Raw genomic sequence first — 144,179 nt, 5'->3', positions numbered from 1 at the left:
ACAGTAAATTCAGACTTATTTATCTAGTCTCACCCTGTCATCTATGATGTTGTCATTGTCATCATCAGGATCACAGGCATCTCCCTGTCCATCTTTGTCCAGGTCTTCCTGTCCAGAGTTTGGCATCATAGGGCAGTTGTCCTGCAGCCAAACACAACTCAGTTTAACTGAATCACGTCCAATTGGATCACAACTCAGATGCATTTTGTTTCTTTTTGTACCCCATTTGTTTGTTTTTTGTACCTTTTGACAATGAAAGGTGGCATTCTTCTTGCAGGGCAATTCTTCGTCTGGCCATCCGTCCAGATCAGAGTCTTCACCACACAGGAAGCCATCACCAGCGAACCCGACAGCACAGACACACTTGTACAAGACCTCAGACGCCAGGCCAAGGTATATACACTCAGCATACCTGTGGCAGGTGTGAGTGTTGTCTTTGCAAGGATTGTACGGTTCACACACCTACAACCAGAAAATTATTTGATCCAAAAGTCACCATTGTTTGTGAATGTTGTTTACAGCGAAGAAAGTGTGCTGAAAATGTTTATTCAAAGAGGAAAACACCTGCCTGCCTGGTATTCAGGGCTTGTTGAATTCCCAGGCCGTACGGCTGGTTGCCTTTGTAGCGGGGAGGACAAGGCAGGCAGTAGAATCCAGGGTCTGTGTTTATGCACTTTGAAACACAGACACTCTCCACTTCACACTGAAGATGGAAGTTCAGCATATCAAACATGAACAAAATTAAATTTTTGTCATGATCAGATTTCTTCTGCATTGGTGAGCAACAAGTCTTCAGGTGCAGTTAAATATGCAATTGACCAACCGTAGCTTCGTAAAATTTGCTTAAAAGGGTCCACTGAGACTATCAACAACCCATGTAAAGTGCCCCAGAGTATGTCAGCTGTATCATGTATGTCATACTGTGAAAAGTTAAGTGAGTTAAAGCCAAACTGATCTCTAAAGTCAAAATGACATAAAGTTAAAGATTATTGCCAACATTCTGAGGAAGATATAAAGTTTTTGAATTAAAATAAAAGAAGTTTTAGTACCCCAAGAGACTTGAGCTCTCAGATAACTTTTACCAAGGTCTCAGGCCTTAATGAGCTTGTTAGAATTAAGGCTTCTACATGGCCATTGTTACGAAAGCTAATTTCAAAGCTGTACAAATACTCAGACTACTCAAACCTTGTTCTAAAGGTCAGCAGCCATGAGCCTCTCTAAGTAGCTTCCAAGAGCTCTGAACATTTAGATAACGCTATGCCCACAATGCAGAAGAAGGCTTCAAGACAACGTTTTTCAGGCATCTGTATCTTCCGTTTGTACTTTGATTAAGAAATGGTACTTAACAGGAACAGTTAAGGCTAGATTAAGGTCAAGAAGACTAGAAAACTGTCTGAGATATAGCTAGAAAGATCACTAAAAAAAATAATCAAAACATCAGCATGATGCAACATTTAGCAGAGTTGTTGTGTGCTGTTCCTGAACACCTGCATTCAGTCTCATGAAATGAACACCTCTCCAACTGTTGGGTGGAATAATCATGCTTTGGGCTTGTGTTGCAGCCAGTTGTACTGGTAGTATTTCACTGATTGATGGTGGAATTGATGCAATGTACCAGCAAACTGTGGAAGCAAACATCACAGTTTCTGTAAAAGTGCTAAAGAAAAAATGAGGATGGCTTCTACAACAGGATAACGATCGAGAGGAGCCCTCATTGTCCCCTGGTGCTGTGATATCTGCTGCAAGGAGTGGTTGTCAGTGTGTCAGTGTCAGTGTCTTGGTCACCAAGATTTTTAGGATACATAATCTGGTAACCATTTCTGTCCTCAAAGTATACCATGATAATCCTTTATACATAAAAAAAACTCAAAGTAAATTTAAGTAATATCTATGATAATTTGCCGAATGGGACAAAACACCCCAGATCAATCACATTAGGACATTATTGAGCTGATTCTTTGTGGTCTGATCTCTTGTCCTCATAGATTACCTCATTCTCATCTTCACAATGAGTGCCATTCCCATTTAAACCCTGTGGACAATTTCCGCATTCCCATTCTCCATCGTTATATGAAGTGCATACCACACCAGGAAAACATGGATTTGAAATGAAGCACATATCTGAAACACATAAAAGGATGCATTGAAAGGCAATAGACTTTTACACTTAACCACAACACATAAATCAAATATAGGATTATTGATACCAAAATTATTCCAGGGTTATTATTTTCCTACTATATTCTAATCCTCAGAAATGGCATCAAAGCAGAAATACAGCAGGATATTATTCAACACATTATTGTTTAAAAAGACACTTCCTACAACAAAAAAGAATGAAAGTTTATCCCTGGGTGTGAGGTTTAGTCTTTGCTAGCACTAAATATAAACATACAACCACATATTTGAATTACCTAAAGGACATTCTTCTTTGTTACATGATTCATAGTCCACAGCATCCCCAGCACAAGGCTTTCCGCCATTCTGAGGGACGGGGTTCAAACATTCTCGCTGGCGACTTATAAGGCCCCCACCACACGACTCAGAGCATTGTGACCATTCACTCCAGGCTGTCCAGCCTCCTGCAACTACAAACCAAAAAATAATTTACATGTGAGCCAGTTTAGCATGACAACGGAAGTTAAATGGGCATTTGTACTGACTGGGACAGAGCGTGTTGTTGCAGGCTTGTGTCTCCCTGGTGCTGCCTGTGCATCCTCTGCCCCCCTTCTGGGGTGGTGGGTTGTTGCACAGTCGGACCCGTGTGATGTCGCCTGCTCCACATGTAGTTGTGCATGCGGACCAAGGAGACCAAAGGCCCCAATTCCCGTCAACCCGCGCTAGACATGCATCAACCACATGAAAATTGCATGAAAATCATGAAAAAGTTTTTTACACAGACTATTGCTATAGTTCCACGCTGTTTATCCATTAATTGCACAAAACAGCCTGTTTCCAGTTATGGCTGTAATCTCTAAAATGCTTTTTGAGAAAAATTCCCCTTGGTTCCTTGGACAGGATTTTGCTCCATCAATCCCTAAAAGGATATTAAATCAAAACATTTGAGAGCAGACTTGCAGAGTGATGACCTACCCTTGCGGTTACACTTTGTCAGCGTGCAGCTGCGGGTTTGGAGTGAGGGGCCAGAGCAGCCGGGCATTATGCCATTGCAGGATCGACCCCGCTGCTGCCCTCCACGTCCACAGGTGAGTGAGCAGTGGGTCCACTCAGACCATGGGGACCAGCCATCTTTGTTGTCTTCATGTACAGACACAAAAATATGTAGCTGTTGTGAGAGACATTGATCCTGGTACACATTTTTGACTCTAAATCATTCTCACCGAGACAAACAGGACAGCATTTTCCATCGATAAAGGACGGATTGATGCAGGATACTGGGGGACATGACACCTGCTGACACACAACCTTTCCATCCTGGATAAGACAAGCCAGAGTTGATAAATTTAGTTATTGTGAAAACATCATGTTATTTCATCCAGATGTGTTGTTTGATGCCAGAGGAATGCAATGCTGTCAGTAATAAGTCTGCTCCCTTAACGCATTCTTGACAAAACTAATGATGTTTTATAAAGAAAAACAGACTCAGGGAGACGGGTGAAGCAAGAGTAAAATATAAATAGAAGGTCTGGAAATAAATGAAACCATATTGGTTACATGTAAAACTTGTAAAACCGAACTAGCTACAATTTAAAGTAATATTTTTGATATAATAGAAAATGTGCTTGTTACTGTTGCTTTCTTGTTCAGATTTAGATGAGAAGGTTGGTATAGCTAGCCTAGAGCTGGTGAAAAAAGTTAGGATATGTATATATATATTTCAATTTTTAGGGAGGAATTGGGCATATACCCCTTGAAAGGAGACATACATTCAACTGCTGGCTGGTTAATAAACACCATTATTACTATAACTCCATCACATATCAGCTCCATAAACTTTCAAGAGGCTAACATTAAGAACTGTTGCTGATATGTGCAATATTTGACCCATTTTTGTTTTTGTAATGGCAGTTACCTGTGCTGTAATGATGTTACATTCGATAGTAAATAGGAAATTTGACTGGTGAAATCATAAAATAACCTGAATTAGAGATACCACCAACAAAGATATCCTTGTTAGGACATAAAATATCAAAAAAAGTGTTGATAGAGTATTATAAGCTATTTTATTTCTTCATTGATTTAATTATAAAAAATAATGATATTTGATTATTAACAGCAAATCAAAAACAAAGAGCAAAGTTGTTTCCACTTCCCTATTTGTAGGTACAGCAAATGAAGCATCATCTTAAGTTGAAGCTAAGTGGAAACAAAGCGAAAATAGGTGGATGACCTTGTAAAATCATGAGTTTCCTTCAAAAATCTCTAGGGCTCACTAAGTAACTTTTTCACTAGAAGTTTTCAGTTGTAGGGGACCCAAACCAAAATTCTAGGCTTGTATTGGTAGTGACTTCAGACACCCAAATGCATGCCTTCAAGATTTTTCTACAATATGCCCCCTTTAATGTAGTTTCAGAGTTATGGAAAGTCAGCCGAGTCTTTAGTCAAGTCTTCAAAAGAGATCCATATACTTTATGTTAGAGAGAAAATGAAAATAAACTGTTCTGGTCTACCATAAAAGAAATATAAAGAGGTCATGTTTGACACAAGTGTAGAAGATCTACTATCTACATAAACTGATGCAGGTGATGGTAAAACTGCTGTCAGACGCTTGAACAATGCTTTAATGTCTTAGACCGTTGTGACATGAGATTTGTTCAACACTGACCTGGCAAGCACAAGTGGTGCAGCTGTCAACCTCCCAGTCCTCCCCCTGCTCGTACACTCGTCCATCCTGCACACACCACACTTCCCCGTCTCTGTCTCTGTCAAGGTCATTTTCGCTCCCGTCTCCACCATCTCTGCTGCTGCTGTTGCTCAGTTCAGCTAAAGATATCCGCATTTCCTCATTTTCCTTTGACTGACACAAACATAAAACACTTTCAAAAAACTTAAATCATTAGGAAATGAGATTTTATTAATTCTCAATCGAGATATACCCTGTATTAACACGAGACCTGCTGAACTTTTGTTGGCTGGAAGTATGGTGCTGTTTGGTAGCCAGCATTTTAACACTGATGGTATTCTTTCGGCTTAGTTTTTCCCTAAACTACCACAGTGTTTACCACAAACCACAGTGTCTCCTGCCAGTAAAAAAATAATTTTTTTCCCTTCTGTTTTCAGAGAGAAGAGCTTTTTCGTGGCTGCTTCTGTCAAACAAATTTCTCACAAGAAGAATTAAATGTGGTCACATACAAAGTGAAATGTTGCGCAAAGCTGTAAAACTTGCCTTTATATTTTAATCTGACACAACATTTAAATTACAATTAATATACATTAACACATGAAATAACTTTTTATAAAAATCATTGGTTTATTTATTTTCTAAAGACTTCCTGTTTATTTTGCTATCTTTTTATTTCAAAATAGATAGCAGTGCATGTAACTTTAGGATCTAAGTGAATATATTTACTCAAGAAGTAACTTCTAATTTCCTCGAGTCATTTTCTTCTTATTTCTTCTTATAAACCACACAACAACTTGCATAATTACAGCTGAAACTATAAGTCAATTCACTGACAGAACATTAATATTTATTTTGGTCATTGTTTTTTTCACTTTTTTCTCATAGTCAGTTGAGTAGTGGAGAAAATATTCAGTAGATTAAGTCACTACGAACATTTTTCTGCACTTTGGTACAAAACAGTTAGAGAAAGCTTTGCCTCAACTTAAACTTTAAAATCCTACTTTTACTTAAATATACAAGTGACAACAATTGAATTACTCATGACAGTATAAACACTCAGAAAGCACATTTGTCTCCATTAAAACTTTAAGACCATTAACTATGTTTTATTTTTTCAATTTTCAAAGTTTTTTGTATTCTAAGAAAGTTTTGATTTCACATGTCATCATCTCTTAAACCAGTGGAAAGAAAATATATAAAAATTTAGCATTTGGAGTTTCTTTTCTACTTCATATTCATGGCATACACTTATTTATAAAACTATTCTCAGTTTGGTTCCGACTTATCTACAGACTTATATCCTAAAAAATATCTACATAAAGTATTGGAACTTATCGTCTTCATCCCTTTAAACCCTATCCCTGTTATCTATCCCAAATGTCCGTACTGAATTTGGAAAGACAGCATTTAAGTGTGCCGTTCCCTCTGCCTGGAATAAGTTGCAGAATCCTGTGAATCTTAAGAGTGAATTGAATTTAAAGAAATTCTAAACACACTAGAAGCAGACATTCTGTCCCCATATGACCCGTGATAACTGGTTTCAAATCTTCTGAGGTTTTGAGACTTGTGTTGGGGCTTGAGCCCCCCCCCCTCCAAAAAAGAAAAAAAAAATAGATAGTGTTTCAACTTAGTCTGAACTAAAAATCTTCTCTTTAGCAGCTCTTTAGCATTCCTAATACTTTGTTGTTACCTCTAATGATAACATTCGGACATTTCCCCTTTTGTGTTTCCAAAGGATGTGAATATATTCATACTGGATTGTAAACGTAGCTGTCTCAACTGGAACAATACGCCATTTGTGAAAGTGTCACAATTGCAAAAACTAACAGCTCACCATAAATATTCTGTTCATATTTAAAAACATAGCTGCTATATCAGCAATCTGGCACCAATTCAAATGTACTTGTGAAAATGTTAAGATATTTTTCCATCACTTGGCAATGTTCAAATCTTCCTTTTTTCTCTCTATTTTCATTGACACTGACAGTTTGCAGTACTTCAGAAAAAGGTCAGTGTCATGTGGCTGAATGGTGCTCTCTATATCAATGGAAAATCAAAAGGAAGGGAAAAATCCATACTACAAAACACTTTAAAACACTGAAATGCACATTTGCTTCTATGGAGTGTGTTCATTTATATGTACAATAAAATAACAAGCCAGAATTTCACTTGTACCAGATTACTTTTGTGATATTGGTACTTTTACTCAGGTAAGGAATGTGAATACTTTCACAACTATTGTGAGCATGTATGTGAGGGTCTTACTACTCTTTCCAGATCTTCAAGCAGGTTGCTAGTCACAATACGCAGACCGTGGATCTCAGTTATCAAACCCATCAACTCGTCACACGGATGACGACACATTTCTGACGTCACATTGTCGACCTTTGCACCTGTCACACCTGTAAAAGAGGGACAAGTGTGTTTGTTCTGTCATATATTTAAATTTAAGTCTGTCTAATGAGATGAGCGTCTAGAGATGTTGTGCTGGTGCATAAATTTGAATGCAGGTGTGAGTCCTTGTGCGCATGAGCAAATGTGTGGTACCTGCACACACAGCTGCTGCGCAGAGGGAAATCAAAAGCCAGGGCAAATCTCTCTGAGGCCACATTCCTGTTCACACACGAATTACATATGCAGCCACCATGAAATATAGCAAGTGTACATCACCGCACACAACTAGCATGTCTGCTTCCTAGCAGATAAAATAAAAGTATGAGGATAAAGAGGGAATTAACCTTGCATACCTGCTAACTCCTTGCTGCTCTCTCTTTCTTCGCGATTAGAAATCACAGCTGGTGTATTCGTCCCTGCTGCAGCTCCACAGGGGCTGTGATGGAATGTCTGTCTTATTTTTCTCTTTCTTACTTCCTTATCTCCTTATTTCCTTCTCACCTTGGCATCCAGACCAAAGATCACCAGCACAGCTTGCTCCGTAATTTGTCGTTGAAGCATCCAAAATAAATTAGCGAAGTGCAACTGAAACCTGAGTGGAGAACATGCAGACAGCTCTGTTAGTTCTGTAGAAAGTTCTGTGGTTATGTATTTGTTAGAGTGTGTGAGCGTGTCTGTTTGTGTGTGTGTGTGGCGGGAGCAGAGGCTATATATTACCCGTCTGTCTGGCAATGAACCGGGCTGCATATCTCCCAGAAATCTCAGAGAAACCCAGCTGGATGGATGGAGCAGTGTCTGTGTGTGCGTGTTGACGTCTCGATGTAGGTTTCCCAGACACATCATTTACACTCTTCTCTCCCCAAACTGGGATGAACACACAAAGTCAAGTACTCTCCCAGCAAAAGGCACACACACTCTCTTATTGGCTGCACAAGTTTTCCAATATTTTGGTAGAAAGAAAACTGGCATTACCATGAATAATGAAAAAAAAGAAAGGCTTGGTGTGAGTGGTTGAATTATTATTTATTTGTGTGTGTGTGAGTGTATCTGTGTATTTCTGAAGTCCGCAGAGGATCATTAGCTAAAGATGAGCAAACTGATGGAATTCAAAAACATCACTGGGATCTCTCTCACTCCCTGTTTGGTCTTCTCCCTGCTGAGTCAAAAAGGCATCATCATCCTGAATCATATTTTCCATCTGCAGACTTCACTTGTGGAATAATGAATCTCACAGATGTGTGCACATGCGCATGCACTCACATGCCCATGCAAAGACACTCGTACAGAAATTTCCAACAAATTCTCTACTTCCAGGTACCTAGAAACATTGCAACAAAGAACTGAAAGGAACAGTCAACATGTTTCTTCCTGGATGTGGTTCAACAGAGAAGACTGAAAGCAGGTGCTATCGCTGCTCTGAGAGTCAGAAAAAGCCCAAAAGAAATAAGATCTGAGGGGATATAAAGTTAAAGACCTGGGCAAGATTAATTGGCCATGTCTTACATGACTGTCCTGGATTGATCTGCGGCATGGGTGGCACAGTCTGTTCTGGGTTCTGTCTTGAAGTCCATGACTCTGTTGTGTTTATAGAGAAAAAATGCTTTTAAAGAGGACACACCATTCACCGTATCGTAAAAGTGAAAGTGACTGAAGGATGCAGGGCTGTGCAGGATGCAAAAAATTGTCAAACTGTAAATTACCAAACAACCAAAAAGTTGTTGTGTGGAAATATTGCTCAGTGCAGGAATGGTCTTTAACGTTATTTATTGCAGCAGAGCTGAGGAAACCTCTAACTGAACACACATTGTTGTTAGAGCACTATGAAGGTTAAAGACACTAGAAAAAAATGTCCACAGCAAAAGTTTTAGGACCCCTGCTTGGCCAACACTTAGTAACACCCCCTTTTTGGCTGAAACAGCCTCAAGACTTTTTGTGCCCAGCCAAGAGTCGGTCTTGCTTGGGGGATTTTTATTGATGTTTAGGTCGGGTGACTTACGAGGGCCATGGAAAGCCTCCAGCTCGCACCTGTTGAGGTAGTCCATTGTGTTTTATGGTCATTATCCTGCTATCTAGCTTTCGTCTCCTGCTGTCTTTGTTGTGTTTGCTTCCAGAATATGCTGGTATTGATTTAGTCCATTATTCCATCCAACAAAGACAAGTTCCCCCTTTCCCTGCACCACAAGCTCAAAGCATGTTTGATACATGATCATGTTTAATTGTTGAAGAGGTGTTAATTTCATGAAAATGTTCACCTTTTTTTTTTTTTAAATCCGCACTCATACATTTTTCTTTTCCCATTGTAACCAATAACATTTGGTTCATAGGATGTCTGTCCAAATTGCATCAAACTTGTTTAGATGTTCATTTGAAGATCTTTGTGGACATCTTGAATGAGCTAAGGAAAATGAAAAAGTTTTTGTTTTTACGATTGTTGTGTTTGTGAAATTAAAAGGTAAAAGTATAAAGTTGTACAAGTCCCTGGTCCGTTAAATCTTCCTGAAGGTCTTCGTTTTTATGACAACAGGCGCCTAAACTTTGGCATTCCACTGTAGTCCTGCAAAAGTAATAAGAAGACCCCTCTAGAGACTGAGGCAGCGAGGAGAAACCAGGCACTTTATGCAATCAGGCAGCTCAAGAAAAGTGGAATTGCAGCAATTGCCTCATTTCTCTAAAAATAACCAGAGAACTCAAAGGGCTTTTCCATTGTAATCTAAGCCGTCTATGTGAGCAGCAACATTTATCCTGCAATTGTAGCACTGCTCTAAGCATGTACTGATCAGAGAATTACACATGCTTAAAGTAAAATGATTTACATGGAAGGGAGCACAATAAAACATGAATGGAGAAGGTTAGGAATGAAGGTGCCATAAGAAAGCAAAAGGGGCATGAATAATATGAGGAGTCGAGACTGTCCTAGATAGATAGATAGATAGATAGATAGATAGATAGATAGATAGATAGATAGATAGATAGATAGATAGATAGATAGATAGATAGATAGATAGATAGATAGATAGATAGATAGATAGATAGATAGATAGATAGATAGATAGATAGATAGATAGATAGATAGATAGATAGATAGATAGATAGATAGATAGATAGATAGATAGATAGATAGATAGATAGATAGATAGATAGATAGATAGATAGAGTACTTCCTTCAGTTTATCTTGATAACAGTACTTCCTTCAGTTTATCTCGATAACAGTGGGTTACTGGGTCAGTAGAACAGGGGAGGAGCATTAATCCATTTATCAGATCATCCTTATATTCTCCAGATTACCTTCTAACACGCATTAAGGTAGCACTGCTGGGATTCGTAGTCCAGACTGATGCATTCTGGGATTATTTACAGTCATCTAAAAAACACACACAATGCTGCACTATCAAGGGCATCTCCGCAATCCAGTGTAGCACCACCTCAGTCTCAAAATGAAGAAGGTTTGTTCATGGGTCTCAGTAATTACTTGTATGAATTTAGCCTAGTTTGCTATTTTGTTCATTCATTTTAAGGCAGGGTACTGGTCTGTTTTAAATAGGAAGGTGTTTGGACAAAGTTGCTTTTATTCTAATCCAGTAATAATTCAGTAAATAATTCCTACAAATCAGCCCTGAGCACTGAACAGGGGAGGAGCATGTTGCGGATGTCTCCTGGAACACGTCTGAGCTGGTACAGTAAAGTGGTTGATGATTAGGTAACATATAATGACACTAACACAAATTGGGGTAAGAGGCAGATATCAAGTACTTACTTCCTTAAACAAAAGCCGCAGATTATGACGGATGGGTGTGTCACGGTGTATGTTGACATCTCGGAGAGAATGAAAAATTAGAAAAGCTGGTCTGCAGAAGAATACGTATACAAATAATGTGCAGTTTGACTTAATTTCGTGTTTTCCGTATTCTTATGAATACGCTTTCCAAATGCACACAGACATTTCCCGCAAACTGATGCGGGAAATGACTCCAAGACTCTCGCTTCGTGCGCTCCCTTAAGTTCAAACGCCTATGGCCATGAAACTCTTCTTTTATCAAAGCCCCTTGATACTGGGCTTAGCTGTGCTGAAATCAAAGCTTTATTTAAGAGTAATCCACCCTTTCCACCAAAATCGTGGGCCACTCATTTCCCACGAACCCCTGTGGTGTGCCAGCTCTCAACCCTTGCGACCCCGTTGCGCACTGGCAGCAACGGAATTGTGTGTGTGTGTGTGTGTGTGAGACGTGACACAGCGTCAGACAAGAGCGGAACAGGCCCAGTCGCCTGCGCTCAGGGCTTTGATCAGCTCAATTAGCGTGACATACTTTCCGGTTGGTTACTGGACACAGCGGATTATGTCCTCGAACTTCAGCAGCGCACTTTCCACGAGGTGCAGCATTGATTAGATACGCGGTTTTTCCTCAACCTATATACTCGCGGACACGGCAGAAGAGTGACCTGAACAAAAGTGGGATATGACTATCGATGGGGATATGGTGGGGATCATCCCCCAGAAGGAGATAGTGTATAACGGCCTGTTGCCTTACTCTGACCGGTTGGACCGGGAGGCAACGGAACTGTTGGCGGAGATCAAGGCCAACCTGTGCAGAGCTGTTCTCCTGAGGGAGCTGTGGCCCGGGGTTGCTTTCTGGTCCAGGAAACTCTTCTCGTAAGTGTTTATATAAAGCTGAATGTGGGAAACTTACAGACATGTGGATATGAGTAACTGATGACTGATGGTGAAAAGTCTATTTTTTCCATACTGTCACAGAGTTAAAACAATACATTATAGGTGCAATTAAACAAACAATGTATGTACATTTATTTGTCTATGTTTTAATGGATTATACTGCGTGGGTATGACTGCAAGTGTAAAAGGTATTAATTTATAAAATGTTACACTCCCAGTATTCAAAATGTTCATATATGAATGTTTCTATTCAACTTAGCCTAAAGTATTAGTATATAGGAACAAACTTGAACAAGCAACCATGTGGTGATATTGTTCTTCTGCAGGAGAACATCAAGGTGTGGTGTTCTGGCATTAGCTTAAGTTCAATTAAATCAGTCAAGCTCCCATGCTGAGACACTGTGTAACTGAAGCTGTGCTTTAACTGTGTTGTGGGAATATAGGTCAGTTATATTAGTGATGTATTAGTACTGCAAGTGATCAGCTGCTCTCTAATGGTCACCTCTGTCACCTCAGGTTTCTGAAGCTGTATGGCCGGAAGTTCAGCAAAGAGGACCACATTCTCTTTATCAAGCTTCTCTATGAGTTGGTGACACTGCCAAACTTGGAGCCGCACATGATGCAGTGCTATGCCAGGCTGCTCATTCAGCTTCTCAAGTAGGTTTGACAGCAACACACACTTGCCGTCCCTTCGAGATGCCTCCCTGTAGACCCTGGGTCAGAACCAGATCATGGCTGGAAAGATTCCATTTTTCATCTGGCCTGGGAATGCCTTGGGGTCCCTGAGGAGGAGCTGTGGCTTCAGAGAGGAGTGTCTGAGTCGCTGTTGCGCATACAGTATGCATGAGTTACATTAAAGCACAGTATATTGAATCTACATCTGATAAAATACTTTTTCCTGGGAATGCTAAAGTCCTCAGGATGATCTGCCTTTGTCTTCCCTTTTAGTATAATGAGATCAGTAGCTGCCTTGTTGGTACATATCACTGTGCTAATAGTGGTATACTGATTGTTGTCACATGACAGGTTAAAGTGGATTTCTTACTTATCTCTCTGACACTTGGATGATGGCCTTGGAAGCAACCTAAAGAGTTAAGAGACAAGAGCAATTTAACTTAACTAAATTTAACTAAAAAAAAGACTGTTGAATCTGCGTCTAAATCAAGATCTGAGTCCAAGTAATTAGATTCAGAAAAAAATATTCTGACCTTTCAAAGAACTCTAAGATTTAAAAAAGGGATGCTAATGGGAAGTTTACCTGTTGCTAATGTCAGCCAGGGGTTAGAGGGACATGAATAACAGTGACTGTCCCCAAAATTTGCCCATGGGTCATATGTTCATGTAGGCATATATGAACTATAATTATATCAGAAGAATACATGACCTGTGTGGTTGGGAAAAATGGCTACCATGAGGGTGATGGTCACATTGTAATGAGAGTGTATTTTAGCCCTATCCATGATTGTTTTGTAACCCAAACAAAATGTTATCAACAAACCAAACAAAAATGTAATGTTATCATCTGCACCCAACCAGGAAGTGACACAAATGTTCTAAGGAAGTGTTGCTGTGTAGCTGATTGAACGTAACCCAGAAAAGAAAAATACATTTGTCAGATATTTTTCTTGTTCCTGCTTCACATGAAGGCATATGGTTTAAGGTGCTTCTCGTGGCCATACGCCCACTTCCTTCTTATCAGGAGTCTGTGACTTCTGATTGAAAACACTTGAAAACAACATGGGCTCTGACATGCAGTCATATATCACTCTTGTGGCTTGTAGGGGCTTGTTATGAGCCACACTGAGAGGTGTGAACAAACTACCTCTATGATCGCATCAATGTTCGGTCTGTGGTCTTACTAATTCAAGGCCACAATGTATGAAATCTGGTGTTTGTTGTGCTGTCAGTTTTGAGTGATCTCTGTACCACAAGGCCATCATCACACCATAAGCATGGACACATTTTATTCAATGTCCTCTCATTTTAATATTGGGATGAATAATAATGATAACTGTTGTGGTTGAGCAGAGTAGCAGCATTTGTAAAAGATTAGTTAGTTTGTTAAGGTGCTCAAAATGCACAGCTTGAAACACAAACATGATTTGGACACTTCCCCCTTGAAGTTGTTCTTCAATCTCTTTGATGTCACATAACTTGATAACATCTGGCTTTGACTTAAAAATCTCACTCCCATGCATTACTAATCTTGTGGCCATGCAATAGTTGTTTTTTTTCATCAATGTCACTAGGGGGTTTGTTCACATACAACACCTTTAATCTCTGAATTTTCTAGTACCCAAACTTCATTACTCTTTAATAATTCCCACAGAAAAGTTATTCTAAATTGTACAATTGTGTTCTATTTTGAAACCTCCAAACACACAAACATAATGAATCTAATATGAACGCTTTATATAGACAAAACATTGTGTTATTTTACATATAAACTATATATAACATCCTAGTTTCTTTTAACAAATTAAGATGAACATTTACAAGCAATACAGTTTACTGGAGCTTTACAAGCAAAACTACAATCCTGATGTGTAAGCACATCTGTTTGTCAAGATTTCTACCAATTACAGTTGTTCAAAACTCATGTATTGTTGCCCAAGTTGCAAAGAAGGAAAAAAATACTCTTAAATACTGCATTACTCTTAGATGCCAAAAGAGATCACATGATTGACACCAAAAGATTGTTATTGACATATTAGCAGCATTTTAAGTTATAGCTAGTTAAAGGGGAACTAGTTCTTGCTATTACTCTATACAGTGAGGTGAGTTAGTCCAGTTCGCAATTAGCACCCCTCCACTGGGCTGCAAAATAAATTCCACAGCTCAAGAGATGATTAATGACTAGGCTTAGCTTTTTTTGGTTAAAACATGGGGAAATTTTTAGCTCATTTAGCCTCAAATGGGCATTTCAATGAAGTAGTTCTTAGAAAGGAAATATCTCTGTTTGTTGGCAAAACTCAACAGCTTTTTTTTTATTATGTTGTTTCTAGTGGAGTAAAATGTTCAATATTTCCCTCTGAAATATTTTCCCGTATGAGTTTCACAAAAAGGGTAAATTGAGAAACTTGGGTTGAATGAAATAAATATCCTTACACTCACACTTGCACCCAATTGGACACAGTCACAGCAGGAGAAAAGAAGTGAAGAATGTTGGCTGTACAGTACATTTATCACTCTCTAAGCCCTGACCTGCTCTGTAACTCCCTGCTTTTGATCTGTCACACCTCCTGCGACACTCATCCCGTTCACCACATCCCCATTTGCCCTCCACTGTTTTCAGGATTTTCACGTCCATCCTTTATGTAGATGTCATTTTGTCTGAGTGTTTTCCATTAGATGGAAAGAGAGAGGTCTGAGTTATATTAAGTACCAGGTCTCACAGCTGAGTGCTGAATTTGATAGTTAACATCGAGATCAAGGTCTCAATAGACTTGTCGTGCCATCCCTCACATTTCACAGCCATTTCCCTGATTGTCTCTTCATTTTTCAAATCTCCCCAATGAGAGTTTGTTCCATCACTGTTAGATGAATAAGAAAGTAGGTGACAAGAGGGATATGTGGTTGTGGAAATTGTGCATATTTTCCAGTGCAGTGCTAAACCTTTCTCTGAGCTTTAATCCCATTAAAACTGCCATTTTACAAAAAAACTTAGTAAGGGAGTACAAAAAATACATAGATGTTCTTTGGGGGATTTAAAAAAAAAATCCTGCTCAATTTGAAAGCTTATGAAGTACTCCCCAGTGGAACATCTTTCTTTGTGAAATCTGAAAGCTTAACGGGGTGTTTGAAAAACAATAACCGCAAAAAATAGCTAATGTTGCTGCACCAAATAGATAGTCATCTTAAATATGGTTCTTTTTTCTTAGTGGAACCACTTAAAGGCGTGATGAATCTTTCAAACCAGCTGAGTTGACTCATGCAAATTGCTAATGCTGCAGCTGTCAGTCCAGTTATGCTTTACTGACTACAAAGAATCAGTGTGCTGTTTCCAGACATGTCTGTAAGCTGGCAGTCGTCATGTCGAGTGCAGCTTGTGAAGCAGCGACTAATTTTCCCACCATTACTTACTCTTTGAAACGCCATGTAGTGTGTCACCCCAACATAAGATATTTACCATCAGGGGGTTTTCACAAATACATGTACGAATTTGCCTTATGTTTTATGAAAGCCATGTACACAGGCAAATAAATGACTTCTTTTTTAACAGGAAAAAGGAACTGCTGGCAAGGGATGACCTACAACTGCCATGGCGACCACTCTATGATTTATACGAGAGAATCATCTACTCCAAAACTGAACACCTGGGGCTCATCTGGTTACCCAAGTATGTCATTTTACCTTTACATAGACAGGACTGTCTTCCAAAGTGCATTGTTTCAGTGTTGTAAAAGATGATATGATCTAAGATTTGAAATCTTAGAGGAGAGTCTCACTGGAGCTCCATCCTGACGTTTTTAGGTTAATCTTTTTTTTTTTTGCAAACTATATACATATATCTACTTATATTTAAGCAAACGTATGACAGAAGAATACTATAGTATGAGATGTGTACAAGTGTAACCAAGCAAAAAGCTGCATTTTTATAGATATTTTTACATTTACATCGTGAATTCAGACCTTCTGTTTATACAAATTCAAATTTGACTTAATAAATACACAGGTTTGTGTTCCACATAGTAATACATTTTTTAGTGCAAAAAAAAAAAAAAAGATAAAAAGAAAAACAGTTCTGCAAAAATCTATTTGAAATGTGTCATGAGTCTTGGACATCAACCCAACGTCAGTTCCCATAATCAAATTGATATTTATTTATCAGTCCAAGTAACCTGAGGCTGTTAGTTACAATTCCTCCATGGCTCTAACCATTGGGATGTTTCTGTCATGTTTATTTGTCTTAAAAATACTTCTTCTTTATTTTTTGATCAACACCCTAAAAGCCCTAAACAGTAGGTTTTATAAGTCTAAAACAAGCAGGTAGAGCCACGAAACTTAACACGAATGTGCAATTGGCCAGACAATACAGACCAAAACCAAAGAGGAAAATAAAAAAGGCTCTTCCTCATGATGAGCAATAACTTTCTAACTTTTATTTACAACCAATCTGTCTCCTAATTTTTGGGTGAATGTACATAAACATAAACTGCCTGGACTGTTGGTCAGACATAAGCGGAATTTTTTTCTTGAATTGTTTTTTTAAATTATTCTTGATAATAGCACACACACTTACACCTTGTCTCTCGCTTGTTTGCAGCTCGGTGGACCATATTTTGAAGGCTTTGATCAAAAGTTGCAGACTGTAAGTGTCGTCCTCTGTGATTGTGTTATATGTGCAGCAGTTAATTTATTGCTTTGATCTTCACTTGAGCTTTGTAGTCTATATCAGTGTGTTCATTAGTATCAGTAGCTGTCCACATCTGTTTGTGCTCATGTCTCTCTTTGCTCCATTTTTGGATAAAAAAATTTACACTTGTGCTTTTTTTTTCTCCCATTTTCTCAGGTATTTTCCTGCATCGTCCACCAAGGAGATGCTGGATGAGTGGCGCCCCCTTCTGTGTGTGTTTGACGTGGTCATGCAGAAGGCTGTCAGCAACATGGAGCTGTTCCTGCCCACCATCATGCCTCCGGAGGAACACAGCCAGGGCTTCCAGTGAGTGGGCCAGCCGGAATGGCTCTGTTTAGAAACAGTACCATATGCCAAATGCTGTATGGGTCAGGGTTAACAAGAAGAATCTAGAAAGTTTGCTGAAAGGATGTTGCCTGCAGAAACAACAGAAACTAACTCATGATTAACCATATTTTCAGGTGCTGTAAATTCACCTTTGCACCTGAAATGAATCAATCTGTCTTGCCCTGTCTTTGTTTTGCTTATATTTTGTTGTCTTGGAAAATCTTCACTTTCTCTCTGCTCTCGTCACGGTTGTGTTCTTGGGGCCAAGTCCCTTCACAGCTTTCAGCACATTCTTCACTGTATCCACTCTTTTGCAAGCTATTTGTCTGGATTTACTCTTGGATTCATAAGCAGTTTGTGCACAGTTTCCACAATACATCATCTTTAATACCCTATTTTTCCGTTTCATTTTGTCGCTCTCTCCTCCAGAATATACAGGGGAGAGAATGAGTTCATGTTTTGGGGAACTGGAGATAAATGAGGGGAATTTAGCCTCAGGTGTGTGAGTTGTTGAGTTAATCTAATCTTTTTGTGTGTTCTCAGGTTGTGGTTTGATGAGTTAATGAATCTTTGGATGTCAGTGCAGAATCAGCCGAGCTGGGAAGGGGTAAGACACTGTTGCACACAGTTAATTGGCTTGGAATGTGAATTCTTAATGCCAAAGCAAATTTACGTTAAGCTGAAATTAATGAACATTTCATCTCTTAAATTTCCTGTGGTGGATTTTTGAAATTATGTAAATTCATTGAGCAATGGATCATGCAGCTTTTCATTTACCCCCCCCCCAATAAAAAAAAAAAATATGGAGTTTAGAATTACTTGGGATGACAGGCTTTCACCATTTCCTGATGGTGATGATTGAAATGCTCTCGAAGCGTTGTCAGTTTCCACTCAGCATGCAGATAAGATTTTCCATTTCTGCCTTTGCTCTGCTTTTAGCTTTCAGGCCCACAGCGGACTGGCTGAACACATGTCCTCCCTTGTTGAACATCTTTCTCTATTTTTAGTAATATTTGATTCTTGGAATGGCAGACTTTCTTCTGGGAATTTTCCTTGGACTTGCAGTGATTGTTTGCCTGATGTTGTTTTGCAGCACCTAGTGAACCTGTTTGCTCGCCTTGCCAATGATAACATTGGCTACGTGGACTGGACTCCCTATATTCCTACAGTGAGTCATTAGCAGAATTACGGGGCAATACAAGTGAATATGTTAATAGGTTTTACTGGGGACCTCTGTGCTATATGTGCAATGTGAAACTTATTGTTTGTGTGTGCAGATCTTCACCAGGATCCTGCGCAGTCTGAACCTGCCAGTTGGGGTCAGTCAGATGGTGGCACCGAGGTATCTCACCAACTCCTATGACATTGGGTACTTGGTGTTATGGATCACTGCTCTTCTGGTACACACTCTTTGGAATTTTCACATGAAAACATGTTTTAAATAAAATACAAAATATTTTTTATATCACACTGGAGCTGCTTGATTTTCTGCTAATTTATATTCCTGCAGGGTGGACCAGGAAACCCCGCACAGAAAGAACTGACCTGTCTCTTCAGCAGCATTGCCTCCTTTTACCATCCCTCCAATCATGGTCGCTGGCAGGTAAGTCTCTTACTCCCATTCATACACTCTTCTTTAACTTATAACCTTTTTTTACGAACTTGGCTGGCAATAGACTCTGAGAATGTGTCTCTTGGTAATAATGCTAACGTTTGCCTGCAGTCTCGACTGATGCGGCTGCTTCAGCGTCTCCCAGCAAGTGTTGTGCGTCGTGTGCACCGGGAGCGTCATGCTGCACCCAGCTGGATCACGCTGGTTCCTGAGTGTCAGAGGTTGACTGATGCAGATCTGCAGGAGTTTACTCGCAGCCTCACTGGAGCTGCCCTGCTGGCTATGTTTAGGTACAGTTATTGTTATAATCTGCCTATCCAAGAAATCAGAGGTACACGTATGTTTCAGCTTGAGAAATCTGAAATCTGAAATCTTTGGAGATCTGTCGCTATAAGGAGAATCAGCCATGATTCATAGCTAAACAAGTGATAAGAAAATAAAGAACTAATTATTGAGCAGTTTTACAGCAACACATACTTTGTGGTAAGAACATAAAAGCTACAACTAATGGATACAATAAGTTGAGCTGCAAATAAGTGGTGCAATAAAGCAGAATTATGTGTGTGCAAGTGAAAAATCTCAATATTAAAAAAGAGTAAATGCATGGCTGTTAAACTGTTTTGTAAAAATATGTTGTACAATGACATTTAAAAAGTAACACATCAACTTTATCATTTTGTGCAGTAGAAATCATAGGTGTCACTGTGGGTGGAGGTGTGAGCTTACCCAGTCAGTTCTTGTTAGTCAACATTTATTGATCAGAACTTCCTCATATTTTATCTTTTATCCAGAACTCAGGTTCTCAAATATAAAGTCTATTGATTTTGTCTTGTCAGTAAGGCCTCCTCCTCAAATATCACAAAACCTTAACCTAACATTGAAGATTGGTAGGTGAGGCTTTCAGATTTAAGATTCACAAATGAGAATATATATGATAAAAGATAAAAGACTAAAAAGAGACCTTTTTGATTTCAGTCACTTGGTATTAATGTGGTTCTTCACTGGATTGTTTGTGTAACTGCTGTGTCTTATTAGTGAGTCATTGCACACACTTTGCCTGAGCCACAACAAGCCTAATCTGGACAAAGATAGGTCATCTGAGATTATCTGAGAGTGTGTGTTGTCTTTGTAGCACTGCACTGTATGTTGTTGTACATTCATGTGCCCTCTACTGGTTATTTGCAGTAAAACTGGCAGTACAGATGCAGCATATGCTCTTCAAAACCTGGCTCTCCTCACACCAGAGCTTGCAATACCACCTGTACTTGAGAAGTAAGATTTATGAATACTTTCTGTGATTTATAGGAGGATTTGTAAACAGTTGTTTCGGAAGAATTTTGGCTGTGCGCTCATACTTGACTGAAATGGAACTCAAAGAATGACTTTTGATGTAGCTGTCAGGCACCTCATCTCACCTTATTTTATTGCTTACCTCTTCATAATATGTGTTAAACAGGACCTATGCAGCAATGGAAACCCTGACAGAGCCACACACCCTCACTGCCACCTTGAGCTGCATGATTGGCATGGCGCGCAGCCTGGTTTCCCCTAACAACCACTACCCAGAGGGCTGTGCGCACGTGCTCCCACTGCTTATGGGCTCTCTCCCAGGGGTGGACCCCAACGACTTCAGCAAGTGCATGGTGAGTAAGGAATGGGCTGATTAGTAATGAAGAAGAACTGTTAGACAAGTAGACAATAGAGCTCTTGCTGATTGAATTCCCTTCCTGTACACTAAGGTCTGTCTTATTAATTATTCCTGAAATGAATATCTCAGTTTGAAGAGCTCGCAATTAATGTGGCTCAGTCGCCTGCTTGAATAGTAAAATTGATTGTTTCCCTCTTCTACTGTGCTCATTCTTTTCATGCTATGTTAATCATTACACCAGAATAGATTAATGGGCTTCAAAAAATCTCACCTGGCGAGTTATCTATCATATGTCAGATTGTGTAAATTGATTTGTTATGTCTCTCCGTCCAGATAACATTCCAGTTCGTCACCACCTTCACTACTCTGGTGCCTTTAGTGGACTGTTCGTCTGCTCCTTCTCAATACACTGATCTCTCAGAGGTACAAACAAAACACGCATTAACTGTATATTCACTGAAGTGATAAAAGAAACATTATGGACAAAAGTTTCTGAAACTGTGTGGGGTTTATTGTCCAAATTCTTAGACAAATTGGCATCCACTGCAGCACTTAGAATTAAGACTTCATGATTGTAAATTCCCTCTCGTGGTATTAATTAGATTAATTCATTATTTTTCCCCAATGAAAATAACCTCTTTATGCTCTACACCTCAGCCCTATTTAATTCATGTGCGCCTATGAATATGCTGCTCAGCTCAGCTCCTATTTCGTCCACCCTAGCAGCTTTTAACATATTGCTAATATTAGATAAATCTTCCTTATCGGCAGTTTGTACAAGTCCAGCCCTCAAGCTGACAGGATCTGGTTTTTGTGTTTTATTTTAAAGTTTGTTATCAGAAAAAATCAAATCATTATGTCAAACTGACTGAAACAACACCCTTTTGAAAAACATGTTGGTTTGACTGAAACTGTGCAAAATCTAAATTTTCAAACACATCCACACAATGCTGCTGGAAGTTTAAAGACTCCTGCATGCAAATGTTTAATTGCACCAAAAAACTGGCTTGTGAGTTTAGCACATGCTCCACAGTTCCCGAAGGCTTTGACCCAGAGGCAGAAGAAATCAGTAACAGCAGTGTGTAACTGCAAGGAACATCGAGGACCTTCTTTGTGAAAAACAAATTAGCAACAACAGTTGCTCAACCCGATGAAGACTGTTCGGGAATTGCTTTGGTCTGTGTCAACCAAAAAAAAAGCCCAATACTAAGAAGCTGAAAGGTGGGCATACTGCGACCTACTGTAGCAAAGTCAGACATACTCAAGATGTGCCTTCTAAAAAAAAACACAGCTTGAACATTTTACCTGAGGGAGCCTTTAACTAGATTAAATAATTACTTTTTAAGCGGAACAGAAAAAAAAACTGACATTATTAAAATCTGGTTTTTAAATTGCCACTCTTTAGTAGTACTTTTTTTTTTTTGTCAAATCCTTTTTAGTTACCTGACTAAAAGGTTTTACTCTATGTTCTGCTTTTATCATAAAGATGTGTCACTAATGAGCTTATATCCATTCCATGGCATTTACCCTTAACTGCTATTTATCAATACTTCAAAACCTGAAATACCTCATGAACAACAGTTCTTCTGAATCTCCATGTTTCAACGCTGTATTGTCCTTTACATCGTTATTAATCTGAGTAAGTTTTCTTACATTTCGAGCAGAATGCAGAGCCTTCAGTTGAGCTCTTTACATATAGAAAATTATATGGCTAGGCTTTTTAAAAGAGCAATCATTTAATCAAGTACTTTTATTTCATTTTAATGACAGGAATTGCATTTATTTTCTCTCTTTCTGACAGTTAGATGAAAAGACTGATATTACGTTCTGCTCAGCTTGGCAAGAAGACTGGAAACAACTTTCTCTGCTCTGTGACTCTAAAATCAACAACATAAACTCTGGTCAATGCAATCTTTAAACATCTCTAATTATCTTTTTAAATTTGTTCTTTTAATGTGTAGAGGCACCATGTTCTTGAATTTCCTGGAGTCTTCTTGTCACTTTGACATTGCCAGGCCAGATGTTTCCCCCTTCTTCCAACCTTTTTTCTTTAGCTAATCTTCTCATCCATACTCAAGAAACAGGCAATATGTCTCCTATCTCTGGCCAGCTGGGAGATTTAATCACTCCAGTTTGTCCTGAATCAGCTGCGGGGCCTCCTCCCAAATGACTGTGCCTGTTAGACCCATAATAAGGGAATGGTGGCTCTTCTCAAGTGGAGAAGCGGCATGTCTGCTCTGAGCCTTTCCAGATCTGTCTGCCAATCTTTCAGGGTAACCATGGCCAACCTGCAGAAGAAAATCATTTCAGCCTTCTTTGATTCCTGATATGTTTTTTTCCCGTCATTATCCAAAGTTCATAGCTATAGATGAGTGTATCAGAACATAGGCAGACTGGAAAAATCAGGATTTTGCCTTATGGCTCAATTCCATTAAGTGTGTTTCTCAAATGTCAAACCATCCATTTAAAAAAGTTTCTTCCCTTCTGTTGATACAAGCAGAAAATATAAAATATACCAAAGCACAGTGGTATTATACGAATACATCATCTACATTTCTTCCCCACAGATTGAAAAAGATCTGTGCTCTGCCTCAGCTGGGTTTGAAGACTTCGTTCTGCAGTTCCTGGACAGGTAGAGATAAATTAGCGAGTCAAACTGTCACTCTGTGAAGCTTTGTTGTAAGTGTCTGAATACGAATGTGTCTGTCTGTTTGAAATGCACTAGACTCTGCCTCTCAAGTAAAACAGCCTTTTTGGTTTTTAATCGTAACACTGTTGACATTTTCACCACCGACAAGTGTTTTAAGTGTGGGTTTGTGTGTTTTTGTGCATCCTCGTGTGTTTGTGCAGGTGTTTTGCTCTGATAGACAGCAGTACACTGGAACAGACGAGAGATGAGACGGAAACAGATACCCAGACTCATTTAGAGAGCCTGGTGGAGCTGGGACTGTCCTCCACTGTTAACACGATTTTAACACAGTGCTCCACAGAAATATACAAGGTAGCGCATGAATACACACTGTCACGGATACCCACACGTCTTATAGATAACAACACTTCACCGTACTATGACCTTCAGTAAACACATCTTTATCAGTTTTTAAATCAGGCTGCAAACCTTTAAGGCCTTTAAAAGTAATTTTCTCAGTCAGCTTCTTACGATAAGAAACTGAATCCTACATGAGGACCACATTTTGAGCCAAAAATTAATCAGTTTGACTGGTTTACATGAAAAGAGTGAGCAACATTGGAGTCAACATGGAGTTACAAATATTATTTATGTTCTCAGCACATTAGCTGTTCTCAAGAGGTAAAATGTTTAGCATATTACCGAAAGATGACCCGAGACAACTGATTAATAAGTGATTTTACTGAGACATACCGGAGTTGATTGTAGCCAATGAAGACCTCCAGTCACACTGCACCACATTTTCAGAACTGTCCAACATGCAGCCCTCCTTCTGCTCTTAAAAATCATGTTGCCAATTCAGTTTGGAAGAAGCCACGGATAAGATGGGCAGTGATCATGATGCTTTATTGTCATATAAATCTTGAATAATTTTAGCATCAGAATTTCGTTTTTAAATATTGCAAAATAGTGAAAAAACATATTGAAATAAAGACATTTATTAAAGATAACACCCTTTTTAACTAGCATTTGATCTGGAATTAAACATCTTATTCAGTATTACAACTTGTACATAAAAAATGGTTTAACCAGTCTAACCCTATTAGCTTTGAAACTAAATATATTTTTGGTTTGTTGGCAACAGTTTGTTAAGATTAAGTTTCCGTACCAGTTTACCTACAATTTTTGAGCAGATATTTATTTGTAGGAATAATCCTGACTTCAAGTGGTGGACAAAAACTTGTACCATGTGGTATTGCTTAACTGTAAAGAACTCATTATCGTGGCTTTATAAACAGGAGAACCTGATTACTCGCACCAAAAGACCTAAGGCAGAAAATGAAATAGATTATATGCTTTGTCTTCCTGCAGATACTCTCATTATGACCATTCCAGGATAACTGATGGTCTATCATTACACCCAAATATTTGTATATTGGATTTATATTGGATTTTCTCATTATGTAAAACAACAAGAGTCCAGCAGCTACCAAATACAGTCTCTCCACTTTTCTCTTATATTTAGCTCATGAATATTTTTAAACCCTTCACTCAACTACTTTACTCAAAAACAATTTTGGTGTAGCTCAGGGTTACTTCAGTCACTTTAAAGACATTTGAACTGTATCATCGGGCTACTTCAAAATGTCTTGACTTGATACAGTCTCTTTATGGCAGTCATCAGTCAAAGATGTGTTCATCTTTACCAACTAGAGTCATAGGACACCACAGATTTATTTTTATAAAAAAGCATCAGAAGGCAAAGGCGTGAATTGCTTAAGAGAGACCATCATAACTGGGGATTTTGCCCAGCTGAATGCAACTTGCAGTGCTGGGCAGACAAAAAAACATTAGCTTCTGATATGCTTTGTAGCAGGCTGCCTGGTGGCAGATTGTATAAAAAGAGCTTTCTGTGATGGAATCCCAGGGTCATTATAATCATTAGTTAGAATAAACATTTTGTTATGTAGATATTTCTTAATTATTAGTTCTCAGATATTTTGTTGTTAATTTGACAGTTATGTCAAACATGTTTGTAAGCAGGAGGACATCTAGTTTAAGTGTGCCACTTTGTTTACAGTTAGTGTCAAACTCTAAAATTATTCAAGAAGACTTTTCTTTGGAGTCAAAAAACACATACACCTGACCATCATCTGACTTTCCTAATGTTGCCTTTACGTCAGGTCGCGCTGCAGAAGCTGTTTAACTTTGCCACCTCCAGCATCTTTGAGACGTGTGTGTCAGGCAGGATGGTGGCTGACATGTGCAGAGCTGCAGTAAAGGTATGTGTGTGTTTATCAGGTAGTTATATTTGTCTCATTTTCCTCTTTAACTATAATACAGTTTTTCTTTTGTCTCTAGATCATAAAAAACAACAAAACAAAATGCAGATTTGTGATTTATTGTGCATAACACAGAATATTTTCATGTCAAACAGGACTTTCGGTTACAGGCTCATTTCCTGTTTTATCTTTTTTTTCATCACTTGCTTATTTTCTGCATGCATTTGTTTGTGACTAAGTGTGTTAATGTGTTTGCTTTGTGCGTTTGCATGCTATCTGCGCATGTGTGTGTGCGTGTGTTTGCAGTGTCATCCCGCTGAGTCGCTCCGTCTGTTCGTCCCTCACTGCTGCAGCGTCATCTCCCACATTACTGACAGTCAGTACCACACTGTGTGTATGTAGAACAGTCTGTTGTATAGCGAAGATGTCATTATACTTGTATGACTGTTCAAAGTTTCTTGCGAGCAATGAGCATGTTCATTCAAGCGTTTAGACAATAAAGAATTAACCTGCAGATAAATCTGCAATTTTTAAACTACTTAGTTTAACAGTATTAGCCTTTTAGCTCCTAGTTTTGGGTGGGATGAATTTAAGAAGGAGTAGCATCTCAATTAACTAGGTGACTTAGCAAACAAGTTCTGTGATATACTTATCAGTCACAATATTAAAACCGCCTTCTTGATATTGTTAAAGGAGAACAGATCATCTCTGACTTGTTGAAGTGTACATATCAGACCTTTTAGGGTGTCCTGTTGTTCCTGGATTCAGGAATGAATGAATTTAGGGTAGATGAAGGTCAAAGTTAGGCATGAATTGTTATGCTTAGGGTTTGGGTGTGCGTTCTTTGATTTGCTCACCAACCGGTCATCAGCTGTGCTCCAAACTTGCTAATAATGGGAAGGCATGCAATGTAATTTGGATGAGCCATTCTAGTTTTTTCTTTAGTTCTTTTCCTCTTTTCTTTCAACAGTACTGATTGCTTTGCTGATTAGCTGTGCTCCGCGGATTCACTTCACGTTTCGTCTTTATTTTCTTGTTACAGCCCCCTTCTCAAAACAGCAATGTTATGCATTATTCTTAGTCTATTGCACTGTCATGATTACCTGCCCATGAAGTGCCTTTGAAAAATTTGTAAATTTTAGTTTTTTTTGTGTAACATTGGTAAATTATTGATGAGAGTATCTGCATGATACTCTGCATGAGCACAATATTGAGCTATCTAGTTGTTAACCATAAACTTTCATTGCATGGACTTGTAACTGGGGCAATTACAATTTGAAAACACCAACTCTGCCATCCTTTAAGACATTATAGACAATGAAAACTTAAAGCTATTTAGAAAACAAAAACTAAAAAACATTACCCAGTTTCATTGGCATCTTTTAGTCTCTATTTTAGATCCTCATTCAGATCTCTATGGTTTCTGGGTGCCAGTATAAGGTCTTAAGAGCCAAGGAATTTATTAGCTGTGGATATGAGTGTAACTTACATTTCTATAAGATGATACTCGAGCTGTCTTACATGTTCTAACCAATAAATTAAGGCCTTACATAAACTCCTCTGTACATTGTTAAAGGCTGTTACTGCTCCGGAGTTTTTCTAAATTTCACAGTGTGGGTGATGGGGTCAAGAGACTTATTATAGTTCAAAATTCTCCCAAGTGTGTTTTATCCTTGGAGCCAAAGGTTGCTCATTTTGCTTCTGTTACAGACTAAATTTGTTGTTTGTATCTTAAAGAATTTTTAATATGCAATATTGCCACAGAATGAAAAAATAATTGAGCCATGCAAGAGATCTATATAAAAGTTTTGGATGCCAACATACTTACAGTGACAAAACCGACAAGATGATCATCTTGTATATCAGCTAGATCATTTAGTAATTTAGTTGAATGTGTTAGCATATAAGCATTAGCTAATTAACATTTAACATCACTTGAATGTTGTTCATTTGACAGACATTTGGGTGTAAACCATGTTTTTGACATAATGTCTGAGTGACTCACCAAAGTTATTAAAATCTATCCTGAAGGGACTGTGAATGTCTAAACTCCATGGAAATCTATCCACCACTCGACTGATAGCATGGCTTAAAACTGAAACTACCCCAAAAGTCAACTAAATGAGCTCAGTCTGTCAGGAGAGTAATACAGGACATAACTCAGCTTCATTTTGTGTATGCGTGTGTGTAGATGAGGAGTTGCAGAATGAAGATGAACTGGACAAGGAGCTGTTGTGGAATCTCCAGCTGCTCTCTGAGGTTAGAGAACACTCTATCAAACTCCAAAGGCTTCAATGCTCTAAAACATGTAACTTTTCTGTGTTTGAACTGTGTCTTAAGGTTATATTTATTCTCAAAGTGACTGAAAACAGAGAACACATCAGTTTTTGTTTAGCACCGTTCTCATGTTATTGTAGTAGTTGTGTCCTCATTTTTGCAAGAATGTGAAACAGATAGGTATTTTAAAGTGTTCTATTAAAATAAGATTATTCTAATGACACTGAAAGAGAACAGAACAATGACGTAAAGGCATTTTTTGCAGTGTACTCCCTGCATGGTCATAAATATCAGAGAGCTTTGTCATTAACCAGAACCTATTGACACTGTTTCAATTTTTTTTTATAACTCCTGCGAGCTTAAATCGAGTGAGAGTAAGCCAGACTGTGATTTACTGGAGAACCTCAGTATTTAATGTGCAACTCTCCAATGAACTGCATCTGTGTGCACGCTCTCACATGTGTGAGTGTGATGTTTTTAGGTAACCCGTGTGGATGGCGAACAGCTGTTAAAGTACCAAGGGGACCTGGAACAGATCCTGTGTGTGTGTGTGCGCCTACGATGTAAGCGAGCTTACACACTCGCCTGCAGTCTGCTGGAGCACACACTCCGGTCGCTGTCCCTAATTTATCCCAAAGAGTACCGCAGCACCTCAGGAGGCTTCGATACTGACCTCCCTATTAGGGTAAACAGGCACACACAAACTGACTCTGTCGCAACAGCACATGGAAGACAAAACAATGACCACAATCATTTCATCTTACAAACTGACACCAACATAAAATTCAGGTTCACTGATGCCTCATTTCTTAATTTACTCACATGTGAACTGGCTGCCATTTAGCTTTTTTGTGTTTTCAAGATGGACGCTGCAGTAGTTAATATTCATCAAAGGCATTTCTTAAGTAGCAAATGCCCACCATGTAACACTGTGCAGTACTTTAATTGTAGTGTCCCCAAATTATTCCAACATTGTTAGCTCAAGTGCTAGCCTTGTAGCCTTTGATTGTATTGTATAGCCTATTTATATCAAAATCCAACAGACTTTGTACAATGAAAGTGGTCAAAGGTGATTGTTGAGTTTGGGATATTTGCAACCTAAACAAGAGGTAAATTCTGTTAGCCACCACTGCAGCATAGTTTTGACTTGACTTTTCAAGAGAATGCTATACTATCAGCAACAACCAAGTCAGGCACATATTGTGCTTATCAGCTTGCAACAAACCACTGTAGCAGATTTAGACTTTGTTGGATCACAACATTAGAGGCTTCCCTGTCCGGTAGCAGTGCGGCACTAGCTCGGAATCCATGTTTAGTCCAGTGTAATCGCCGAGTTCTCTCCATCACTGAAAGGTTTTGTCGTTGTTGATACACTCTCCATGAATGTACTATTGCCAACATATGCCTCCTCTGGCTGACAAGACCTATAATTTGGCAAACACAACATTTTTGCAGGCTAAAACAGAGCCTATAGTATATGTGTTGGTGTAGTTGTTCTGTCAGACCGCTTGGATTACAAATTTCTAGAGGGTGATTGTTGACTTATTTTTCAATTCAAAGAAAATATTTCCACCTACTACAACTTTGAATTTGCAATTTTTGGAAACATTTACTTCCTAAAATAACAAAAAAAGTAAAGAAAAAACATCACAATCCCTTGATCCCCATAGACCAATTAAACTAAGAACAAGCCAGTGAACCAAATAGCTAACAAACAGCAAAATCTGTTTGTTTAATAATCCGGTAAACCTTCACAATTAACCAGCATGCACCACATCAGCCATCATTGATACACCTGTGCATTTCCTGTTATGACATGTTGAGATGGCTTCTGTTTTTATTTTTAGGAACCTTTTAAGTATTTTGTCAATATTTTGTGCAGACGCTTTTAAGAAGTTCTTTCTGACTTGATGTTTAGTAGTAGTAATTGTAGCAGCTTTTCCCTGCTGAATCTCACAGTTTAAACCTCTGTCAGTCTGCAAGTCATCGTCATTGATTTATTATTCTTTTAATTTCTTTAATTTTTTTTTAGATGTTTTGCCAGTTGCGTCCATCTGCTGGTCTGTCATCCAGCAGTAGATCAGTCTGCAGCGTAACAGCGTGTTCTTCTTTCCACTGAGTTGTGTCGTTATCCTTTTCATGTGATTTGAATATTGAAATAACTGTACTTAGCACATATGTGGGTTTTGAAGCTGACTGGTTGCACCTGCCAGTTGTTGCAGTGGAAAAAGTGGCAACAACACTACAACTTTCTGTGCCTCCTTCTTCAGGACTGGGGTAGAGCTGGAGATGTTGCAGCTTTGGGCGTGTGTTGGCACGTGCCTAGCCAAGAGGAGGAGAACTTTGTCTTCCATCTGTTGTTCCGCCTCCTCCACCCTGAACTGCAGCGAATCAAAGGCCATGTCTCTGGAGATCAGCCAATGACCAGGTTTACTGTCATTTGTCTCAGTTTTAGATTCTCAAATGTAACCAGCACGCACACAGGCAAAACAAATAAAACTGTAGTCCTCATACTGATTAATGGGCTGTTTCTGCTTCTAAAAAACATCTGTTTTACTAAGTCTTTTAACCTATCTAGCCTAATCAAGAGTTCAGAGGAGAGAAGCTTCCCAGGCGAATTCATAACACAAATAAACACACACACATTGCTATGGGAGGATTTTAATGTGCTGTTTCATTCACAGGGAGGAGCTGTTGCAGAGTCTTGCTATTGTGCAGCACTGCCTTCTTGGAGCTGGGAGCCTGCTGTCCCCTTTGGATGGACTGCACGTACCTGACCTGTGAGGCTGCAGCTGTGCACACTAATATGGAAACGCACATTTTCATGCAGACTTGTCACATTTTGCCTCTCACTTTTTGCTACTTCTCAGGGTGCCCTCTATGGCGAATCTGGGGGAGATCAAGCTGCATGTAGGTGTTGAGTACGGTAAGCAAACAACCACACAGCACATGTGCACAAGCAGTCACTCTCCCATCAGTCTCAGTGGGCGATGAGGCAGCTCATCCTGCATTCTGTGTCCATACGGGACGTCTGTGTGTCTCCTCCCCTCCAGATGAATCACGGGAGAACTACAGAGAGTCCATCTGCCAAACCATGAGACTGCTGCTTCGTGAGTGAAGATTTTAGCTCTAAACTTCTCACTCTATTTAAAATGTGACCGTAATGCACAATTCATTTCTATCCACTTTATCTAATCCAGATCACATCTTGGAGCACTCGGAGGACGATACAAAGTCACTTTTTGTCATCATTAAGGTGCCTAGTCCTTGTAATGTTTCTATTACCCCTATATAAAAAGCTCTTCATGTATCCTGCAGTAGGCCTGTGAAAGTCTCACACTGCCCTTTGCTTGTCTGACTACAGATTATCAGTGACCTCATGTTTTTCCGCGGCACTCACAAGAAGGAGTTTGACTCACGCTGGAAAAGCTTCACTCTTGTGAAGAAGTCCATGGAAAACAGGGTGAGCTGGACAAAAAATGCATAAGGTCACTGGTTATTGTCAGATTCAATAAGTCACAGGGAGATTTAAACCTTTTGCTCTTACCTCTGCAGCTTCATGGGAAAAAGCAGCACATTAGAGCGCTGCTCATTGACCGGGTTTTACTCCAGCATGAGGTACGTTTGATGACACACAAACATGCAGGGCCACAAAGTAATGCATTCATGACATGAAATAGACTCTGAATTTGTATGTGTTGACAATTGTATTTTTGTGTGAGTAGATGAGAAAGCTGGTGGTCGAGGGCAGTGAATATAAAGTGGTTCATCAGGAGCTGCTTTGTGATCTCCTGCTGCTTTCTACCAGCACTTACAGCCAGGTAAAAGAAAAGCTGACAAATTACATTACAATGTCAGCTGATTCTTATTTTCACTGCTTAGAGAAACAGGGTTGAAATAGAAACTTGCTGTAGATGTATACATGTGCATGTATGTGACCGCGTGTGCGTTTGTGCCCTTGCAGGTACGCAGCAGGGCACAGAATGTGCTGATGACCGCAATGGGAACCTTTAGCTTCTCTTACAGAGACATAATTCCCCGCATCTTACAAATGCTGTCGCCACAGCACACCACAGTCACAGAGCAGCAGTTCAAGGTATCATCCACACACTCCCGCATACCCATTTAACGCATATTAATAGTGTTCACTCTCCGTGGTGCTGAACATGAAAGTAGCTGCATTCTTAGTATGTATTTGTTGGCTGCACAGGTCTCGGTGTAAACATCTTGGCCCACTGCATTGATTTTAAAGTTTTACTGCATGATGTTTAGGGGGGTTGGTTTCAACCCACATATTTGCCCTTCTCTCTTTTCACACTTTGCTGATCAGTTTTTGCTGACTATCCCCAGGGCCAGGCTGCAGATGAAGGGTTAGAGGTAATATACTGTCAGGGAAACAGTGCTTTTGGTCTTGTCTGGAAGGTGGAAAGGCAAGATCAGTGTCATGCCTTATTACTCTTTCATAGGCTTATTTCCACACACTGGATTTTTTCTTACACTTCCTACTGGTTAAAAAAACATTTTCATTGTAAACTTTTGTCAAGTATAAACTTTTTTTTTTTTTAGCATATTGTATGTGTAATAAATGAGTTAACTGTTTTAAAACTATACAAATAATTGTAGTTATTGTGAATGTTAACTCTTCGTAGTGTTGTTACAAAACTACCAAAGCTAAATCTTACAGATTCCCAGTAAAAAGTCAAAAAGAAACTTTTTGATCTGTGTAAAAGACACTGTATTTCTGGTGTGGGGTGGTGTTGATACAGTATGCTGGTCTTATATAGTTGGGCTTGAAAGTCCTGAAGTACCCCCGTGGGCAACAATGGAACTAAATATTTTCATCAATTGTTGATCAGTTCTGCTCATAGGCTTTGAGGATTTTCATCCCATTCCTACATGATAGCTTTAACTCCGAAGTGTTTGGGATCTGACACTGTACACACACTGTTCACTGAAATGATTAAATGAATAAGAGGGCTTATTGAGGATTCGTGTCAGATTTACACTTTACATTGTGACTGTTTGCTACAACCAAAGTGCACTTGGACAAACTTCATGCTAGAGAGCAGTGAAAATGGGCACACATTGTATGAAATTAAGGCTGGATGTTCACGTAACTTCCAGTCTTCTGTAGCAGTAGTTGATAAGACTAATGTCATAACTAATGTCAGCTGATGCTACACAAGACTAAATTACTTGAAGAGAGTCAAGTCAACCTAACAAGAACAGTGAAGTTAATTCCCATTCTATAGTGTTCTCTTTCTCCTCTGAGGAGTAATATAGAGGAAAATGTAACTCATGACAGCTTCTACACCGTCTCTGTGAAGATCTTTTGGATTTTCCTATGAACAGCTGATGAGCATCTCCAGATTATTTGAAGTGCCAGCGATGTCATTTAAGCCACATGTCTATGATGCGCTTTTGAAATGTGTCTGGCTTTAACAGCTCCTTGTGGCATGTTTAATATGAAATTGAGCCCCAATCTCAAATCAGACATAACTGATTTGCTTGCTCATTTGATGTTAGTAAGTGTGTGTGTCTTCATCAGGGTGCTCTGTACTGCCTTCTGGGTGCACATAGTGGTTTTGGTCTGGCCAGTGCAAGGGATTGGGACTGTGTGGGGGAGATGTGGCCTGCTCTGGTGCGCTGTGGTTTGTCACCATCGATGACCCTGGAGAAGCCGTCCATTGGTCGCTTGCTTGATGACATCACGGACAGGATCCACCGCCAGCATGACACCATTGGGATCTTCTTCACTGTGAGCAGTGTGTCCATTAACAGTCAACATGCTACCATCACCTGGAATGCTTTTGCTCACTTTTGTATTTGACCACTTTGGGCATTTAGGTATCTGAGAGATGTGTTGAAATAGCCTATGAAATTGCGCAAACTCCCAGGCCTTGGTTAGAGGTGCCATCCAAAGAGGAGATGAAGGAGGGGATTCAGCGCCAGCGAATTAGAAATGTGGTCGCTGCACGGTAGGAATATTGTTGTTATTTTTGTTGTTGTTCTTCTTGAGGTTACACAGGAGCAAGAGAGCCATTTTACCTTGTCTTTTAATGTTTCTTCTTACTATCACAAGAATTAGAAGTACAACTGACCAAGGTTTGTTTTTCTTTTGTACAGGAAATATGAGAAGCTTGTCAATGACCTCTTGGACTGCCTTGAAGACAGAGACTTGTATGTTTTTTACCTCATCTGTAAACTTTATATGTTTAGTGCATAACTACAATGTGTCAGACTTCACTATGAAAAATATATCATGTAAGTGCTACTCTTAAAGCACTGGCAGAAATTTTGACCGCCTCAACTGAGAGATTTACGGCTGTAAATACAATAGCTAATTAGTGAAAAAATTACCGGTATATTGAAAATCATATGACTGATTTTAAGACGTGTTTGCATGCCTTCTGCTTGTGTTTTAGACCCTGGAAGTTTGAGCACATGGCCACAGATTTGTTGGCTCTCCTGCTGAGGGACGATCACCCGCTCCCCCCTGATGCTGTCCTCTACTTCACACAGAGTCTTGTACATGACTCCATCAGCATACGCAAGGTCTGGACCTGTGTGTGTTTGCGTGTGTGTGTGTGTGTGTGTGTGTGTGTGTGTGTGTGTGTGTGTGATATTTTTTTTTGTGTGGAGATGATATTTAAACATTGCATGGTAGGTATTTTGTTACTTTTGGTTATAAAAATGGAAATGGGGTGGCTAAAAGCTTTTTTCCATTAGTTTTTTCAGATATAAAATTGAGCCTCAAACACACAAATCTCCCTTGGTTTCTAATGCTGAAGAAACCTGTAAGCATAGATATTGAATACTGCTCTCACATATAGATTTAAACATTGTTGTTGTTTAAACAGATGCTGTGTCCCAATTGCATCCTAAGTATATTGAAAATAGGATATTTATTGATTATTCTTTTCTAAAGAAAGAAAGAAGAAGGCATCATGAGACTTCAACCAGGGCACATTAATACAAGCAAGTAGCTCAGGTTGAGGCAGAACAGATACATGATTATCATCTGTTCTTGTCCAGCAGGTCATGTGAAAAACTTCCTTACTTATATAGTGTAGTGAGTTGTCCCTAAAGATACATTATCATATGTAGCTTGTCTTGCTTCTGATGATCTGAGCATCTTGATGCTAACTTTGCTACAGAAAGAACTTTGCCTTATATGTTCTGGTCTGGTGCCAGAAACAACGGATCATTCTACCTGTCTCTTCACTTTCACATGAACAAAATTACAGTTTAACAAAATATGCACCATACTTATTTCATTTGATGTATATTTTATTTAATCAGGAACATATATAAAGACACAGAATATCCTCCAGAAAAACCCAAACTACATACCTTATGAAAAACCAAATAGAAAACTGAATGCATGTCTTTCTTAGCAGTCATATGCTTTTTGTTAAAAGTCTAACTTCAGATTAAGTTACTTGCTCTGTGTCCTCCATTACAAAAAAGTCAGTTACAATAAGCAAGCTATGTATGTCCTAATATGTCTTGTTTCATAATGACATCTTCCAACAGGTGTTGATCATACTTAAATCCAACCAAATCAAATCTAAATCACTAACATCAGTATTCTATCAGACAGAACAGATGCTCTAAACAAGCCAGACAGCAGCTGCTATACAACAAGAGCCTCACACTTTAGCGTCGGCTCACATATACTGTGTTCGTTGCTTAAGTTACCTTGCGAATTACCTTATTGTGTAACTTGCAAACATGCAAAGCTTGTTAAACAACCAAAGAATGGAAATGAGCTCCATGAACATGAGTGTGCACAGAAGATAGTGAATTAATTGCTTTACTGCATCACATTAAAGAACAAACTTCAAATGTCAGTTCAGTCCATTTAGGTTTGCCCCTTACTCTTCACAGTCTCAGCGAACAATATGCTGTCCGCCCATGAGTTGTGGTTACAGCATGAGTTTCTTTCTTTTTCCCTTCAGTGTAACAACGGCTTTCTTGCCAGCAGCTGCCCATCAAGGAGGACCCAAACAGCAGCGTTTTTGATGTTCATGTTTTTAGAGATAAGAGAATGAACAATTTATTTTCAATTAATTCTATTATAATTATTGAAACTATTAATTGAGGAGAGTCATTACTGAATACTGAACATTACTGAAACAGAGCAGCAAAGAAAAAAACTAAGAAATGAGAGTGAATGATCGGCAAAAAGGGACTCGGGCAAAAAAAATAATCTATTTTTGGGGTGCTAAATTACAATCAGCACAATTGTCAAACGTAACAGCAATTTCAAGATTAACGACAACAGTACAGAACCCTGTGCTGAGAAGCAGGTAAGGTCACATCTGGTTTAACTATGGGTTTTCTTGGTTCAGAAAAGGTTATAGAGTAGAGATATGTAAAAACATTGCTCACTGAACAATCAGTTCTCTTGGAAAAAGAAAAAGAAAAACTTTGTGCACTGATAATGGGAGGATCTTTTCTCTTCCTTCCTTGCTTCTAAATCTTTGGTTGTTCCCACATGAGCATCTATTTAGGAGATAGATTTGCAGATAAAGGATTTGCTTTTCTAAAACAGAGACTGATTAAAGTATTAAAGTTTGTTGTAAAAATTATTAAAAACACTGAACAATTAAAATAATTGGTTGCAGAATCCATTTGGTTGCAACAGTTGTCTCACTTTAAGACAGATTATATTCTTATATTTGCCCGCTTCATATCTATGTTTGTAACTGATCATCCAGCATCTCCCTGTTTAACTGAATGCGTTCATATCCACAGTCAGAAAACCTTGGATGACTTACCAAGTTAACAATCTGCATTATCTCATTACACTCAGCCCTAACCCTAATTCTCTTCTTGGATTAACTCAGATGCAAACTGATTGTATATTTAACTTGGACGGAAGTACAGGTTCCTGGATAATGTTAAACTGAGATGGGATTATTTCACTCCACTCCCTATCATAGGTATGATAGATAATGTCCGTTCAGACCTTTTTAAGAAAATATTAGGCTCATTTAAACTTTTAGATGTATGTTGGGGGTTTTCTAAAAAACACAATATTTAGTTCTTTGCTGCTGCAGCTTGAACTTTTTAACCTTTTTTAGCTAGTCAGACAAGCAGAAAAAATAAAAAATAAAGTCAAAATGAAGGGCTCACCCACCACCACCCAAACAGAAGAAGAAAAAAAAACTATTGTGTCCTCTTTAATGCTCAGTGTTTTTTATACCCCTGGGAGCCCTATATTGCCATCTGTCCTACCTGTAAACCTGTAAATATAAATACGATTCTCTACAGAAGGCAACAGTTAAGATGAAAAATCTGTGAAACCTTTCTTTATTATTTATCAGCATTGTCGTTCTCTCTCTTAGGTTGCAATCTCAGCAGTGGCTGCTATCCTAAAACAGCTGAAACGACCAAGAAAGAAAGTGGCAGTGAAGCCCTCAGATATCAGTGAGTACACACACACTGTACAGCGCTCACTTTTAGTTCTTGTTAGAAAAGGTGGGATTTTTTTGGTTTTCCATTTCAACTAAGTAATGCATCATGATGTAGAGACTAATTATGTGGTAATTTACCACTGAGTAAACAGTTAGAACATAATATACGTCTTCATTTGTTTTTTATTAGCTGATAAATTGCTTGAAATTAGAAAGTCGTTTTTGTTTTGTGTCAAGAAAAGGGGCAACTCTCCCAAACCTTCCACTGCAAACACACACCCAAGAGCAAGACAAGTGTTAGCCTCAACTATGAGTGTCCAGGGTGTTTTAATACAGTTGCATTTCATTTGTGGTTTCATAGGTGGTATCCAGGATCCAGAGGGGGTGTGTGTTGGGGATCGCGAGGGGAATTGCTGGCTGCAATACGACAGCAACAACCTACCTCTGACTCAGGAACAGTGGGACTCTCTGCAGTGTGTGGAGAAAACACACTGGGGCTACTACTCATGGCCGAGGTAAAGACAAAAATGAGAGTTAAGATGGTGGAGATGGTTTAAAACTCAAAGGCTGATTAAGTGCTTTGTTGGAAAGAACTAAATCGCTGATTGACTTAACTGCCTGGTTGATTTGGTGCTTGTCTCTGTGGCTTTGTGGCCACATTTGTGTCTGACTACCTGCTCTATGACTGATCTGGGTGGCTGGATAACTAGCTGAGGGTTGAACTGACTTCCTGTCATGACCCAACCCAGATAAGGCTGAATGAACGACTTACTGCCTGCCCTAAATAGAAGAATTGATGTATAGGCAGAGCGTTGGCTGTCTTGGTAGTCAGATGGCTTGCTGACTAACTGACTTTATAATCATCCATTTATTCTTGCTGCTTATTTGAAGACAGTATGTGTCTATCCACATTTTTTCTTTGTGATGTTATCTATAAATCACAGCAGCCTTTTCTTTGTCTCCTGCTCCATTCAGAGAAATTATGATCAATGCAGCTTCTGAAAAGCCCCAAGATGACCTGCCATATGAGGAGATGAGTGAGGTGCATGCTCATGCTGCACAACACACAAAATCTCTCAAAGATGACTCACTATTACTGTTACAACATTTTGTAATGCGCTCGTGTGTCACTCAGGGTGAAAAGATCATCTTTGAATATTTCTCGGACCCCGAGTTTATCGACCAGCTGATAGAGTTTCTGTCTCTGGAAGAGCGGAAAGGAAAAGACAGCTTCAACCCTAGACGCTTCTGTCTCTTCAAGGTGCAGTTTTAACACTCATCCCCTGACGATATGACAAGCCTTTTACAAAAAAGTGACACAAGATTTCACGTCTGAAATTCACAAAGTTGCAATTTCTGTCTTCCTCCTCCTTGATTTATTGTTCTTCGTCATGCAGAAGTTTACTTATATCAAAGAGACGACTAAAATCTGTCTTTTCCTAGTAAAAAAAACTTCCTTGCCAAATAAACCCTCCTGCTCATGCTTGATTGACAGGGGCTGTTTCGTAACTATGGCGACGTGTTCCTGCCATTGCTATGGCCTCACCTGGAGCAGCTTGCCAGTGACCCCCATGAGAGCTCCCAGCGCTGTGTGTGTGAGATTACAGCAGGACTAATCAGAGGCAGCAAACACTGGAATTTCAGCAAGGTGCACACATCTCCACATATACACACTGCACAGCCTTTTGATAAGAAAAGTCAATATCAATAAAACTTTCATTATTGTGTGTGTGTGCTTAGGTGGACAGGTTATGGCAGCTTTTGTGCCCTTTGATCAGGACAGCATTGACCAACATCACAGTGGAAACCTACGCAGACTGGGGCACATGCATCGCTACAGCTTGTGTGAGTTGTTATCATGCGTACAAACACACTACATGGAGCATAGCTTTTGTCACTGAAGAAAAGTGGTTGTTCATCCATTCATTTTACATCTAAACAGTTGAGGATCATATATTTATGCTCATCTGTATATTTCTTTGATCTCTGAATCTCAATGACACCACCAGTCATGATGAATCATGAAAACATCCTCTCACTTTTCATCTCCTGCCATTATTAACATTTTGATTTGTTCACTGCTTATTTTATGACCTACAAATCTAATAAGATTACGCGTTATCGTTTGCTTTGTGTTTTTACTGCTGTATTATCGTATATAAACAGCAAAGCTCGGGTGGTAATAATTCCACTCATTACATCTAACACATTTTAGATATGCTCGTAGTCTTTTTACTTAAAACCTCAGGATAGAGATCAGCTAGCATGGCCAGAGGTTTTTCTTATTTTCTATTAGCAACAAATTTTTACTATTTTGTAATTATATTCTTTTTCCAGAACTATGTGTACTATGAAGCTGTTTTTGCATGTATCTCAATGTAACAGGAAACATACAATTTCATGGGACATGTATCTAAAATATAGAAAATATAGAATACATACATTTAACAGCAGTGTGCCATCCTCTTTTGGTGGTACGGCTGATAGTGATCAGCTAGGAGATACGTTTGTTGCTTTTGATTGAAGAAAAAAGTAAAAAAAAATTATGTGACGCTGTCTACTCCCTAGTTGTGCACAATCCTCTGTGGTGATGTTGCACAGAAACCCATCTATTTATACAAAAATAGGGAAAATTCAAGAAGGGTTCACAAATATTCTGGCAGTAATGCATGTGCATACAGTACAACTTGTTTATGTGAAATATTCTAAAAATAACACTGTTTTACACTGAATGCTGTCCAACAGGAGGGCAGGGACCCCAGGAAACTCCACTGGCTGTTCGAGCTGCTGATGGAGAGCCCCCTCAGTGGGGAGGGTGGTTCATTCAGGGATGCCAGGTATGACTGTGTGTGTTTATGTCATGTCAGTTGTTTCCCAAGATTCTAATTTCAGACAGCGTTATTGATCTGAGCTGATAAATTCTGCTTCAGCATCACACGGTGACTTACCCATCCTTCTGCCCTCTCCTTTGTGTCAGTTTGCTGTATGTGCTTCAAGGAGGCCTGGCCCAGCAGCAGTGGAGAGTTTCTGAACTGCTGCACAGGCTGCTAGCTTATCTGGAGCCCAAACTCACCCAGGTGTATAAGAACGTCAGAGAGCGCATTGGGAGGTACAACATTAATTTGGTGCTCGTTCTTCTGGATTACATACGTCATTTGCTCATATGTTCACTTTAAAGCCCCATGGCTGTCTCAGCTGCTCTAATTTTGCATTTGTGACTCTTTTCCTCTCCCCTCCTCCAACTCTGCTTCTCCTCCTTCACCCCTTCTCTCCAGTGTCCTGACCTATATCTTCATGATAGACGTGGCCTTGCCCCACACGAGGCCCACGATCTCTCCCCACGTGGCAGAATTTGTCACTCGAGTCCTGGAGCGACTGAAGCCCCTCACATCGGAGCCAGAGATCCACAACCACGTCCACGAGGAGAACACCCATGAGACGGATGAGTGCACCCAGGCTGTCAAACTGCTGAAGACGGGTGAGAATATGGATATAAGAAACTAAACTGTGTGTGGATGGACATGATGAATCTATCCATATAGACTTAGGCTCTGGGAAAAAAGTATATACATATACATGACAGCTTTTTCTCTTGATGAAATAGACGAGCGCACTAGATGACACAAGTTAGGGGCTCCTCATTGATTTATTTTTTCAAATGTATTTTTACAGAAATATTTATATTGAATTTTAAAGAAAATATGGTATGGTATGGTTCAAGTTCAAAGAATGTTTGCATCCATACAACAATTTTTTTTTCTTTTCTTTTTTTACTTTGCGTGACATATAATTAACTTGCTGTTGTGTATAGTTATATAATGGAACTCTCCAGTGAAAAGTATCAGAGGTTACATTATACAAACCCCATTTACAGAAAAGATTTTTAAAATGTATTAGAAACGTATCTATAGACGAATCTATATTTCTTAAAAAAAAACTTTATTTGAAAGACACAGATATAAAGACGTGATTTTCAGATGTTTAAAAATATAAATAATACTAGTACTTCATGCTAGCAATAGCAATCACTCAAAAAAGTTGGGATAGAGACATGTTTACAACTGTTACATTAACGTAACTTGTTTTAATTACACTTCTTACACATTTGGGAACTGAAGATACTAATTGCTGTAGTTTTGTAAGGATATCTGTGTCCGTTTTTGCTAAATGTAAGATTTCAGTCTAATTCTCGGCTTTGTGATGTGCCATACATGTTCAGTACGAAACAGATCTGGACTGCTGGTGGGCCAGTCCAGCACATACATTCTGTGTTTACGAAGCCCAGCTGTTGTAAGTCATGTAGAATGACGTCTGGCATCGTCTTGCTAAAATAGCCACAAACCTCCTGGAAAAAGACGTCACCTTAATGGTAACATATGTCTCTTTGAAATTCCAATACACACCTCTGCATGCATGGTATCTTCACACATGAATACTAATGCATCACAGACACAGGCTTTTTCACCTCTCTAGTAACAGCCTGGATGATCTTTCATATATTCAGGACCTAACGTCAGATTTTCCATACTCATCTGACCACAGAACACATGTCCACTGTCTTTCTCTCCAACTCAGATGAGCTCGTGTCATAGAACTCTGCGGTGTTTCCACACAGAGTTGATATATGGCTGCCCCAGTACAGTCTCAGGTTACATGTCTGGATGCAGCGGCATACTGAGTTGGGTAGAAATGGTTTTCCACGGATGTGGTTATATTGATTATAGTAGCATGACGGTCTCTCATGCAGTGCTGCCTGAGGGCTCAAAGGGTCATGTATCCTCTGCAGTGGTTTATGTATTTTTTCACAGTATTATTCACCACAGATTATGGAATACCAAAGTTCTTTGCAATCTTTCACTGAGGAATATTTTTTTAACACATCAATGATTCTCTGATAGTATTTGGCACAAATAGGTGAGGCATGACTGAAAAAAGCCAAAGTCTTTGATGATACCCTCACCTTTCACCAGTTAATTTGCTAGTTGTACAGGAATCGTACAGGATTTGGTGTTACTTTTGTATTCTATAAACTTTTCTTACATTCTTTGCCTCTCTCTCAACTTGATACAAAAACAGATTTGGTGGATATTTATTGTAGGAGCTCATACCATCCAAATGAAAAAGAAACAACATTTTCAAGGTTCAGCAGCATTTTCTCTTTTCAGTGATTTTTAATGCGTGTGCTTTCTCCATTTGTTGTAACAGCTTTGTAAGAATGTCAGATGTGAACTGAAAAATTTTAATTGTTTGAAACTTTAACCTCATAGTAATCGCTAGTAGTTACCTCTTGAACTAAAAGATTACCTAAATTTATCTAATTGTCCGTCTGAAGCTCAGACCTGTACACGAAAGGATCTATACTGCATCCAGATGGAGCTATTAGCTTTACATAAGAAGGCACTGCTGGCAGAATTAGCAAAGCGGTAATGAGCTGTACTTTAATACTTCTTTATTACAACTCAGAATGTTCTTCTGATGCAGTAAATGTCAGACATGGATACAAAGAACTTCAGCTCATAAAAACCAAAACCTTCTTTTAAAAACTTTCTTGTCAAGGACAGGAATTTTTTTGATACATAAAAAAAACCCACTGATCTACACTGAATATTTTTCACCAAGGTTTTTATTCACACCTGTTAGTGTTCTTGTCTTGTAAACTCACCAGAGTCATTTTTACAGCTCCCTCTGCTTCTATATCACTGGTTATAATTGTATCTTGTATAACAGTCTTGTAGTTTTGCTGCCAACAGGTTTGATAAGGCTGGTCAGCGTTTTATTGTCTCTAATAGTTTGTCGGCAAAAAAGTCACATTGTATTTAATTGATATTTATGGGAAGCTCAATGCATTGGGCCGGCAACTGCAGGATCTGTCTGAACATAGGAGGTAGTGCAGGAGTCTGTAATGTAATGCTGCAAAATTATACACAAAAAATAACAAAAAAGAAAATACGATCCGCAAATGTAAACAACTGCTATTTGTACAATTTAAGTAAAAAAAAAAAAAATATATATATATATATATATATATATATATATATATATATACATACATATAAGGAAGTGTAAACACCAGACATACAGAACGAACAAAGAAATTGAAAATTAAAAGTTTTCTTTCAGTTTTTATCTCATTCCTTTGCCTCATGTGAGTTTTATTCTTATTAGAATTTTTGTCCTTGTTTGATATTTCAAGTTTTGTTAATTTTTTTTGCCACAAATCTGATTCCACAATCTTTTTTTCAAAAACTAAATTTAGATCAAATTTTTCATCCTAATTTTATCCAGTGTTGTTCTTCCAATTTCTGTCATTGCTGCAATCTCTATTATATAGACAAATATCTGGTTATGGAATTATACAAGCCATTAGATACCAAATTATGATGAACTGTGTTTTACCAACAGAGCGATGCTGTAGGGTCACAGCTCCAAGTCTGTAGGTTTTATTATTTGCCAGCCAAAATCTGCTGTGTGTGTGCACGTTTGTGCCTAAATGCACAGTAAACATTTGTATGTTTTTGCAGTGTTGAAATGGTTGATGGCGAGTGCTGGGCGAACTTTCACCACTCCTGTTCAGCAGCAGCTGCAGCTGCTGCCTCTGCTTTTCAAGGTAAGAATACAGACACACATACGTAGACACACACAAACTCACAGGTCCCAGCACAGCATTATTACCCACTCAATCTTACTTGCCCATTAAACTCAATTTCTCTCTTCATTTACTCAAAATGGTGCGTTGCTGTGTCTTCCTACCTCTCCGTCTCACTCTGTGTTTGTCGCTCCCTGCAGATTGCCCCAGTGGAGATTGATGAGAGCTATGATGAGATGAAGCAGGATGCACGCACGTGTCTCTCTCTTATGTCCCAGGGTCTGCTATATCCTGAGCACATCCCTATGGTTCTGGCAGCACTGGAGGAGGTATGTACACATACACATGCATAAAATACTCATAGCACACTCTGTCCAGTGAACTTGTTGTAGTGCTCCAAACAGAACGCTGGCCTAGATGTTGTGTTAGACTTAAAACACCCTTTGCTAATGTAATTTGCCCCTTTATGATGCTTGAAGTATTTTTAGCTGTCTTGTCTGTGTGTCAGGGGAGTTGCTGTTGTAGAGCTTCTGTCCTCAAATGCTTTCAGAATATGTATAATGGTATCTGCAGTTTCATGTTTGATCCAATGAGAAAGGACTGCAGAATTTCACATTCCAACCCAACAAGATATTCTGCTGTGGACATATTGTAAGCTTATTGTTAGGTTAGCTTAGCATTAAGAATCTAGATAGGGAAAATAATTGTGTCTTTAATATATAGAAGAAATATAATATAGTATTTAAATGGGAAGAAGAAACTGTTCCAACACGGTCCACTAAAGTTGCAATTTTTTAATTTACAGTGGACTTAAAATCTGTGCTCAGGTTTGGGAAAGCTACTTTCAGCTTTGATTGCTTCTTTTTGCTGTCAGCCTTCATGACTATATCTTCCCTGACACCTCTCTTTTGTGGAGTCCCCCAGAGTTCTATATTCTCAGACACTCAGATTAACTTACCTTTGTATAAAACTAGTGATGTTTGATGAACTCTCTCAAAAATAAAAGCTTAGATGACCTTGAACTTTTATAATTTTAATAAGGATAAAACTGAGTTATTGGTCTTTGGACCCATTTGGGACCTCCCATATGGATCTGAGTGACCTCAAACCCTATGTATAATACCTGGGTGTGATATTTTTGACCTCATTTTGAATTTAAGAAACAGATATACTCAGTAGTTAACAAAGTAATGCCAGTAAAAACCAGCACTCGCTCTTACAGCTGCTGTTGGTCCAGAATGCTGTAGCTCAGCTTTTATCACAAACACAATCTCTATGGTACTTGTTACCTCTTTTTTGCTTCCTGTACATTTTAGATTTAGATTCATTTTAAGGTTTTATCGTTGGCTTATATTGTTTTAAGAGGTCAAACTAACCTATTAAGTTATTTTGTATCTTTCTGACCTCTTAAAACAAAAAAAAAATGCCTTCTAGATCACTCTGATCTAATGATTCTTTGCTTTTAGTTGTCCCAAGAGAGAACTAGGTATTTTCTGGCTTTCCTGGCCCTGAAGTGATGAAAGCATCTGCTCTTGCCTATTAGGCAGGCTCCAGCAATCTCTGTTTTTAAATCTAGTCTTAAGGACATTTTGATTCTTTGGCTTTCAATTCCATATTAGAGTATTTTTTTTCACAATGTTCACAAATTGATCTAATTTACCTTTTAATTGTTTCAAAGCCCCTGCCTTTTATTCAATATTTGTCCTGCCCTAATTGCTGTTTTTAGTGTACAACACTTTAGTCACTAGCAGTTGATATACGCATGCCTTATAAATCACCTTGACTTCTACAATAGAATCACCAGAAATTTTCATCTGACCGGAACATGCCTGTGAAACCAGGCACATGCACTTGTGTTGCTAAAAGCACTGACACACACAAGTAAAGAGTCATAGACTCTGATTCATTTAAAGGTAAAGGAGTATTTGAGCTGATTTAAAATGTTCTCACCCTCACATTTTATCACAACACATAAAATAACTTGTGTTCACAGAGTAATGTTGTTTCTCCTCAACAGGTCATTATTTGCACCCTTGGGAACTCTTTAGAATCCCCATCTTCCTCTCCCTCATTAAGTTTTTCCTTTTCTCTTCCCTATTCTCTTACTAGATGGCGGGCAACAGATCGTGGCATGCCCGCTATTCTGTACTGACCTACCTCCAGATCATGGTTTTCTACAACTTGTTTACTCTGCTCAGTTTGCCCGCTGAGGTTCTCTGCATCCGAAAGCTGGTGATGCAGCTGCTGCTCGATGAACAGCTTGAGGTAATATGTTTGCAAAAGGACAGAAAGCACCAGTTTGATGCAGCCACTTCAGTTCTGCTGTAATTGCATGAGGATTATGAAGAGCAACTTATTGTCCCCTGCCTCCCTCCCATCCTTTTCTGTTCACAGTTATTGTTAAAAAATAACGCTCCACCTCCCTTCTCAAGTTGTTTCTGGTATGTTGATGGAGCAGTCTTGCACATCTGTTCAGGTGGTGATTTAAATCATCTAAAAATAACGCCATATGTAGTTCTAAACCCTAAGTATTGGTTTTGACTTAATCCTCTAATTGTTTTCTAATATTGAGTTATGTCAGCTTTTTAACATTCCTTCCCCAAGTTGTCTTCCTTTAAAAACTGTTAAACTGTCTCCTTCCACTGATCTGAATGTACAGCATAGGTGAAAAATGAGTGATGACTGTGCTTGCAACCATATTGCCTGGATTACTTAATGCTCTGGCTAGGTATCGTTGTCAGTTTTAATGAATCAATTATCACTCCCTGCTTATTCAGGATTTATGTACAAGGATGCAGGAGGGCTTTGACGATCTGCGAGTGGATTTAGCCTCATCTCAACTCTACATCTGTGCCCTGTCCTCCTCAGCTCATATCTAAATTGTACATGTGTATCTTGCCCTTAAAATGCCTTGCGTTCTCCACCGAATCCTTTATTTGTCAGTTCTGATTTCCGTGGCTGTTTTTTTTTCCACCTCTGACTCTTTCTCTCTCTTCGCTCTGCTCCCCTCCCCTTCCCTCCCCTCCTCCTCTCTCTCCCTGAAGGTGAGGGACATGGCGTGCACCACCCTGAGTGGTTTACTGCAGTGCCAGTTCTTCCCCCTGGACTCCTGTCTGCAGACACAGCTCCAGACGCTGAGTCAGACTTGCCTCCCCAAGGCCAGAGGAGAGCTGGCCTCCACAGGTACACACACACACACACACACACACATACAATTAAGTGCATGTCACAATCACACAATGAGACAATCACAGTAAAATCTGCCCTATTACCCTTTCTTATCCCCCAAGGAAATTTGAGCCTCGAAATTCTAAAGCCCATTTTAACACTCTATTTGTGTGTGTGTGCGTTTGTGTGCAGATTTAGTGCGGCGCCACGCTGGAGTGCTCGGCCTCAGTGCGTGCATCCTGTCAAGCCCCTATGACGTTCCACACTGGATGCCTCAGATACTGATGGACCTGAGCGACCATCTCAATGACCCACAGCCTATAGAGGTGCACATACACACTCATACATACTCAAACATCTTGCACAAAACAGTGTGAGCTGAAAGAATATAATTTCATTGTCCAATTGAGGAGAAAATTATGTCTTTGGCTTTGCGTCAGGCATGAAGAATACATATAATATAATCCATGGAGCAGACTTTGAATTATACATTCCAAAGATTGGGAGCTAGTGATGATAATTAAGTGTTTCCCCTGTTCCAAAGGGAAAGAGATGTGAAAGAAAATACAAGAAAACACAGCTGAGAATACATATGAGAATACGCAACTAGAGGAAATGAGCAGTATATTAAAGAGGAAACTGGATGATAGCCACCACTTTAAAGGTAAAAGTAATGAATTAAGTTCTTGGTTTCTTCAGGCAGACAAGCTTATCTGTAATTTGAATCGATTTTGGTTCCCTTCCATCAAATCTCTAAGAGTGTAAAACAAACACATTTAATATTTAGGTGATGTGTACATCTTTTAGTTCCAGTGACCCACAGTTTAATTCCTTGTTTTGTGCTCTTGTTGAATCAACTAGCTTTTCACTCTAAACTTGTTTCACTCTAAATAATTTCTAAGCTTCCTATTTCATATTAAAATTGTTATTGCTGGCATTTTAACATAAATAAATGATAATTCTTTATTTTTTAATCAGTGTAAACATGTTAGACTATGCTTCAGAGACTGTCAGCTTCTGTTGGATTCCCCACTGCATTTTATATTTTGTGACTCCACATCACGAAGAGCGAGCAGCTTCGTTTAGGCACTCCAAAGAGGAGACTTAAAATTGCAAGTCATCTTCATCCTTGTTTGACTTGGTTGTTATCGGGGGAAGGAAGGTGCTTCTAACCTTTTTCATGGCTTCATGTCTAAACTTTCTGCACACCTTCCAACAGCTTGACTCTGTAGTAAAAGAGTCTGGGTGCTTAACTGTCCTGCCTGGAATCTAAACATGTCAGCCTCTGAAAAGTTCTGCAGTACGATGAAACAGAAACTATAACAAAGGATTTCAGTGGTACTTTTAAGAATATGGAATCTTATATTAAAAAACAACAAAATGGCATTTCACTTTTCCAAGCCTCAGCAATTGGTCTCCTGAATCTCCAAATACTTACCAGTTTTGCTAAAGCAGGTGACAATATACAGTGGTAAACATACCAGTCCCAAGTTCTTGGAAATTTTTGCAGACATCATCAAATTTTGTTCTTATCACAGTGTAATTTACAGTGTAATAACTTTTTTTTGGAAATGCAGTTGTACCACATTTTTCATCAATGAAACATTATTGCTGGTGATTTGACCTGTAACTGTTGCAACCAGCAGAAGTGCAGCTGATTTTAATTACTTTCAAACTGTTTGGTAGACAGTGGCTGATTAGCCAGTGACCATCAATGGCTTTTGTTGTACTGTTTTAAAAACTGAATTGTGGTTCTAGCTAACGTCAGCTTGTGATGTTTCTTAGGTCAGTACAGGATATGCATGAATGTGTGTTGGTTTTTGTTTCAAGATGACGGTGAAGAAGACCCTGTCGGAGTTCAGGCGCACCCACCATGACAACTGGCAGGAGCATCGGCAGTGCTTCACTGACGACCAGCTGCTCGTGCTCACAAACCTGCTGGTGTCGCCCTGTTACTACGCCTAGACGGCCATCTGCCTTCCCACATCCTCTACAGGCTGACTGTCAGCTAGCACAGAAATATCATTTTGAACACTGATGGGGACTCCATCCCATCTAATGTCTCATGATGCTGGCCAGGAGCTCTCCCTTGGGAACCTCATGTGTCAGTGTTGGGCTTTTGTAGGTAGGCAGCTCTGGGTAAAACGGTTTCAAAGTTTTCACTTGCTTGGTGTGTTTATTTTGTTTGCCAAGCAGCACAGCAGCCCCAAAGGTGGCCACTTTTAGAGAAAAGGTGTGTATTTAATCTCTTGCTGTTCTTCTATTCAAACACTGATTATCCCAGAGACCTCTTTATTCTTCATCAGTATTTCGCTCTGCCGTGTATTTTCAAAGGATATGTATTAAGTTGGAACTGTCCAGTCATTTAGTCAATATTTACATACAATCTATTTTAAAATTGATACCTTATGTCTAAACACAACTATTTCTACAGATATTATGATAATGATAAATATTTCTTGCTATTGATGCAAACTATATTATTTCTACAAATAAGAATAACATAAGTATATAAATACCTGCAGTGGGTAATAAAATGAATATGCTTTAACAACATTGTCATACTCCAGTGCAAGACGTATTACACAATAGTTCAGCACTGAGAGATTACTGTTTCTCGTTAAGTAAAGTCACTGCAACATTTTTACAGTGAGATGCATTTTAGAGAAGATAACAGCCCTATCATGCTCAGCAGCCACACAGCCTACTCTACGCAGAGCTCAAGTACAAAGGCTTCTTTTTGGATGGATAGTTTTTAGTTTTGTGCCAAAAATGTAATGTTGTACAGATGCCGCTACAGCCAATAAACACTGGTAACCAGTTTCAAATATGTATGTGTGTGCTTTGAAAGAAAAAAAACTAAAGCTGAGTCACAGATAGAGCTGTATCTCATTTATTCTGCTTGTTTGATGCAGTTTGATGTGTTCACTGAACTGAGACGTATACTGGCAGGAGGTGAAGAGACTAATAGCTGATTCTGGAGCTCCAGTAGTCGAGTCAGATTTATTTATAAAACACATTTAAAGGGGAACTCTGTTTTTTTAAACCTAGACCTTATTTCTGGCATGAAATACGTTTATCTACTCACCGAGAACAGTTTGGTGAAAATCGGCGTTCATCAGAAGCTATTTAGATAACTCACGATCGGCATATGTCCATATAACGGAGTGAACAGGGCAGGGACAATGCAGCCTCTAAATAAGGCATTATCTGTCTTTATTTCACCAATACTTTAAGATGAATGAGTGAACGAACGTGTACTATTGCTCTGTTAGCTCATAGGTGCTGTTATGTGGCTACTTGCGGCTAAAGGAGAGCTAACGAAGGGATTTCTGAGAGACACTTTGAAACTGGTGTCAAAGACAGGTAAATCTGAGTGTCATCTGTATAACTATGGAATGATATGTATTTTCTAAGGATGAAACCGATAGAGGGAAAAAAAAAGGAACTTCAGAAGAAATGGGCTTAAGCAGAGTCACTCAGGCTCATAGCAAAGCGTCCATCAGACAAATAAGACTTAAACAAATCTTATGCCTGTCACACCTACACATTGCTACAGGTGAAACAAAAGGTTGCTGTGGTCAATTATGTAAAACGTGAGGTCTAAAAGCAAAAGTAAAATAAAAATGGCAAAGTGGATGGCTTTATTGTGTGCATCTAAAAAGAAATGTAATTATTCAAATACCACCCTCTTCAGTATTTTTTTTAGAGAAAAAGGTGATCGAGATTGAGGTCTAAAATTTGAGCGGGCGGAAGTCTCTGGATTAGAATTCTTAAGCAAAGGTTGCACACCTCCATCTTTAAAATGACTTTGTACAACAGACTGCTGTTAATACATAATTGAACATAAATTCCAATAATGTCAAGTTTCTTTCAGAAAACAGGAAGGGATACTGTTTGTTGGGCAGGATGACAGCTTCTGTGGCTCCAAAGACATAAAGACACAGACTTACACTGACTTAAGACAGCAGGGAAAATAACATGGCCGGGTCTTTTCCCTGACCAATCTTTACAGATAAGGAGTGAACAGTTCAGATTAAAGATGGAATTTTTGTGTGAGAGAATATCAATACAGTGGTGCGATGATAATAACCGCGATGAATGCTTTCACATTAGGGAGAGGGAGGCAGTTTGTGTTCTGCAAGGCAAGATCTAATAGTTATAACAGCTCCTAAAAAGGTGCTGGAGCAAGACTGATTATGTGTTTCTTACCCTATTCTTCAACTTTAGTTTGAGAGATTTGAATTTAAATTCTAACTCTCTGGTGCATCTTGTTCACCTTTTGCCAACGCAATTAAATCCTACACAAAGCATCATAGCAAATGCACGTGACGTTTAACAGTCATTTATTTTAAAAGAGCACATGGCAGGTTGATTACATGGAAAGAGCGAGGCAAACCAAACCTCACTCCCGGCTCTGAGGGCTGCAATTTTTCACACTGGGATCTTGAGCTGAGTGCTAAAATTACCATGCTAACATAGCAATTTTGACATGCTGATGTTTATCAGGTAAAGTGTTGACAGTAGTCATCATCACAATGTGTTACAATGGTAATCAGTGCTTACAGTAACACAGAACACAGTTGAGGCTGTTGGGAATGCCGTTCTACAGGTATGGGATCATAAACCACACCACTGACCGTCCTGATGAAGTTTTGAAAGCTTAAAGGTTTATAATATCTATCTATATATAGATAGATATTATAAATCTATTTTTTCCCTCTCATCTTTACTATTTAAAGCTAGACAGAGAAACACTGATCCATCATATCCATTCAAACCAATTTTCTGATTGTTGCCATTTACATCTATTACATTTACAAATTTATCTTTGCAATGAGAACTTTTAGTCCACATTGATTTGCACTGGGATGGGTTTTTTTCACGAAACAAAGTGATTACATCTCTTTGCAGTTCAACATTAATGAGGTCAACATGTTTTCTGTATCAGACAAAAACCTTGTTTGACCTCACTAACGTGTATCTTGCACCCTGAGATTATTTAACAAATCCAGCCTGGTCAATAAGTAAGTTATTAAGTCTTGTTCTATATTTAATAGTGACAGTCTATTATAAGTGTTTCTGTCCATTTTGTAGCCTTTCTCTTACTAAGGATTCAAGAGAAAACAGATGTGTGTCTGAGTCCTCCGGCAGGATAGTCCTCACAGCATCAGCGAGCTGAAACAGGTACTCAGTATTTTTCCCGCTTGGTCCAGTGGAGCTGACGATCTGGTTGGCTATCTCCTCCAGAGGTGCGGGGCCGAGGTAGTTGGGATTGTCGTCAGAGCCGATGTAGAGCAGCGTCTGGCTGGGAGAGGGAGTGAGCGATGGGCGGGGGTGGAAGGTCACCGAGATGGCCTCATAACCACCTTTTTCGCGGTAGTCGAGGTGGCTCTTGACTTCCTGCTCGCGGCCTGTCGGCAGCTTGTAGGCAACGCCCCAAACACACCCCTGATGAAGTAGTACGTAAGAAGACAAGGAAAGTTTATTTGTGTGGCTCATCTCAGGCACAAGCCAACAGAGTGTGTTACACAATGTAAGAAAAATAGAAGACAGAACATAAAGAAGAGCAAAAAACCAAGGCATGAACACCAAACTTCTTTAACTTTGTGCAACCAACTTCTACTCTAATAAACACAACAGTTTTGAGGTTAAGTAAATTATTTGAGAGCACTTGCATTTGGCTTAATATTAAAAGATACCTTACAATATAATATTGTTTTACAAAATGCCACTTCAATAATGCATTTGTCACATGTTTAGGCAGTAGACTTGGTGATAATGTGCTGAGTTTTTTGTTCTGCTGGAAATGTGTGGTAACACTCATGTTTAAATGGTTATTCAGCACTGTAATCCTGGTTTAATTTCTGTTTAAGAACCTGTATTGCAAAGAATGGACATTAGCCTGTAATATCCTGAGAAATAAAAGCTACAAGTCAAAGCTAAATAAAAGCAGCTAAAAGTGACTACATTGTTGTGTGTCGATATAAACTTTTGAAATATAAAGCATCCATAAACTTAGCGAAGACTTCTATTACTTGACTTTCAAGCTTCTGGTTTCTTTTGGGGTTTTTTTCTTTTTGCACACAGAGAACTTGAACTGATTCAGAAATTTGCACTACTTTGTACAGAATCAAACTTTTTATTTTAGTCGAGAACTGATTTTAAATTAAATTGCGACCTCATCAGAATCAAAATTAAACCGTGTGCTGCCCAAAGATTCAAAGCCCGAATAAAAACCCCTCGTCATGGAAGGTCATTCATTAACTTCTTCTGCTGTCTTTTCTTTTTTATGATAGTCAAATCCAACAGATGAGCAACAATATTAAAACCACTGACAGTACACTCACCATCTTGTTATAACACAATGTGCCAACCCCATGTATGGTGACAGCACTCCCTGACTCAAGGACCAAACAACAGGTCAAATGAATATGAACTAAATATTTGTGTTAATATTTCACTAATATATCCGTGAGATTTTATTTCTGTCTAGTTCATTTTCATTAATTTAATTTTTCTTTATAATTGTCATAAATATCTATATACAAACATAGATATACACACACACATATATAGATAGATATACACGTATACATTGTGATAGTTTTTACTTTACTTTACATTACATTACTTACTCTACATTGCATTACTATGCTCTTGCTCGCTCACCCATGGAGCGTATATACTCCCCTGATCAGTAAACACTGTTATCATCTTTGAGGGAAGTTCCTTTTCCTTTTCCCTCCCTGAAAGAACAGAGTGTAAGTAAACATAACTTATGAAGTCTTAATAAACTAGAATCCCATTTCATTACATGGCCGGTTACTTAGCGATGGTTTTAGGAGCTCCCCATCATATTACAAATCCCCTCATACTTACAGCCACTCATAGAGAAATAATTATGAAGGGGGGGGTTTTGGCCCTCTCAATGTAATAAACTATGTATAACCAAGTATATTAAATGTAATCTTGTTTGTGTCCTGCTATGAAAACATATTGAGACTTACATAAATTATTAACCACCAGTAAACATAATATTGTATGTTGGCACTCAAACAAAGTGGTGAATGAGTGGTGTACACCTTATCAAAGCAAACGTGATTTGCTTGATCTTCCATTTGTTATTTCAGCATCTAAGATACATACTATAATTTGTGCTTGTGTGTGACAGATTCCAGTGACACGGAGTAAGATAAACCATAAGCGAATAAAGTGAAATAATATAAAATGTAAACAGTTTTGACGTTCACGCTCACATTTCAGGCTCCAAACTCCAAACATTCTGCTGAAACGAGGATTCGATAGATCAAACACTTGATTTATTGTTTTTGGTGATGTATCACATTGGTAAGACCTCTCTGCCTCTCTATGTTTTATCTTTGTAAAATGATCATATATTGAAGGGTTAGAGAAGACTTTTTAAGATGGCACAGTGGAGTTTGGCTTATATATTTTTTACAGGCTCTAACTTAATTACTATTAGCTGCTTTTATTTAGCTTTAACAAGTTCAGGGGAGGTTAAAACGCACCTCAGGATCCTCCACCAGAGTGACGACTCGACCAGGCTGTGAAGGAGACAGAGAGGATCAAACACTTTGAGCATGTAAAACCCAGACACCAAACAGAAGTCCTCTAATAAGTCTTCTGAAGATATAAACAGATCATGGGAGTTATCTGACAGGTTACTGCAATAAATTAACTTGTTCCCCAGGGGAATATATTAGTGTGCAGAATTACTTGGCAACTACAGATCAATTTCAAAAAGATATTTTCCTCCATGTCATTAATTCATTCTTAATGTTCAGACTAAGAGGACCATATCAGTAGAAACAAACAGCAATCAAATTTTGGCCTTTCAGAAATATAGAGTAACCAGTGGACTCGGTTTTCTGATCTGCTGTTCAACAAATGTATGTTTTCTCCTCTCACTACAGATCTGACGTTTGAAAGGGGCCCACAAGCTTGAAAAAGAAGGTATCTTCCAGGAACTAACAGCAGGTTTGGGAGTTGATTTCCAGTCCATCTCCAACCTTAATAGGTCCAACTCGCTCAACCTTAATGATAGCAGCCCGTACCACCACCCGACCTGAGTCTGTAAATAATAGAACCACAGGTCCATCTGTCTGCTCCATCAACAGTCCCTCATTGCATCTGTCGAAAAAACTTGGAAAAACTTGCCTTCAGGTATTTCTTGGCTTGATCTTGCTGCTCCGACTTGTTAACTTATTTACAACCGGTTGTGTTTCACCCCTCTTTGCTTAGGCCTTGTCTCTGAGTGCTTGACACCATGAGCTTCAAAACAATCCAGACAGGACGCACCTCTGATATATATCATGGCACTGGAAGATAAAGGCTTCCCAGTGGCTTCACATATATTTCAGTTCATTCTTTTATATTCTCATTTCCATGACCAAATCTTTTGCAGTAAAGTTATGCTTTTCCTCTCTTTGCAACTTCGTTAACCCTTTATAATAAAACATTTATTGATGCTGTGACTTTGCTACTACAATGGAGTTACATCCCTGATAGGTTGTAACTGATCCATGACTGCCCAAAGTAACCCAGATTAGACCCAAATGTATCTTCTACGTGGGATCTGTCTTAAAACGTTTCTTTTTTACTTTTTAGGGTCACTTACCGGTTTTAGCCCATTTTGCCCTAAGCAATGAATCTGCCATATCATTTTGCCAACCCGAAAATATCATGTTAGTTATTTTTGGCCAAACACTCATTCATTACACAAATATCCCCAAGTTTCAATAGACGATCAAATTCACATGATTTAGAGTTGAAAAAATGTGCATGCAAATAATTACGTGATCTGAACACTCCCTTCCCTCGTAATAGTCCATATAATATACATACATACATATATTATTACGGTATGTTAGTCATTAGAAATGTTAAAGCAAGCTTAGTTAGCAACATCATAAGTTTCCGAGCTAACAGTATTTTGTAGCAAACTCCTCAGAAAACTATGTAGCAGAAGCAAAATGCTCTGTATCATATGCATTGATACAAAATGATCAGTCACCATAAATAGTATATCACATAGAAACGTGAACTCGGTATGACAAAACACTACAACTTCGTAAGGCAGCATTGAACCACTTCTGACCCTCTTGTTTTGGGACAAATCTCACAACGCCAACAAAGTACACTCACCTTTCCCGGTACTCCTCGGTGGTCAGTACTGCCCTGCCAAAACCGACGGCTAAAGCCTTTAATATAACCGATTCTTTTTTCTTCGAAAGGAAAATCCACTTTCCATATCAAGGAGCCGTAACCGAAAACCCACATGGTGACACGTTAAGCTAATGTTACCTTGATGGTAACAAGGACGGTTGAAGCAGAACGAAATGTTAACTTGTCCCACTGACTGCTAAGAGCTTTAAATAACTCACATGTTCACCAGTTAAAGTGTATGTGATGTTTTACGACCAGAAAACATGCCTCCTAGCAACATACTGTCAAATCATTTGGATTACGTAAGTACCTGTACTTCCGTGCAGGGACTTTCACAATAAAACGCATGTATGGGTCGTGTTGCAAATTTCAGACTCACTTTAAACTACACAGGGGATATGAGTTATCACTTCAAATGAACAACACGGTTTCTTAGTTTATCAAATCTACGGTATGTGCAATGTCACCGCAGCTATTTCTTTTGGAGCACTTAGCTTTTATTTTGAAGAAAAATATTAATTTTTCCGGTTGTTCTTAGCTTTGTCAGTGTGAGAATCTTATTTAGGTCAAAAGGTGCTCGAATGCGTGAAGCCTGGAGTGTTACAAACAAAGTAATCTGAATTTAAATATCTTTATTTAAAATCTATAGATATTCATTAAATACTCATCACTTCCTGATGGTACTAAGATATAGCATTCTTTCCTTTTAACTGATTTTTGTAACCTCAAGCTGATGCCAGACATATGCCAAACGTGGTTTCAACCCATTGTTATATTCTTAGAGGTACACGAACTTTGATAGTGGAAAAAAAAAGAAAACATTAATTACAAAGTGATGCATGCTGTTAATGATACATAAGCAATTAATAAATCTGTTGATGTTGTATTTTCCTCTCGTAGCAGAAGAGACAATATTAACTATTGTAATTCTCTTTTTTATTTTCTCGAAATGATTACATTGACCTACTAATGGATGTATCCCAAGGTGCTCTTGCAGGCTGCCTCTGATATGCCTCCATTAATTTGCTTTCAGTAAATATCTAAAGTGTTTTGCATTACTTTAAGCCTTAACTGAGAACATAGAGCTTCAATCCTGACAGCAGGGGGTGCTGAGTTTCTATTTCCCCACAGTGTTTCATGTTGTACTCTCTGAAATGGAATTCACCACGTGTCGTGTGAGCACTGATTCAGAACCAAATAAAGTGGACGGCAACAGTCTGGCATGTAATGTCAGCTCCATGAACCACAGCCGTGCTCATTATGCTGCCTCGGAGAGAGGCTAGTCAGCAAACCTTTTATGTAATGTGCCAGGCTCCAGTTTGGACAGACAGATCTGAGGTTGAAATGCCCATATGGGCAGGAAAATGTTGCGGAGAAAACATCTGCCACACAGAAACAGTTGTTCAAGACTCTGAAGCCAAACCAGCAGAAGACCAAAGGTCAGTTCTACACTAGCAGTGTGTGTAAATCTGTTGTCTTGCAGGGTGTATGAAAATATAAACAATAACCATGTTTACTGCTGTTGTGGTTGCCCACTCAGAGCCATATTCTTCTTGATTTTCACCCCCTAAATTGTGTTGTCTAAATTGCTGTCATAACACAGGCTGTAATTCAAAGCATGTTCTTGAAATTAAGCTATTTCAAGTAGTTATATTCCTTCCTGTGAAAATGATAAGCTGGTTATGATAATGATAGTCATTTATTGAAGTGACTGTATACGATCATACAGATGTTAGCTACTACAATGCCCTTTCCAAAACAGGTAGACTGCTGCGTAAAAGGTAAATCAAGCATGATGCACAATTGAACTAAACTTAAAACCCATATTTAATTGAAAACTGCATATGAAATATTAACTTGGACTAATGTTACTGTATTTGAAGAAGGTTCTGCTTTTTCTGAATTTCCGCTTGTGGCAATTTTGGGACTGCGGCATGTTTACCACTGTGTTGCACCACCTCCTCTTTGATAACCCTTTTTAAGGAATTAAGACCAATTGCTGTAGTTTCCTCTCTTCCATTTACCATATCCCTGTTTTGGAACGAGGCAGAGTCGGCGCTTGTCCCAGCTGTCATAAGTCTGAATACAACCCGTACACGTCATCCTCTTTAGCAAAATACTTTTTCCATTCTTGATTAATAAAGGATTACAGGGGCTTAACTTCTTTATAATTTGTTTCATAATATACCAAATGTTTTCAATGAGTGACAGGTTTTAACTGCAATTACATCAACTTAGCACCATTTTGTTATGATATGTGCAGAGTAATTTGGCATTGTGTTGCTGAAATAAGCAAGACCCTCTCTAAAAAAGATGACATCTGGATTGCAGCATGTTTGTCCACAACCTAAATGTGCCATTCAGTATTACCTTACAGATGTGCAAATCACCCTGATGATGATCACTGATTGTCTTTAATGCAGTGTTGATCCGAGCCAGATGATCACCCTTCAGAATTCTCTAGATTTTGTGACTATTCTAATTATGTTATGTATCATTGATCATCAAATTCTCAAATTCTTTGTGATTTTACTTTGAGAAATGTTAGTTACTTTTTGCTTGCTTAGTCTTTCACAGAAAAGTGAACACCAGTCCATTTTTGCTTCTAGCATTTGCAGTTAATTAACTGAATTATGGGATGTTCAAGAAGGTATTCTTTAAGCATCACACGAGATTTGTCAGTCTTTTGTTGCCCTTGTCCCCACAAAAATACAACATTTGATTTGCCATCTTTTCCATTATTATTATTATTACAGGGTCTAAATGATTATTTTCAAATTATTGTTGTCATTTACAATTTACAGAGCTTTGCAAAGTTTATTGGAAGCGGGGTTGCAAGTTTATACACACTCAAAATATCTTAAACCTAACATATACATAATTGTTTCCACCTTCATCTGTGAGTCAACACTTGCAGTAGCTGTTCTGCAGTATTTATCTTTGACAGGGACCCACTTCTTGGAAAACATGTAATTGTGTCATTTCCTGTTGTTTGTTGGCACAGACATTTATGGAAAAATAAACAATCTGTTCTGCACCACGTTTGTTTTCTAAGCAAAGAGGCACTTCTCATGATGAAGAAGATGTGTGTTACTTGTTTTTCCAAAGGAGACAGGATGTATGAGCCTTGACCTTGTGAATTTGGTCAATTTCTAGTTCGGAAGACTGCAAATGGGATTTGAAGAGGAATGAACGCGAGGATAATTCAATGTTCTGATACTGTGTTTGATTCAGTATCAACATGAAAACCATTTGTTTTTTTAAGCTCAACTTTATAATGTTATTTTCTAATAGAGATCTTAAAATCCTAAACTAACATGATCTGCTGCTATTCACCTTTTGACATCAGTGTAATCTGTCGAATCACTGTATCAATATGATGATCTTGATTCGTCAAATCATTAATTATTTAAAAAAACAATTCATCATTGCTGGTATGTTTGTATTTTATCTCTGTCAGTCCAATAATATTTTTCTTCCTTTTTCATGAATATTAATTTCAACCTCATAGTCCTTCCTCCTTTCTGATGACCATATTCTCTCAGTTCCAGTTCTCTCAGTGCACCTCTTCTGTTTCATCTACTCCTTTAGAGGTGCTCCTACATCCTCCCGTTCTGCTCTTCCAAACATCATCAGGGAGGGGGTTTTACTGCGACTATGACAAACTATTCATTGGTAGTTTGCTCATTTGTGCAAGCTCACTTTCGATTACGAGAGCTACATTTGACTTAACATTTTAACGGTTGTTTGGTTTTTGCATTCAAAATGGCACTCCCTAAATTCTGCCCTATCCCTGTAAGAATAGTCCATCAAGCCCCCCCACGACCCAAAGGAGGAGGTCAGTTAGTGTCATCGAAGTCTGCTGACAACACATTGGTGTGGATGAACTGTAAAACAGCAGATCATTTACAGTCCAAACCGGCTTAATTTGACCAATAATGATAGCTGTTCCTTGACCATAGCCACGTGTTTTTTTGCTGTGTCCATGACAACGGACACCCTCTAACCCTCACAGAGCAGTAATTTTGATTTTGTGATGTCATCCTTTCAATGGAGATATCAGATCGCTAAATGCTTCTTTGTTCTGGAGGGCATGAACTGATGGCGCACAGAATTTTGTCATTTGATTTGGAGGACTCATTGCATAGAAAGGCTGTTATTTGAAACATTTGGGCATTTAGAAGGCACAGAATATGTAACAATGGATGCTAATAAATTTACCAACGTGAAATGTGACAATATTTAAGAGTGGGAAGTGAAAATCAGTTTCTGTTTCACTAATTTTGATCATTCTTCTTAAAATATATAACATGCAAGTTCCTCTATAATATCCAGGATGACTCATTTAACACTGTCTACTGCCCATGCTCTGTTTTATTGTCCTTTCTTGATTGTTTTTTTTTCAAATGTGGTTGGAAAAAAAGAAAGAAATTCTTTCTCTATTTGTATTTTCCGCCAAGGCCTTTTCCTTTTTAATCCAGTTACGCTATGTTTGTTAGGTGAAGGTTTCAACATTGAGAACTTCTTTTGAGTTTCAATCAAAGGTAAAATGCTAGGTTCTGCTCCGTGCTGACCTATCTAGTTTACAATCAATATTCCTTGTTACCGCTCTTTCTATCTTGAGGCCGTCCACACCTCTGATTGAGCTCAGAAAAGAGATTTCTTTAGCTAGTGCAACCCTTTCTTCTCAGCATTCACCTTCAGGATCCTCTGTCTGACCTCCAATAACTAGCTGTTCTGTTGCGGCAATTGAGGCCTACAAAACCCATCCAAAGGTCTCCTCCATGTTGACTCTTTCAAGTAGCTGTGGTTTCACACACAAAAAAAGCTGTTGAACCAACTGAGCCTTAAAAGTCTACAATAAGTACAGAGTTGAGTGGGCCATTTTAGGCTCTGAGGCCTCAGATTGTTTGTTCATGAACTTCTGGTATGACTCCTGAGATTACTCTCATAAGCTCATATACAGGCTCGGGGAACGTAGCCACAACAGTCTGTGGTACTGTACTTGGCAAAGAATGTGAATCTATTACGGGTATAGCAACTAAGAATGATGATATGATGGACTGTAAGATAAGAAAGTCATTATTACCAAGTCAATATTATCCGTTTGGACTCAGTTTTTGCACTGAATCTGCAAAAACCTACTCATCAAAAACTGTTGGTCCGACATGAGCTTTGACTATTTCGAGTAATAGAATGAGGGACCCATGTTTACATTGGCATGACTGATTCTCTTTCACTGTCTTCAACCATTGCAAATATAATTATAGAATTGATGGTTAAAAGCAAATGTTTTGCAGATTAAGACGCCAGTGTTCTCCTTTGTCTTACCAGAAACAAAAGACGAAACATTTGGAGTCAATGTAATGAAAGAAGCTTCTGTTCACGAGCCTTCAGAGTTTATTCAGTGTTGAAGTTTGTGCCAAGAAACTTTTGGTCATATTGAATAGTCTTTTTAGCTTTGGAATGTTCCTAATTAAGATGAATGATTCAGGAGCATCTGAGTAGCATCCATAAGAGCTGTACAGATTCTCTAAATACCAAAGAAAAAGAGCATCAGTGCTTAACTTTATTTCCTTCAGCATAGGAAACACTAGACCAACGTTTCTGAAAGAAAGGAGATAATTCCGACCAACAATTCTTTGTGGCTGCAACTTAAAAGGTGACAATCGATTATATTTATTGATGCGTATGAAACGTGTAAAATAAATTTAGATAAAGATGAATACAGGGGAATATGTGTAAACATTCAGAGACAGGAATATCTTTCCCTTTTGAGTCTTTTGAGCCTTTTCTCTTTCTTTCTTAGGAGCCTTGATGATAAAGTAATATTTCATAATACTTTATAGTAATACTTTATAGTACATACAATACAATATTTTCTAATATATCTTATTATGATTATATTATATATGAAATAACCTTGATGTGAAAAACATAACTTTGTATTATATGAGTTATAATAGAGCACTTTTTGTAAAATATCTATTTAGCACCTGCAGCTTCAGTACCGCAGACCCACATCACAGCTTAGTCTAAACATGCCTGGTTACTTATTGCAGAGTCTGGAAGAGAAAAACTTCTGTGGTTATTATCAACCACCTTTCATTGTCCTGATAACCTTTTCCAATGAGGTCAGGGAAGGTCCAAAGATCTGTTGTTTTTTCTAACTTATTTTCAAGAGAAAGGGTTCCACTTGTCTTGATGTCGCTGTTTTTGAGTATAATATTGATCATAAGATTAAAGAAGCAGTGCAGATGTGGACTCTTCCATATTTGCTCTTCTCCAACCTTAAGATGCAAGCAATGCAGGAGTCAGTAGAAGTCAGACAGAAAAAAATGTTAATAGATATTATTATGTGGGAAACGTTTGCACTCCTTTTGGCCTCAGAAGACCTTCTTCACAGAAAAACCTTTGTTATGTGAACTAGATTACATTGGCTGGATCAACCCTCAAGATGTTTTAAGGTATTCTGGTATGTACTGCCCATTTTAAATCACACCATGACAATTTCATGGGATTCTGGGATCTGGATGGGATCTGTGCTTTGACAAAACCATTCAATAGCCCTCTATTTATTATTTTTTAGCCATTTCTTGTGGGCTGATAATCAATATCCTCATGAAAGGTTCACTTCCTGTTAAGTTTACACTTGATATTCACACACTCTTTGATATGATGATATGGCTCTTTGATATGATGCAAGACTCACAGTTTAAGTGTGGTTGGATCCACCTTTGTTGCATGTTTTATTTGTAAACCCCTCAGCAATGAGGGGTCAAAGTTCAGGTGCCTCTGAGGCAGCAGCAGAGCCAATCACACAGCCAGGTTTATGTATGTGTTTGGGAGATCTGACATGGCATGACATTGCTCCAGTGACATCCCTCAGCTGGTTCTGCAACCACAGAATGCTATAATAAAATACACACTGATACAGCACTACACCACCTCTGTTTTATCAGTATGAACAACCAAAGGCGATTTCTGTTTGAGATACAGTCCAATTTTTGTGTGACAGGATAAGTGACAGCAAACAGCCAGTCCCTAAGGTTGCAAAACAACTTTTAGTGGCATATCCACCATCATGCTTCACAGCTGATAAGAGGTTTCTCTCCTGAAAAGATGTCTTTGATCTGCACCAAACATCTACTGTTACTGCGGCCAACCAACTCTATGATTTCTCTTTCCAGAGCACATACATCGAAAAGACCTGATCCATACCTAAATATAAACTGGTTTATCATATAATGACAGCAAATGCTTTCTGCTGGTGTTCTGTCCACCCAGTTTAAGTATTTACTATCTATTTATTGTTGCTCGTCATAGAGCTCTTTACATCTTGATATGGTGAAACAACAGACTGGACGTCCACTCAATGAATTGATTTATTCTATTGACGGACTTTGATTAAAGAGTTTTAAAGAACCTTTGAATTGCTGAATTAAGTTTTACATTTTCTATATACTAATGTTGTCCATATGACAAATTGTCAAGTTAATGTCCATCCATTTTCTATACCCGCTGAATCTGTCAGTCAGGTTGTGGGGGGGCTGGAGCCATCAGCCAAGAGGCAGGGTACACCCTGGACAGGTTGCCAGTCCATCACAGGGCCACACAGAGACAAATGAGACCATGCACCCCTAAGGACAATTTTAGAGTCACCAATTAACCTAACATGCATGTTTTTGGATAGTGGAACAAAGTCAGAGAACATGCAAACTCCACACAGAAGAGCCCCAGGTGGGGATTGAACCTGGAACCCTCTCACTATGAGGCAAAGGTGCTAAACACCACACCACCATGCAGCCCCAAATTCATCAAATAAATTAATAAATTCATTAGCAATAAAATAGCAATGAATTACCACATGTGAGTGGTTGTCTAGGTTCTTGGTATAGAATAATAAATAATAATAATGACCCTGACAGAGCTTACGTTGCTGTCATACTCATTCAGGCCAAGCTTTGAGTTGAACACACGCTACTGCCATTCAAGCCGCTCTTTGAGTCTCTTCTTACAAACGGCATAGCTCTGAGCTAAATGCTAAGTAGATAATATGATTATTGTCCATAAACACATAACCATTCAGCTCAAACAGTAGCATTATTGGACACCAACATCTTGTCAGGGTCTACGCCAAATTTTATTGCAGTCTGTTGAATTGTTGTTAAGGCATTTCAATCAAAACTACAAATATAAACCTCAAATTGTTGTCAAAAGTGTTGTCTCAGAACCAAGGTTGCTAGTTTCGATATTTTAGCACTAATTGAACATTTGAACTGCTGATAATGCCAGAGAAAAGGTCAGATATATTTATAATCAGTAGAATTCATCCTTTTTCATACCATTTTTTAATATAAAAAAAAAACCTGAAATGAATAAAAACATTTTCTTGGTAATCTCCATAATATTTGTTTAGATGTTTGAGCCGGAGCTGAAGTGGTTGACTGATCTCACGATAGACTGACATCAGCATACCAATACAGCCAATTCTGAAAAAGCCTGCATGAGTTCTGATTATTCAGGCACAACTCTGGGTATGTGTCCAAGCACTGTGCTGGTATGACTTTTGGATTGGAAAATGGACAGGCTCAGGTTTGAGGCTTGTGTAGAGATGATTCAGAGCTGGTGCACAGCTGGCATGTAGTCAGGGCCAAAGTGGAGTTACCGCCATATCAGAGTGGAGCTGATGCTGGTGTCAATCTGACTGAAGAGCCACAGAGGAGATGAAGATGAGATTTAACCAGAGAAAAAGTTGGGCAAATATAGAACTGATGCCCATTCTGGAGATGAGTGGGAGTCGATGTCAGAGAGGGAGACTCACTTTCACTGAGGGAGCAGGAGCTGATGACGAAGAAGAAGATGACTGGAGTCTGAGTTGCGTCAGAGTGGAACCAACCAGATAATTGCTGGAGAGATGCCAGCACAAAGCCACCAGAGTCTGAAGTGAAGTCAGAGAATGAGTGGGAGTGGGGGAGGAAAAGTGAGATGAAGAAGTGTAAGAGACTGGGGATTTTTTTCTCCTGCATTGTATTCTTTTTCCGAGCTTAACTATTTGTTGGTTTTAGAAATGTTTAAAAGTGCGAAGCTGACAAAGAAGAATTGCACGTCTGTGGATATGTTGAGCTTGGCAGGTGAAGAGAACTGAGATGAAATGACTAAAGGGAGTCTGTCACTCTGGAACCAGACCATTTTGCTTTGGACACTTGACAAACCTACAGCTGGTAACTACAAGGAAAAAAAAAAGAGAAAAAAAAGCATTTTCTCTTTTAGCTCTAATATTTCCATCTGCACTTCTTACGCTGACCATAAGCAATAAAGCTTGCAATTAAATCAATCAATTATCTAATTTTCTTTGTCAACAAGTACTACATTGTTATATTTCAATTAGATAACTCATTGCAGCAATGCATTCATTTATTATTACATGTTAAATGTCGTAGAAGTTCCTTTCCTCTCCCTATCATTCAGAAAATCCATGATCTGCACTGTTATTGCCTACATTTATATTGGCTTTTCATTGAAGAGATGAGCAGAATAACATTTTCTTTGATATATCTTTTGATAGTTGTTTGCCATTACATAAAATAATAGAAATAATATTTTGGTTTGTGCTCCTTCATACCAGTTTAACCAAAAATTAAGATTTCAGAATGGATTGTCATGAAATCTGCTGTCCTTAAATGTCTTCAAATGTTGAATATCATTGACTTAAATGATTCATGACTCCCATGCAGCACTAACGTTCTCATCTTATATCTTTATAATGTTAAGCTAAATGAGTTAAGGCTTGTCAGTGATTCATACTACGTCTTAATTGATTACATGTCATTGCGATGAAGTCATTTCAGTCTGCTTTTTGTTCCTTTACTGATGCATCTCAAGGTCTTTATCATAGAGAAACATTCTTCTCTCTCTGCCTCAGTCTTGCACAGAGCTTCATTCAAAACGTTCCTTTTGTGTTCACTCTGGAGGGTTGATTGATGAGTATGTAGCATTCAGAGACTCAGTATGTTCTGACTGTATATCATTCAGTTGAAAGACCCCAAAAATGGTTTTCTGTATGACACGCTGCTCTGATTGCATATTTTATACAGGATTTTTTTTTTTCAATTTTCATCATTTCAGTATGTTATCTGAAAATTATTTCAGATTGGTGCCCCATTTGTGGCAGCCTTTTTAAGTAGTTTTGGCAATATTGTGTCTCATTTGTGTACCTACATTTTCTAACAATTTTTAGGTGAAAACACTTTTTCTCCCATTTTTTACAACTTGGATGAAGTCCACTGATGCTCAACATAGAATCTTTTGCACACAATAAGTGTGAATTGGTTGATGCTATGTTTATAAGGTCTTACAGTGGATAGTGTCAAAGTACTTTGAGGGTCTAGCTGTGCTTCTTTTTCCTTTTGTGTCTCCTTCCTTTTACCTTTTGTCTCATGTTTGTGGCGTTACCAGATACTGAGTAGTTATTGGTCGCACCTGTGGCTCAATACATCAAATTTGCTGCCAGTGTGCCTTCTCAGCAGGTTTTACCTCTCTCTCACATTCAGGTAAGATCCTTGTTTTCTTTTAGTGATCTTGTTCCTCTGGTCCTTTCAGGAGAGTAACCCACTGAATTTCATAATTTGGATCTTTCTGCATTTACATTTACATGGGATTTCATTCCAAAGTGTGTTTACTGCCTCAGCAGTCATGTTTTGACTGAGCAGAAAAGCCTGTGTAAACTACAGCTCTGGCCAGTTACATTCTCCTTTCCCTTCTCTAACATATGGATTTATTCTGGATACTGGCCCACAAAACGTACCTATCAAATGCGATACTAACAAGAAGTTCTTCCACAGATATTGTTGCGTCATTTGACCCTTATCCTGACCTTGTAAATAGTCCAGAAGTTAATAACCTGTGTTTTATTGAAAATAAAACCTGTTAACGTGCCTCCTTGTGTCTGTCTCTGGAGACCATTTGCTGGACCTTATGGAGATGTAAGACCTTCACTGAAAAAGACGTTGCCTGGCTGAGAGCATATGTTGTTCTAAAATCTGTATATACCTTTCAGTATTGATTGGGCTTTCCAGATGTGCAAGTTGCCAGCTCCATAGGCACTAAGGTACCACCGTACTAGCAGAGATGCAGACTGATTTCCAAAACAAATGTAAAATTCCAATTAATCTGACCACAGAACAGTGTTCTACTTTGCCTCAGTCCATTTTAAATGAGCTTTTACCCACAAAAGATGGCAATTTTTCTGGATCATGTTCATATATGGCTGCTTCTATGAATGCTATAGCTTGAACCTGTATTTATGGATAGCACAATGTAGTGTGTTTACAGACAATGATTTCTGGAAGTGTTACTGAGAATCAGGTTTGTCTTTAATGCAGTGCTGCCCGAGGGCTCAAAGATCATGGACATCCAATATTGATTCTTCATCTTGTTCATTCAGCACAGAGATGTGCCCAGATTCTCTTAATCTGTTGATATTATGTACTGTAATGTAGAATTTAATGGCTAATCTTTCACAAAATTGTAAATTAAAATACTAACATGTCTCACTTTAGACATTTGATGTTTTCTATGTTCTATTGTAGATAAAACTAGTTTATGAGATTGGAAAATCGTTGCATTCTGTTTTTATTACCATTTTTACACAGCATCCCAATTTTTTGGAATTGGGGTTGTAACACCAAAGATTGGAGATTAAGAGAACTATCTAAACTCAAACTGATCACAACATTATATGTAACAGTTACATCAGTCCACTGCACAAAATAGTGCAGTTTTATGCTAATTGCTCAAAAACTCTGTTGTCACTGATTTACCTAAAGGGTTGACTATGTAATGATGTTAACATCATGTGTTAACTCAATGGCTATCATCACATAGCCATTGAGTTAACACTCAGTGATTACTATGCAAGATTACTGACTCAATCTCCATAATCACATACAGGTTCTATTGTATAATTCATTACATGACAATGCACGCATTCAACACTGTTGATGAATTAAAGAGGAAAGGTAGTAAGGAAGGAGGGACTTCCATGAAAGTGTACAAGATTTTCTTTTCACTTTTCTAATTCATTCTCTAAAGCAAGTAGTTATGATTAGGAGTCAAGATATGGTTAGGATTAGAAGAATACACATGGTTAGGGGTCACACAGTTTACTATCCATGGTCTGTGGTTCTTGTAGGGTTATCTTGTGCCATCTCACCATTCACAACCTTAGTTTGTCAGATTACTATGTTTTGGGGATGTGGAGGAATGTAGTTATTACAGACAGATTTTGGGAAGAATACACAAACATTTCTGTGACATAGATGCTTCTAAATTGGAAGAAGTTGGTAATCACCAACAGACTCAACCATACTGAGTAATCAAGGGCCTTGGTCAAACAGGTAACTGTGAATAAGATCCACGGTTCCCTTGTTCAAATGGAAGAACAGTTCAGAAGGAAAACTATCAATACAGCACTCTACCAGTCAAATTTGTTTAGTAAAGTGGTTAGACATGAACCATTCCCCTCTAAAAAGCACATGACAGCCAATTAGGGAAAAGATGCCAAACGGCACCTGAATGACTATCAGACCATGACAAGTTAAATCCTCTAATCAAATAAAACAATGGCTTAACCATTTTACCACGGTTTTCAGCAGTTTGTGTGGCATAAACCAGGCACTAATAATCATCTCATTCATACTATTCTCAAACCTGTCAGCATGGAGGGATTGATGGATGCAGACAAATACAGGGCAATCCTCATTAGATAACCTTTGTTTAGGATCTTTGGCCAGATGGAAAAAAAATCTGAAGAAACACTTCACCAAGAAAACACATTGGGAAAACTCTGTGAAAACTCTGTTACCTAGCCAGAGCTTGGACCTGAACCCACCAGAGCCTCTCTGCAGTCAAGGCCCAGAAATTAGCCATGCACTGATGGGCTCACCTGCTTTAACTTAAAGACTTCTGTCAAGAAGAATAAGAGAAACTTGCAAAGGAAAGGTGTTCCAGGCGTGTAGGATAATTCTCAAGAAGACATGAGGCTGTCACGAAATTTTAATGTACCATAAATGAAGGTTTTATATTTTCTTCACACAATTACCTAGAAGTCTGTTCTTGCTTCAGAATTGTGGACAATTATTTTTAGATTGATGAGAAAAAAAAATTGTCTAAAATGACTGAAAGATGATTGTGAAACCTGCCCAAATGTGTAAAACTTTGAAGGGCCTGAAAACTTTCTGTCGGCACTGTAGAAACAAGTCTTCATTTTACACAGAGCGTGACAGCAAAAAATTTGTTGCTCAAAGCTCTCAGAGACAAAACTAACACAATGAAACGGCTTCTTTGAACATCTGCGCCCCAAATTTTTCTGATAAAGTGGTCACAGAGAATCCACAAAGTAACTGTGTCGACTATACTTTGTAGTGTCTTACTAAGACACATGAAAATGACTTTGAGGAATATCTGAGAATTTTGCGAGTGTAGGTTTTGTCTACAACTATTGCACAAAGCACTCCATGACTGCAATAAATTAACAATGGTAAAGCATTGGACAAAAAGACAGAAGGGAAGTCACAGTTTTCTTTCTGTTACCAGGACATGTGCATTCTCTACACATCTGAAACAAATCTGTTTCACAAGATAAATTACTTTGTTACCTTGGAAATGTGTGTCAACCCTAGTGATTTTTTATGGCTATTTTAAAAAAAGAATAAATTTAACAAGTATAACGACTTTTGTAAACACTTTTCTCTGAATATGTAACTGAATATCACATGACCATATGTTCCATACATCACATTCTCACTTGTAAAGGGCTGCTTATTGAAAAAGTATGAGACTGTTAAGTCAAAGTTCAAAGTTTTGGGGGATAAACTGATTTATTTTTTTTAAGAGATAGATAGATATGAGATAGCCTCTTGAGTTAAATCTATTCATTTGAGCACTTTGGTGTTATTTAATTCAACATATGCCTCACTCGATAGTTCAACCAAATCAAGGTTAGTATTCAGCAGTCTTTCTTTCAGACAGGCTTTTGAGCTGCTATCACCTAAAGTATTTAGACACAAATTGATATTTCATTCTGTTTTCATAGCATTCACACATTTTACATCTGATCCTTACACTTTTTACTACTTTCAGAAGCCGTCTCTTTTTCTTACACCATCTTCTTTGTTTTATTTTATAGTGGCAGTGTGAGTAATAAGTGCTGAAGTGGAGGCACGAATGGAACGGAGCCAGTTGGTGGCTTGAGATGATGATGAATGTGAGTTGGATCAGATTGGGAATTTAGCAAGACCACCAGGGAAGGTAATTGTTTTCCAGGGATGGCAAGGGTTACAAAGGGACAACTGAAGGAAGAAATAAGGAATGATAATGGAAACCGTAAAAGGCAGGATATGAAAAGGTAAGCAACATAGAGCGCCATTCTCTCCTCCTCTTCTTCTTCTGTCATTTGTACCTCTCTGACCCTCCTCCTTTGCGCCTCCCGTTTCTTGTTCTTATCAGATAAGCAGATGCCTTCATTTTAAAGGTGACACCAGACATCTTCAGTAACTGTGTGTGCATTCATGTGCATGCCTGTGTTTGTGTGAGTTTTCATGACAGTTATGGGAGCTTGTCATCATGCTCCCCCAGATCAATGGAGCACAGTTGCCTAGCAACCTGCTGATCGAGAGGAAGGGGGCGGGGGAGAAAGAGAGGGAGCGCCTTAAGATTAGAAATGAGAGGGGACTGGAGAAGGAAGGAAAGAGAGAAAAGAAGTGGGTGAGATCAGCAGTAAAGAATGCTGTGGTTGGATGACAAGAAAAAGGACCGAAGAAAGTAGAGCTTAGCGTGTCAAATGTGTCTTTGTGTGTACAGTAAGTGTAGGAGGAGGGGGTGGGAGGGAGTGAGTGCATTGTGAGGTGTGAAGACATCAATAGTGCATATGTGTATAATTTTGTGTGAGGGTGTGCAACAGCAATTTGGAACCGACGACATGATGTTGATACTATCACGCAAAAATAGAACATCAAAGTGCTACCATGGTGATGCCAGCAGCACAGTTTCTCTCATTTAGCTGCTGATTTAATTATCTTTATCTTAAAGGGGAACAAAGTAGTTAAACGCAGTGCGTTGGGAGGGAGCAGTGGTGGAGATAAACAGCATGAGGAGTGTGTGAGTGTGTGTGTCTGTGTGTGTGTGTGTGTGTGTGTGTTGGGGGGGGGGGAGGGGGGGACCTAGAGGGAGATGAATTTGGACAAGAAGAAATGAGGAGAGGAGCGTTTCATTCGCCTTATAGTCTTCCCTAAAAAAGAACGAAAGAGAGATGGATGGAAGAGACTCTGATGATCAGGTGATGGTCTGCCTCATGAGAAACGCACACGTTCCCAAATCGTGTACGATATTTACATACTCTCCTTTTCTCTGCCTGTGATGGCAGAAGGAATGAGGAGGAGGAGACGAAGAGGTGTGGAGGGAGGACAGGGATGTCATTATGAATATAAAAGGAGGGAGGGGGGGAGGAATAGCTTTACATCCCGGAGGTATCCTCTGTGACTGAGTTAGAATAACATGTGGAGGCAGAATGGCTGTTAAACTTTATGGAGGATTGAAAATGGACAATTAGCATCTCAACTATCTCACTGTCACCTGGACCATTCTCCCCTGTTGTCATAGTAACCCTCCTCTCCCTGCTTACACTTCCTAATTCATGCCACTCCTCTACCCCATGGCCTGAGTGTTCACGCTTGCACCCATCTACTCCAGCTCATACAGACACTCAAATGGGGCACTTCATGTGTTTAATCAATACAAAATTAATTTAGTATGCATCATGTCTGCGGCATATTTTCAAATTTTAATGCAAGAGCATACGGTGATCTTGAATAATGAGACAGGATTCCATTTTTTGGAAGGTTAATAAAGGAATTCTTTTTCTCTGTTTGGTGAAGAAGAGCCCGAATTTCCTGGATAGAGAGACAACTTAGGGATGAATTGGAATGCCACAAGAATGCTTTGAGCGAGACTTTACCCCACAACATCCGTACTAATAATCCTCATTAAAACACTTGCTGAATTAGAGAAAATCCCTTCAACTAGGTCCCAACATCTTGGGAAGTCTTTGATTTTTCAAAACAAGGAATGTTGGATTTGAACCTGCTTTTTAGCTGGGGACATTTTCAGAGGAGTCTGCATAATATCCTTTGTAGGTCTCGCAGTCTAAAGGCTTACTTGATAGATTGTTGATTGGTGAGTGCGGGCAGACAAGCTGAATATATGATTAAACATCAGATTGATGCAGAGCCAACAGCAGAGACTTAGTAAGTGACACATAGTGTGTGTTTGCAGTTTAGTTCACCAAAGCGCCAGTTGACTTCTGAAAACTAAAACTCCTGTTCTATAACAATGTCACTGGGAAGCTGCTAAAACTGTTAAACTACAATCACTTTTCCTGAAACTTTTGCTGAAATTGATGTTAAAAGATATTACTGAATGAATTACTGACTTACATCTTACATTTGTGTGCCACATTGTATTTGAGCAGATTTGTATGCAAGTTGACAAATCACAGCTTCTATGAGTGGCATCTTCAAGATACATAGTTACATCTCTGTGAAGGTGCACATCAGGCTATGGGTAAGCTACATCGCTGTCTGTACATGGGCATAAATGTGTTTTTTGCCTCTCGTGCAGTCTCATTTAGGATAGTTCACCCTGAACACACAGAAGAAAGTACAGGAATGGTATAAGCATTTTTCCACAAACGTTTCAAATGATATTAATAATAGCTCAGCTCCATGTCTTCTTTGTGTTCTAGTTAGTGACGGAAAATGCTTATAGTTTGCTGACATGGTAAAACGGAATGTCAATCAGCATTTTCTGGCAAGAACCAGTTACATCCACTAACTTTTGCATTCAGTCATCATTGTTTGAACCAGTGTCAGACACCTCACAGCTAGAGTTTTGGAGTCTAAACAGCAGACCTATGCAGAAACACTAGATGATTACACAGGGCCTAGGTCGCATACACCGGCTCCACTGCAGGATTGTTGAGGCATAAATTTGGCTGTAGCCTCTTCCAAACAATAGCCAGTGTGTCAGGGTTGCTGGTGTAGTCAGCATATATCCAGACAAAAAATAACTTGGCTAAGAGGTTGGTCATTGTTTGAATGCAGATATATTTAAAAAAGCTTAAGATTTTAGACAGTGGCTTTGAGATTGTACTGCATTTCAGAAAATGCATTCAGCCCTTTATTGAAGGATTAACATGTGTGCTTTCGCTGGTGAATGACTTTCTTTAAATGAGAAATCATATTGTATAGCATTTGAGTGAGTCCCTCCTTTTAGTTATGTAGTGCATAAAATCAAATAGAATTTAGTCAAGATTTGTTTGGGCATATGTGGGCTGTGTGAACTCCACTTTGGGGTCCTGGATGTCTGCCCTGCAGATGATATGACATTCTGTAGGCCACAAGGTCAAAGGCCAAGGTTCCAGCTAAAGGTAACAATGTGTTCCTTGTTAGTGCTTTCTATGTTCATTATCTACTCTGTGTGTGAGGTCCACAGCTAAAAACTGCCCAGACCCTTGACCCCTAACTGTAGGGCATGGAGTGCCGCAGGCTGAGTGGGAGTCCATTGTCATGACAACCAGTAATAGCTCAAAGGTCAAGATTTACAGTCATTTTGATGCTAACAGACATACAGCAAGCTCTGCACATTGCCACACATAAAAGCGTAAATCAGTGGGTTGAGAGCTAATCAAGTATGGACCCCCCCCTTTGACCTCACATGCATGCACATGCACATCTCTCCTCGTCTCATTCAACCCCATGTCTGTGCACACACACTCACACACTTACAATCAGACAGGCTTTGTTTGGTCCTTGTCGGTCACTCTCCATCTGCTGGTCAGATGATCAATGGTAATGCCCGCTGAGACTCCTAATGACACACAGATCCATACACAGATGGACTGCACGTTTGCTCTTGTGTCTGTGAGCGATTATGGGCGTCCATTTGTGCATGTTTGCGCGCATGAACTAATGTTATTTGTGTTTAGAAATTGCAATCCTTTGATGAGGACAGCTCGGCAGTATTGTTATAAATGAGAGTGAGATTGCAAGGAGGTGACCTCTCCCATCTCACACACATATACACACATATACCCACGTGCACACACGTGGCTGTTTGCACTATTGGCAAGTGGAATTAGTAAATGTATGAGCTACACAGAAACTCATTACAACACGATTAGAGACAAACCTCCCATTTAATCTCATTTAGAAAAGGGTGGGTGTCTGTCAAACACACTCACGCATACACACACTAACTAACTTACACACACGCACAGATACACACTCTTTCGTACGCAAAGACCACCCTCTTTGTATGACAGCAGGAGTGTCTGACCGACTTATAAAATCATGCTCTTATCATTATGTTCTCTCACCACCATAAATGACACCAAAAGTGCTCCACTTAAATATATTCCCACCGTTTACATCATATCACCATTAAAAGATCATAATTTTTTTCCACATGTTGTCACCACTCACAGTTTAAACTAGGTAAACGTCACTATGTTAAGCTCAGCTCCAAGCACTGTGGCACAAACCGACAAACTCAAGCACAAAATATGGCTGCACAAACGCACACACTTACCGACTGGATGCTGACAGATGAGCTTTTATTTTTGGCTGTATATTCTCTCTGCTGGCAGTTCAGACACATATTACCAGTGCACAAGCACTCCCGCACACACACACACACACATAGTATATAAAGAAAATATGTATACACACCCAGACACACACAAATACAGTGACCTTCCCTCTGCTGAGTAGGCAAAGAGTCAGGGGTCACTGCTTGCTGTCAGCCTGTCAGAGGGGGGAAAAAGGGGGGAAGCAAGTGGAAGGAGGCCGAGGAAGACAAAATGTGTTTGGAGGAATGTACAAAACAGAGCTCTTCTGCCTCATCTTTTAATGACGAATAATGCAATCAGCAGCAGCCCGTATCTGTCTTGGTTAATGTTAGCTGATAGAGTCACAGCAGTTTAAAATGCTTATAGTATAATGCATTTCTCTGTGCTTCTTACAAATGCATCACGTCACGCCTTGGCGACTCCTGTAGAAACAGATTACCTGCTTTTGAGCATTCCATATACAGCCACCATTATGTCTGACTATTTTTGCTTCTTCTTTTTTTTTTCTTTAATCTTAATCTTACAAAGTGTGTCATTCCAGAAGTTATCAACAACAAAAAAAGATTACCTGAAGTTCACTAATCACACTTTCCGAATTATTGCAGATAATTATATCCTCTGCTGAAATTTTGTCAAGCAAAATTGATGATCCCACAAAGGCTAGAAAGCTCACTGAGTTCTGATTGTGTAATTGCTTTTGTTGAAATAAGTATAATTTAAGGCATTTCCTGAAAGTTTTCACATGATCAAGAATCAAATCAAGCTCCAAAATAAAAATAAATCGATTTTATGGATTCTGGAAAAAAAAGAAAATTCTGTTTCTTTTTAAAAATTTTTTGTTTGTCTGTCAGTAGGAAAGCTGCTGATCTGAACTCTGCTGAGTTAAACATTGTGACGAGGTGGGGCATGAGCAAAGGAAGAACACTTTCAATTTTTGTATGGATCACTGGCACTGGCCTTCTTGGATGACTATACTCACAAAGTGTTTAGTCCTTCATAGAAGTTATGTTTTGTTTTCTCTTCTCTTTCTTCTTAAAAAAACACACAAAATGCTTAAAAGACAAAAGTAGAGCATCAAACTTGTATCAAAGTAGAATGAGCATCTAAACTTATCAATTATTTGTTATTTGATCAATACATCATTCCTGATTGATGTTACAAAAGCGGTTATCAAAATCTGCATGTCATTTTTGCCTTCTCTTTGTGCATTTTACTCTATTGTGTGTTCACTGTACCCATGGAAGAACGTTATCATTTGATAATGCTATTTGGTCCGAATGTTCAAGCTGGCATGCTGGGGGGATATAGCAATAGGAGGAGTAGAGTATAAGGGGCTTGTAGGATGGTGGTGGTCAACCCACCAGATGTTACGATAGTTTCCATGGTAACACCTCCTCCACCCAGTCTCCTCTTCTCTATCTTTAATACTCCCCTTGCACACAAGAAGACACACAAAATCATGTGTACAACTGCACGCTCAGACCTCCCACCTTTATCTCAGCCAAGATTTCTGTGGTCAACCCCTTTTGGTATAATATCCGTTGCTCAGATCAATTTGAGTCTTCATGTTCCAGCTGTGGGGGCATACTGATATACTATGGCTCAACCATAGAACTGCTGTCTAATAGTCTGCCTTGTTGGAGTATGCTCTTTCGTATAATCTCCCATTATGAAAGAGTCATTAGATTGTACAATATAATCTTGCTGTGGAAAAGAGAGACTAAAGAATGTGTAAAATTAATGGTTGTAGATTGAGTACATCTTGATAGGCATCTCCATTGATGTCAGGGGAGTTTTTCTTTTTAACAGGACACCCCAGCTGTCAGTTGATAGTTTCTCATCTCCTCATTTCACAATTTGTTGGTGGGAAAAAGCTATTCAATTTCAAATGAAAGGGGTGAGGCATGTGCTGACTTTCAGAGACAGGCATAGATCCAGTAAAGGGGAGAGAAAAAGAGCAGCAGCTGGCCCAGGGAACCCAGGGAGAGCACTCCTGAGCTCGGCTCAACACAGCTGGAGCCCCTCCCTGACTGAGGCTAGAAAAAAAACAGTATGTGTAGCCGTATGTGTGTTTGCCAATGAATCCATAGAGTTGTGTATGTATTTTAGAATTTATGTACATTTTGCCTGGAAGTGAATATGTTGTATACAAGACACAAACCATGGGTAGAATTTGGAATTATCCATTAATACACCTACAAGTGATCCTGTCATTAAAAATGTATTCTATTAAGGCTTTTCTCAAGCTATGGGAATTGGCTGTGCTTGCTCACCTTTGACCACAAGAGTGGTCAGAAACTGTTGGGTGAGAGGTATTGGAGAGCTCTGAGGTCAAGGTGTGTTGCAAGATTTACATTAATTGGAACAGCCACACCATGACAAGTGAACCATTCAAACTGTTACCCAGTGATCATAATACAGCAGCCCTGTTTTTCCCTCACATAAAAGTAGGCGGATTAGGGTCCTGAACAACAGAACAAGATTCTAATGATATATAATGGTCTGAGATAAATCGTATTTATCTAGCTACTATTACAACGCAGCTCGTTGGGCTGCAATATGAAATGGAGGCGTAACACTACTGTCTAATTCCAAACGTCTTTCTTGCTATCTTTCCATAAGTCCTCTCACTGGCCAACTAAAAAGACAAATGCTCCCTTCCTTATGTGTAACAGTTGTGGGATATTATCAACTATGAGGTTTAGTTGCACAGTCTAGGAAGTGTTGATTTCAGAGTCTAGACCAGCCATCAAGAGTCTTCATATATGAACCTGATTTAGTTGTGCACAAGCTGTAATTTTACATGAATTAGGGGCAGCCATCGGCACTTTAATTAAATGCATAAGCTTGACATAGTAGAAAGAAGAAAAATTCTACCAACAAAATACAATAAAAATGTCATTCAAAGATTGTAAATAAAATAAAATAGAACAATGATTTAATCATTAAAGCAGTTCGATCCTCAAACTACCTGTTCTGGATGTTTTACCCACAACCTCCTTAGACTCAGAGAGATTAAAAAGGAGAGTAGGCGTCTTTGTCCTTAATTTTAATCCTAAACCCTGTTGGCCTCCTCAGGCTTTGATGGATCAATTTTAAACAGCCCAGCCAGCTTTGGTTTTCCAATGATCTGTCCTTCAGTTCGATGAGTCCTCCAGCTGTTATTGAAGATTATTGTTAAAGTGGTGCAGTATCCTGTGTGGTGTAATAGAAGAATCCTCGCAGTTCATTCAAAAATAATTATTTTGCTATCTGTTGATGCTCATACGTGACACAATTTGCATTTCCAACCACTGCACTGAAGTTAGAGGTGGTCCAATCAGGTCAGAGTTAACTCACAGCTAACCAATATGATTGAACTTTCCAGATTTTGGTGTATGAGAAGGACAAATCTTGCCGCGTCAGGCTGTGAACTTGCATGCTTTGAGTTTTGTTAAATAAACACTCTAAATTAGGTGCTTCTGAGTTTTGCATAATCTGCTTCTGCTCAGCCTCCCTGGTGCTTTCCAGAACATCATCATTTTCAGTCATACTGAGTCATAAGATTAATTACATAACATCAAATATCAATCAACAGCCTCTTATCATTTAATTGTTTAAACTCATTTGCATAGTATTTGTAAACTCTTACAGAGTATCATTTCAATGAATTTGCCGCGTTATCAAACATATGTCAATCTAATGTGTAAAAAAAATCCTTGCTGTAATCATTTCAACCGTAATACATGCATTAATTTAATCAATTCATGATTGACATCCTCAAAAGGCTAATCACCTAACTTCTATTGTTATAAAACATTTTACAGACAGTTTATGTTTACTTCTTTTAATTTCCACTGCACTCCTGTGGCTCTTTTTACCTGCTAAGCTAAGGTGTGAGTAACCAACAGCAGTTTCTGGTTCCTGTTGAAATATGCTGTAGAAGTCGCTGTTGACTGACTTTGATTCAGGTTAGAAATTTAGCAGAAAGTGTGTGTTTGTTGTGGCTCTGTACGAATCTCTCTCTGGGACTGTTGTTATTTTGCTTTTCATTTGGGGGTGGCATTTTGTTCTAGCTTCCTCCAAACTTATGTGCTTCTGAGCTTTTTCACATCATAAACAGAGGGAATTTTGGCATGTAAAGTGTATGTGTTCAGATTAAGTATGTGTTCTCTGTATGAGATAAGAACCAGACACAGATTGGAAGAGATTAGTAAATTAGCAGGGTATTCTGTTTCCTGTTATTTGTTTTCCCCTTCAGTGTCCCTGAGAAATGGCACGATGAACATCTTAATCAAAAATGACACAATTTCAGAAAGCACAAGTTTTACTAAAACAAATAGAAAATACGTTTGAATGTGCTCCTGAAATTATCGTGATTTTGTTTAATTTTGTGTTTTGTAAAATATTGTAATTGCTGCTTTGTTGTTGCGTTCTGTGGGTATAATCAAGGTGGGCATGGCTTGTGCCACTGAAACTGAATAGGGCATCTGGCATGTGAGCCATCTGATACATCTTTTAAAAATCATAAGGACCCTGCCTGCTCACTACGCCAGTTTCACTGGCATGTAAAATATCAAGTGAAGGCCACTGAAATGTTGTCATATAAAGTAACAGCATAATATATTGACTTCATATACATTTTCATGTCAGTTTCTATTAAAATCTTATTTCTATTTCTGGCATGGATTTTAGTCACAGATTGTGATTTGTGTGCTCTATCATTTTTCAAAACCGTGGACATGTATGTACTGGTTAAAGTAATCAAAGCTCCAGTCTTTGTGGTTTTGGCCAATATTGTCTAGTAAAGCATTCTTACCACAAAGGGATTGAAAATGGATTTATTTGGGAAGGACAGGTAATGTTCATCGCACCACTCAGTCGGCCGCCATCAGTTACATGAACCAACAGGATCAATAGGTCTCAAGACAACAGGCAACTGGACTCATCACTTTTTCTTCCTGGTGAGATTTCTCAAAAGATGATGTATTCCATTTTGAACTTTGACTTTCCAATTCTACTGTCTAGCCCTGCTCCAAGTCATACCCAGCCAGCTTTTGACCTGTATAAATTCTGGTATATAAATTTCTCCCTTGTTCTCCCCTCTGCTTCCTTAAGTGTGCTGATAGGATGAAAACGGCACAATCTTTCTGTCCTCCTACAAAGGACATTCAATAAAAAATGTTTTTGAAAGGGTAAAAATAATGTACGCTGCTGAAATCACACTGAAAGAAAGAGTCTAATTTTCTAGAAACAACTGTATTATTATCAAAAGAAGCATAACAAAAAACAACAAAAACCAAAACGTATCAATAACATCTCTTGTCCCCATTAAATATGGAGTTTGTAAAGCTTGCCACTTTGAAAAGAAAGTTCAAGTGCTTGTTGGCTCCACCCCCAAACTGTTCAACAGAAACTGTTCTCCAATAGACGTATGTCGTATTCACTGTACGGGAATGCAAAAATTGTATCAGAGTCATCACCCTGGGGAAAAAATAAATTCCAGTGTCTCAGGAGGCTTTGAAATGTTCTTTTACTTCTGTTTCCTGAAATGTGCTTTCTGAAACTGTGGTGTATAATGGATGGTCGCCTTCAAACTGCCGATGTAGAGATGGTACAGGAAGAACTCTGCTGACACAGACTTGGTCGAACACCGAGGTAGTTTATTGGTCACCAGGTCCGTATCAGAATTACAGATAGATGCATCAAATCTGGAGAGATCCTTGAAGCCAAAAAGTCTGTATCATCTCTCCGTCACTGGGGGTGCTTCTCCCCTTATATTAGTTTAAAAAAAACCTTTCCCATGGGGTTGAGCCTGGGTGGGCTCAATAGTTAGGCTGAAAGATATATGTATATCTATATATACCTGGTGTGGCTGTCCTGGACATTCTTAACTGTGAGAATTAAGCATGGGGTGTTTCTCCAGATGTTCATGGTTACCATTCTTCATCTCCTGTCTGAACACACCGAACACACGAACCTGAAGCCCTTCTGAACTTCTGTTAAGTGTCAGACACTGCAAAACGTTGTTGAGTTGCTTGTTTTGTTGCTGTGTTTCCTGAAATTATGCGTATTTGGTTTTGTTGTTGTGAAATTGTGCTTGTTTTTTTGTTTTTTTTGTTTGGTAACGTTGCGTTGTTTTTTCTTTTTCTTTTTGTGCCATGCTGTTATGTCTTCTCATTTTTCTGGGAATTTTATAACTCTGCTTCTGTGGTTTAATTAGCTGTGGTGTTTCACACCTCTGAACCTACGAATTCACCCCACAGTTCTCTAAATCACCGCCTTCCTTTTGAATAGGCTGAGAAAACGGTAACACACGGCTATGCTCATTCGGATCTTCACCGGTTCTCGCTTTAATTCCTGCCTCCGAGAAATGTTTCGGTTTCTTTAGTGCCGTGGGGGAGCGCTGTCCAAGGTGCTGCAGCAGCGCGCGGCCCCGCCCATCCTCTCGAACGAACCCTCTCTCCTCTCTGACACACACATTCGCGCTTTCGCTCTCTTGCAACCACGTGACACTCCCTCTGCCGAGTCTGCCGCGAAAGCACCAGACTGCACCTTTTCCTCCTCAGGAGAAGGGAGAGAGAGAGGACAGAGAGACATTGAGCCAAACAGAGAGAGTGAGCGCGAGAGATGGAATCAGAGCTGGAGAGAGCGCGCGCGGGCGGAGAGCAATAGCACCTTGTCGCCTTCAGGCGAGCCTGTGATAGTTGTGTCCCAGTCCGGTAGACCGGCTCTGTCTGCGACCAGGCGCACGACTTCTCCCTCCGTTTCGCGGATTCAAGGTTCTCCTCTGATGGAAAGGAAAATCAATGAGTCGCGCGCGGCACTGTTGCGACGGAACCACAAGATGTACGTGAGGTAGGTCGGTTTTTCCAGTCTGGCATGTGTGCCTGATTTGAGGAGGGGGGGGGGGGCGGGTTGTTTTTTATTTACTGGGGCGAGGCTGTCACATCATCGTTACAGGTGTAGACTAAAATCAATTTAAACTGTTTGATTTTAAAAAAATAATACATTTTTTTAAAAAGTACAACTAAGCTGTATACGCCAAGTGCCGGTGATGAGACTGAATTATCCGTTTTGTCAAATAGCGGGTACCAGGAAGAAATTTCAGAGGAGGTATGGCCGCAAATCGAGAATCGATAATTCAACCGCATTCATTCACTCTGTCTATCGATAACAGTGATGTCGCCGCTTTTCAACGACTCAAAGAAGAGGGTATACGTGCCCCCCACTGTGCGTGAATTACATTGTCAGTCAGTGTCGGCTGGGCTGTGTGTGGATGTGTTCAGCTGTTGAAAATGGGCTTCAGAGCTGTTAATTCGATAAAGCGAGGCGGTTTGAGTCATCCGCCGCAGCGCGCCGAGCTGCTCCCGTTCTTTGTGATGTAGCAAACGGAATCCTTGACGGTGGCGCGAGGTACACTAACCACTTAATAAAACGGGAAAAAAAATTATTTAATTTAATTTCGTGAATAAAGTGTGCTGTTAAGTACATGGTGACACCCACAATGATTAAGAATATACTTTATAACGCGAAGGCAGTCGCAGGTATGCCACCTAAAAATCTCCTGCGGCATTATGGGAGCTCTATTGAGAAGGTGCTGTTTGTGCAGCCGTTTGTGTGCGCGCGTGCCTATATTGATTGCGCTGGGCTTTAGTCATCATTGTTGTGTGGGCTGTGTGGAAGTTAAAATGTGGGATTTATTACGTATGTAGAGTCCATGTTTAGCTATAATCATAATGTGGGCAGGTCAATTATGTGTTGGGTCAGTGTGAGTGTCTGTACAAAATGCACGAAAAAGGGTAATTTGAGAATGACAGCAGTCTTGGATTTTGCTTGTGCATATGTGTGCGTGTACCAGAGTTTGTGCGCGCGTGTGTATGTGTTGACCCTGGTTGATTGTGCCGTCTCTGTTCTCTCTGTAGGTCGCTGGAGAGAGTGATGACGCGGCAGTGAGAGACACACATAACTCACCCTCGCGTGCACACACACACATATTTGCCCATACACACTTTAAGTCTTGCCCTACTAAGACAGGGAGGAGGGGGAGAAAATACTGCTATGACGGTGTCATTTCTCTCCATTATCAGTGTGTGAGCCACACACACACACATATACTCACACTCCGTGGGGAGTTGCCTGCATGGGGGATAAGGCCCTATCTAGGGCACAAAGATGGAGTTCAGTTCCTATTTGTCTGATATCTAATACACAGAAACAAACACACAGACACACACCTGGAATCTCATGTTTGAAGTGAAGAATGAAAGACTGAATGGAGAGGAGACGCTGAACATCTCAGAGACGACACAGACACAAGGCCAAGGCAAAAGAAGATGTCCAAAGTGTGGTGAGCGGACAGAGGGAGCTGCTGTCTGACACCCTCACCGGAGCTCTATCATATCAGGGTCCCCCCTTTTAAAAGGCACTACCAAGACAGTAGGGTGCACTTGAGACACCTAGAAAGTGTTCCATTAAGTGCCCTACAGTTGTCACCATGAGCTGTAGGCTAGAGGGAACACCCAAGCTCTAGCCTCTATCTCCTCCCGTGTGTGTGTGAGTGTGAGAGCGAGTGTGTGTATGAGTGTGATGGCGGTTTGCGTTTGGGCGGCAGCCCCTCTGCTCTTCCTGGGACTATGCCTGTGCAGCGTAGGGGGCCAGGCTCAAGGGGAGGTCCTGGAGTTTGGGGGTGTATCCAGCCAGTGGGGGCGGTTTCCAGTGTGGAATGCCTGCTGCGAGAGTGTGCTGAGTTTCAGCCTGCGGACTCACAGCCAAGAGGGCCTGCTGCTTTACCTGGATGATGAGGGCTTCTGTGACTTCCTGGAGCTGCTGCTTCTCCACGGCCACCTTCGCCTGCGCTTCTCCATCTTCTGTGCTGAGCCAGCCGAGTTGCAGTCCGGTGTGGCAGTGAGTGACGGACGATGGCACGCAGTGCGTGTCAAGCGGGACTGGAAGAACACCTCGTTGGAAGTGGATGGGCGACTTGAGGGATGGGCGGAAGTGAAGAGTAAGAGAAGAGACATGACAGTATTTAGTCATACATACATGGGTGGGGTGACACCAGATCTCCACTCCTCGCCCCTGCGCCTCACCTCGCCCTCAGTGCGGGAACACCCTGCCTTCCGTGGCTGGATCACGGCAGTGAGCATTAACGGTTCACTGGTGACGCTGGACAGCTCAGAGGGCGTCACAGTAACAGCTGGCTGTGGGCCAGACCACCAGTGCCAGAATGGAGGGGTATGCAGTGTGGTCAACGACCAGGCCGTCTGCGACTGCTCCGACACCGGTTACCAAGGCAATGACTGCAGCGAAGGTAAGACCCAAAACCATGCTGACCTATCATATACATCTCATCATTTACAAAACCACACACTTTTGTACACACATGCATTGACATTTATTTCTCTTGATACACACATTTATACCTCAAATTCCAATAAACCCTTTAATGGAGACATATTTTTCATTGCCACCCTTACCACTGCCTTCAGTTGGCGTGTATGGACCAGCAGCCTTCACAAACAGTGCAAGACATGCATACTGATTATGTCTGACATTGATTTCTTGCCTGCAAATGACTCCCACTTCACTATGTTCACCCAGAACACAAAAATAACCCTTCACCCAAGACGTACAGTCAGTTTAGCGAAGCTGGAGCTGAGATCTTGAGAACAGCTGATCGGTGCCACAATCTGTGAAGCTTGACAATCTGCAGAGCTGATACAAATCCCTGAAACTCATTGAAAGACATCAACTGGCTGGCAAGCTGTGAAGGGTTCTGTTGATAAATTTGGCAAAACACAATAACCATATAGAGCTGTTAACGGATGTGATTGGTGGCTTGTGTTGAGAAACTAATTGAAAGTGGGTTAAGAGGCTGGAAATCAGTGGTTGTTACATGGCTGACACCTGGCTGTCTGTGTTAATGGATTTGCATTGATTCTAGATGGCCTTCTGAGCTACTACACAAAGGGTGCTGAAATGATGTGTGTAGAATCTATCACTTGCCATTAATTTTAGCAACTTACAGCCTGTTAAACTGGTGTGTTTGTATCTGTGTGATTCTGGATAATATGTGTTATTGTGTCAGCGCTCTTGCGCATTACAACAGAGTCCTGTCAGTAGTACTTCATAAATATGAAGAAGTGTGACTATAAACAGTTGTAAGTATGTTGCCAGAAAAGGAAAATTAAGCTTTGATATCTAAACTCCACAAGAAAACCTCCCTTTAATACTGGCAAACAAGCCTTTGGTCAATACAAGTGCCAATACACAGGGCAGTATAATGACGGCCATTACAAAAGCAAAACAGCTGCTTAATGAACTGAGTTACCTTGTTTTGGCCAACGCTGCAAATGCTTTCATTTCCCCCTGCTGGGTTGTGTGTGTCGTCAGATGTGCTTGAGTTCATTCAGAGCAAATCTGCATTCTTAATCAATAGCTCTCTAAACTGCTGTACGCCAAAGATGCCTTTCAGTTTAGCCCGAGGGATTCATTTATGTAATGAGACAAATGCATCTGCCAAAATGGCACAGTGGCCTTGCAGCGTGGCCACCATTTGGCACAAACCTGACCTTAAACTCCACGCAGCGCCGCTGTCAGCATTGCACATCCCTTTAGACACCGACTATATCTCACCCTAGCATCTAGTGGACAGTGGAATGGCTGTGGAGGTTACCATGGAGATAGAACTAATAGGGAGACCTCATGCCAGGAGTGCCTCCCACTTTCCTTGCTACCTGCAGCTCGTCGTCAGCTCTCAGTGACTTCAGGCATCATGTCTGCCACGCAGATCTACTGTTTTTACACATCTGTGGTGGTGGGTGTGAGTGTAGTGTGCATGTTAATGGAGAACGCATCAAGCTTTACCAAGCAGCTGGGGAAGGTGCACTTTCCAGTGCAATCATGTGTGCTGAAATAATTAATCCAGTGAGAGAGAATTCATGATTCAAGACGCAACAATTAGTCAATTAGTTGTTTTACAGAAAATTAATCAGCAACTTGCTTGGTTAACAGCAGTTTTTTTTCCAGAAAAGAAAGGCTAATTATTTACTGGTTCCAGCTTCTCTTGTTTTTTACTGTCATGTTTGATGGGGGGGGGGGGGCGACTGATAATTGAGTATATAACAAGCTAAAGATCTCACCATGGGTCTTTTTCAATTTTCTGACATTCTAAATACAAATCATATGCATATTAGTGGATTTTGTAAATTGGTGTTACTTTCAGCTTTACATTTAAGAATATTGTAAAGCAAAAAAAATGCAATGAAATGCAAGTATTTTTGCTGCTTTTCTCTCATTTATGTTATTGTAAATTGAGAAGACAGTGATTTAAATTATTCACCTTATGCTTTATTCCACAGCAACAGAGAATTGTAAATTAATGGGGCCAGTTATTAGTGATAATATAGATGACTGATTGATCAATATTAAGATTTTCATCACTGTTTGCAGTCATATGACTTATCGCTGCATATTTGGTGTCGATGTGTTCAGGAAGAATCAAGCGAAGCTCTTTGTAGAGTCCAGTGCTGCAATGTGACAACTGTTTAGAGCACAGTGGGAGACACTGAGACCAGTGACCTGCAGAAACATAGAAACATAAGGAGAAATACATTCACAACGTGTGCGGGCTCCAGCACCACCATTAGTCACCTCCGGGGTACCTGACAGCAGAGCAGCTCGAGGGGCTAAATAAGAGATGCAGACGTTTTACGTAAAGGCTCTCACCAAATATCACGTCGACTTTGTACTGGCACTTGTAACTCAACAAGAGGCTGCTCATACCTTTGAAGTGGAGGTTTTATATTCAAAGAGATGGACTCACATTTCAGTCAAGGGTTTTATGGAAAACGTGCTACAGTCATTTTCCTTTCTTTCCAGTATTGGTTACACCTCAGAGATCTGCTTGGAGAGATGTGCAGGGGTTGAGCAAAGCTATATTTGTCATTGTATAAAATCATATAGCTTTGATTTAATAATATGATACTTATATACTCTTCTTAGGTAAAACTACAGCGTAATATAGCACATAATAAGATGTTTCTCTTGGGCTGGGTGACTGAGTTTGTTAGGCTTCCTTTTTTCGTGATGGCTAAGCATATCAGACCAGTTATTCTTTAGTGTCAACTTAGTCTCTAATTTACCAATTTGGGGGTAAGGAGAAAAATTTCTGCATGGTTTAAAGTAAGATGGTTTGATAGACAGTTGCTTTCATGAGTTGAAATAGTAGCTCATGAACAATTTCTCAGGAAACAAAATCAGTGAGCTATTCCACTGAAGCAGCAGCTTTTCAGAACCATTCAACAAAAAAGATAAACCTTACACAACAGAGTGCAGCAAGATCTTTGGAGTATTTCCACTTCTTCTCTCAGACCTCTCCGGTTCATGTTGTTCATTTTCTGCAAATAGTTCAGCGATACAGAGAGCTCTGAGAGCAGAACTGAGCAGATGATATGGTTGGTTTATATTGTTTGGAGTGCTGTTTTGTGGTCTGAAATGTTTTTTTAATATGCCTTCATTCACTGTTGTTCACTTTGGCTTGACAAGATGTGGGATACCTTCAACCGCTAGCTGAGTTAATATTCACATCGTTACCAGCGAGTAGCTATCACCAACTTACAGTATGTCAAAAGAAATCTCAGTTCAGGTGCACTGATGCATTGTGGAGAAGAGTTCTCAAAGGTCATATTGAAGTGAGATAAAGTGGCTGGCAAGAAGAGAGAGGAATAAGTACTCTTCCAGTACTTATTTGACATTTTAGTCAAATTCCTCTTTGACGAAAGCTTGAATATTATGTGAAAAGGGTCTTTTGTAAGGTTATATAAAATATTGGCTGTACTGGTGCAGTGAAGCCATAGCTGTTTGTTTGGAAATTAGGATGATCATCATTTTGATCCAGGTTCAGATAGTAGTTGTTTTGTCAGATTCAGATTTGAAGCTTTATCTTTTTCATGCTATTTTAAAATGGCTGTTATTTTGAATCCAGCGAGCTCACTGAAGATATACAATAAAGCTTTGAGATAAAATTACAACCCTCTGAAAATTAGTCTTCATCTAATTAAAAAAATCTTTTATGAATCTTTAATACTGAATGAACATGTTCTGCTTGAAGAAAAAAAAAAGGATCCTCAGGTCCGTGTTTGAAGCCAGAACGAAGCTATTTGGCTGTCGCAGTGCTAGTTTCCTTATACATTTACAATTACACAATTTCTTCAAGGCTCCCTAATGATCCACTTTTACTCACACTCTTATATTTGCTGATTTCTGACAAACTCTGGAACCTTTTCAATGCAACATTATGTTGCTATATACTGTTTCTCCTCCGAAAGGCTGCAGCATATTGCATATTTCATGCAAAATGAGCTATTTATGAGGCTTTTGTTCCAAAGCACATGAATATGTCAGTTTTGGACAAATGTAATCATTTAAGACGTACAGAATTTAGATGTAGTATTATGTGGAGGTAGTTTCAGCAGGTCTGTGTTTAAATATAATCACAGTTTGAGGCATTTTGAGGGTAGCGTGAACCTGGCTTGTTAGGCCTGGCCTGGCTTGCATTGTCCTTGAGGGCAAATCGCTGTTAGCATGCTAATGGCGTCACCTGTTTCTGCCATGGTACTTGCACAAGGGCAGAGGCAAGGAAACACTCAGATGAGCACACAGATCAAAATACACTCAACCACACAAACATTCCTTTCTAAGTACACTAACATACACAGACACACTCAGACCCAGTACTGAATCATGCATGCCCCTCGTCTTCCTGCACTGCTAATCCATCCCTACATGTTTACCCTGCTATTTCACACCATTATTACTGCCATAGTCAATGTTAGTGTGTGTGTGGAAGGCAGAGAGAGTGTGGGAGAGATTGTGAGAGGGAATGTGTATGTGTGTCTGTTGCATGCTATCTGTCTGGGTGCTCTGGGGAGAGGAAGCAGCAACAAGGTAAGTTCTGGGGTAAACGGCTCTTCAATCCAAATCTACAGGTAGGAATGTATATCAACGACAAGCAGCCCCCCACCCCCCTCCTTTCCACCCCCTGTACCTATGAGTGTGGGTGTCTGTTTGCGCGCTTAGGTATGTGTATTTGTACTCGTGGAATAGAGAGATTGCGCAACTTTTTAATGCGACTGTATATATATATATATATATATATATATATGTACATATATATATATATATATATATATATATGTATATATATATATATGTCTAGACAAACCTCAGTTTCGGCTACTGGTGCAGCATGGTATCCATTGTGATGTTTGTGCTGACTTGCATGTATGCCACCACGGTAACCCCGGACGGGTGTGCATGTACAGTAAGTAGCCATGGTGACCCAATAGGGCTGAGCATGCATGTTAATGAATGTCTGTCTCTCTCTCTCTTCGCCTGGCTGCAACACTTTTCCAGAGCACAGCTACACCCCAGGTAGGTCTATCTATCTATCTATCTATCTATCTATCTATCTATCTATCTATCTATCTATCTATCTATCTATCTATCTATCTATCTATCTATCTATCTATCTATCTATCTATCTATCTATCTATCTATCTATCTATCTATCTATCTATCTATCTATCTATCTATCTATCTATCTATCTATCTATCTATCTATCTATCTATCTGTACTTGAGTTTTTCCAAACATCTTTCTTCATCATGATTTCCTTCCTTCTGTCTTCCTTCTTATTCCTGTTATTCTTGAATACAATCTATTACACAAATATTTTATTATTTTTCTTTTTCCATCTTTCCCATGCCAGTCTTGTCCTTTGCATTCTCCTCTCTGGCCTTTATTGCTCATTATATCTACTATGGCAATACAGTACTACTTGATAGCCAGGGTGCAAGTTAGCCAGGCTAAGTATATGTTGGTCTGTGTGGGTATATAAAAGTTTGTTGCTGACATCTGGTAAGTACTACACCCTTTGTGCAATCATCTGAAGTGGCTCTTGCCTCAAGGTTACATCGACACAGACACATAAATACTGTACTGTATACGACCCGTTTCATGGCTGTATGCAAAGGTCTGTGTACGTACCTGTTTGTGCGTAGGATCGGTGCCTAGGATAAGTAAGTGCACTCAAAGCAAGTTTTTGTTAAAATTTAGATGACTCACATACACACACAGAATCTCTCACCAACACAGAGGACTTTAGCCTTCACCAGCATGTCACTGACAAACTCCCGCATCACAAAAACACATCTATGCACACGCACACACTCTTCCCGCCCCATGATCCTTTGCTGTGCTGACTGTGCTCTTGTCTTCCTTTAAGGTCTGGCACACCTGATGATTGGCGACCAAGGTATGGCCTCCTCTTACCTCACTTCCTGTTGTCCTCTGCTATACCATCATCCCTTACCTCCTCCTCACACCCCCACACTCAAAACTCCTTCTATCCCCCCCTCACCTCATCAACACCTGGTGCAAATGGAAGTTGTCTCTCTAGGCACAGAACTAAGGTCAGTTTTTTTTTCCTGAAAATTGGGTGGTAAAAGGTCTGTTGGTCTTATTTTTAAAAAATCACCTTTAATTTAAATCAAGAGAGAAGATTTCTTTATGAATTCAACGTGAAATTTGGCTTTAAAGATCATTAGAGAAAGTGATGAACCTGAGAGCAACTTCTGCTGGGATATTTATCATGGCTGCTGATGTGGGAGGGGCTAACGGGAGGGTGTTGATGGCTGCTGCTTGACGCCGCTTGGCTGGAATCGATTTGGTGGGCTCCAGGTCATGGTAAAGGAGCTAAGGGCCATGTGACCAACTGACACCATAAATGGTTTGATTTGGTTCTTACTCTTTCATCTCATTTAATTTTTTCCTCATTTGTGTGGTGGAGTTTGATTGTGGGAATGCGAGCATTGAGGGTGTGTGTGGGGGCATGGGTGGAGTCAATGACAGTGGCAGTTCTCACTGCAACGCTCATTTCCGCTCCACCATGGCTGCTCATCAGCTTCCAGCATGTCTGTCATTGCTGATGCTCACATGGGTTGCTGATCATATGTTGGCGAGTGCTTGCGATTCTGAACAGATGTTCCTGCAGCGTATGAAAGCAATGCTGTTATACCTCAACCCCCCAAGTAGTCCATTGTTTTTGAAAAATGCCCAAAAACAAGTGGTGCCACTGATCTGCTTTTGGAGAAAATTGTTCATTGATAACCAAGCCTCACAGTACCACTTCTCTGCTCTATTTCTCTTCCCCCTTTTCCTTCTCCGTTCCTGCCCTCTTTTTCTTACTGTTTGGGACACCACCCTCTATGATTTTAGGAACGCTCAGAGGTACCCCTCCGACTTACTTATGTGTTTGGCTACTGGGCTGTTCTGGATGGAGTTGAATGAGTTGGAATGATAATCATTTTTTTTACAGTAATGTTGACAGTCAGAGCTGTTCAGCATCAAATTCTTAAATGTAATAGACTTGGAATGTGTCATTTCTGGTAAGGTAAGGTGTTGCTGCATGTGTGTGCGAGTGTGTGTGCGAGTGTGTGTGCCTGCATGAGTGCAAATGAAAAGGAGCTCCAGCCTACCATGCTTGTGAAAATCTGAAGGTAGGTGCTGCCCATTCGGTTGACTCTGCATGATGCTGATGAATACACTGATTGGCACACATGAAGACAGAGCTGACCGTGACAGACTATTGTGCTCTTTGATTGTGTGATAGGAGACATGATGACGGCTGTCTCCCATGGTGACAGAGCAGCCATGTATTTGTTCAAATGTGGTCTTTGATAAAATGTTCCTATAAGCTGGTGAATAGACATATTTTGCAGTGAGCCCAAATGATGCCTCCAACCATCAATCATTATTACAGCAAGTATCTTTCTATGGGTGCAGTTTTGCTGTGTTTTGACTGTTAAATAAGTTCTTATTGCTAGTTTCTGCCTAAAATCTCTGCCGTGATTCGTCCAGGTGGCAGAGAAAATTCAATTGCTTCATCTGGCTTATACTCAGCATTTTAAATCACCTACTTAAAGACTGACATGTATTAACATATGTTTCCAGCAAAATTACACAATGTATTCAGTGCATTTGTGTATAGTGGCTGCCCTCGCTATAACGGATGTTTGGATAGTGATAGGCTGACAGTATAACTGGATTTTTTTTTTGTTTTTTTCAAGCCTTTGAAGTGTCTTTCAGTAACTGTACACATGAAAAAACTGTGTGTTTTTGTGAGTGTGTTTTTGCTCTGCATACTGAGATGTAAAGGCTGTCAAATGGTGCAGACGAAGCCTAGCTTAGGTTAGCTCAGCGTAAAGAGGCTTTTTGAGGAGCCTGCAAAGCTGAAATGAGTTTCTTTGAGGGGGCGGATTGGGTGTAGGGAGGGGTGTCTTGGAAAGATATATAGCGCGTGTGTGTCTATGTGTGTGTGTGCGTGTGGGCTGGAGAAATTGAGAAAAAGAGACTGCCTGTGAGAGACGAGCTAAAGAAATGAATGACAGAGGGAAGAGAGGAGGAAAGGGGAAGCTAGAGAGAGATAAAATGAGTCGTCTTCTCTTCTGTGATGTAGAGCAACTGCCTGTATCTGCAAAGCGACAGTGGTGCTCCTGTCTGCCCTCCCAGCCCCGTCGTTCTCCAGGGGACATCAACCCTGATGGGGCGTCATGGACCTTTCCCCTCCTCCATAAAACACGGTTATCATTCTCCCTGGAAATGATACCCACAGATCACTAATCACTTTGAGTGGGTGAAAATGCAGGAATTGTGGAAGGAAGAAAGAAAAGAGGGAGCCAAATTGGATTTTCATAAGTATCGAGCAACCAAAGGAAGAGGGGGAAATGGATTTTTTTTTTTTGAAAAGTATTGAGCAGCAATAATCTGGATGGAAAATGTGCTTAAAGCCAAGTAGCAGATTTTGCCCTTTTCTTTTCTCTCTGCTTGGCGGAGAAAGGACCGTGAAGGGTTCTGAGTGAATGAGCAAATGCAGATTCTGAATGGGATTGAGGAGTGGTTCTCCGATGTACTTGGCAGCCGTGCTTTTTTTTCTGATGTTTATATATTCTTTTAGCTTTGAGGCAGGATGTCCACTCAGTAACGGTTGTTTGTCTGCATGTCCAAGTGTTCTCGATATCAATCTATGCACAACTTAGACAAGTGGTCAGCCTCGCTTGAAGTGACCTTTAAAGATGGTGTACGTGAACGGACCGACAAACAGACACACACTCACACACAATAACCTTTAGATAGAGAGAGTGCCCGCTGAGTAGGTGAGTTAGTGTGTTCAGTGTAAATATGCATGAGTAAGACTGCCTGCACATATTTTTCACGGTCAGTGGATGAAGGCAGGAGAGGGAGCGAGTTTTGTGTGTCTGTATATTGTGTGGACGTGTGTCTTTTGCGTGTGTGTTCAGGGGAGGTGGATTGTGAGTCATCATTTGTGACTCATAAAGCGTCGGCAATCAAAGCAGCTCATTTTAACACATCGTCTTATGGCAAAAACACAAGGGTGGACACACACTCCAGGCGCGAACACACCACAAACACACACGTGTTCAGCGCCACGGTCTTCAGATTCCTCTTGGAATTGTCTCTTTAAGTTTTTATCCCTCCACCACCCATTGCACTCTCTTGGACATGTGCATGATGGCAGTTTTCTTACAAATACACAAAACAGCACACAGAAACACAGCAGACGAGCTCCATGCTGACTCCACCATATGTGGGATCGGGAGCGGCAGCAGACGCCAAGACAAGAGGAACCAGTCAGTATCAGCAAAGTACAGCATGTATCCTGCCTCTTACTCATCACCATGACGGTCCTAATAATAAATCACACAAAGACGGATTTTGAAAGTAATTAGTCATTTATTAGTTTAATAATGCTGTTGCAATATTTAAAGTGTTGCTCATGAGAAAACCAATTAGCAACAATTTACTTAAAAGTTATTTTTATGACAGGAGGGGGGGTTGGATGGTGTGCAGTGCGTTATTAATGCCCACGACGTGAGCTAAAGACAAACTTTTAGCAACTTTTTTTTTTTTGTGCTTTTGTCATTCAGTTAATAACACAATGCCACTTTAATGAAATACTTAACTTTGTTTGAGTTTGAGGTTGAGAAAACAATCATAATTAGAGCTAAAATATGTTCTTTTTACAAATGTCTGCAGCATTTAACTTCATGGATGCTATTTTTTTTAAGTACCATGCCGTAGCTCTCATAACCACAGGAGGATGTACATTCCTCTTAACCAAATTATTTTTAAATAAGTTTTTTAAATTATTTTCATTAATTGTTTTGGTCTGCATGAACAACTGACCCAAAGAGTTGTGTTTGGAAGGAAGGCCGTCTCGGTTTTACACACAGAGATCACAGAATGTATGAACTGCTCCATGTTAGGTTTTGGTTTCATGCTGTATATTGGAGCTTTAAAGTTGACTAGCGGAGGGAAAATTAAACATATCCTGTAACAAGAGAAATGGCCTGATCCGGCTCTGTCTTCCGCTGCGAATCAGTTCTGATCAAATCCAAAAAAGTAAGTAATTAGATGCAGAATTTGTAAAATGAGCCATCAACATTATTTAGAATTTACATAATAGAAAAGGAAATCACAAACTCTTGAATATAACAAGAATAACTACAGGCTGCTTTTTGTTTTTTGGTTTTTCTGTGTGTGACAGATATTTGTGTTCAGGAATTACATTATGCAAAACTGATCATCTAAAAACTCGAAAACAGACAAAAATGATTTGCTTTTTAATGATCAATGTAGTTGCTGATTCAGTTTTTAATTGTTTCTGAGATTGTTATCACTATAAATACAACATTTGTTCATTTATTTATAATATTTTGATTAGGCAACTTATCATCAATGATTAATCACTTAATTGAAATACAGTTTTCTGGCATTGCCTGACTTTTGTGCTTGTAGATAAGCTGTCTCTGTGGCTTTCTCAAGAAAAATTTTCCATATTACGAAATTAACTATATAGATTCACCTAAATATTGTTTTCATTGCCCAAATCTGGCAGCTAAATCTGCAAAGTAAAAAATGGACAAATACCAATAGTAGTATATGGTGTGACTGTCGATGAAAGATATCCTTCAAACATTAGCCACTGTTGTTTTAATACTTGCATAATTTTGCACAACCAGCAAATGAGCAGCATCCAGTTTGAGTGAGAGAGAGAGACGCTTGGTGTTTAGAGGAAAGTGTCGCTGATTGGCAGCCTGCCTCACTGACTGGCATGAATTTGGCTCCTGATTGTCACATCTTGAGCTGTTAAAAAAACTGTGCCCCCTCTGGCCATCAGCAGTTAAAAAGCAATAGCAGCAAAGTTTTACTGCTAAATGTACAATTCTCATAGATATACCCCCTCATCCAATGGGACTAATTCTGCTTCCTCTTTCCGCTACTAATACCCATTATAGTACAACACTCATTAATGCTTAACACCCATGCAGTTCTTGTAATGAAAGTCAGGACGCCACATACAAAGCTCTGCTCCCACATTATTGGGGAGATTCGGCATAGGAGATGTGTTGCAATCCCACTGGTAAATGTATACTTTTACTGGTAATTGTATGCAATTACCATCCTGTTAGCAAGTGTACACATTAATTATTTTAACATTCTCTGCAATGCTAATAGGGAACACGCAAAGCTGATGCACCCAGTCATCGCCTAAAAATAAAGACATCAAACACACTCCCCATTTTCAGAGGATGAAGGGAAGAGATAGAGCTGGCTGCAAGTCTGCAAGGGAGGGTGGGAGGAGGAGAGGGTGCACAAGTGTAGGAAAGTGATGGTGAGGAAAGATAGGAGCGCATTCAGAAAGTGGGAAAAGAGGGGTGGAAATAGAAGGTCGGAGACACACAGTGAGACACGGAGGAAGATAAGACTGCAGTGTTTCTCAGCAGGGGCACTGCATCTCTCCTTGGGCTCCTCGACTCGAGACGGTCTCGCATCAGCCAGTACGGTATTCATCAGTGATGCAGATGCCTCATCCGACACCAGCACACGCATGCACTGCCTTTTTGAAATGAAAGAGGAAGTCTGTTTGGTGCTCCAGTTGTCTCTTACCTGCTCTAGCAATTTCCATTGTGTCTGGGCGGGTGCTGAGAGTAGCGGCCCAATTGGCGATTCACTCCAGTACCCCATCTGGCATTTGAGATTCATTTCTTTGCTGATTGCCAAAACAAGAACAAACACATGAGGAAGGAGACACACACTCACAGGAATTGTGCACACGCACTCATTTACTTGGGACACTTGTCTGGCATTTCTAACTGAAATAGCTACAGCACTCATTATAGGCCTATTATACCACCTTTATGAAAACAGCTCTTCGTGCCCTTGTTATTTGTTAACAAGCCGCTGTTAGAGGGTTTCATTAGTTTTTTGTGTGACATGGCAGTAGGTGTGTGAGTCTGCATTTATTTGACCATGTTGGTATATAGAACTTTCAGAAATGACCATTCACCCAATTTGCATACGTTTCCTTCCTTTCCTTCCTCTTTGCTGAGCATTTGTGACATGATTCATGCTCATTTGTTTGTGTGTTCATCTGTGTGTGTCTAAAAAGGATGAAACTGACTCTGATCTTATCCAGCTTAAGACAAATACACTGTTCTGGCTGAAGACATTGTCATGGAAACAAGCTGGTTTCCCTGGGTACCAAAGAGGAGTCCAAATTCAAGCTACACAGACAGAGAGAAAGAGAAAGAGATGAGCGCAGATAAGAGAAACAAAAAGGGACAGGAAAGCAAAGATTGAACATAATGGTAGGGGCCGTGCTTCTCCTTGTTTTCTCTTAAAATAACATTCAAAGGCAATGGTAATATGAGGCATTATTCTGCTTGTGTCTCAAGGAATATAACTTTAAAGATCATGTCTGTTTTAAACTAATTTAAACCCTGATATGTTTTATTTATCAAGCAGAAATCACACTTTGGTTGTCGTTACTGTTAGTTAAATATCACTTCATAAAAGGCATTTATCATCTTTTCTTTTCACCTCAAATTTGTAATGATTCTTCATAATGATCTGCATCTTTTAAGCACTGATTAATGCACTGAGAATTTTTTTTTCATTTCGTCGATTAGAGCTCATTATTGCAGTGGTTTATCAACAGAAACCCTTCAGCTATTCCGAAAACCAATTTACCATTTAATACAATGAGTATTTACATTTGTACAAAGTCAGGCATGAGTTGGCAATATACTAGTACAGTTTTTTAGAAACTCAGTCTTGAAATAATTGCTATTTGCAGCCAATTAGTGACATGACCTATGATCTACCATATAAAATATCATGAAATGTCATCGTTGCCTCCAGTGACACCTTCAAAGCTGATCATCTATTTACAGCTACAAAAAAAAAGAAGAAAAAGGAGAACTACTTTGATTAATCTTTGAAACAATAAAACATCAAATCACTGTTGATTAAGAGCTTTTGGTTCAGTTTGCCTGCACTGGTATTTCAAATTGTATATCTAACAGTGGAATATGAATGCCTTCATTTTAACAACAACAAAAACTAAATAAGAGATCAAAATTTCAGGAAGCCAATCTGTCACTAGTGTCCTGACAGTAATATCCTCCTCTACAGTATTGCTCCCTTGGCTGCGATGTGATAACCCAATCGGTTTCAAAGCCATATCTCTGAATAGAGATGGAAACGGCAGTGGTTTAGTGAACTTGACTTTTAGTGAATGAATTTTCTCACTTGAACATAATATAGCAGATATGCATATGTTGGAATATATTTGCATACATTTCCAACTCTAGTCATCTACATTTGTATACTGCACAAGTGTTTAGTTAATCCACCTGTCTGTTATTAAGAAAGGATGCCTTCGAGCTGGTTTAATGCTGTGTGTGTGTGTGTGTGTGTGTGTGTGTGTGTGTGTGCGTGCGTGCATTTGCGTATGTGTACGGTCTGAGAGGAGCTGATAGCAGAACTGCATGGTGGGCTAAAAAAGAGGTGCAGGGGAATTGCAGTGTGCTATCTCAAGAATGACAGGGCTGCCATGATTGAGGCTTGCTACACTTGGATTTAGATACACCAGCATTTTTCTCTTTTTCATTCCATCCCAGATTCTCTGCAACTCCTTTTCCTTGTCTCGCCTTTCTATCCCTCTATTTAGCTTTTTCCTCTCTTCCATTTTGCGTTCCCATTCTCAATCAGTGTCTCCATTTACTCTTTCTTTATTCCCTCTCCTTTCAAATCCCCCCTGTGTGTCTTTCCCTTTCCTCTACCCTGCATCTTTCCACCCTGCTCCCTCTATCAGGTGCGTATAATGAAGGCTCCCCTGATGTGCTCCCAGCTTCCATCCGCCATTTTGATTCAGTACAGCTGTCCATGATAATGTACTGTTCACTCAATCACTCTTTCTCTCCCTTGCCCTCCTTCTCCATCTCTCTTCCTGTCTCCCTGAAAGACACATGCACACATTCGTATTTGCTGGAGCCCTTGTAACACAGTGTTGCCATGGAGATGACAAATTAGTATGTGAAATGTTGAGGAGGAGACCCATGAGATGAGACGAAGCCACAAATGACATACACACTCGCCATATGTGCACAAAGACAACCCAAAATCCATGTGATGTGTGTTTGATCATTGGAGGGTTGTTACAGTTGCAGCTGGTCCCTGAAGCAGCAACCATCAGATCAGTTATTCTGTCTCTCCCTCCTGCCTCCTCACAGATGGCTTTGTTCATTAGAGTAGTGGTGTAATGACAGGCTTTAAGGGCTAATGCCAATCATCTTTACATCCATTCTTTTTCCCACTCCTCCTATAGCCCTCATAATTCCTATCTTACTTGTGTTGTATTTTCTGTTATTTCTCCACCCCTTTCAGTCTTTTGCCCCTCCTCTCATTCTCATCTTTATTCTCATCATTTTTTTCCTGTCTCGGCTCTCTTTCTTCTTTCTTGTCCTTGAAAAAAAATTACACCACAGTTCATGTGTGCTTTTATTGTAAGCTTTTATTATGACCTGTACTTATGACTCAAAGATAAGTGATCTCAAGCTGCTTTGTGAGGGAAAATCGCTGCCGGACTCAGGTACCCTGGAAAATTAAGCTATAAAAATGCTGTCAAAGAGTGTCAGCCCCAACCATGATCTTTACAGAATGATAACTTGCCGCTGCTTCTTCAAACTGACCAAAATGTGTTTGTACATGCTTCCAAATAACACATAGCATCCTCTTCCTGTCCCTTTTACTTCTGTAATTTAAAAAGCAGAACAGCAAGATGCAACAAAGGTGACTCAATCCAACCTTGAATGAATTGTGTAAAAAGTGCTTTTGTTACCTAAACCAAACAAAGAAACAGATAAATATAGAATAAAGCAAAGCAAAGTGATCAAAGAAAGGTGCCAAAATCTTGAAATTAAATTCAAGACCACAGTTTTTCAGACTGATAACTGAGAAAATGCTCACCAATGTTGTTTCAGAAATACTTGTATGGGTTGCATCTGATAAGGGGACCCAGTGATTTATATGGATATTAAATGGAGGACTTGTTGCTATTGACATAGCATAGGCTCATGATCAGGAAGCTGTTTGAGGAGAGATTTCTTTGCACATACAAAAACGACTTCTAGACAATGTTCTACTTGCTGCTGAAATGTCTTATTCAGATTATCAATCTGAGCCGTCTTCATCAGACAAAAAAGTTAAAGCACATGAAGGTTGCACTATATGAATGTTGGATAGATTGAAACATTGTGTAAGAGATTTTAGCATGAAACTAAACAATGTCTGGAGTCTGAGGAAAGATTAAAAAAGTGTTTGGTTAAACAGCTGCAACTAGATATTGTTAGTTAATATGCCAAAAACATCTTTTCTGTTTATATATTTAACTATAGGTGGCATAAAAAAGAAACAAGAAGCAAACCCTCACGTTCCAGGAAGCTTGAGCCAGTAAATACTAAACAGATGAATTATTTAAACAAAACTATTATTGAGGTGAGCGTTAATTTGCGAGTCAATTGATTCAGCGATGCCAAACAAACGAGAAGAAAGGATAAGCTGCATTTAATATGCTTTACAGTAAAACCTTCCAGAGAAACAGTAACCTGGTTTGAGGGAACTGCTTTCTCCTCTCTTTCATTCATTTAACTTAATCTAATCACGTTGTATTGTGAAGATCAAGGTCTGTTTTATAAGAGGCAGAGAAAAGCTATTGCTGTCAGATTGTAAATCCAATCACACCACTACATACTATTATTCTGTCTTAACGTACAACACACAAAAAAACGTAGTGTTTAAAATAAACGTGATCAATTTCCTTTTTTCTGTCGTCATTCTGTGTTTCATTTCATTTCTTCCACTGTACTCCTTCGCTCTCCGTCTCCCTCGCCTTGATCGACAGTGCTTTCCACAGGATGAAGTGTGACATGTGGTGTGTATGTCAGTGTCTGCCTCAGTGTTTACTCTGAGCTAATACTGACTCACTCCATTAATCTGAGCTACAACAGATCCACTCCAACCTGCCCACTTGAGAGCGAGCATGCTTCTGTGTGTTTTAGGTGTGTACGTACACCAACAGCACGCATGCTCCACACATGGTCTTCTTCTATGCGTGTGTCTCACCCCGTATGCATTTCACTGTCTGATTTCCGCGTGCAGTTGTGTGTGTGTGTGTGTGATGTAATAGAACAAGGAGCAAGTGTTTGCAGGCCAGAGCTTCCAGATCGATGCAGAGATGCTTTATGTGCTCCTGTCTGGTCTAATGACGTGTCTGTAAATTAGCAACAGAATGGTGGAGCACCACACTGAAACCTAATGGCACCTCTGTAAATTACCGCTTGAATGCTGCTGGACGGCTGCGTGTGTTCTCATTGTGAACAGCTTGCCCCTCCGTCTTCTCTCTCTGGCACCTCATCTACATTTATCTGCGTGTGTGTCAGTGGATATGTGTGATTGTGTTAACATTTGTGGCTGTTCTTTCCGCCTATGTGTGTGTGCTTCCCTCTTTCTCACTCTCGCTCCTCTCAGTAAAGACTAGCCCGAGGCCCCGAGTTGGTAATAGCTTTTCTGACAGCAATACACCAATATTTACAGAGACCAGCACCCACACACATAAAAAAGCATAAAGTCGTCGGCACACACATACACTTTTAAATGCTTGAATGCAGATATGCACACATGGTTTTCTTTTAGCAGCATGCACACACACACACACACTCTTAATTAACATGCTGGGAGGGAAGGAATCACACACTAGGGGGAACTCGCACACATGCTGGCAAACAACGTGTTGTTTCTCACTCGAATATTGGCATTCACAGTTTTGTTTTTTCCTTTTTTTTTCAAGTCAAGAGAAGCAAAGAAAGACAATTTGCCACAATTGGCCTTTGAATTGTGATATATTCTCATTTTTTTTCCTTCTCATTATTTTCTCTGTGTTATATTCACTCAAGTGCGGCCAATTCCATTTCAACACTTCTCTCTCTGCCTCTCACTACCTTAATAACCTATTACACTTCAGTCTATTCATTATGTGGCAATTCCCCCACCCTGCTCTCCAGCAGTTCCTCAGCAAGTGTCTGTATGCAGCCTCACCTATAGTGTGTGTCATATGCTCTGCTGTTCATCTCAGTATTATACGCTACAAGATGGTGGTTATGCCGGAGGCTCCTCAGAGCAAAGAAAAAGAGGCCAACACGATGTGCAGAGGGGAATGGTGGCATGAGGCCAGAAAGGAGGTGTTTGGGACGTAGCGATTGCTGTGAGGAGGACACAGGAGCGGATGTATAGGAAGGAAGATGCTTTGGTGGGTAGGGGGGTTGTGGGTGGGAAGGAGACAGATAATGTCGCCTCTGCTCGTTTATGCTAGCGAAATGCTATGATCGTTTTTTCACGCAGATGTGTGTGTAGGTGTGCATTCCTCTGCCCGTTTGCATATACGGATGTGCACTGATGTGTGAGTAGGTGTGAGATAAGTAAGTAAATGTGAGTTTAAGGATGATGGATTGCAAAACCTTGGTCTAGTGTCCTTGGGGGTCACAAAGGGTATGCAAGGTAAGTTGCTATTGGCTGTCTGCCTGTTACTCTGAATTCTAATTGGCTACTCCCGCCTGCTTTGGCTGCCATGGTGCTTTCGGGCTGCTGTTCTTCATCTTCATCGTTTTTGCCATCCTTCTCAAATTCCTTCTAACCCTAGCTGCTACTGCACATACTTACACTGAAGCACACATTCTGGTTTTTAACAAACATCGTGAAATGAGCCATGTTGTCAAACAAGACCACATCACTTTAGACTGCCAGCACAGCTGTTCTCTCAAAAGAGAGGATGGCAGGTTTCATAACGAGTTTGGAACGCTACACACTCACGACTGTCTCTCTCATATTCACACGGTTTAATCTCTAACCCACATGACTGATCAAAGCTTGTTTACCCACCACACTATGGTACGATTAGAGGTATGAAGGGAAGTGTTTCTTCCAAGTGCTGGAATCAGTGAGGCTTTGCTTGACAATAACAACATTTTCAGGATCTTAAAAGATATGTTTTTGTACTGCACATCAAAATCAAATTTAACCAGGACCAGCTGAGATTTGCTTTACTCGGCTGGCTCTGATGAACACCCACTGTTTTCATCACTGAGCATTTTGTGAAGAGCAGCGTGGGAAGAAGTATTATAGCTTGGATATTGTGCTAATCACTAGATAATGTTCAACAACAGTGTAGCAGTTTGACACTTCTTTGTTCTTTCTCTCTGTTTTCTCCTCTCCCATTCCTCAGCTCGCGAGGAGTATGTTGCCACCTTCAAGGGTTCTGAGTACTTCTGCTATGACTTATCGCCCAACCCCATCCAATCTAGCAGCGATGAAATCACACTCTCCTTCAAGACACTGCAGCGCAATGGCCTGATGCTGCACACTGGCAAGTCAGCTGACTACGTGAACCTGGCACTAAAGAACGGTGCTGTGTCACTTGTCATTAACCTCGGCTCTGGGGCCTTCGAGGCCTTGGTGGAGCCTGTCAACGGCAAGTTCAACGACAACACCTGGCATGACGTCAAGGTCACCCGCAACCTGAGACAGGTAACCAGACAACAAGAGGTAGAGGAGTGAGCAGCCAAGCAGAGAGGAGATGATAAGCCTTAAAAAAGGGAAAGATTTAAAGTTTCAGAGGAAGGGACAAAAAGACAGCAAGCGGCAGATGGATGAATGGATGGAAGTTTTAAAAACTGTCAAGCAAAGAATGAAATCCCTAACACTTGATTGCGTGGTGGTGCTTATCAGAATTATGATTTGATGCTCTGTTTTATATCAATTAACATCTAAACCTTTTGTTTTTATGACTGACTGAGAAAGAAATCTGAAAAAAACATCACCTGTGGCTCTTGTAAATTTTGTTGGCATCCAAGCTTTTTTTGCCCCACTGATGTCCATCTCTCCATGAAGTTAATGCCACCAGCTCTCCAGTCGAGAACCAGAGGCAAGAGAACTATGAGCAAAAAACTGATGAGAAAAGGGTAGACTCTATGATCACTCAAGGGTTTATATATTGAATTGATTTATCAGATTGATGTGTTTGTCAGTCAAGGTATTAATGTGTTTAATAGTTTTAGTGTGTATTATACTTTGGTGAACCACAGAGACTGCTGCAGATGTTCCAGAGGCAGTGGGCAGCTGAAAAGACTAATAATCAATGCAGAAGCTACCGTCAGTGGTCTCTTGTTCAACTGCAGCCATGCTGTGGTAGTAAGAAAGTATCTGAGGTTTCGGTCTTAGTTTACAGTGGGTTAACCACCAGACCAGCTCTGCTTTCACCTCTAGGTGAGTGCTTTTCAGTCAAGTGTGTGCTTATGCTTGAGTGTGTGAATGAATCAGAGTGGGAGTGAACAAGAAATCATTCAGGATCACTAGCACTCAGGTGCTTGTAACTTACCTGTGCCCTGCCTCTACCGTTTGCCTGTCTGTACTAACTTGACTACTAACTTTACTAACCTGCTAGTGAAACTAACCACCATCCATGGAATGATTCATTCTACTAACCTAACCTGTGCCCTTCTCCTAGCGAATCCACTCCAACCAACCTACTAACCTCACCAGAGGCCTTCTAGCTTTCCTTTTTTTGTTCCCGAAGTTGTTCTGTTCACAGTTTTTTGCTTTCCTTTCTCCCCCTCTCCTACAAAGCACTCAGGCATTGGACACGCTATGGTAAACAAACTCCATTGTTCGGTAGATATCATTCTAATTGTTTCTTAGTTTGGGTTTTCCCCGTGTCTATTTCCTTTTGAATCATAGACATCAAAACTAAACCAATAAAAGGATAAATGCGGTTGGTAATCTTTTACGCTTATAGAGCCCGTCCCCCCTCTTTGCCAACCACTTTTTTTCTGTAAATCCCCCCTTCCCCCTCCCCCTCCCCCTATTTCTATTGTTTTTTTCACCCCATCACTCTGTGACTTACATGTAGGCGTGCACAGATTGGCTCATCCCTCACCTGCACGCAAGTGACGAGCCCCACCCTCCCTGCATGGTGTGACTCAGAAATCCTTCCCCTCTCTGACTGGTCCATAAAGTGGATAGAGAGGTTCCTTCTCCCTTCTTTTTTAATCTTCTTTTGATTTTTCGTCCTACACTCTGCCACTGCATGTTCTCCATGGTGCCTCTGAGTCATCTTGTCTTTTTGTTGTCTTTTTTTTTCTTAAGACTCTACAGTCTCCTCTTTGCCAGAGTTGCATGCAGAGAGAGGAACAGGCTGCATGTTAATATATTTATGTGTATGTGTTTATGTGGAATGAGCTGTATCCCATCTAACACCTGTGCGTGTGTGTACATCAATATCCGTGTGCTCGTTTGTGCGTCATCCCATTCAGACTCGCTGATCCAACAAACCCCCCCAGACCACAAACTTACTAACACCATCATCACAACTCACCCTAACAACACAGTAACATAACATCATCACAACTACTAACAGCATTGAAATCATTAACCCTAACCTCAGTAACCCAACACAGCTTGGCCTGACACAAGTAACATAACTTTGACTGCTAGCAGTGCAACAACTAACCACTACTAACAAGTAAATAGTACTAACACCTATTGTAAAGCACGAAGATGCCTGTGGAGACTTACTAACACTTGACTGGCTGGGCAAGTTTGCCTGGCGATGCTAAGCACTGTCAGTGAAAGTGAACTGTATTGTAGCAGAAAAACAATGTGCTCACAATTTTTATGGGCAGTTGAACATGGTCAGTTATGTACCGAAGAGTATCTTAGTGAAAATATACTACTAATTGCAACTTACATGTGACAGAACGGGATCACAGTGACAGCTAAAAGCCCATGCACGGGCCATTAGGCCTACTCAGCAAAAAGAGCTGATTAAATTATAAGTGCACCAGTGTCACTGAAGGTAAAGCATTTAGAAATGTTATTGTTTGTATGCTAGGAAGTTAATCAAATTGCATTTTCTACCTCAGCTGTAAATGAACTTAGAGTCTGAGGCATAAAAATAGTGTGGCTCAGTCACGGTTCATGTAACTTACAAGGCAATCTTTTTATGCTTTAGTCTGGTTATTAAAGTTAGTTCTATACAATCACTGGATAGAAAACTCGATATAAAGAGTTAGAAGCAACTTTTGGTGGCCCTGAAGCTTTGGGTTTCAGCAAATACAAATCAGTCATACACAGGAATTAGTCACCATCCTGCATTCTAGGATTGCTTTTTATAGACTGAAGATGGTAGACTACATACTTTGATAAAGGTAGAAGATGGTGTCTTCCGAACAGCAGGGAGAATAATAGAAGGGGGCATTTATCAGTGTGTAGCAACATATTTTAATGACAGTAATATCAGTAGTTACACTTCACAGTAAGCACTGATCCAACTGCACTAAATCAAAGTCCCAACAGCTGCACAACTGCCCAGGTCCCAAAACCAATCAGGCCTTTTCCCCACCAGAATGCATATACACTGGTTACCAGAGTAACGGGGGCTAATTTGGCTGGTCAGCGCCTAGCTAGTGCTTAGCGCTGCCTTTGGTGTGAGTATATAGCGTGTCCTTTCCCTGTGCTTTGTTATGTAGGTGACGATTTCTGTGGACGGGATCCTGACCACAACGGGCTACACACAGGAGGACTACACCATGCTGGGCTCTGATGACTTCTTCTACGTGGGAGGGAGTCCCAGCACTGCTGACCTGCCCGGTTCCCCTGTCAGCAATAACTTCATGGGCTGCCTCAAAGAGGTGGGAAGCATGCTTAGTAATCTGTTTGTGCCTCCACATAGAAAACTAACTATGGTGGACAATATTAACACAACAGTACTGATAATTTACATGAGATAATACTCTGCAACTATAACTAAAGCAACTAACATTGTCTTTTTGAGAATTAACCATCCACAAAAGCATTTCTTTCACTAAATGTATATCAATTCTTACATTTGATTATTGCCCAGTGTAATTCATACTTATGCTGCATATATTTCTGCACACGACACAAGTCTTTCTTTCGATTTCCTCCATTCCATTTTTGTCAGGCATCACGCAAACATTTTACACGTTTTCTTTTAATGCGCACACATGCACAGAAATCTTTTGGCAAACAGTCCCAGACACACATATCCTCCCCAACATCAGACGGAATCAGTGATGAGTGTCGTTGAGGGAGTAGATACAGCGCTAAGCACTAACATGCTAATTAGATACGCCACAGAGATGCTCCATCCATCCGCTCTGCTTGAAATGGGCCACAACACAGCAGCAGAAAATACTCACGACACACTGATGAGAACACACTCATACACATGCTTGTGCACTTTAACACACTCGTAGTGTGTATACACACATGCACATGTGTGCATATGCATACATGAGCAAATGTCCCCAAATATTCGAACTAACAGACAAATAAGCAAACAGTACATATAATTGCACATCTCTTTAATGCACTTGATAGCACAAAAACTTTACATCCTTGTACTCGTCAAATACATACACCATCGAAGTTTCACTTTCACTTACACAAATTCACCAAGAGGCATAAACACACAACCAAGCAAGCCGACAGATGATGTGCCAAACAGAGAGCTATCTGTATCAGTGGTGAATGCACTCTGTGTTGTTTCATTAAGACTGATGGTGTTTAAACAAGGCTGCCACAGTCAAAGTGAACCCTCCACTGGCACATTTACATATTTAATATGATGATATGATAATCCGCGTGAGCAAATTAAGATGTATGCAGTGAATCACACGCACGAACAATCACAGCTATAACAATTTAGTGTATTTGATGTGGCGTAGGCACACTCCTCCACACACATTTGTTCCCACATGGTAACACCACTTTGCAGGAGTTATTATCTTCAAGAGTCCCCTTCCTTTCCTGTACATATCAGCACAAACGCCCATGACTAACAAAAACATGAAAAAAGGGGTGAAATGTGAACGTGAAGTTCGGTGTTGTTGCCCACAGGTCATGTTAGTCGGTCTGGACTAATAAAGCAGAGTCTGTGTGTGCTTGTCTCTCTCGGCATCAGAATGCTCCGCACAAGCACGCTCTTTACACTCAAGCTGCTCAGTCATAAGGCAGACTGTGTCAGGGAAAGGAAAGAGAGAGACAGCAAAGCAAAGAAGATAAAAAGTGTAAAGGCGATCATGCAAGAGGCAGGGTCAACTAGGATGTTTCAAAATAGGAGGTTGGAGTGCTTCACTGCTCCCAAGATTGCTGTTTTAGCATAAAAATACTAGAACATATGTATGAGAAAAATAAATTTCATGGGTTATTTCCTGGGTAAAGAGATTATCAGTTATATATTTATAAAAGGCTGGTTTCCGCATATGCATAGTTTTCCTCTCCTTTTTAACAAGGGAGAGTCTGTTTAAAGCCTTTTTCTTCTTTTTTTTGTAGAGAAGCACTGAGTAGACTATTGTGTGCTAAATTAATGGTAAATTAAAGAGATACAATGAAATAGTATTACTACTGGCAAAAAAAAGGCAAAATGGAAGTTTTCTTTCATTCAAAAATGAATTCAGGTTTTATTCTTTCCTTTTCATCTCCTCCCCTAAAGGTGGTGTACAAGAACAATGATGTACGGTTGGAGCTGTCGAGACTGGCAAAACAGGGAGACCCAAAAATGAAGGTAGGCGCTTTCAGCAGCATGTACATCTTTATTAGTAATGTATTATCCTCTTAAACACAGAATACTTTTTGTTATCACAAGCCCATTTTGGGTCTGTTGAGACTTAAACTGTAAGGATTTTGACTAAATGGGATTACATTTTTGAGAGGTAGCCACACTCTTTCACACTTTTTAGTCAGTTCACAGTTGGAAGCGGGCTTTTATTTTAGTCTCAGACTACAAAGGAATCATTTTGGCTGTGATTTTCACTGCAGTGATTTGACGAACCAAACCTTTCAGTAAGAAAATCTCTTAACATTCAGTTTTCTTTCATCTACCTCAGGTGAGTGGTGTGGTCTCCTTTAAGTGTGAGAGTGTTGCGACGCTGGACCCTGTGACCTTTGACACCCCAGAGTCTTACGTGGCACTGAGCAAGTGGACAGCAAAGAAGGCAGGATCCATTTCATTTGACTTCAGGACCACAGAGCCGAATGGGTTGATGCTTTTCAGCCACGGCAAACCTCGACAACAGCAACGCAAGGACCCACGTACCCCTCCTACTGTCAAGGTGAAAAATATGTAATTTTACAAAAGAAAATCAAAAAGAAGAAATATATATTACTGGTTTTGGGTTTGGAAAATAGAGTAGGAAAATTAGCATATCCAGGATGTATGTGCAAACATGGAAAGCCATAATTACAATATATCAGTAAGTGCAGAGCTCAGCATCCTTCAGCAAACTCACATTAACAGGTAAGGTATTCCATTAATTAGTTGCTCATCTAGAGGATACTCCAGTGGATATAATAGAGGAATCTGAGTGAATATATACTGCACTACGCAACAGTGGCCATGTCATTCAAAATTCTATAAACCAAACATAAATGTGAAAATAGTCTGAAAACAATTTTTCCTGCCTGCACTGATGATGTAGCATTGATTTTTGTCCAGAATGTTTTTAACTTTAACTTGTATAGAGACTCAAGAGGTCCTATCGTTGTTTCATCACCCTGACCCTGGCATGTAACACAGTATGTTCTGTAAGAAAACATCACAGAGTGCATAAAGCTTTTGGCCGCATCCACGGAAAGACGGTGTCTGAAATTGTATATTTTAGTTTAATTCATTTTTCAATATGCTAAGTGAAGAATTTAATCCAGTATCAGGCCAAGGCATTTAGAATCATAGATATTTAAAACCCTTTAAAGACTGAGGTTTAAGTTTGGACCCATTACTCCCTAAAAAGATGCAACAATAAACAGGAGTTTATTTCATAAACCCTTTTATATTCCAGATGGTTAATCTATAACCCTCCTAAAGGATTCCTAAAATAGCTCTCTTCTAAGGCATTTTAGGCCTCTTTTAAATCATCCTCCACCTAACCAACTGAAGCAACCCCAGATCATAATGCTGCACCCCACAGGTGAGTAGACAATAAGCATGATGGATGCAGCTCTGCGTGAGGAGTTAATCTGAACTAATCAGTTTACATGACCTTTATCCATCACTCCAATGTTAAGGGGTTTTCTTTAGGCTATTCAGCTGTTTGGTCCCAATACCTAGATTGTATTCCCTGCAATGAACCTATAGAAATGCTCTTACATTCACTATTAAACATTGCTATGAGTTCTATTGTTGCAACATGGAAATGACCTCTGACCACAACCAGCTACATTTCTTCCATGAAGGTTCACCACTATCCCTCTCGGTTTTAAAAATGCATCGGACAGTTCTTAACCCACTTTATGTTCCAGCAACCTCCTCAGTTGTTTTGTTTGCTTGATGCAGACCAATAATTTGACCTTTTTGAAGTAAAGAAACATCTTTTCCCTGACCACAGGAAGTGTCATCTGATATGGTTATTTAAGAAAGGAGATGCCTCTCAGTTGAGGTTAGATAACTTGTTGCCAGCTGAAATATCAATTACTGCAGTTATGTACCAATGGAAAGCTCTCACTTAAATGCTTAATTGCAGGTGGTGATATTTTTTTTTGCCAGGCAGTTTAAATGTTAATAAACCCCCAGTTAAACTGAACAACACTGCACAAAGAGTCTCATACCAGCAGCTGTACTAATTTGCAGTCATTGACCCTGCATTTCACAGAATACTGAGGCTGTGTGTGTGTTGAACATATAGGTGGACTTTTTTGCCATTGAGATGCTGGATGGGCACCTTTACCTGCTGCTGGACATGGGCTCAGGAACCACCAAGACCAAGGCCATCGACAGAAAAGTCAATGACGGAGAATGGTACCATGTTGACTTCCAAAGAGATGGACGCTCAGGTACGCTCTCCCAGCTGTAACGACAAGGTTGAGGTGGAGAATGATGACTTGGTTTATTGAAACATTATAGCCAATTTGTATCTCTCTTTGATAAAACCTTTGTTTACTGAATCAGATTTTAAAGATTTTGCATTGATCATTTTAATACAATTTAGATACAGGAGTACTGATTATTTTATATGATCACTGGGACTATAATTCCCACATTTGGTTGTCAGTTGTATTAGAACTATTATATTTCTCAACAGCATGACCACATTTGCTACAACCCCATGCTGCCAGTCAAAAACACTGTTACTAGGTTTATTGACAATTTGCATAATTTGCATAATATCTTTGTTGCACACTGCAAAAGTATTTTCATCAACTGAGTAGTCGGTAGAGCCTGGTATAATTACTGTTCTCGGTCTGTTAATTATAGTCTAAGTCTCTTTAGTAGTAGTAGTAGTAGAGGCTGCCAGTACTCTCAATGGGGGTCTTGTTTGTTTACTGTAACTGTACTATTGTCTAAAAATAAATGTATTGATGATTTAGTGGTGACAAAATATTGTATGTTGCACTTTTAAACCAGCTGGAATTGGCAGAATTCTAGAAAAGGTAACAAAAAAAAGAGCAGAATTTGAAAAGCCTCTCTCCTGCAGCTCCTTTTTCCCAGCCTTCCCTCTCTGTTCTAGCCCCCTTCCATTTTATTAGCATGGCATTCGCAAGAGCTTCATTTGCTCTAGAAATGCCAATGGCAGAACCAGAGGCATTGTTTGGCTCTTTTGGGACTTATCAGGGACAGTTGCATCATTTCAAGTTTCAAGCTTCTAATAATTACCTGCATAGTAATTACCGGCATAGTCCAGTTTGAGATTTTGGCTATTAAGAAAACATTTAGGGGTGCAGCTGCAGATGCCCAGACCTAACTAAATCTAAGCACAACTCTCAAACCTTACTCATCTGGTAAGGCTCTTCTTTTTAACCCATTTATTCCATGTCCTGTTATTTTCTTTTCTTTGTACTGCCACCTCACCCGATATGTTCTGAAAAGACCGCTGATCGGTCAAAGTCTCCCATCACGGGCTACATTTTCCAAAGCAAGAAAACAAACATGAAGAGGTACAGAAGTCTACTTTCCTCTCAGATCGCTGGAATTACAATATGCGGCAAATTTTTGCCCAGCGCTACCAAAAAGTGACTGCCCACTCCAGTTTCAAAAGCACGACCTAATGACAACAGTCTGTGGAGTTTTGAAATTTCAATTGCCTCTGATTATAAAAATGATGTGTGGTGATGATGACGAGGAGCACAGAAAAGGGGAGAAAGGATGATGATGATGGTAGTTATAATGGTGGCAGTGGTTGTGACATTGATGATTGTGATGAGTACGTTCCAGCTGAAGGTCATAATGATTACTGTGGTTGTTTTGATGTATTCAGGAACTATCTCGGTGAATAGTGTAAGAACAGCATACACAGCCCCAGGAGACAGTGAGATTCTGGACCTAGATGATATGTTGTACCTCGGAGGGCTGCCTGAGGATCGTGCTGGACTCATCTTCCCCACAGAGGTCTGTGTATTGCTGTTGTGTCCGCAGTATGTCATATCATGATTGATATTGCAGCTGCATCAGTTAGATGCTTATTTAATTAACACAGAACAGTTTGTGATCATCAGTTAACGCTTCAAGTCATTTTCTGAAAGAAAACTGTGGAACATTTCATGGTCCCAGCCTTTCAAAAAGCAGAATTTGCTGTCCTTCCTATCTTACATTAAAATAAATATTATAGTATATTGAGTATTTACATTTGGAACGGGCTAAATTTGTCAGATAAATCAAGGCCTAATAATTCTTAAGTATATTAAGTGTTTTGGTTCCTGGTTCAGATCCGAGCTGGGGCCTTCCTATGCAGAGTTTGCATGGTTCTGCCCGTGTATGCGTGAGGTCTCTCCGGGTACTCCAGTTTCCTCCCACCATCCAAAAACACGCATGTTAGGTTGATTGGTTAAAGTTATTTTGTTTTGTCTACATAAAATTGTGTCTAATCTAATCTTATCAGATTAGATCACATTAAGTATTCAACTTTTAATTATTAAAACAATTGATAATCTCATCGGCACATTCTTTACAATCAGTATTTGTTGTTTTCAAGTAAAAGTGTAAAAATATGCTTCTTTTTTAAAATAATGCCATAATAAAGTAAATCTCAGTAAATCTTAGATATAAACCTTTAGAATAAACTAACACTCCTACTTATTACATCTTTAAAGAGGTATATGACAAAAAAGCATGAAAAGCATGTAAATTTTCCAGATATACCTTCTAACCACAACTCAACACTGGTGACTTCCTCCTCAGGTGTGGACGGCTTTGTTGAACTACGGTTATGTGGGCTGCATCAGGGACCTGTTTGTTGACGGGCAAAGCAAAGATATCCGACGACTCGCTGAGGCCCAGAGGGCAGTGGGGGTGAAGCCCTCATGCTCCAGAGAGTCGCCCAAACAGTGCCTATCCAACCCCTGCCAACACAATGGCATCTGCAGGGAGGGCTGGAACCGTTACGTCTGCGACTGCTCTGGGACGGGCTACCTAGGCCGGTCTTGTGAGAGAGGTGAGAACAACAGGGTAGGAGGCTGGAGATGAAGAGGACGAAAATAATACTTTTACTGGACTTTTGTCAGATTGCTTTGTTGTATGCGGAAATTCTAATGATTCATCCTCACAACAGCAGTGAATGGGCTGACTTAAAAGAGTCACTGAACAGCAACATTTTGTGATGATTCATAAAACGTGATGATATAAAATGCAGTCAGAATGACAGCTTGCCATTTGCTTTTTGTTTTGAGAACACTGAGAAATGCCAAAGGAATGACAGGAAGACAGATTATGTGGGGTGGAAAGTAGGGGGCCCTAAAGTCAGAAATAACCCCATTAAACTACTGGAAATATATTATGATCATCATTTATATTGGGTAGTAACATTTTTATTCATTATACCTTTGAGTTATGCTTTTCCTCCCTAAAATCCCCATGCTTACAGATTCCATCAGCATGACGGTACTCGCTCTGACGTGCTAAAAAGGTACCCTCGTAAAAATTTATGGTAGATAAAAATGTGACTAAAGTCTTATTAAAATAGAATTTTTTAAAAAAGCTGAAATGAGTTTAAGAAGGTTTACCTTCCACTACATCCTTTGTGAAGCAGATAGAAGGCTGAACATGAAAAGAGGACGGCAGGTTGGGAATAGATTTGGTTAGGTGGAGATAGAAAATAAGGGCAAGGAAAAAAAAGTGCTCAGCAACAAAAAGAATAACAATGTCGGTTTTCTATCTTTGGCTGCATCTTTTTTCTATTCGAAATTACACATTTTCTGTGTCACAGGCAGAGTAGTAAAATGCAGGCAGGGAATGAAGAGGAAGAACAAAGGTGAAAGAGAAGAGGCGGGAGGAAGCATAGCAGCAGACAGGACTATTGGACTGCTGTAGATGTAGTGACTGGGAATCGATGAGAGAGGAAATGTGCAGAAAGCAGGGAGCACAAGCTCTGACAGAGGATGGTGGATTCACCCAGCTGGAACAGCCATATGACAGCAGGTGAGGAGAAGAGGAGGAATGGGAGATGGGAATAGAAAATCTGACAGAGGGGGAGAGTTATGAGAAAAGGTATGAATTCATATCGAAAGAGAAATGACAAGTGGGAAAGATTGGCGAAGGGACTGATACAGGCCTGTTGAAAGCAGCAAGATGGAGTCAGACAAGAAGAAGAAAAGAAATGTTGTTTGTGTCACAACTGCTGATGCGTCTCAAGTGATGATTTTACCATCATCTAACAGCAGATACAGCGTACACAGACACTCGCCGCTTTTCTGAAAGGTGTTGATATGAAAATGTTTTATTTCAGAGGACAAACCTCTGCAGTGTACTCTCTTCTTTTTCTTAGCTCCATCTTCCTGTCTACATCTTTCTTCATCCCTCTCTGTGTGCATTGAGGGGTCACTAACTGGTTGTTCAGTGGATTAAAGGAAGCACAGATGGAGAAGCAGATGGAGAGAGTGATTGGCCGTGTTTATGCCTTCTACCTGTGGTTTCTCTCCCTTTTTTCCTCCCTCATTCTCTCACTCTCTCTTTTGTTCCCCCTCTCTCGTCTTTAATGAACGAACATGGTCGTCACGCTTTAGCTCCGAGATTCATTTTTATTTTGTTGCAACTCTTTTTAAGTTTCACCCTGTCTTCTTTAATGAGTTGATAAGTCAAAAGTCCTATATGAGGGAAGAATAGTCAGCAAATTGACGAATACATCACGTTTTGATATGTCAACACATCCAAACACAACCCTACTGCTAATGTGCCAAATCAGATAATCTTAAAGGAAATATAAAGATTTGCTATTCCGTCAATGTTTTCATGTTTGCAGTCATGTCCATCTGTCAAGCAACTGCAAGTGCTTTCAGACCAAACAAACTATTATGTAAATATACTGTACAGGATTTAAATCTAGTCATAATGACGTCAGCTGGAAATGACCATATTTGAACAACAAGATAGGGTGGGAGAGTGATACTTGAATGAACAAAGCTGTCATTTTTTGAGGCCTAGTAGCCACTTAATGATCTTTTTTTGTCTGTTTGTTTTTAGTAACACCAAAACACTGATCAGCAGACATGACTTTAGTTAATGACGCCACAATTATTTATGGACAAAATTGATTGACTTCGTACCTCATGATGAAGTTTACACTTTGTGAATTAGAGTCTATCGGAGTCTGAGATGGTTTGAGGTCGATCAGTGCTTTAGTGTTGGGTTCCCATTTTAAGGTTAACGTGGAAACCTGAATTTAACATTTTGCACAGATTTTATCAAATATTTGATGTTGATGCTGCCTTTATATGCTTGACCAATTGTGCACTTGCCTGAGGTTGAATCCATGAATGCTCTGGGTTATTTTTCTATTCCACAGTAAGAAATTAAGGAGCGTGAATGGTCTCAAAAAAATGCATGCACTTAGTTTTTCCAGCTTTACCTTAGTAGGGTACAAGCACTGTAGCTTGGAAATTGTTACATTTTTGGACATACTTGTCTGTACTTTTTTAAAATTTCCTCTGGCAGAGAAATGCACCCATTAAAAACAGCCTTCATATCAACAAGTTAACCTTACCTGCTTATTTTGGATTTAGGAGGAAGCCCAAGTACCAGGAGAAAACCCACATAGGGACAGAAAGAAAATGGCTGAGATTAGAAGCCCATTGCAGCACCAATAACCACATTAGCCCATGTCTTTACCTCCCCAAAATATGTCCATAGGTCATATGTCCATGAAGGTTGACACATCCCCTAAATTACATTAAAAGAATTGAATGTGATCTCCATTTGTTGTGAAGTGTAAAAATGGTGTCCATGAGGGTGACATTGTAAAGAGTCCTGATCGTGATCAATTCTCTTATGTTGGTCTCGATCTCACGTCACACAAAGCTTTATGGTTGAAAAAGCTGCACCATCCAACCTTTTGAGGACATTTAGCATTCTTCCTTAACAGTTACAAGAGCTGCTTGTCTGCTCTGCGAGAATGAAACTATGAGAATTGGTACAGTTGGTAACAGGTTGTCACACTACATACTGATTGGATTCAGTTTTCTGTTTACATTACTTTATGTGAGATTAATTTATTAGTAACAACTAGAACTCTTTATTAAACATCCCGGCCCAGAGACAGGTAATACAGAAAGCATATAGAGATAAAGACATAGATGGTTACAGGCCTTTAATGGTATATATCAAATATTACTGGCCTCATCCTTTACTTGGTACGATCCATCTGGTTCATGCTACAGGCATCTAACAATTTGTGACAGCCAGTTTATATTCTGCTGTCGTTTACTTTTTCATTTCCTGGCATAAACAGGCCTGCATACTTCCTTTACACCAGCTCTCCATCCTCAGTTCGCCTGGTAGTGAGTTAGGTGCTGTGGTGAGGAAAATGTAGTCAGCTGTCTCCCTCATCAAAAATGCATGCATGTGTGTGCGCCGAGGCGGGTGTATGTGTGGCTGTTAGTTATGTTATCTGTGATATAACAGGCCAACCACCTTATTTTTTCCTCAACTTAATGAGGGTTCATTTGCATTTTAGCCAAGAGCTTTGCTGTCTCTCCCCCCTCCTGTCTCTCTTTCGCGCTCTGTCCTTATTTTCTCTCCCCTTGCTCTCACTTTACTAAACCCTCCTCTGTTCACACTTAAATTCACTCACTTATTCTGACAAGCACACACACACACACACATAAAAACACACTATCTCTCTTTTTCCCTCCTTCTCAGCTCATCTGTATTCATGACGCCTTCTTCCCTTCCTGTTCTCTTGTTTTTGCCTCGGCTTCAACCGTCTCCAACAGAAACATAGTGAGCTAAAACGAAAGAGGAATTGTGTGGAGAGATAAAGGAGGAAGGGAAGAAGGAAGAGAGGAAAGATAACGACACAGCGGCATAGAGAGTGTGTTTAGCTGTGTATGTAATTGGCCAATAAAAATGGGGTTCTCAGAGGTAAACAGTTTAGCGGCCCGGGATTGGCCACAGCAGGTTGCAGGAAGAGAATATTATGAATATGTAAATAAGTATGCAAAAGACATTAAAGTGGGATCACCTGAGCTTGTTACATTATGACTCCAGGGTCTTGGATGTCAGCGACAGTGGCTAATACACTCTCTACCATACATTCTGATTTAACTGGATAAGAGGGCCAGCCAACCAGCTGTGGCTATTTTTGCACACTCTTCTCTAAGACGAGGGAGTGATGATGAATTAGGGGTGGAAAATGATGGCATAATTTAGTAGGAAGCAGATTTTGAGTCTCAACATGTCGTGGTGGGGAAACAGTGGGGATTGTAACTGTAAAACACTTTGTCTTGCTTAAATCTGATTCACCCATTGTGGAAATGCTTTTGTCCTCGCCCACTTCATGTGTTTTTTTTTTCCTGCCAATCATCTTTATTTCACATGCTTTTTTTTTTTTTATTTCTACCCAACTCCTTTTCTTCCATCATCTTCCTCCGCCTGTCTGTCATATTCTCCTTTCCACTGTCATCCCTGTCTTATCTGCCCCTCTCTGTGCTTCTTTTACAGATGCAACCATCCTCTCTTACGATGGCAGTAAGTTTATGAAAGTGCAGCTGCCTGTGGCGATGCACACCGAGGCGGAGGACGTCTCGTTACGCTTTCGCTCCCAGCGGGCCTATGGCGTTCTCATGGCAACTACATCCCGTAACTCCGCAGACACCCTGCGTTTAGAGCTGGATGGGGGCCGTGTCCGACTCACTGTCAACCTAGGTACACCCATGCACTAAATTGCAGTATCTTAGACATATTATAATTACCTGTCAGGGGAATGCAGCTGATACTGGCCTCTTGGCTATTTCTTGCCTAGAAATGTCATTAAATGTTGATTAATAATTTTTTCTTCCTTGTGAAATAAACTTAAACTTCTAGATAATTTTGCTGTTTTTAACGTCCATCTACATTATTCAAGACAGGGTTTTACTGGGTTTGGCAAATTTGAACAATTTTTAGGTTCATATAGAACTTATCTGTGAACACACACACACACATGTTTGTGTTGAACAGAGGGTCAAGCCCCAAGCTGCATTCTCTGCTTACTCCCAGCAGACCTGTGCATCCCCAAAGTTTTCAAAAATCAATGCAAAAACAGAATATGTATAAGCACACACAAACAGTTCACTTAACATGTACAAATGCTCTTTTTATTGTTAATTTCTCTCTTTTTGTTCATTTTCAGCCTCACTCTTTCACAGTCTCACACAAATTCACAAGCTAACACACAACCTAATAGAGGGGTGCATGTGTTGGTCTCTGGTTGTCTGCAGCCACGTCCTCTCCGTGGTTGACGCCACACGACACACCGAGGCATCGTGGGTGACGCAGGGGCTTAAATCTTTCAGGCATTTGCTGAGATTTTTGCTCTGTTTGGGCGACGAACCTACTGGGACGTGTTCGGTGTCATTAGACAAACTGAATCACATGACCCATCTCAGTCTCCGGCTGGTTTCGATTGGTGGCTGAAAGTGTCGCCCAGATCAGAGCAGCCAATGAGCACATTGCTCATGTTGTGAGAAAGTGCTATTCTTGAGATATTTCAATTAAAAATAATATTTTTTTTTCCAAATTGATTAAAATTCAAATACATGGACATTTAATTTGCTGAACACTGTTGTAAGAAAACATACAGTCTGTCTTAAGGACCTGTGACAAAAGCAAGTGTGTGTTTTCTCAGCAGTGTATGCACATGTCTGTATAAATACAGGGTGCAGGGTGTGTCGATGTGTGCGTCCCCAGGGCGTGGAGAGTTTGTCTGTGTGTGCAGCATTAACCCTCTGCTCTGCTCTCCCTCCAGACTGTATCAGGATAAACTGTACAGCCAGTAAGTGATCCTCCATCTCACCTAACTCCTCCCCCTCCCTCTTCTTCCTCAGAATGTGTGTGTGCTTTTAATGTGTCTGACTATTTTTTACTACCTTTATCCTGTTAGTTCATTTCATGTTACTCTCTTGTTCAACATATCTTTGTACTATATGTCTGTGTGTAGATACACGCGTACGAGTGTGTGTGTGTGTGTGTGTGCATTGGACAGGGGGGGGGTGTACATATGCGTGTTAGTGTCTGCATGTTCAGCTACACTGCAGGAGAGGCGCGATTTTTGCTGAGGGCCAGGGTTTTCCAGGTCGGCCATTTTAGCAAAGGATAGATGGCCGAGAGGATGGGGGGTTGAAAGGAAGGGATGGTAAAAAAAAAGAGAAGAGGAGAAGGAGAGAATGTGAGTGGGAGGTGTTCAAGTGGAATTAGTTGTATGGAGAAGCAAGAGCAAAAGAGGCAAAGAGAGGTAGCAGGTGGAAAAATGCAACCCAGAGCTGCAGGCTAATTATGTCTCCTCCGTGCCAGAGACAAAAGATGTGTTGTCCCTCTCGATGTCTCTTGTTGTCGCACCTTCATCCCAACTTCTGCACTTGAGAGATTTTTGGGTAGTGCTCATTTTGCACTTGTGAACGAGTGCCTGTGCATTATTTTCATTGGCCGCCTGTCTCTAGCCTGTGTGTATTCCCGTGTGATGAGTGTGTTTCTCTTCATCCTGCTGTGTGGAGCTGAATCCCTGATGAAGTTTAATTCCATCACGTGAAGTTCCTCTCTGTCACGACCACAGAGAGCGCAGGAGAGCGAGATAGAGAGAGGCAAATACTCTGTGATGGCATAGAGGTGGTGAAATGGACGACTGCAGTTGCCATAGAAACCCTACTAGCCACACAGCGCTCAAGCTATTCCGCATGTCTGCTGGCCAATTTTAGACCGGTTGTCTCAATGAACATTTCAGTAGGCAGCCACTTTTCTGGCACACTGTGCATACAATAAATTATACATATCATATCCAAAATGGAAGAAAAAAATTATTTAACAGCAAGGCGCTACAGAAATAGTTTACTCAGCAGTCAAATAAAAGCGTTGGCTTTGCAGAAATTTGAGGCTTATCCTTCAGAAAAGCTATTTGTTATTTGGAGCTAATGAAATATGAATCACTTTCAGTCATTTTATTTTCGATATACTCTTAAAATCCTCAGTAGCTAATGTTACTTGATATGAAATGTATTTCCAAACAGCCTTTCTTGTCTTACTATTTGAGTTCCTGTCCTCTCTGACATTTGGTTTAACCTGACAGAGGGCATACTGTCTAGTTGCTCACCGTTAGCTTCAACTCACTGTGCTGCTGGATGCTCTTTAAACGCTGACCCAAAATAGGTGCATGTTTGTCTGTGTTTGTGCCTCTCCCTGCTCCCAGGTTGAGACAGATCACTGCCCCACTCTCACATCAGCCTGCTCATTCTTTGAGTATTCAGTTACATGTGCAACAACACGCACACACATTGACAAACTCATAAACTCACACAAGTATACACATATTCTCTCCCTTACTCAGTGCTAGGCAGTGATCCATGGTAACAGGATGAGATGCTCATGCCCAGAGCACAGCTGAGTCTCCTCAGGGGAACCCGTGTTCTCTCTTAATGCACTTTTAGCTTTGCAAACGCACACCCTTGCATTTCGCGCTGCCACATCCATTTTGATTGACCCCTCATATTTGTTTAATTGAGTTTGCACATCAGCATCTTTCTTTACTTCTGGACCTATGTGTTTGTGTGTGTCTGCCTGTGTGCCTCTATGACTGATGTAGACACGCTTGACATTTTCTGCAGCGGAATGTGCTCGGGTCAGTTTACTTCTCACCCCCCACCACCACCATCATTACCACCTATAGGTCACTATGAGCAGACTCAGTCACACTCTTCAAGCCAAAAGCAGTTTGAAGAAAGAGAGTATGTGTACGTGTGTTGGTAGGTGGTGGGTGTTGTGTTCAAGGTTGGAGGGGTACTTGTAAAGAGTAAGAGCAAAGGGACACTGCCAGTCTGTCAAATGTGTGCAGTCAAGTATGTAAAGATATGAGGTGGTAGATGGTCAGAGAGAGAGACATCATGCGAGGACATCACAGTCTCTTACATTTTGCTGCACATCAGCACCTTGGAGAGTATTCTGAGGCTCTTCTGTGTGTCTAGTGCCACCATGAGGCTTACTGCAGCATTGCGCTCTTGTGGACAAGTAAAATCGAAACTCCAATATTGGAGCACACAAACTTGTACGTGTGTGGAGGTTGGAGGGCGTAGGGCGGTCAAAGGGGTGGGAAAGTGCAGTGTGTGCTTGTGTGTGTGGGTTGGAGGTGGTCATCATGGTCGTGTGATCCGTCCACAGATGGATTGTCTCAGCGTGGGCCTGTTGTGACTCACAGCTTCCATCTTAGAACCCATAGCATTCATTTGTGTTTATTTTTCTTCCTGTTTGTGTCTTATAATCTGTCTCTCTGATATATCTGCAAATAGACTTTTCTGTCTGAGTGTGACAAAGAGATGTTTGTCTCCCAGGATATGTATGGTCCCTTTCCCTACCGCTACTGACTTCCATTCTCTCAGTTTCTGTCCTTAAATTTTTATTCAACCTGCCTGGCTCTCTGCTTCTCTTTTTTCTTCTGGCTCTCCTTTCTTGTCTCTCTACAACTCTGTCTCTTTCTACCTCTCTGTGCATTGTGTTAATGGTGCTCTGGGCTATGTGTAGGTAAAGGCCCAGAGACCATCTTTGCTGGGTCAGGCCTCAATGATAATGAGTGGCACACGGTGAGGGTTGTCCGGCGTGGAAAAAGCCTCAAACTTACTGTGGACGACCTGCAGCCTGTTGAAGGTAACTGCAGCAGCCTAACTTGTTATTTTTTCCCCCCATAAACTTACATGTTCAAGTCTTGAATTTGTGTGTTGTGTTGGTTGTATTCTTTGTGAATATGATGTGTATGATTGACTGATTGTTCTTTTCTACATGAACAGATCTAAATTTAAAGGTTTTACTCCTTTTTTAGAGAACCTCTGTAACCATGTGAGAATAATCATTCTGCTTAATGTTTTGTTTTACTTTACTCCCACTGCACAAGTACTGGTATAAGTGTCTCTCATGTCAAAAAAAATCATTAGCATTAGTCTTACTATTGGCATGGAACAGTTCCACAAGCCATTTGTCCATCACCCTCACATCTGAAGTTTACCCCCACCACCAGGTCAGATGGCGGGCGACCACACCCAGCTGGAGTTCCACAATGTGGAGACGGGTATCGTGACGGAGAAGCGCTACATGCCTGCTGTGCCCTCCAATTTCATTGGTCATCTTCAGGGCCTGACGCTAAATGGCATGCCCTACATTGACCTGTGCAAGAACGGCGACATCGACTATTGTGAGCTCAATGCCGTTATTGGTTATAAGAGCATCGTGGCTGACCCCATCACCTTCCGCTCCCGCTCCAGCTTCATCACGCTGCCCACGCTGCAGGCCTACTACTCCATGCATCTCTTCATGCAGTTCAAGACGACGTCCCCCGATGGTCTAATTCTCTTCAACAGGGGAGACGGCAATGACTTCATAGTTGTAGAACTCGTTAAAGGGTGAGCTGGACAATTAGCAGTTTGTGACTCATTCATGAGTCTGTGCAGAATCTTCAAATTAGATATAAGATTATGCATAGAATATGTTGTTTTTTGTTCATGGGGAAAATGTCCTGCAGAAATTAATGTGCATTTTCTATTATCTACCTTTTGTGGGATTTACTTTGGGGAAAATGCTAAGCAGCTCTTTTTGTAATCAAGCTTGTAGAAGACAGATAATAATGTCCTAAAGTGTTTGACCCTGTGCTCTTCATCACAAGTACAGATGATTTTCCTTCTCCCTTCCCACTTGTTTAACCCTCCTGTTCTTTTCTCTTCTTCTTCTTCCCCCAGCTATCTTCATTACATCTCTGACCTGGGCAATGGAGCACACCTGATCAAGGGCAACTCAAACAGTCCTCTTAATGATAACCATTGGCATAACGTACACATTTCCCGGGATACCAACAATCTCCACACAGTCAAGATTGACACCAAAGTTACCACACAGACCACGATGGGTGCCAAAAACCTCGATTTAAAGGGTATGAAAAAGATACTAAGTGACAAGTATGATGTATTTGAATAAAAAGAATTATGTTTATGTACACAATATCTTCATTCTGCACTTTTGCTTCTTAGGAGGCTGTTTTTGATAATGAGTGGACAAATGCTCATTAGTCCTGAAATGATTAGTAGGTTAAAGGAAAAATGTAGCCTTTGGAGAATGGACTAAATAAGAATACACCAGCCCATCTAAAACTCACTAATAAACAAGTCTAAAAACAAATTTGCTATTTCATGAGAGGGGGATATGCCAGACTATCTGCTGAAGCTTGAAGGTGGTTTTTGCTGCCTCTTGATAAATCCAAACTTACTGCGTCTGCCTGATTCCACTCTTTGGACTAAACTAAGTTAACTGTCCTCCGGCGGTAGCAGCGCATTACCATACAGACATGAGAATGGTATCTATTTTATAGAGTAGCTCTCATTAAAAAAGCAATTAAACTTATTTCCCGTTGGAAAATTAATGGGTAACGGCATGCATAATCGATTAATTGTTTCTAATTTATCGAGTAAAACTGCAAGCAATTCACTGCCAAATAGTCATTGGTGCCATATCACTGAAAACTGAATTCATTTGGGTTTTGTGCTGCTATTGAGATAAAGAAATTAAAGGCCATGGGCTCAGAAATAATAATATATATTTTTCCCAATTAGAGCAATCAATATAGCATCAATTGTTGGTTCATTAAGCTGTGTTTCTTTGTGTTGCTTCTCACCAGGTGATCTGTACATCGGGGGTGTTTCCAAAGAGATGTACCGAGAACTGCCTAAGCTGGTCCACTCCCGTGAGGGATTTCAGGGTTGCTTAGCAACAGTTGATTTAAATGGTCGGCTCCCGGACCTTTCGGCTGATACCGTGACAACCATGGGGCAAGTTGAGAGAGGTTGTGAAGGTGAGGTTGCAGACACACCATTCGATCTGTTTCGGCCCCCGTGTCCCAACTGCTTTTTCTTTCAGTTTTCATTTTACTCATGCTCTCCGTTGTTAGGATAAGTCACTAACCCGGCTCTTAGTCTGTCAGATGTAATTTCTTACTCTGTCTTTTCATCTTGTCCTCAGTCTTTCTGCACATTGTGTTTTCTCTCTATGTTCCACTCTTTCTTTCAACAGTTCACAGACATCTGTGTGCATTAACTAACCATCTAACTTAATTTGCTTGTTTGCTTTTTTGTTTGGCTGACAAAAGTTACATTGATGAAAGCTGACTTGCAAGGTATATCACTTTGTGTGAGCATGTGAGACATGTGTGTGTGAGGGTGCAGCAATGTGTGTGAGTGTGTTGAAACTACCCAGTGGTGTCCAGTGTTGTGTGGATCCCAGTGATCCAGAGTCAAAGGTCAGAGTTGATTTGTCCTCTCCCAGCCACCATAGGGATTCCATCACATTAGACACATTACTGCTGCTTGACTTCAGTTGACAACCACTCTACCACCCAGGTTGCTTAGCTGCATGCTCTCTAAACCCTCCTACTGACTCTAAACCTAAACTTCAATACTCAACTGGTGAATCATTTCACACCCTTTCCTCCATGCCTCATGTTAGAAGTGCACAGAAGGAGAACTAAGTTTAGAGTTTTAACATTCTCCCCCTGTGTGGTTTTAGCACGAGGCTGAGAGAGAAAGGTGGCAGACAGCTGACGACAGAGTATTGAGATGAAGACTCTTTCTCTTATGTTTAGTCCCCTCTCTTGTCCTTGCCCACTCATCTAGCCTCACCACCTGCATGCTTTCCACATTTGACTTTTTTAATACGTAATCTAGTTTAGGTTCAGTTCCATTTATATGAATGATAAAGTATCTTTTGTTGATGTAAAGCTTAAGAATGGGGTCCGGTCCACATAATCCTTATCTCAGTAATAGTACTAATCATGATATCATAGCAGCAACGCTTCCTACGCTCAACCTGCAACATTTTTCAGGGAAATGTGATCTAAAAATAACCACACTTTCCTGCCAGAATATTGTGAACACACTGGGCTGCAGACAAAACCAAAAAAAAGTGTATTCTTATTCTGTTCTAACTTCTGAAATCTTCCACCCCTCTATGTCTGTCACTGCAGGTCCCAGCACTACGTGTCAAGAAGACTCCTGCTCAAATCAGGGAGTTTGTCTGCAGCAGTGGGAGGGCTTCACCTGTGACTGTAGCATGACTTCATATGCTGGGCCCCTGTGCAATGATGGTGAGTCTTATTTTATTCTTTCTCAGAAACAGTTGAATTCAGATGATTTCTTTTTTTCTGTCTGAAGCAGCTTGCTGAGGTTATAGGACATGGCCCCCCATTGCTTTTAACATCTTTTTTTTGTCGATTAGACACATTTTAGAAACATATAAAGCATGCTCGTACTCTTTTTTTATTTGATTTAACTTAATAAGATCTGATGCAACATTTAAGTGTCTTTTAGAGGATGCCTCAGGTCTTAATGGGTTAATAAAGGTTAGAATTTTTTCTTATGCCTAACTCTTTCTCCCTTAGCATTTTTAAACTGTAGAAAGCAGCAGGTTAAGTCTTTACCCTGATGCAAAAGTGCAGATATAAAACTACTGCATCTGCATGATCAGATTTCAGAACCAAAATCAAAGCATTTTTATATGCGTTTGTCAGAGTCACCACAGGAGGGCACTAAAATGCCACAAAACACTACCTCTTCAACGTACTACTTATCTGCTGTGTCTCAAGCATCAAATTAAATGATCTCTAGATTCTCTTCTTTAAAACAAATTATCTGCTGCAGCCTTAGAGAGAAGTGAGATGCATAATGGTTTTATTGCCACTCTATGAGTCAAACAATTGGATGAGTTGTTATGTTTGTATGAGTCACTTCAGCCTCCCACCGTAGTGTTAACTAATTTGGGAAACATTTTTTTCAAGACTGTAGGAGGAACAGTTGGAACATGGAAGGCCATTCAGCTGCGACATTTTCAAGTTTTTAATCATAGTTTAGTTTTGCCATATGGTTGCTGTGTATGAAACATTTGCCAAAAATAGACAGAGGTACAGCTTCTATGACGCATGGATATTTTTGCAAATACAATTTTTATCTGTGTGGCCCAGCTGGGACCACTTATATCTTTGGTCGTGATGGAGGGTTGGTGGTTTATACGTGGCCCCCTAATGAACGCCCCAGCACCAGGGCAGACCGACTTGCCCTCGGCTTCAGCACCCAACAGAAACATGCAGTCCTGCTCCGGGTGGACAGTGCCTCTGGCCTGGGAGACTACCTTCAGCTGCAGATAGTAAGTCAACACAATCACTTCAAAACAGTAAGCCAAACGCCACATCTTTGTTTCATTATTATTCAGGTTATTTGTACATGATGCTCCCTCTTAACTAAATCCACATCTTCTGTGCTAAACAAGTCTGCACACTTGTCCCAATACTGTTCCACAGCGAGCAGTATCTCATTACTCTCCACAGTCAGTCGGTTCAGATGCTGAATTCATGATGAGCGTCGCTGTAATTATTCACATTAAACAGCATGCAATTATAGCAAAACCTGCACAGATGGTTATTACTTAATCATTTCATATTTTCACAATGAGACTTAAAACAATGTTGCATTATTTGTAATAAAAATTCATGTTTAATATGTCATTTAATCAAAGCATCACAAGAGGGAAAAAAAGCTGAAACATTCAAAATAATCTTGTTATCTCTTATTTGTGTACAGTTGCCCTACATACTTACATTACTTGATTTAAATGGTTCATTACTTGCATCACTCCCCTCAGCTCCTGACTGTAACTGTAATAGTTTATTCTACTTATTTGCTCATTATGTGGAAACGGAAACAAACAAAACAACTGAGCTCCAATCAGTCGTGTATTTGTAATTTGTCTGAGTGATTTGATGGCCTCAATAATCAACTATGTGCCGAGAGCTCTCATAAACCCTCACGTGTTTGCAGTCATAACAGGCACATGAGTGTTTTTTGGAAGTTATTAAAAGTGTTTCGCAACTAGGCACTCGATGAGGGTGACTTATTGTCACGTTTACATCAGGAATAATTGATGATGTTTTTCCAACTTTTTGCTATAATTACAGAATACACACACAAATATTGGCCTTGGTGATTTACAAAATGAATTAAACGTTTTTTTCTATTGGGATTTTAGGTAATCTTCCTCATATTTTATTAAAACTGATGCAACTGTTAAATATCATAAATAAATCTGAATTACACTACCGTGGCGTCTGCTATTTCATCCCACTCCTAACTTGCCTTGGAGAATGGATGTTATTCCAACAAATGATTGCTTTATATATTGCTGCATCTGGCTTCATCTCTTGAATGTGGCTGTTAAGTTCCAAGATGTTTTGAAGTAGCAAAGGTTGTAGTTAGTTGTACGTGTGGACTCTCAGATCTTAACCAGAACTGTGACTGGATCATCCAACTCCATCCACATCCAACTCAACTGGTTAAGGGTTTGTGGGCAATGCTTCTGAAGTAACATTATAAACGACTTGTGGGCCGACTCCACATCCCTTCCGGGTGAAGCAATACGTTACCTAATAGACAAGTTAAGACAAAAGCCAATGTTCATTGCAAAACTGCAAAAAAACAAGAAAGAAATCATCACTTTGTCTTTTTAAAAGTAGCCTAGTATCTGATGAATTGTGTCATATTTCTGCTCCTCAGGACAAAGGCAACATTAGGGTGGTGTTTAATGTTGGCACTGATGATATCAACATCGAGGAGAGCTCCAAGTTTGTCAACGATGGGAAGTACCACATAATTCGGTTCACCCGCAGTGGAGGCAATGCAACCCTCCAGCTGGACGACCTGCCGGTCATAGAGCGTTACCCCTCAGGTAGGCCCTGCCCCGCCCACAAAAGCCCAGTTTACTGACTCATCACAGCGCTGCTGGTCCTGCGGCAGAGCTCACTACGCCTTAGTCCAAATCAACCCACCGCCTTCTGATTGACGAACCACATCAGTGTTTCTTTCAATGTTTATTTTCAAACACTGAGGTTGAGAAATTTAACTGCAGCTTTGTTTTGTGTTACTGTGTTTGAAATGAAATATGTGTGATCTGACATGAAACATGACTTTTTAAACCATAAAATGAGATAGTTATTACAATAGCATGTATACTAGCCAGCTATGTTATGTTAGGCCTGTTAAATAGTGTTAAAGGTAATTTATGAAAATAGTCAATTCAGGTGGCAGTGGTTTTTCTCACCATAAAAGAAAATAATAACAGTTGGTGCATTTTTTGGACAAATAATAATTTAAAAACTTTTGAGATATAACTTTTGAGTCATATTTTGAGATAAATGTTTAACTAGAGAGAAAAAAATAAGAAAAAGAAAAAAGTGTATTTTGTTGAATATAGTCTTTGTTTTTATATTTGTTTCTTTTTATATTTAAAGTGGTAATCTAAGGTAGCAGTCTTTAACACAGTGAGGTAGCTAAAATGCTAAATGCCAGTTGTTGTGAGGTGTGTGTAAGGGTTCTTCCTGTATGTAACTCTAAACTCAGTGAGTCATCTAGACAGTATGTGGCAGCTGTAACATTATTTCCCTGTGCTCTTGCAGATGTTAACCCCTGAAATGTTTCTTTAAATTAAACCCAATGAACAGAGAGTAAGAGTCCGCTCACTGGAAACGTAGTGAATGCAGCTCCTCTTCTCTTATAACACCAAGCTTACCTTAACACAGTAACATGCTAACTATGAGCAGACCATTACTTTCTTTTCATTGCTGTTCTTTTTGTATCCAGCTCCTGTACCACGTATGGATGTGCGTAATTACTACTGTGTTTTCATCTCTAAATTAAAGGCAACATTGATAACGAGCGCCTGGCCATCGCCAGACAGCGAATCCCCTATCGGCTCGGTCGAGTAGTTGACGATTGGCTACTCGACAAAGGTAAAAACCCTGATTAAAATTCCTTAAAACTTTGAGCTTAAAAATAGAATTTGAAGACAGTTGATTATACTATATTGTGCACCATCAACTAACATCTAAAAATCTAAATCCATAACTAAGTATTTAAAAGTTGGGCAGCTGTAGTGTGTAATACTGTGTAAACTGTAGTGCCTGTGAACGTATCTTGTTAGTGTGTATCTGATAATATCAGGTTAAAGGGACGATGGAGAGATTTAAATGTGAATAAATCAGAAAATAGAAAAGAAGTACTGATAAAAGATGCTTTATTAAGACTGGTAAATAATTATTTACTATCAAATTGTAAACAATAAAGCATTTACTAAAGATTATATGTTGAAAACATTTTGTAATCAAATTAAAGTATATGCAAAGTATTGTGACTTGTAAGAATTATGTAAATTTGAAATGACTAATAGAGCAATGCTTTTTGAAAAAATGTAAAAGTTTTCCTCCTAAACTGCAGCAGAGCTACTTAAATTAGCCTCTAGTCCCTTTAACAGTGAGCAGTGCTAGCGCTTATAACCTGTGCATGCTTTATAGGGATGTGACAACAGCTCTCTAGATCTCTGTCTCTCTGTCTGCCTGTCTGTTGCTCCTTCAAATACAATGTTGTGCTGCACAGCCATCACCATAGCAACCATCTGTCAGCCCTGTCTTCTCAGGGCCCTCTGACTTCTCTTATCCACTGCCTTTTTCTTCTCCTTCTGTTCTTTGCCTCTTCATCCTCCTCCTCGACTTCTCAGTCTCTTCACCCTCCTCTTTTCTGTTTTCTGTCCTCACTCTTATCTCCCTCAGTCTGCTCCACGGTTCTCCACGGCTTCGATTTTGCTCTGCCATGCTTAATCTATCCCATCCTCTCACCATGCCTTGAGGGTGGTGGATTGTGTAACACTCAAACACTCTTGTGTGTGTATGTATGCACGTATGTGACCAATGGTACGCGTGTGTGTGTGTGTGTGTGTGACTGTGTTTGTGTGTGCTTGTCCACTTTTCCTCTTGGTGCACCTTGGTGTGCTTGGTGCGCATGTGCTTGTGTAGGTCGCCAGCTGACCATCTTCAACAGCCAGACGACAGTGCGTGTTGGTGGAGGCGAGCGAGGTGCAGCCATGTTCCAGGGACAGCTCTCTGGCCTTTATTACAATGGCCTCCGCATCCTCAACATGGCCGCAGAGGGACACCCGCACATCAAAGTGGACGGGAGCGCTCGGCTGGTCGGTGACATGCCGTCCTCCTCCATCACCCCGCAGTCCAGCGCGGCAGCTGGAAGCAACCGCTCTGACTCCGCCCCCTCCATCAGTGACATCACAACCACCACAGCCACAAACAGGAAGCAGGGCGCAACACCGCAGGTCAGAGAACGGTCACGTTTTTAAGATTGTCGGTGTCAGCTTCTGTATGGAAAATCCATGTCGTGTGTGGTCATATCTGCTGTTCAGATGTAATTCTTCAGTCTTATCACCACACTGCAATCATCCTTTGGTGTGACAATAGGTAATTAAAAAGTGGTAATTTGCTCTGATAATTTTCTTTTTTAACTTAGTAAGAGGATTAGTATCCTCACAGCCCACTAATCAAGGCCTACAGAATAGCAAAACATGTCAGGAGGAAATGGGATCGTTTTATATTCATGGCAAGGCGAGTTGATTCATGTGCCAGACATTTCATATGCAAAGGAAAATTAGAATACATTACTCACATTAAACAAGAACGCTGAAGACATAACACAATCTGGATGAAAAATAACAATAAATTAAAAGTAGAAAACGGATGATGATGATGAAAGTTTCTGTAAAAGGCAATGGTAAACTGAAAAGTTTTTCATGTTTTTTTCATCAATTTAGTCCAGAGAATGTCAAATGTCACTTAGACTTATACATTCCAAACTCAACATTTTTTACCCTGATTTAAAAGTAGTCAGGGTAGGGTCAAATAGTTTAAAAAAAGATGTCCTATTCCTCAACCCTTTTTGTTGACCCAGATGGAAAATATCATTACGTCAGGGAAAAATATGAATGAATTTGTAAGAACTTAAGACAGCTGTGGTGTAAAGTGAATCTGACTGCACTCACAGCTGCAACCTGAGCTGAAATTACAGTGTTTCCTAAGATAGACTACAGAAGCACATTATAGAACCTGGTGGGAACTCTTCAAACCCAAAGTTTGAAATAAAACATTTTACTTGTTGAAAATAGTGACAGTTAGATCAAGTTAAATGAAGTTAAAAAAAAAACTGAGAATGACAATGATTGCTTACACTCATCCACATGATTTTGCACATGTATCCCATGTGGTAGGATGGCACTTTAAATAATTGAATTCTAATGGATTATCCAGTCTAGTGTATCTTAAGTTGAACGAGATAAGAAAGGTGGCTGCCACATGTGGCACTATATTTTTTACTCTGAATTTGTTAGTGCTATGAAACTCTTATTTAAGCCGTATATCACTATCACATAAATGTACGGGATAATGTATCATCTGACACATGGCTGTAAAATTAGCTTAATCATTTTGTGATTTCAGTGGTTGTGCTTTTACTCTCAGGAGGTGATGTGGGATTTCTTTTCTTTTCTTTATACTGTAACATGTCTGTTTGGACTTGTCTGTTTGTAAAAAATAATATATAATGGATAGAAAAACTATTTCTGTTACAGCAAGTTCACTTAAATGGATGGCAAATTCCCAACTAAGTGGTCCCTCCTTACTAGATTACAGGAGCAGATATGTTTGTGCTAATGGACAATGTATTAGCGTTTTGTAAACTAATGCAAATGTCCAAAAGAGGAACATAACTGTTATTGAAACGTATTCATTGGAGCCACAGCTGCAGAGCGAATGTATCAGATGTTACATTCTCAGCAGGGACACAGAGTTTTTTGCTCTAATGTTCGGATCACTACAGAGATGTTATCAAGCTCTTTGTGGGCATCTGTGTGTGCTGCAGTTATTCTTCTGAGTTATAACACTGAGAGCCTGCTGCCTTTTTTTTCTCCATGATACAAGTTGCCATGGAAATAGTGAGCCCCACTACCCGCAGCTTACTTTCTCTCTCGCATCCAGACTCCCACAGAGACTTGTTCCTCTGTGTATAAACCACCAGCTGCTTCAGACATAAATAATAGAACATTGATAGCTGTGAACTAAGCCTCAGGCATCAATAATGGATATGGGAGCTGGATGGATAGCACTGCAGACTGACACTGATGTCGCATGGGCTTCTTTTCACATTTCACCTCTGTCTCTCCCTGTTACTGTGTATGTGAGTTAAGTGACTTGTCCATGCTCTGGTGATATACTGATGCCGGTGCTAAATCTGGCATGCAGAGGTGTGCAGTGCAGTCTGTATCAGTGTATGAGAACTAGGTCAGACCCACTATATGCACAATATACTGCAGAGTGGCTTTGCCTCTATGTATAAGTCAAGTCAATGCTAACTACGCCCAAACTATGTCAGTATGAGTCTGTTGGTCGTGTTTGAAAAGAATCTTCATCTTCTCTATTGAGGCTGCCTTGTGTTGCCTGGCAACTAACCTGGCCTTAACCAACACACACAAAGTGTAGAGAGACACGCAGATTGTGCGCACACAAACACTCAGGTGGGCTGAGAACAATAGGCTTGGATTGCAGCACATTGCATCACGGGAGGGGTAGTGAGTGATGTCTTACTGGGGTATTACGGATCCTAATAATCAATCAGTTTAATACACACGCCTCAAGTTTGGGTGTGTGTGGAAGTGGATCTGCCTAAGTCGCCCCATGGGTTTATTCCTACCATGAGTGCTTTGTGCAGAAAGAATATTTTCAGTGGCATCTCCTGAAGTCCACAGTGAGTTGAGTTTTTTTATGTGTCAGTGTTGAAAAGTGGAAGGGATTAATAATGCATGACAGCTGAGCACTAGCGAGGAGAGGAGAGGCAGAGACTGTGTGAGTGTTTATGCTAGAGGCGCGCTCTGAGTCACAGGGCTTAAGTTTAGGTTTGATGTTTGGTGTGTGTGGATGTGTGTGTGCGTGCGCTTTAGTTCATGTGGGTGCGTGCACTTGTGTTTGATGCAAAGTCTGACAGAAGAAACCCGAGACTCAGAGGGGTGTGCGATTGGCTATCAGAAATCAGCTGACCCATACACTTCCACAAGCCCTCTGAATGTATTTCATTTCTCCCCTCCTCTCTTGCTTTTTCCCTTGTTACCTGCTTCCCATCTTTGTCTCCATCTTTCATCTTTTATTTCCACTCACTTCCCCTATTCTAGAGATACGCTCCCAACCTGCTTCCCTGCTCACTTTCTTTTTCCCTTTCTTCTCACTTTCCCTTATTCTCTCTGCCTCCATCTTTCCATATTTGCTCATTGCCCCCCCTTCTACTCCTCCTCTCCTGTCCTCCCTCCCTCCCTCCCCTCTCTGTCTGTGGTTGAGCTCCAGTGATAGGCTGTTAATGCAGGCGTTGTATGAGTCTATCTCACCATCTGCAGTAGTGGAGCTAGCTCCTCTCCTCTCTCGTCAGGATCTCTTCATCAGCCTTCCAACTTTAACCAGATTTGGTGTATGCTTGTGTGTTTGTGTAATGTGTTTAAATAGAAATAGACCAGTGGAGCATGTTTGGTTTGAATAGAGTTTGTGTGTGAATGTGTGTGTGATTTCCAGTTGTGAAAGTATTGGGCAAGCTGTTGAATCTTCTGCAGGAGTGTGTGAGGACATAGAGCAGCTACTATGTGTGAACTAGGCAGTCAGGGAGGCATGGACGGCCGTTGGCACTGTTCGGCTGCTCAGGTAGAGATGTATCTCTTTCAGCATGCAGATATTGTTGTCTTGACTTCATTCTGTATAATTTCTTGCCTCCCTCATTGTTGTCCATATGCGTCCATCATTATTTTGGCATGTTCTGCTGATAGACAAAAAAAAAAGGGGGGGGGGGCATAGAGGGAGGGACAGAAGGGCAGTTAGATGGAGGGGTGGAACTTCCTTGGTTTTACTTTTCTCTGTACATTTATGTGGGTTATTTATGTGGTTTCAGTTGATTTCAGCATGGCCGGTTTTCTTTTTTCTTCCTGTTCATTGTGTCTCATATGATAGCTGGATCAATACTCCAATTTACACCTTTCTTTTTGAATGGGTCAGTCAGCTGATGAAGTGATGTCACAAACAGAGGAGGGACCTTGTAAAATGTACTTATCTGCTTTTGTTTAAGTCCAAATCTGGGTTCAAAACCAGCGCTTTGGGAGGTTCCCATAGGTGTTGTTAGATCATTAATCAAGCATGGTGGCTTGACATCGATCGATGACAGATGTCACAGTTGATATGTTTCCCAGGGGCTGATTGGCTCATGTGTTATTTGGATCCTGGCATAGGCACAAAGGTTTATTGACTGGCTGGATTCCAGAAGCTAAGCTCACCCTAGCTGCATTTGACAGTTCAGTGGGCAGAGCTGATTGGAAAAGCAGTGTAGGAAAAGGACAGAGTCAAGCATCAATGACCTAATGTATGTTTCAGGCCAACCTAAACCACTCTAGACTTCTTAGGACCAGCGCCACACCTTACAAGGCCAGTGCAGGCTTTTTCAGATGAATAAACTAATTGGCTGCCTCTCCACTACTAATGCAATCTATGTTGAGATAGCATGAAAAGCTATGTGTCAAGGATTTCTATTTCTTTACAATTCAGCTAAAGTACTTAGCGCTGTGATTTGGGCTCCAATTACTCTTCAGTTTGGGTGTAATCTGCCTCTCAAGCTCTTCTCTTTTGCTGTTTTTTCCCCCTCTCATTTATTCTGTGGGTTACTAAGATCTACTGCAATGCATCACAATCCAATTTTAATTTAGTGCTGGCACTGAGCGCCCAGTGTAGTTAAAACACACACACACCGACACACACGTGCACAAGTAAAAATCTCTCGTGCCAAAGCGTCAAGGCGACGATGTTTAACAGTCGTTCATGAATATGCGGAGCACATTAGCACAGTGTTAAGTAAAGACCGTGGTGCTTTGAAGTCCTCCTCCTGTCTTTTCTTCTTTTCTCTCTCTTTCTCCCAAACCACCTCCTGGTAAAATTCCTTTTATCCATCTATCGATCTTTCACCAGCTCCCTCTTTCCTATCCTGTCCGCACACGCTGGCTGGAATGGCAAATCAATGCAGTAGTACCCACTGAGGGTGCACACTCCCTGCTTTTTATTCCCCATCATTTTTAACAGCCTGAACTTAGAGTTGCCATGGCAACAGAAGGAGCAGGGATGGAGAAAAATGGTGCCCTTCTCCAATGAGAGGGAGCATTGCACAGAGAAGGAGCTGCTGTTAAGATATTAGCTGGTTGTCGTAGGTTAGAGGGTGACTATTAGTAGGATGTGAATATGGTGCTTGTCGGGAGATTTTGACTGAAGACGATTTGATTCAAACACTGCTTCACGGCTTAAGTGCTTAAATGGACGTAATGAAAACTGGTTTTATTCTTGTCTGTAGCTTCATGATGTTTGAACACCTCCAATATCAGACGCAGAGGGCTGAACACGGGGAAGCGGGGAGATAGGGACAGCTCAGAGAATAGTAGATGACAACTTGTAACTTATTGTCCCCTTGTGGATTTAAACAGGATTCATTGTTTCTCCCCTCCCCGCTCCTTTCTTCTTCTCTACTTAGTATTGAAGTTTTGGCCACCAGCCATTGCTGGAGGCAGAAGCAGGCAAAAGTGTTTGTGGCAAACTAGATAAAAAGTGGGCGATGCAATGATGTAATGTGCTCAAACATGTAGAAAATAAATGAAACCTGTATAGAGCACAAACTCTCTACGTATCCTTATGTACATTTATGCTCCGTATCTATCTGAATCCTCTCAATCCTCTCTCTATACAGTCAGCAGACGACTTACTGGTGGCATCGGCTGAGTGTCCAAGCGATGATGAAGACATTGACCCCTGTGACCCCAGTTCAGGTGAGAACCATCCACAAGTACATGTGTCAAGCTGCCTTTTTGAGCCTGATTTTTCCTGTTTTTCTTCACACTCACTGTCACACAGTTTTACTTATCTAATCCATGGTCACCTGCCAGGATGAATTTTTCATATCCATCATGGTTTCTTCCCCCAGACGCCACCTTCCATCTTTATCTCAAGTCAAGTCAAGTCAGCTTTTATTCTCAATATGAATTATTATCCCTATCCTTTTCTTTGCTTTGGCCCCCTCCTCTTTCCTTCTGTCATTTTTTTGTCTTTTTTTCCTTTTGAAACCTGTAATTTCATTTTATCTGATCTCAAAAATATCCAAATAATCCATTTGTAAATTATGGTCCCAACAATCCTTTTATTTAATGTTAAATACTGCAATCCTCACTGCCTGTTTATATCATAAAGTGTTAGAAATGATGATGTAATGAGTACCTGTACCCCGGACCTTCTTACAACACTGTGCCAGGCTATTTGTTTGCATATTATGAGCTGATACGTAGTCGGCTTTGGCTCTAAGTAGCAGCTTTCCCTTGCCAGCATGGGCTGTTATGCAAAATGCATGTCAAATAATTCATCAGGATGATGCATTTTGTCTTCTTGCTGTTCCACCTGCCACTTTCACATGTGATCCAAATTATTAATGTATAAAGTAGACAATATCACATCATCTTCCTCTCCTCTCCCCTTCTCACAGCCCAACCTCCCCTGCCGGGGGTTAAGGTGTTTCCGGGTACGTCTGAGGTGGTGCGAGAAAGCAGCAGCACCACGGGCATGGTGGTGGGCATCGTGGCAGCCGCCGCCCTCTGCATCCTCATCCTCCTCTACGCCATGTACAAGTATCGCAACCGTGATGAAGGCTCTTACCACGTTGACGAGAGACACAACTACATCAGCAACACAGCCACACAGCCCAATGGTAGCACCAAGGACAAGCCACTGGGTATCGCCAAGATCTCCAAGAACAAGAAGAACAAAGACAAGGAGTACTATGTCTGAGGCGGAAGACTTCCGAGACACAGACATATACGCATACACCTTTATATATAACGGTATATGTACATAAATAGATATATTCTCCAAAAAAAATAGACCCATACACATGGACAAAGACATACTGATGTTAATGTTTACTCTCCAATAGTCACATCTGCACACATGCTGGCAAGCACAAACATACACCAACAAGCCCACTCGCATATACATTTGAGCACAAACATACACCCAGACTGGCCTGAGGGCATAGGCCTTCGCTGTACAGTATTTACCAATTAACAGAGCCTCTGAGATAGGCTTGTTTTATGAGCATAAACACCATTCCAAATGATTTAGAAAGCACCAGTTCAGCTCCCAGGTATGAACCATTTTGGGGGCCAGCCAAATCAAAAGACTAGAGACTCCTCTGCCACAGCAGGACCTCTCTGCTTGGACTAAGAGAGGTCGAGAAAGACTTTAAGTGAAGCACATGACAGACTCAGTGTGTTGAGTGAGAGGCAGCGCACCAGAACAAAGATGATGTAAAAGCACTAAGACAAGCACTAAGTGTCTCTTCCAAGCTTCTTGGCCTTCCTCCCTGTTAGCAGACGTGACTCCATGAAGCACAGTGGATGCTGAGGAAACAAGCACACCAATGGTTCAAGTCTATCCCCAAGCAACAGGCCAGGAATTCATTGTGTAGTCCTAGAGACAGTGAGTTACGAGTAAACAGGCAGAGGCGGGGCTGGTGCACATTAATATAATGGATTGGCTGTGGTTGTTATGCTACAGAGCTCGTGTTTTTTACTGTGCCCTGTAAATCACAAAGGTGGAATCAGTGGAAACGGAGAGATATTTTCCTGGACAGGATACTTGAGACTTCAGATGCTACCTACAGACACCAGTCCTGCATGACTGCAGTGTCACATACAGACATACAGTACACATGCACACACAAAAATAAAACAGTCATGTGCAGATAAACATTTACCTGCAATGCTAAAGACATACAATATCTTGATCACTGACTCTGAAGACTATGAGAAGACAGAGATGAAAACGATCATTATGATAATTGTTATGGCAATGATAATGATGAATATGAAGAACTTTTGGGCAGTACAGACTCTGGGGAAAGGGAGGGGGGGGGGGGATCTTATTGCACGTGAATTATCTTACTCCGTGTGATTTATACCGCGTTGAAACTCCAGAGGTTACACCAATGATAAAACACCATTATAAAACGACCACCTTGGCTTGAGGTATTCCTAAATACGCTCTTCAAATGGTTTCCAATGATGGTTTTCAACAATGATTTAAGTCTCTGAATCACCTCTCAGTTCAAATCTTTCTTGACAAAGTGTGACCATCTTGAGTGTGCTGCATGCCTGAGTCTCTGAGCTGTGCTGTGGAGTGGTGGTGGTTTTTCTTTGGGGGAATGAGGAGGGCGCTGCAGGTTGCAATGTAACATCTGGATCTGTGTGCCTAACCACAGGCCATGTCTTGTTTTCTTGCCTGGTCTTTTAGGCCATGCCCACTACACCTGCTCCAACCAACCACCTTTTCTTTTTTTTTTCGCGAAAACCAGCCATGAAACAAAATTAAAAACAGAACAAAAGTAAATGTTACCATGTGTTGCACATAGATAGAAAACTCCACTCCACCATTGGCTATATGACAAGATAAGTTGTTTTAATTTCATTGGCTTTCCTCTTTTTTTCATTTTCTGTTTTCTTCCATGCTACCCATGCTGTTGGTTAGCTGATTCATTGACAAATCAATACTTCTGGCATGATCAATATAGGGCAGTCAGATGGGTTTCCTTTGGGCTAATGTGTGATTATTTCTTTATGGACTTTTGCAGTGTGTGAAGCCTCTACAGCTCATGAATTGTAGCCCAATAAAATAACATTACAAATAGTGCCATGACATGAGCAAGCCCCTTCAGTTCTTCCAACAGTGTAACAATGTAAGCCAGGTGGATGCATGCAACATGGACCAGGGTGAGGAGCGACGTGAAAAAGACCGTGAGATGTGTGAGAATTCAGTATATTGTCGAAATTAACATTTTCCCGTATTCTGTCCATTGGTGACTGGCCTTTTGGACCTTCTATCCCTCCCCTTTCTCTTTTTCAATATGTTCTCCTGTCTCCTGCTTCTTTTCCTCCATGTATATCGCTTTCTTTTCCCTCTGTGTCTGTTGTGTTGCCATCTGAAACAAAGGAGGTGTCTCAACCAATGGGATTCTACATCTTGGTGTTCATTAACCATGTTTATTTTCTATATGTACAATTTTTCTACAGTATTTACTTTTATTTTTATTGTTACGGTTCTTTGATGAACATAAAGTGGAAATTTATTATGAAAAATAGTTTTGAAGATTAATGAGTAAATAAAATATTACCCAAGTGAGCCTGGAGTGTGTTTATGTGTTGGTTTATGCTATTATTACTATTATGGTTGCTGAAATTGGTGATGAGTTAGATATTTATTTTTATAAATGATTTTGGTTTCAGCTTGGTTTTCTGTTATGGCAAACTGAAAATATTTAGATTAGCTCATCAGATGAAACAAGACATTTGAAGAGATATTAGGATTTTAGCAACTTGAGATTTAGAAACTTTTTCTGTTCACAATTTTCTCATCAACTCTGTAAATATAAAAAATATATATTTTAAGTAACAACTTAAATTATCTACACTTGCAAGAAGTCACTTAGATTCCATCTTTCCCTTTTCACCTTTTGTCTCAACAAAATATGAAAGCACCAACTTTTTCTGCAACTTGTGCTCTGTGGGACAGTAGTCATAAAAAACTCCCTGGTACACAGTAAACAAGGCTTTGAAGTATGAGTCAGTGCTGTAAATGGTGAAGGTCTCTGCAGAGTTACTGTTTTCCGGATGAAAGATCCCTGAGACTGCAAAACTGAGCTTGCATCCTCAGGTGAGAGCAGATACAAGGACTTGCTATATCAATAAACACCTCCCAAATCTCCCTCTCTTGTTCGTCGGCTGTTTGTTTGTCTTTAACTTTCTTTTTGTGCTCAGAGAACAGTCTGTGCTCAACAAAAGCTTTGTGTTAGGTTGTAGCCTTCTGTTGCTTTGCTGTCCTTGAACACAACCAGCCAGCAATAAGATAAAGAGATAGTCCTGCTGTGTTTCTAGGGAAAATATGGAACAATTTCACTGCTAATCGGTGTTCTGTGAGCAACAACTAAAAAAAATGCCAATTTTACATGAAGAACTGATCCATACGGCTGCGTCACATTCTTTTTATCCAACTTTTTTTTTATTCAGAAAGACAGTATCAAGTTGAACTTAGAAGCGAGATCAACTCAGAACACAGGGGCTGTGGAAATTGCCCGGTCGTTGCCATCCTTTGTCTTCAGCTGTGTTTTGAGTTAAAACGTGTGTACAAAAAAAATCAGCTTCAGATTTTTTTAAGTACTTTTATCACAATGTTGAAGATAAACCGGATTCACGTGGGTAGCAATAACACAGCCCAATGTTTGAGCTAAAATGTCATCAAGTAATTTTCCAAAATACAGTAGCTTCAATATCAGAACTGTTTGCGTGTCTCAATCTAATCTCCAGAATAATTTCACAAATATTTTTCATTTATTTGCTGATTATTTTTTTTGTCTATCACTATTTGTATTTTTAGGAGCAGGGACTGGAGCACGACTATTTTCTTTCTTCAAAAGTTACTTACTCAAATATCACAGAAACAATTGTAAAATACTAAGTAATATTCTATCATATAAGTTTGTTTGTGTAGCTCTTTACATCATCATTTATTAGCAGGTCATGTGTTTGTATGATAAGTCCATAAAAATCAATAAAGTCAGGAAAAAGTGAATGATAATTTTAACCAAATGGAAGTGAGCCTGTTTACCTCTCAATTTTGCTTTTATAGAATGGAAAGGAATAAAAAAGAAAGAAAGGAATCAGTGAGGGGTTTGGTTTCTTTGATTACTCAGTTTTTTACTTTATTAAATTCCAACAACTTCCACAAGTTGACTATTCAGCTGGTTCTGGTCTTTGATCATCTTATCTTCTTGTTGCTTACCCTTACAGCCACAGTTCAGTCATCGTTCAGTGCCTTCACTCAAGAAATGTTCCATCTCTTCTTGTTGTCAGGGGCTCCTTGTCAGACAGTCTCATCAGTACAAGTCAGTCTTCTGGGGATTTGACCAACCAGAAAAGCAGTGAGATTCTTGTATGGGAACAATGTTCCATAGATTATGACAATAAAAAAAAAGTTTCAAGCATTATAGAGGGCTCAGAGGGCCATTTGGCTCTAAACAGCAGTCATTTGGTGTCATATGAGGGTATGTCTGAAAACAGAGAAAACAAAATGCAGAGGTGTGGTCCCTGGTTATCTAAAGTAGCCTAAATTTCATCGTCTATATGGATATCTGCTAAACTTCAGCAGAAACTTCAGGGGTCTATTTGGACAGGAAATCATTTGCCAGAATTGGGACTGTTGCTGTGATATTTGAAATAGGTCCACTGCAGACTGAGTCATTCTGTGGTTCCAAGAGAGCGCTGATGTGGGAAGGACAGGCAAATCTGTCTATTTTGGTTAGAAGCCCTGTTAGTAGTTGTTTTTTTATCAACATTTTCATTTGCATGCATCTGCTGCATTTCAGTTTTTCATTTCAATCCCAGTGACATGAGAGGTTGTGTTTGATCCTCTATAGAGCCATTTACTGACCCTTAATTGGAAATTTTTCCAAGGTGCCAGCATGTAATTTCAGCACATCACTTGTCACCATAATATAATGTGGAGTTGAAGAGATTGTCCTCGTGTGTACGTCTGTGGTTTCAGGTTGTTCAGGATTGGGTCTTCTCGGTAACTGTGTGTGTTTGCCTGATTCATCACACCCTCATCATTTGTCTGTCGCCTCCAAGCAAACAACTGTCTGCGTCATGTTCATACCCCCTGTGACATGGCCAGATTACGTGAATTGTATCTATCCTCACTCGAACACTCGTAGCACGGAGATCCACTTCAAAATGTTAATTTGAAAAACACCTATACCTGTACCGATTTATAATACAGAGAAATCTGATCCAGGAATTTGTTTTAAAATTGCAAGTCTGTGATGTCATAAAAGGGAAATGCTAAATTGCAATAATCCGAGCCAGTAGATCTTCAGAACTACTTCTTATCTGCAGACATTTTGACTTGGGAGTCACATTCAAAGGTGGATCAGAATGCAGAACCCTGAAACCATATATCTTGCAGTCAAAATATTTTTGTGAAATGGCTATTTTTGCACATTTGATGGCCTTGTAGACAAGCAGAGGCAAGACTGGTCAACACTTTTCACCCTTCTAAAGTGCAGTAAAACAGCAACAGATTAATCTGTAAATTCATGATAGGCACATTCCATGTATCTTCCTCTTACTCATTCATTCATCTCATTTTCTTTGTGCAACTGCATTTCTTAGTGTCCATCCTATCTTGCTCACTCCTTCACTCCTTCCTTCTGTTTCTATCTGAGCAAGCAACTGTGGGAGACTATCCATGTGTGCATGTGCATGTCCACGTGCGTGGTCGTGTCAGGAGCTCAAGGCAGCATATTTCCTCCAGCTTCGGAATAAATCCCCAAGAGCTCTTTTCTTTCAAATTAACTTGTGTCTTCACAGTACAACACACATATCAATACAAATCTTTACAAGAGTCAACATTTATGGAAAGGGGAGGCAAAAGATTTTAAAAGAGCTTATTTCAATGAAAAAGACTGCTTTGTGAGTGTGTGCGTAATTGTTGGGAGCATGTGAAAGCTGAGTGTCCTTGCAAGCTGGCTGCATGTCCTGCTAACAACTGAGAAGCACATTAGAACAAATATTTAGTCAATTGTCATCAAACTGTGCTCATCATTCAACACGAGTATAAGACTAGAGACAAAACAGACTAACACCTGGACCCCAAAAACAATAGAATCAGCCAGAAAAACTCCTTACTATTTGTAGTATTTACTCCACAAATGTACTAGACTTGAAATAAAGAGAGAAGACAGAGAAATAGAAATGTAACTTTAACAGCATGAAGCCTTGAAGACAATACAATACATAAAAAATGTTATGAGACAAGTTATCTCAATAGTGTAAAGTAAGAATTTTTTAGCTTTTTCGTTTTGATTAAACCTTATACCATAAACTGAATTTTCTTTTCCTCTCACCAGCTGGCAAAATACATTTAGGCTTTTTATTCATTGACACTTACTCCTTATTTCTGTCATTCAGCTTTTCAATAACCTGCCAAACTGGAGCTTTGTCTTAATTTGTAAAACTTCTGCAGTCAGGATATGCTGCGCTTGCCAACCTTATATTGCACTGCATATCATGGCAGTGTAGTAGGGTCTTTGTGGGTAAAAGAGGAAAAAGAAAAGAAAAGAAAAGAATGGAACAGAAAAGAAAACATTTTTAAAAAGGAAGGAGAAGAGGGAAGGGGGTAATACTGAGATATGCATGTGCAAATATATGCAAATATACCATTAAAAAAAATCAAAAGTGAGGAATTTAAGAAACTAAACAGATTATTGAACAGGAAAATAATCAATATTCTCCAACATTTTAATCAACCTCATCACACCACAGTGATAAAAGAATGCTAGTGCATCGAACAGCATTCTACACACGTGAACAAGTCTGATTGTCACTCCCATTCTTGAGCCGAGAAGGGATGTAGAGACTCCTTCTATTTATCATTTGCATATAAACTGCTGTTTGCTACACAGACCTTGGCAATGAAAGAAGCAGCAAAGAAGGGCACTTTCAGATGCACACTGAAACAGTGAGGAAAATTAAATGGGTTTTACTTTGGTGAGCTCAGTTCTGGAAGCATGAACAGAATAGTTGAATGTAAAAATCAGCTTCATTCAGAGAGAAGGACCATGGTGGGGGTAGTGGTCAGATTAAAATATGAATCTGCAGAATCCTCTAACTAGAAAATGCAATCTCCCTGGGAATAGTCGCTATCCCACATAAGCATTATTCATAGGTGCAACTATTTATAGGCCTATAAGTTGAAAAAAAAAAACAGTTTTCATTTTCAGTGTTACATTTTACATACTGATATTGGATATGTGTTGTAAACAGTTCCAATTTCCAATTTAATTTCTCTCAACATAAGTTAATAAACCATTTTTGTGGCAAATGTAGTAACTCTTATAAAAGGGTTAGTATCTATTCAACACTATAAGAATGTACCATCAATTTTTGGTGACTGTTGTGATTTGATTTGAGGGAGCCAATTTCAATGTCACAGAGTGAGGGATGATTGGAAACAGATTTTTGGACGGATTAAAGAACGACAGCAGTCTAAATTCTATGCACTGCTTGTGTTGAGTTTTACAAAGTGCACAAGCACACACGCACAACCCAGAGAAGACCTCCTACATCCTCATACACCCTTGAAACTTTTCACACGCCCCGGACATTCACCACTGCATGAAAACACCA

General features: G+C 39.9%; 4 protein-coding genes across 18 annotated transcripts in view; 2 read left to right on the top strand and 2 right to left on the bottom strand.

Annotated features, from left to right (window-relative positions):
- Positions 1–7,419, bottom strand: part of LOC140278126 (thrombospondin-2-like) — a 12,716-nt gene extending 5,297 nt beyond the window's left edge. The window contains exons 1-11 of the mRNA XM_072373062.1: positions 7,352–7,419; positions 7,070–7,206; positions 4,787–4,978; positions 3,342–3,435; positions 3,094–3,258; positions 2,664–2,840; positions 2,415–2,588; positions 1,991–2,121; positions 569–703; positions 244–462; positions 34–141 (exon numbers count right to left, since the gene is read on the bottom strand). Of these exons, the coding sequence (XP_072229163.1) occupies positions 34–141; positions 244–462; positions 569–703; positions 1,991–2,121; positions 2,415–2,588; positions 2,664–2,840; positions 3,094–3,258; positions 3,342–3,435; positions 4,787–4,978; positions 7,070–7,206; positions 7,352–7,415 (1,596 nt within the window). The 5' untranslated portion in view covers positions 7,416–7,419. The remainder of the gene's footprint in view (positions 1–33; positions 142–243; positions 463–568; positions 704–1,990; positions 2,122–2,414; positions 2,589–2,663; positions 2,841–3,093; positions 3,259–3,341; positions 3,436–4,786; positions 4,979–7,069; positions 7,207–7,351) is intronic.
- Positions 7,420–11,653: 4,234 nt separating this feature from the next.
- Positions 11,654–50,003, top strand: psme4b (proteasome activator subunit 4b). 2 transcript variants are annotated; one of them, XM_072373189.1, is made up of 47 exons: positions 11,654–11,847; positions 12,385–12,525; positions 16,091–16,207; positions 17,135–17,179; positions 17,381–17,530; positions 18,095–18,158; positions 18,645–18,719; positions 18,829–18,951; positions 19,062–19,154; positions 19,275–19,453; positions 20,349–20,435; positions 20,620–20,806; positions 21,145–21,234; positions 23,379–23,443; positions 23,662–23,812; positions 25,624–25,722; positions 26,029–26,098; positions 27,914–27,981; positions 28,481–28,684; positions 30,270–30,427; positions 30,684–30,779; positions 30,870–30,925; positions 31,053–31,109; positions 31,200–31,255; positions 31,364–31,462; positions 31,555–31,617; positions 31,725–31,820; positions 31,964–32,095; positions 33,548–33,757; positions 33,847–33,977; positions 34,126–34,179; positions 34,425–34,554; positions 37,353–37,434; positions 37,783–37,936; positions 38,397–38,463; positions 38,557–38,682; positions 38,917–39,069; positions 39,162–39,266; positions 40,167–40,258; positions 40,399–40,530; positions 40,697–40,899; positions 43,943–44,028; positions 44,208–44,336; positions 46,117–46,272; positions 47,052–47,190; positions 47,368–47,501; positions 49,006–50,003. In XM_072373189.1, exons 1-47 carry the CDS (start codon positions 11,654–11,656, stop codon positions 49,138–49,140), a joined length of 5,433 nt encoding a protein of 1,810 aa, XP_072229290.1. In that variant the 3' UTR covers positions 49,141–50,003. The 2 variants fall into 2 exon arrangements, with proteins under 2 accessions (XP_072229290.1, XP_072229291.1); XM_072373190.1 differs by having other exon boundaries at positions 11,672–11,847; positions 16,091–16,249; positions 37,353–37,469; positions 37,803–37,936.
- Positions 50,004–51,509: 1,506 nt separating this feature from the next.
- chac2 (ChaC, cation transport regulator homolog 2 (E. coli)) lies at positions 51,510–56,675 on the bottom strand. Of its 2 annotated transcripts, XM_072373653.1 has the most exons (3): positions 56,344–56,675; positions 54,708–54,743; positions 51,510–52,626 (listed from the first exon to the last, which is right to left on the bottom strand). In XM_072373653.1, the coding sequence occupies exons 1-3, from the start codon at positions 56,476–56,478 to the stop codon at positions 52,246–52,248; spliced, it is 552 nt and encodes a 183-aa protein (XP_072229754.1). In that variant the 5' UTR covers positions 56,479–56,675; the 3' UTR covers positions 51,510–52,245. The 2 variants fall into 2 exon arrangements, with proteins under 2 accessions (XP_072229754.1, XP_072229755.1); XM_072373654.1 differs by lacking the exon at positions 54,708–54,743.
- Positions 56,676–81,551: 24,876 nt separating this feature from the next.
- Positions 81,552–139,119, top strand: nrxn1a (neurexin 1a). Of its 13 annotated transcripts, none has more exons than XM_072372894.1 (26): positions 81,552–81,877; positions 82,954–84,341; positions 89,447–89,464; positions 90,318–90,347; positions 91,310–91,321; positions 102,735–103,036; positions 104,135–104,158; positions 106,036–106,197; positions 108,024–108,095; positions 108,418–108,642; positions 110,212–110,359; positions 111,781–111,911; positions 112,701–112,953; positions 117,453–117,656; positions 118,738–118,764; positions 121,497–121,619; positions 121,987–122,368; positions 122,702–122,892; positions 123,634–123,807; positions 124,975–125,094; positions 125,968–126,149; positions 127,553–127,724; positions 128,695–128,784; positions 129,844–130,154; positions 135,644–135,722; positions 136,430–139,119. In XM_072372894.1, the coding sequence occupies exons 2-26, from the start codon at positions 83,609–83,611 to the stop codon at positions 136,729–136,731; spliced, it is 4,467 nt and encodes a 1,488-aa protein (XP_072228995.1). In that variant the 5' UTR covers positions 81,552–81,877; positions 82,954–83,608; the 3' UTR covers positions 136,732–139,119. The 13 variants fall into 13 exon arrangements, with proteins under 13 accessions (XP_072228995.1, XP_072228994.1, XP_072228997.1 ...); XM_072372893.1 differs by having other exon boundaries at positions 81,552–81,886; XM_072372896.1 differs by lacking the exon at positions 89,447–89,464 and having other exon boundaries at positions 81,552–81,886.
- Positions 139,120–144,179: the final 5,060 nt, after the last annotated feature.

This window comes from Leuresthes tenuis, unplaced genomic scaffold (assembly GCF_036924035.1).
Source record: "Leuresthes tenuis unplaced genomic scaffold, fLeuTen1.0.hap1 SCAF_20, whole genome shotgun sequence".
Classification (NCBI taxonomy): domain Eukaryota; kingdom Metazoa; phylum Chordata; class Actinopteri; order Atheriniformes; family Atherinopsidae; genus Leuresthes; species Leuresthes tenuis.
The sequence above is the reverse complement of the archived record's forward strand: the minus strand, read 5'-3'. Positions and strand labels throughout refer to the sequence as shown.

Coding starts and splice junctions, on each gene's coding strand:
- nrxn1a (XM_072372894.1), top strand. CDS start 83,609: ATGAGTGTGATGGCGGTTTGCGTTTGGGCGGCAGCCCCTCTGCTCTTC. Junction 108,643..110,211: donor GTACCCCTCCTACTGTCAAG/GTGAAAAATATG, acceptor TTGAACATATAG/GTGGACTTTTTTGCCATTGA. Junction 125,095..125,967: donor TGGGCCCCTGTGCAATGATG/GTGAGTCTTATT, acceptor TGTGTGGCCCAG/CTGGGACCACTTATATCTTT.
- chac2 (XM_072373653.1), bottom strand. CDS start 56,478: ATGTGGGTTTTCGGTTACGGCTCCTTGATATGGAAAGTGGATTTTCCT. Junction 54,744..56,343: donor ACCGAGGAGTACCGGGAAAG/GTGAGTGTACTT, acceptor TCTCCTTCACAG/CCTGGTCGAGTCGTCACTCT. Junction 52,627..54,707: donor CTCTGGTGGAGGATCCTGAG/GTGCGTTTTAAC, acceptor CTACTTCATCAG/GGGTGTGTTTGGGGCGTTGC.
- psme4b (XM_072373190.1), top strand. CDS start 11,672: ATGGTGGGGATCATCCCCCAGAAGGAGATAGTGTATAACGGCCTGTTG. Junction 32,096..33,547: donor TCACAGAGCAGCAGTTCAAG/GTATCATCCACA, acceptor TGTCTTCATCAG/GGTGCTCTGTACTGCCTTCT. Junction 39,070..39,161: donor AACACTGGAATTTCAGCAAG/GTGCACACATCT, acceptor GTGTGTGCTTAG/GTGGACAGGTTATGGCAGCT.